This window comes from Hesperophylax consimilis, chromosome 19 (genome assembly GCF_061612785.1).
Source record: "Hesperophylax consimilis isolate HC1 chromosome 19, BYU_Hcon_1.0, whole genome shotgun sequence".
Taxonomy (NCBI): domain Eukaryota; kingdom Metazoa; phylum Arthropoda; class Insecta; order Trichoptera; family Limnephilidae; genus Hesperophylax; species Hesperophylax consimilis.
The window spans coordinates 6,176,218-6,293,779 of NC_142854.1; the positions used below are offsets into that span (position 1 = coordinate 6,176,218).

Genomic DNA, 117,562 nt, shown 5'->3' on the forward strand with positions numbered 1-117,562 from the left:
GCGTCCAACAGCATCTTTGAAAAAATACGGTCCAATGATTCCACCAGCGTACAAACCACACCAAACAGTGCATTTTTCGGGATGCATGGGCAGTTCTTGAACGGCTTCTGGTTGCTCTTCACTCCAAATGCGGCAATTTTGCTTATTTACGTAGCCATTCAACCAGAAATGAGCCTCATCGCTGAACAAAATTTGTCGATAAAAAAGCGGATTTTCTGCCAACTTTTCTAGGGCCCATTCACTGAAAATTCGACGTTGTGGCAGATCGTTCGGCTTCAGTTCTTGCACGAGCTGTATTTTATACGGTTTTACACCAAGATCTTTGCGTAAAATCTTCCATGTGGTCGAATAACACAAACCCAATTGCTGCGAACGGCGACGAATCGACATTTCACGGTCTTCAGCAACACTCTCAGAAACAGACGCAATATTCTCTTCTGTAGGCACTGTACGCATTCGTGTGGTTGGTTTAATGTCCAATAAAGTAAACTGAGTGCGAAACTTGGTCACAATCGCATTAATTGTTTGCTCACTTGGTCGATTATGTAGACCATAAATCGGACGTAAAGCGCGAAACACATTTCGAACCGAACACTGATTTTGGTAATAAAATTCGGTGATTTGCAAGCGTTGCTCGTTAGTAAGTCTATTCATGATGAAATGTCAAAGCATACTGAGCATCTTTCTCTTTGACACCATGTCTGAAATCCCACGTGATCTGTCAAATACTAATGCATGAAAATCCTAACCTCAAAAAAATCACGCGTTATAAAATGTGGGCAAAGGCTCCAACAGAAAATGAACAGCCTCTGAGTAAAGCTCTCAACTAACTAGCTGATCTTTCTCTCCTCCCCATTTACTCTCCCACACTAATTGCCATATTATGTAAATGCTCATGGTTTTCATTTATTCTAGACAAGTCAAGGAACAACAAGAAAGGAGGAGAAGACAAAAGAGGGAGAGGAGGGAGCAGCGGGAGGAAGAGGAAGCGTAATATTAAAAAGTAAGATTTTATTATTTTAGCTTGCAGTTTTGCAAATAAAAATATTGTTGTGAGAAATAATCTCATTTGTTTTTGTATTATTATACGGATAGATAAAACTTTGAAATTTCCATTACATAAACTTCACAACCCCATTTTAAAAATTATGTAACATATTAGGGCTTTCAAATTTGAAGCATCAACAATATTATTATTATTTAAAATTCCCTCAGCGCCATTTAACACTTCGAATTGAACCAAACGATCATTAGCATCAATTTTGGTTCAATATGTTGCTTTATCAGATATGCATCATGGTGCAGGAATTAAGTCTTTCACATTACATTACTATAATTATTTGAAACCGTTGATTTATGTTGTACAAATAAAACTTGTTACCAGAAACAACCCAACTTATGTGTAATGATATTAAATTTACAGAAAGAAAATTAAGACGGAGAAGATCGTAATGTCTCGCCCCCCACCAAAGTTAGCACTGCACAATATCATATCAATTGCACAATTTTACAAAAAAATTTAAACAACTTGTTTAATTGGTGTTTATGCAATAAACTGGCACTTAACATTAGTTAATGTCAAATATAAATATAAAATGTGGGCAAAGGCTCCAACAGAAAATTAACAGCCTCTGGGTAAAGCTCTCAACTAACAAGCTGATCTTTCTCTCCTCCCCATTTACTCTGCCACACTAATTGCCATATTATGTAAATGCTCATGGTTTTCTTTTATTCTAGAAAAGCCAAGGAAAAGGAGGAGAGGAGGAGGCAAAGGAGATATAGGAGGGAGAGGAGAGAGGAGATCGAAGAGGAAGAGAGGTAATTATTATGTCCAACTAATGTTGTTTTAGTCCTTGTTGCATTGTGACAAGTCATAGATCAAACCACACCGGTTACAAATTTCACTCTCAAACTGGCCGTATAATTGAGATACCATTTCATCCGTATCTTTTACCATTGGCCATTAAAATATATTCAACCAAGATGACATGAAATAACACCTTCTACTTAAAATGTGGGCAAAGGCTCCAACAGAAAATGAACAGCCTCTGAGTAAAGCTCTCAACTAACTAGCTGATCTTTCTCTCCTCCCCATTTACTCTCCCACACTAATTGCCATATTATGTAAATGCTCATGGTTTTCATTTATTCTAGACAAGTCAAGGAACAACAAGAAAGGAGGAGAAGACAAAAGAGGGAGAGGAGGGAGCAGCGGGAGGAAGAGGAAGCGTAATATTAAAAAGTAAGATTTTATTATTTTAGCTTGCAGTTTTGCAAATAAAAATATTGTTGTGAGAAATAATCTCATTTGTTTTTGTATTATTATACGGATAGATAAAACTTTGAAATTTCCATTACATAAACTTCACAACCCCATTTTAAAGATTATGTAACATATTAGGGCTTTCAAATTTGAAGCATCAACAATATTATTATTATTTAAAATTCCCTCAGCGCCATTTAACACTTCAAATTGAACCAAACGATCATTAGCATCAATTTTGGTTCAATATGTTGCTTTATCAGATATGCATCATGGTGCAGGAATTAAGTCTTTCACATTACATTATTATAATTATTTGAAACCGTTGATTTATGTTGTACAAATAAAACTTGTTACCAGAAACAACCCAACTTATGTGTAATGATATTAAATTTACAGAAAGAAAATTAAGACGGAGAAGATCGTAATGTCTCGCCCCCCACCAAAGTTAGCACTGCACAATATCATATCAATTGCACAATTTTACAAAAAAAATTAAACAACTTGTTTAATTGGTGTATATGCAATAAACTGGCACTTAACATTGGTAAATGTCAAATATAAATATAAAATGTGGGCAAAGGCTCCAACAGAAAATGAACAGCCTCTGAGTAAAGCTCTCAACTAACTAGCTGATCTTTCTCTCCTCCCCATTTACTCTCCCACACTAATTGCCATATTATGTAAATGCTCATGGTTTTCTTTTATTCTAGAAAAGCCAAGGAAAAGGAGGAGAGGAGGAGGCAAAGGAGATATAGGAGGGAGAGGAGAGAGGAGATCGAAGAGGAAGAGAGGTAATTATTATGTCCAACTAATGTTGTTTTAGTCCTTGTTGCATTGTGACAAGTCATAGATCAAACCACACCGGTTACAAATTTCACTCTCAAACTGGCCGTATAATTGAGATACCATTTCATCCGTATCTTTTACCATTGGCCATTAAAATATATTCAACCAAGATGACATGAAATAACACCTTCTACTTAAAATGTGGGCAAAGGCTCCAACAGAAAATGAACAGCCTCTGAGTAAAGCTCTCAACTAACTAGCTGATCTTTCTCTCCTCCCCATTTACTCTCCCACACTAATTGCCATATTATGTAAATGCTCATGGTTTTCATTTATTCTAGACAAGTCAAGGAACAACAAGAAAGGAGGAGAAGACAAAAGAGGGAGAGGAGGGAGCAGCGGGAGGAAGAGGAAGCGTAATATTAAAAAGTAAGATTTTATTATTTTAGCTTGCAGTTTTGCAAATAAAAATATTGTTGTGAGAAATAATCTCATTTGTTTTTGTATTATTATACGGATAGATAAAACTTTGAAATTTCCATTACATAAACTTCACAACCCCATTTTAAAGATTATGTAACATATTAGGGCTTTCAAATTTGAAGCATCAACAATATTATTATTATTTAAAATTCCCTCAGCGCCATTTAACACTTCAAATTGAACCAAACGATCATTAGCATCAATTTTGGTTCAATATGTTGCTTTATCAGATATGCATCATGGTGCAGGAATTAAGTCTTTCACATTACATTATTATAATTATTTGAAACCGTTGATTTATGTTGTACAAATAAAACTTGTTACCAGAAACAACCCAACTTATGTGTAATGATATTAAATTTACAGAAAGAAAATTAAGACGGAGAAGATCGTAATGTCTCGCCCCCCACCAAAGTTAGCACTGCACAATATCATATCAATTGCACAATTTTACAAAAAAAATTAAACAACTTGTTTAATTGGTGTATATGCAATAAACTGGCACTTAACATTGGTAAATGTCAAATATAAATATAAAATGTGGGCAAAGGCTCCAACAGAAAATGAACAGCCTCTGAGTAAAGCTCTCAACTAACTAGCTGATCTTTCTCTCCTCCCCATTTACTCTCCCACACTAATTGCCATATTATGTAAATGCTCATGGTTTTCTTTTATTCTAGAAAAGCCAAGGAAAAGGAGGAGAGGAGGAGGCAAAGGAGATATAGGAGGGAGAGGAGAGAGGAGATCGAAGAGGAAGAGAGGTAATTATTATGTCCAACTAATGTTGTTTTAGTCCTTGTTGCATTGTGACAAGTCATAGATCAAACCAACTGTTACAAATTTCACTCTCAAACTGGCCGTATAATTGAGATACCATTTCATCCGTATCTTTTACCATTGGCCATTAAAATATATTCAACCAAGATGACATGAAATAACACCTTCTACTTAAAATGTGGGCAAAGGCTCCAACAGAAAATGAACAGCCTCTGAGTAAAGCTCTCAACTAACTAGCTGATCTTTCTCTCCTCCCCATTTACTCTCCCACACTAATTGCCATATTATGTAAATGCTCATGGTTTTCTTTTATTCTAGGCAAGACACGGAACAACAAGAAAGGAGGAGAAGACAAAAGAGGGAGAGGAGGGAGCAGCGGGAGGAAGAGGAAGCGTAATATTAAAAAGTAAGATTTTATTATTTTAGCTTGCAGTTTTGCAAATAAAAATATTGTTGTGAGAAATAATCTCATTTGTTTTTGTATTATTATACGGATAGATAAAACTTTGAAATTTCCATTACATAAACTTCACAACCCCATTTTAAAGATTATGTAACATATTAGGGCTTTCAAATTTGAAGCATCAACAATATTATTATTATTTAAAATTCCCTCAGCGCCATTTAACACTTCAAATTGAACCAAACGATCATTAGCATCAATTTTGGTTCAATATGTTGCTTTATCAGATATGCATCATGGTGCAGGAATTAAGTCTTTCACATTACATTATTATAATTATTTGAAACCGTTGATTTATGTTGTACAAATAAAACTTGTTACCAGAAACAACCCAACTTATGTGTAATGATATTAAATTTACAGAAAGAAAATTAAGACGGAGAAGATCGTAATGTCTCGCCCCCCACCAAAGTTAGCACTGCACAATATCATATCAATTGCACAATTTAACAAAAAAATTTAAACAACTTGTTTAATTGGTGTTTATGCAATAAACTGGCACTTAACATTAGTTAATGTCAAATATAAATATAAAATGTGGGCAAAGGCTCCAACAGAAAATTAACAGCCTCTGGGTAAAGCTCTCAACTAACAAGCTGATCTTTCTCTCCTCCCCATTTACTCTGCCACACTAATTGCCATATTATGTAAATGCTCATGGTTTTCTTTTATTCTAGAAAAGCCAAGGAAAAGGAGGAGAGGAGGAGGCAAAGGAGATATAGGAGGGAGAGGAGAGAGGAGATCGAAGAGGAAGAGAGGTAATTATTATGTCCAACTAATGTTGTTTTAGTCCTTGTTGCATTGTGACAAGTCATAGATCAAACCACACCGGTTACAAATTTCACTCTCAAACTGGCCGTATAATTGAGATACCATTTCATCCGTATCTTTTACCATTGGCCATTAAAATATATTCAACCAAGATGACATGAAATAACACCTTCTACTTAAAATGTGGGCAAAGGCTCCAACAGAAAATGAACAGCCTCTGAGTAAAGCTCTCAACTAACTAGCTGATCTTTCTCTCCTCCCCATTTACTCTCCCACACTAATTGCCATATTATGTAAATGCTCATGGTTTTCATTTATTCTAGACAAGTCAAGGAACAACAAGAAAGGAGGAGAAGACAAAAGAGGGAGAGGAGGGAGCAGCGGGAGGAAGAGGAAGCGTAATATTAAAAAGTAAGATTTTATTATTTTAGCTTGCAGTTTTGCAAATAAAAATATTGTTGTGAGAAATAATCTCATTTGTTTTTGTATTATTATACGGATAGATAAAACTTTGAAATTTCCATTACATAAACTTCACAACCCCATTTTAAAGATTATGTAACATATTAGGGCTTTCAAATTTGAAGCATCAACAATATTATTATTATTTAAAATTCCCTCAGCGCCATTTAACACTTCAAATTGAACCAAACGATCATTAGCATCAATTTTGGTTCAATATGTTGCTTTATCAGATATGCATCATGGTGCAGGAATTAAGTCTTTCACATTACATTATTATAATTATTTGAAACCGTTGATTTATGTTGTACAAATAAAACTTGTTACCAGAAACAACCCAACTTATGTGTAATGATATTAAATTTACAGAAAGAAAATTAAGACGGAGAAGATCGTAATGTCTCGCCCCCCACCAAAGTTAGCACTGCACAATATCATATCAATTGCACAATTTTACAAAAAAAATTAAACAACTTGTTTAATTGGTGTATATGCAATAAACTGGCACTTAACATTGGTAAATGTCAAATATAAATATAAAATGTGGGCAAAGGCTCCAACAGAAAATGAACAGCCTCTGAGTAAAGCTCTCAACTAACTAGCTGATCTTTCTCTCCTCCCCATTTACTCTCCCACACTAATTGCCATATTATGTAAATGCTCATGGTTTTCTTTTATTCTAGAAAAGCCAAGGAAAAGGAGGAGAGGAGGAGGCAAAGGAGATATAGGAGGGAGAGGAGAGAGGAGATCGAAGAGGAAGAGAGGTAATTATTATGTCCAACTAATGTTGTTTTAGTCCTTGTTGCATTGTGACAAGTCATAGATCAAACCACACCGGTTACAAATTTCACTCTCAAACTGGCCGTATAATTGAGATACCATTTCATCCGTATCTTTTACCATTGGCCATTAAAATATATTCAACCAAGATGACATGAAATAACACCTTCTACTTAAAATGTGGGCAAAGGCTCCAACAGAAAATGAACAGCCTCTGAGTAAAGCTCTCAACTAACTAGCTGATCTTTCTCTCCTCCCCATTTACTCTCCCACACTAATTGCCATATTATGTAAATGCTCATGGTTTTCATTTATTCTAGACAAGTCAAGGAACAACAAGAAAGGAGGAGAAGACAAAAGAGGGAGAGGAGGGAGCAGCGGGAGGAAGAGGAAGCGTAATATTAAAAAGTAAGATTTTATTATTTTAGCTTGCAGTTTTGCAAATAAAAATATTGTTGTGAGAAATAATCTCATTTGTTTTTGTATTATTATACGGATAGATAAAACTTTGAAATTTCCATTACATAAACTTCACAACCCCATTTTAAAGATTATGTAACATATTAGGGCTTTCAAATTTGAAGCATCAACAATATTATTATTATTTAAAATTCCCTCAGCGCCATTTAACACTTCAAATTGAACCAAACGATCATTAGCATCAATTTTGGTTCAATATGTTGCTTTATCAGATATGCATCATGGTGCAGGAATTAAGTCTTTCACATTACATTATTATAATTATTTGAAACCGTTGATTTATGTTGTACAAATAAAACTTGTTACCAGAAACAACCCAACTTATGTGTAATGATATTAAATTTACAGAAAGAAAATTAAGACGGAGAAGATCGTAATGTCTCGCCCCCCACCAAAGTTAGCACTGCACAATATCATATCAATTGCACAATTTTACAAAAAAAATTAAACAACTTGTTTAATTGGTGTATATGCAATAAACTGGCACTTAACATTGGTAAATGTCAAATATAAATATAAAATGTGGGCAAAGGCTCCAACAGAAAATGAACAGCCTCTGAGTAAAGCTCTCAACTAACTAGCTGATCTTTCTCTCCTCCCCATTTACTCTCCCACACTAATTGCCATATTATGTAAATGCTCATGGTTTTCTTTTATTCTAGAAAAGCCAAGGAAAAGGAGGAGAGGAGGAGGCAAAGGAGATATAGGAGGGAGAGGAGAGAGGAGATCGAAGAGGAAGAGAGGTAATTATTATGTCCAACTAATGTTGTTTTAGTCCTTGTTGCATTGTGACAAGTCATAGATCAAACCAACTGTTACAAATTTCACTCTCAAACTGGCCGTATAATTGAGATACCATTTCATCCGTATCTTTTACCATTGGCCATTAAAATATATTCAACCAAGATGACATGAAATAACACCTTCTACTTAAAATGTGGGCAAAGGCTCCAACAGAAAATGAACAGCCTCTGAGTAAAGCTCTCAACTAACTAGCTGATCTTTCTCTCCTCCCCATTTACTCTCCCACACTAATTGCCATATTATGTAAATGCTCATGGTTTTCTTTTATTCTAGGCAAGACACGGAACAACAAGAAAGGAGGAGAAGACAAAAGAGGGAGAGGAGGGAGCAGCGGGAGGAAGAGGAAGCGTAATATTAAAAAGTAAGATTTTATTATTTTAGCTTGCAGTTTTGCAAATAAAAATATTGTTGTGAGAAATAATCTCATTTGTTTTTGTATTATTATACGGATAGATAAAACTTTGAAATTTCCATTACATAAACTTCACAACCCCATTTTAAAGATTATGTAACATATTAGGGCTTTCAAATTTGAAGCATCAACAATATTATTATTATTTAAAATTCCCTCAGCGCCATTTAACACTTCAAATTGAACCAAACGATCATTAGCATCAATTTTGGTTCAATATGTTGCTTTATCAGATATGCATCATGGTGCAGGAATTAAGTCTTTCACATTACATTATTATAATTATTTGAAACCGTTGATTTATGTTGTACAAATAAAACTTGTTACCAGAAACAACCCAACTTATGTGTAATGATATTAAATTTACAGAAAGAAAATTAAGACGGAGAAGATCGTAATGTCTCGCCCCCCACCAAAGTTAGCACTGCACAATATCATATCAATTGCACAATTTAACAAAAAAATTTAAACAACTTGTTTAATTGGTGTTTATGCAATAAACTGGCACTTAACATTAGTTAATGTCAAATATAAATATAAAATGTGGGCAAAGGCTCCAACAGAAAATTAACAGCCTCTGGGTAAAGCTCTCAACTAACAAGCTGATCTTTCTCTCCTCCCCATTTACTCTGCCACACTAATTGCCATATTATGTAAATGCTCATGGTTTTCTTTTATTCTAGAAAAGCCAAGGAAAAGGAGGAGAGGAGGAGGCAAAGGAGATATAGGAGGGAGAGGAGAGAGGAGATCGAAGAGGAAGAGAGGTAATTATTATGTCCAACTAATGTTGTTTTAGTCCTTGTTGCATTGTGACAAGTCATAGATCAAACCACACCGGTTACAAATTTCACTCTCAAACTGGCCGTATAATTGAGATACCATTTCATCCGTATCTTTTACCATTGGCCATTAAAATATATTCAACCAAGATGACATGAAATAACACCTTCTACTTAAAATGTGGGCAAAGGCTCCAACAGAAAATGAACAGCCTCTGAGTAAAGCTCTCAACTAACTAGCTGATCTTTCTCTCCTCCCCATTTACTCTCCCACACTAATTGCCATATTATGTAAATGCTCATGGTTTTCATTTATTCTAGACAAGTCAAGGAACAACAAGAAAGGAGGAGAAGACAAAAGAGGGAGAGGAGGGAGCAGCGGGAGGAAGAGGAAGCGTAATATTAAAAAGTAAGATTTTATTATTTTAGCTTGCAGTTTTGCAAATAAAAATATTGTTGTGAGAAATAATCTCATTTGTTTTTGTATTATTATACGGATAGATAAAACTTTGAAATTTCCATTACATAAACTTCACAACCCCATTTTAAAGATTATGTAACATATTAGGGCTTTCAAATTTGAAGCATCAACAATATTATTATTATTTAAAATTCCCTCAGCGCCATTTAACACTTCAAATTGAACCAAACGATCATTAGCATCAATTTTGGTTCAATATGTTGCTTTATCAGATATGCATCATGGTGCAGGAATTAAGTCTTTCACATTACATTATTATAATTATTTGAAACCGTTGATTTATGTTGTACAAATAAAACTTGTTACCAGAAACAACCCAACTTATGTGTAATGATATTAAATTTACAGAAAGAAAATTAAGACGGAGAAGATCGTAATGTCTCGCCCCCCACCAAAGTTAGCACTGCACAATATCATATCAATTGCACAATTTTACAAAAAAAATTAAACAACTTGTTTAATTGGTGTATATGCAATAAACTGGCACTTAACATTGGTAAATGTCAAATATAAATATAAAATGTGGGCAAAGGCTCCAACAGAAAATGAACAGCCTCTGAGTAAAGCTCTCAACTAACTAGCTGATCTTTCTCTCCTCCCCATTTACTCTCCCACACTAATTGCCATATTATGTAAATGCTCATGGTTTTCTTTTATTCTAGAAAAGCCAAGGAAAAGGAGGAGAGGAGGAGGCAAAGGAGATATAGGAGGGAGAGGAGAGAGGAGATCGAAGAGGAAGAGAGGTAATTATTATGTCCAACTAATGTTGTTTTAGTCCTTGTTGCATTGTGACAAGTCATAGATCAAACCACACCGGTTACAAATTTCACTCTCAAACTGGCCGTTTAATTGAGATACCATTTCATCCGTATCTTTTACCATTGGCCATTAAAATATATTCAACCAAGATGACATGAAATAACACCTTCTACTTAAAATGTGGGCAAAGGCTCCAACAGAAAATGAACAGCCTCTGAGTAAAGCTCTCAACTAACTAGCTGATCTTTCTCTCCTCCCCATTTACTCTCCCACACTAATTGCCATATTATGTAAATGCTCATGGTTTTCATTTATTCTAGACAAGTCAAGGAACAACAAGAAAGGAGGAGAAGACAAAAGAGGGAGAGGAGGGAGCAGCGGGAGGAAGAGGAAGCGTAATATTAAAAAGTAAGATTTTATTATTTTAGCTTGCAGTTTTGCAAATAAAAATATTGTTGTGAGAAATAATCTCATTTGTTTTTGTATTATTATACGGATAGATAAAACTTTGAAATTTCCACTACATAAACTTCACAACCCCATTTTAAAGATTATGTAACATATTAGGGCTTTCAAATTTGAAGCATCAACAATATTATTATTATTTAAAATTCCCTCAGCGCCATTTAACACTTCAAATTGAACCAAACGATCATTAGCATCAATTTTGGTTCAATATGTTGCTTTATCAGATATGCATCATGGTGCAGGAATTAAGTCTTTCACATTACATTATTATAATTATTTGAAACCGTTGATTTATGTTGTACAAACAAAACTTGTTACCAGAAACAACCCAACTTATGTGTAATGATATTAAATTTACAGAAAGAAAATTAAGACGGAGAAGATCGTAATGTCTCGCCCCCCACCAAAGTTAGCACTGCACAATATCATATCAATTGCACAATTTTACAAAAAAAATTAAACAACTTGTTTAATTGGTGTATATGCAATAAACTGGCACTTAACATTGGTAAATGTCAAATATAAATATAAAATGTGGGCAAAGGCTCCAACAGAAAATGAACAGCCTCTGAGTAAAGCTCTCAACTAACTAGCTGATCTTTCTCTCCTCCCCATTTACTCTCCCACACTAATTGCCATATTATGTAAATGCTCATGGTTTTCTTTTATTCTAGAAAAGCCAAGGAAAAGGAGGAGAGGAGGAGGCAAAGGAGATATAGGAGGGAGAGGAGAGAGGAGATCGAAGAGGAAGAGAGGTAATTATTATGTCCAACTAATGTTGTTTTAGTCCTTGTTGCATTGTGACAAGTCATAGATCAAACCAACTGTTACAAATTTCACTCTCAAACTGGCCGTATAATTGAGATACCATTTCATCCGTATCTTTTACCATTGGCCATTAAAATATATTCAACCAAGATGACATGAAATAACACCTTCTACTTAAAATGTGGGCAAAGGCTCCAACAGAAAATGAACAGCCTCTGAGTAAAGCTCTCAACTAACTAGCTGATCTTTCTCTCCTCCCCATTTACTCTCCCACACTAATTGCCATATTATGTAAATGCTCATGGTTTTCTTTTATTCTAGGCAAGACACGGAAAATAGAGAAAGGAGGAGAAGACAAAAGAGGGAGAGGAGGGAGCAGCGGGAGGAAGAGGAAGCGTAATATTAAAAAGTAAGATTTTATTATTTTAGCTTGCAGTTTTGCAAATAAAAATATTGTTGTGAGAAATAATCTCATTTGTTTTTGTATTATTATACGGATAGATAAAACTTTGAAATTTCCATTACATAAACTTCACAACCCCATTTTAAAGATTATGTAACATATTAGGGCTTTCAAATTTGAAGCATCAACAATATTATTATTATTTAAAATTCCCTCAGCGCCATTTAACACTTCAAATTGAACCAAACGATCATTAGCATCAATTTTGGTTCAATATGTTGCTTTATCAGATATGCATCATGGTGCAGGAATTAAGTCTTTCACATTACATTATTATAATTATTTGAAACCGTTGATTTATGTTGTACAAATAAAACTTGTTACCAGAAACAACCCAACTTATGTGTAATGATATTAAATTTACAGAAAGAAAATTAAGACGGAGAAGATCGTAATGTCTCGCCCCCCACCAAAGTTAGCACTGCACAATATCATATCAATTGCACAATTTAACAAAAAAATTTAAACAACTTGTTTAATTGGTGTTTATGCAATAAACTGGCACTTAACATTAGTTAATGTCAAATATAAATATAAAATGTGGGCAAAGGCTCCAACAGAAAATTAACAGCCTCTGGGTAAAGCTCTCAACTAACAAGCTGATCTTTCTCTCCTCCCCATTTACTCTGCCACACTAATTGCCATATTATGTAAATGCTCATGGTTTTCTTTTATTCTAGAAAAGCCAAGGAAAAGGAGGAGAGGAGGAGGCAAAGGAGATATAGGAGGGAGAGGAGAGAGGAGATCGAAGAGGAAGAGAGGTAATTATTATGTCCAACTAATGTTGTTTTAGTCCTTGTTGCATTGTGACAAGTCATAGATCAAACCACACCGGTTACAAATTTCACTCTCAAACTGGCCGTATAATTGAGATACCATTTCATCCGTATCTTTTACCATTGGCCATTAAAATATATTCAACCAAGATGACATGAAATAACACCTTCTACTTAAAATGTGGGCAAAGGCTCCAACAGAAAATGAACAGCCTCTGAGTAAAGCTCTCAACTAACTAGCTGATCTTTCTCTCCTCCCCATTTACTCTCCCACACTAATTGCCATATTATGTAAATGCTCATGGTTTTCATTTATTCTAGACAAGTCAAGGAACAACAAGAAAGGAGGAGAAGACAAAAGAGGGAGAGGAGGGAGCAGCGGGAGGAAGAGGAAGCGTAATATTAAAAAGTAAGATTTTATTATTTTAGCTTGCAGTTTTGCAAATAAAAATATTGTTGTGAGAAATAATCTCATTTGTTTTTGTATTATTATACGGATAGATAAAACTTTGAAATTTCCATTACATAAACTTCACAACCCCATTTTAAAGATTATGTAACATATTAGGGCTTTCAAATTTGAAGCATCAACAATATTATTATTATTTAAAATTCCCTCAGCGCCATTTAACACTTCAAATTGAACCAAACGATCATTAGCATCAATTTTGGTTCAATATGTTGCTTTATCAGATATGCATCATGGTGCAGGAATTAAGTCTTTCACATTACATTATTATAATTATTTGAAACCGTTGATTTATGTTGTACAAATAAAACTTGTTACCAGAAACAACCCAACTTATGTGTAATGATATTAAATTTACAGAAAGAAAATTAAGACGGAGAAGATCGTAATGTCTCGCCCCCCACCAAAGTTAGCACTGCACAATATCATATCAATTGCACAATTTTACAAAAAAAATTAAACAACTTGTTTAATTGGTGTATATGCAATAAACTGGCACTTAACATTGGTAAATGTCAAATATAAATATAAAATGTGGGCAAAGGCTCCAACAGAAAATGAACAGCCTCTGAGTAAAGCTCTCAACTAACTAGCTGATCTTTCTCTCCTCCCCATTTACTCTCCCACACTAATTGCCATATTATGTAAATGCTCATGGTTTTCTTTTATTCTAGAAAAGCCAAGGAAAAGGAGGAGAGGAGGAGGCAAAGGAGATATAGGAGGGAGAGGAGAGAGGAGATCGAAGAGGAAGAGAGGTAATTATTATGTCCAACTAATGTTGTTTTAGTCCTTGTTGCATTGTGACAAGTCATAGATCAAACCAACTGTTACAAATTTCACTCTCAAACTGGCCGTATAATTGAGATACCATTTCATCCGTATCTTTTACCATTGGCCATTAAAATATATTCAACCAAGATGACATGAAATAACACCTTCTACTTAAAATGTGGGCAAAGGCTCCAACAGAAAATGAACAGCCTCTGAGTAAAGCTCTCAACTAACTAGCTGATCTTTCTCTCCTCCCCATTTACTCTCCCACACTAATTGCCATATTATGTAAATGCTCATGGTTTTCTTTTATTCTAGGCAAGACACGGAAAATAGAGAAAGGAGGAGAAGACAAAAGAGGGAGAGGAGGGAGCAGCGGGAGGAAGAGGAAGCGTAATATTAAAAAGTAAGATTTTATTATTTTAGCTTGCAGTTTTGCAAATAAAAATATTGTTGTGAGAAATAATCTCATTTGTTTTTGTATTATTATACGGATAGATAAAACTTTGAAATTTCCATTACATAAACTTCACAACCCCATTTTAAAGATTATGTAACATATTAGGGCTTTCAAATTTGAAGCATCAACAATATTATTATTATTTAAAATTCCCTCAGCGCCATTTAACACTTCAAATTGAACCAAACGATCATTAGCATCAATTTTGGTTCAATATGTTGCTTTATCAGATATGCATCATGGTGCAGGAATTAAGTCTTTCACATTACATTATTATAATTATTTGAAACCGTTGATTTATGTTGTACAAATAAAACTTGTTACCAGAAACAACCCAACTTATGTGTAATGATATTAAATTTACAGAAAGAAAATTAAGACGGAGAAGATCGTAATGTCTCGCCCCCCACCAAAGTTAGCACTGCACAATATCATATCAATTGCACAATTTTACAAAAAAAATTAAACAACTTGTTTAATTGGTGTATATGCAATAAACTGGCACTTAACATTGGTAAATGTCAAATATAAATATAAAATGTGGGCAAAGGCTCCAACAGAAAATGAACAGCCTCTGAGTAAAGCTCTCAACTAACTAGCTGATCTTTCTCTCCTCCCCATTTACTCTCCCACACTAATTGCCATATTATGTAAATGCTCATGGTTTTCTTTTATTCTAGAAAAGCCAAGGAAAAGGAGGAGAGGAGGAGGCAAAGGAGATATAGGAGGGAGAGGAGAGAGGAGATCGAAGAGGAAGAGAGGTAATTATTATGTCCAACTAATGTTGTTTTAGTCCTTGTTGCATTGTGACAAGTCATAGATCAAACCACACCGGTTACAAATTTCACTCTCAAACTGGCCGTTTAATTGAGATACCATTTCATCCGTATCTTTTACCATTGGCCATTAAAATATATTCAACCAAGATGACATGAAATAACACCTTCTACTTAAAATGTGGGCAAAGGCTCCAACAGAAAATGAACAGCCTCTGAGTAAAGCTCTCAACTAACTAGCTGATCTTTCTCTCCTCCCCATTTACTCTCCCACACTAATTGCCATATTATGTAAATGCTCATGGTTTTCATTTATTCTAGACAAGTCAAGGAACAACAAGAAAGGAGGAGAAGACAAAAGAGGGAGAGGAGGGAGCAGCGGGAGGAAGAGGAAGCGTAATATTAAAAAGTAAGATTTTATTATTTTAGCTTGCAGTTTTGCAAATAAAAATATTGTTGTGAGAAATAATCTCATTTGTTTTTGTATTATTATACGGATAGATAAAACTTTGAAATTTCCATTACATAAACTTCACAACCCCATTTTAAAGATTATGTAACATATTAGGGCTTTCAAATTTGAAGCATCAACAATATTATTATTATTTAAAATTCCCTCAGCGCCATTTAACACTTCAAATTGAACCAAACGATCATTAGCATCAATTTTGGTTCAATATGTTGCTTTATCAGATATGCATCATGGTGCAGGAATTAAGTCTTTCACATTACATTATTATAATTATTTGAAACCGTTGATTTATGTTGTACAAATAAAACTTGTTACCAGAAACAACCCAACTTATGTGTAATGATATTAAATTTACAGAAAGAAAATTAAGACGGAGAAGATCGTAATGTCTCGCCCCCCACCAAAGTTAGCACTGCACAATATCATATCAATTGCACAATTTTACAAAAAAAATTAAACAACTTGTTTAATTGGTGTATATGCAATAAACTGGCACTTAACATTGGTAAATGTCAAATATAAATATAAAATGTGGGCAAAGGCTCCAACAGAAAATGAACAGCCTCTGAGTAAAGCTCTCAACTAACTAGCTGATCTTTCTCTCCTCCCCATTTACTCTCCCACACTAATTGCCATATTATGTAAATGCTCATGGTTTTCTTTTATTCTAGAAAAGCCAAGGAAAAGGAGGAGAGGAGGAGGCAAAGGAGATATAGGAGGGAGAGGAGAGAGGAGATCGAAGAGGAAGAGAGGTAATTATTATGTCCAACTAATGTTGTTTTAGTCCTTGTTGCATTGTGACAAGTCATAGATCAAACCACACCGGTTACAAATTTCACTCTCAAACTGGCCGTTTAATTGAGATACCATTTCATCCGTATCTTTTACCATTGGCCATTAAAATATATTCAACCAAGATGACATGAAATAACACCTTCTACTTAAAATGTGGGCAAAGGCTCCAACAGAAAATGAACAGCCTCTGAGTAAAGCTCTCAACTAACTAGCTGATCTTTCTCTCCTCCCCATTTACTCTCCCACACTAATTGCCATATTATGTAAATGCTCATGGTTTTCATTTATTCTAGACAAGTCAAGGAACAACAAGAAAGGAGGAGAAGACAAAAGAGGGAGAGGAGGGAGCAGCGGGAGGAAGAGGAAGCGTAATATTAAAAAGTAAGATTTTATTATTTTAGCTTGCAGTTTTGCAAATAAAAATATTGTTGTGAGAAATAATCTCATTTGTTTTTGTATTATTATACGGATAGATAAAACTTTGAAATTTCCACTACATAAACTTCACAACCCCATTTTAAAGATTATGTAACATATTAGGGCTTTCAAATTTGAAGCATCAACAATATTATTATTATTTAAAATTCCCTCAGCGCCATTTAACACTTCAAATTGAACCAAACGATCATTAGCATCAATTTTGGTTCAATATGTTGCTTTATCAGATATGCATCATGGTGCAGGAATTAAGTCTTTCACATTACATTATTATAATTATTTGAAACCGTTGATTTATGTTGTACAAACAAAACTTGTTACCAGAAACAACCCAACTTATGTGTAATGATATTAAATTTACAGAAAGAAAATTAAGACGGAGAAGATCGTAATGTCTCGCCCCCCACCAAAGTTAGCACTGCACAATATCATATCAATTGCACAATTTTACAAAAAAAATTAAACAACTTGTTTAATTGGTGTATATGCAATAAACTGGCACTTAACATTGGTAAATGTCAAATATAAATATAAAATGTGGGCAAAGGCTCCAACAGAAAATGAACAGCCTCTGAGTAAAGCTCTCAACTAACTAGCTGATCTTTCTCTCCTCCCCATTTACTCTCCCACACTAATTGCCATATTATGTAAATGCTCATGGTTTTCTTTTATTCTAGAAAAGCCAAGGAAAAGGAGGAGAGGAGGAGGCAAAGGAGATATAGGAGGGAGAGGAGAGAGGAGATCGAAGAGGAAGAGAGGTAATTATTATGTCCAACTAATGTTGTTTTAGTCCTTGTTGCATTGTGACAAGTCATAGATCAAACCAACTGTTACAAATTTCACTCTCAAACTGGCCGTATAATTGAGATACCATTTCATCCGTATCTTTTACCATTGGCCATTAAAATATATTCAACCAAGATGACATGAAATAACACCTTCTACTTAAAATGTGGGCAAAGGCTCCAACAGAAAATGAACAGCCTCTGAGTAAAGCTCTCAACTAACTAGCTGATCTTTCTCTCCTCCCCATTTACTCTCCCACACTAATTGCCATATTATGTAAATGCTCATGGTTTTCTTTTATTCTAGGCAAGACACGGAAAATAGAGAAAGGAGGAGAAGACAAAAGAGGGAGAGGAGGGAGCAGCGGGAGGAAGAGGAAGCGTAATATTAAAAAGTAAGATTTTATTATTTTAGCTTGCAGTTTTGCAAATAAAAATATTGTTGTGAGAAATAATCTCATTTGTTTTTGTATTATTATACGGATAGATAAAACTTTGAAATTTCCATTACATAAACTTCACAACCCCATTTTAAAGATTATGTAACATATTAGGGCTTTCAAATTTGAAGCATCAACAATATTATTATTATTTAAAATTCCCTCAGCGCCATTTAACACTTCAAATTGAACCAAACGATCATTAGCATCAATTTTGGTTCAATATGTTGCTTTATCAGATATGCATCATGGTGCAGGAATTAAGTCTTTCACATTACATTATTATAATTATTTGAAACCGTTGATTTATGTTGTACAAATAAAACTTGTTACCAGAAACAACCCAACTTATGTGTAATGATATTAAATTTACAGAAAGAAAATTAAGACGGAGAAGATCGTAATGTCTCGCCCCCCACCAAAGTTAGCACTGCACAATATCATATCAATTGCACAATTTAACAAAAAAATTTAAACAACTTGTTTAATTGGTGTTTATGCAATAAACTGGCACTTAACATTAGTTAATGTCAAATATAAATATAAAATGTGGGCAAAGGCTCCAACAGAAAATTAACAGCCTCTGGGTAAAGCTCTCAACTAACAAGCTGATCTTTCTCTCCTCCCCATTTACTCTGCCACACTAATTGCCATATTATGTAAATGCTCATGGTTTTCTTTTATTCTAGAAAAGCCAAGGAAAAGGAGGAGAGGAGGAGGCAAAGGAGATATAGGAGGGAGAGGAGAGAGGAGATCGAAGAGGAAGAGAGGTAATTATTATGTCCAACTAATGTTGTTTTAGTCCTTGTTGCATTGTGACAAGTCATAGATCAAACCACACCGGTTACAAATTTCACTCTCAAACTGGCCGTATAATTGAGATACCATTTCATCCGTATCTTTTACCATTGGCCATTAAAATATATTCAACCAAGATGACATGAAATAACACCTTCTACTTAAAATGTGGGCAAAGGCTCCAACAGAAAATGAACAGCCTCTGAGTAAAGCTCTCAACTAACTAGCTGATCTTTCTCTCCTCCCCATTTACTCTCCCACACTAATTGCCATATTATGTAAATGCTCATGGTTTTCATTTATTCTAGACAAGTCAAGGAACAACAAGAAAGGAGGAGAAGACAAAAGAGGGAGAGGAGGGAGCAGCGGGAGGAAGAGGAAGCGTAATATTAAAAAGTAAGATTTTATTATTTTAGCTTGCAGTTTTGCAAATAAAAATATTGTTGTGAGAAATAATCTCATTTGTTTTTGTATTATTATACGGATAGATAAAACTTTGAAATTTCCATTACATAAACTTCACAACCCCATTTTAAAGATTATGTAACATATTAGGGCTTTCAAATTTGAAGCATCAACAATATTATTATTATTTAAAATTCCCTCAGCGCCATTTAACACTTCAAATTGAACCAAACGATCATTAGCATCAATTTTGGTTCAATATGTTGCTTTATCAGATATGCATCATGGTGCAGGAATTAAGTCTTTCACATTACATTATTATAATTATTTGAAACCGTTGATTTATGTTGTACAAATAAAACTTGTTACCAGAAACAACCCAACTTATGTGTAATGATATTAAATTTACAGAAAGAAAATTAAGACGGAGAAGATCGTAATGTCTCGCCCCCCACCAAAGTTAGCACTGCACAATATCATATCAATTGCACAATTTTACAAAAAAAATTAAACAACTTGTTTAATTGGTGTATATGCAATAAACTGGCACTTAACATTGGTAAATGTCAAATATAAATATAAAATGTGGGCAAAGGCTCCAACAGAAAATGAACAGCCTCTGAGTAAAGCTCTCAACTAACTAGCTGATCTTTCTCTCCTCCCCATTTACTCTCCCACACTAATTGCCATATTATGTAAATGCTCATGGTTTTCTTTTATTCTAGAAAAGCCAAGGAAAAGGAGGAGAGGAGGAGGCAAAGGAGATATAGGAGGGAGAGGAGAGAGGAGATCGAAGAGGAAGAGAGGTAATTATTATGTCCAACTAATGTTGTTTTAGTCCTTGTTGCATTGTGACAAGTCATAGATCAAACCACACCGGTTACAAATTTCACTCTCAAACTGGCCGTTTAATTGAGATACCATTTCATCCGTATCTTTTACCATTGGCCATTAAAATATATTCAACCAAGATGACATGAAATAACACCTTCTACTTAAAATGTGGGCAAAGGCTCCAACAGAAAATGAACAGCCTCTGAGTAAAGCTCTCAACTAACTAGCTGATCTTTCTCTCCTCCCCATTTACTCTCCCACACTAATTGCCATATTATGTAAATGCTCATGGTTTTCATTTATTCTAGACAAGTCAAGGAACAACAAGAAAGGAGGAGAAGACAAAAGAGGGAGAGGAGGGAGCAGCGGGAGGAAGAGGAAGCGTAATATTAAAAAGTAAGATTTTATTATTTTAGCTTGCAGTTTTGCAAATAAAAATATTGTTGTGAGAAATAATCTCATTTGTTTTTGTATTATTATACGGATAGATAAAACTTTGAAATTTCCACTACATAAACTTCACAACCCCATTTTAAAGATTATGTAACATATTAGGGCTTTCAAATTTGAAGCATCAACAATATTATTATTATTTAAAATTCCCTCAGCGCCATTTAACACTTCAAATTGAACCAAACGATCATTAGCATCAATTTTGGTTCAATATGTTGCTTTATCAGATATGCATCATGGTGCAGGAATTAAGTCTTTCACATTACATTATTATAATTATTTGAAACCGTTGATTTATGTTGTACAAACAAAACTTGTTACCAGAAACAACCCAACTTATGTGTAATGATATTAAATTTACAGAAAGAAAATTAAGACGGAGAAGATCGTAATGTCTCGCCCCCCACCAAAGTTAGCACTGCACAATATCATATCAATTGCACAATTTTACAAAAAAAATTAAACAACTTGTTTAATTGGTGTATATGCAATAAACTGGCACTTAACATTGGTAAATGTCAAATATAAATATAAAATGTGGGCAAAGGCTCCAACAGAAAATGAACAGCCTCTGAGTAAAGCTCTCAACTAACTAGCTGATCTTTCTCTCCTCCCCATTTACTCTCCCACACTAATTGCCATATTATGTAAATGCTCATGGTTTTCTTTTATTCTAGAAAAGCCAAGGAAAAGGAGGAGAGGAGGAGGCAAAGGAGATATAGGAGGGAGAGGAGAGAGGAGATCGAAGAGGAAGAGAGGTAATTATTATGTCCAACTAATGTTGTTTTAGTCCTTGTTGCATTGTGACAAGTCATAGATCAAACCAACTGTTACAAATTTCACTCTCAAACTGGCCGTATAATTGAGATACCATTTCATCCGTATCTTTTACCATTGGCCATTAAAATATATTCAACCAAGATGACATGAAATAACACCTTCTACTTAAAATGTGGGCAAAGGCTCCAACAGAAAATGAACAGCCTCTGAGTAAAGCTCTCAACTAACTAGCTGATCTTTCTCTCCTCCCCATTTACTCTCCCACACTAATTGCCATATTATGTAAATGCTCATGGTTTTCTTTTATTCTAGGCAAGACACGGAAAATAGAGAAAGGAGGAGAAGACAAAAGAGGGAGAGGAGGGAGCAGCGGGAGGAAGAGGAAGCGTAATATTAAAAAGTAAGATTTTATTATTTTAGCTTGCAGTTTTGCAAATAAAAATATTGTTGTGAGAAATAATCTCATTTGTTTTTGTATTATTATACGGATAGATAAAACTTTGAAATTTCCATTACATAAACTTCACAACCCCATTTTAAAGATTATGTAACATATTAGGGCTTTCAAATTTGAAGCATCAACAATATTATTATTATTTAAAATTCCCTCAGCGCCATTTAACACTTCAAATTGAACCAAACGATCATTAGCATCAATTTTGGTTCAATATGTTGCTTTATCAGATATGCATCATGGTGCAGGAATTAAGTCTTTCACATTACATTATTATAATTATTTGAAACCGTTGATTTATGTTGTACAAATAAAACTTGTTACCAGAAACAACCCAACTTATGTGTAATGATATTAAATTTACAGAAAGAAAATTAAGACGGAGAAGATCGTAATGTCTCGCCCCCCACCAAAGTTAGCACTGCACAATATCATATCAATTGCACAATTTAACAAAAAAATTTAAACAACTTGTTTAATTGGTGTTTATGCAATAAACTGGCACTTAACATTAGTTAATGTCAAATATAAATATAAAATGTGGGCAAAGGCTCCAACAGAAAATTAACAGCCTCTGGGTAAAGCTCTCAACTAACAAGCTGATCTTTCTCTCCTCCCCATTTACTCTGCCACACTAATTGCCATATTATGTAAATGCTCATGGTTTTCTTTTATTCTAGAAAAGCCAAGGAAAAGGAGGAGAGGAGGAGGCAAAGGAGATATAGGAGGGAGAGGAGAGAGGAGATCGAAGAGGAAGAGAGGTAATTATTATGTCCAACTAATGTTGTTTTAGTCCTTGTTGCATTGTGACAAGTCATAGATCAAACCACACCGGTTACAAATTTCACTCTCAAACTGGCCGTATAATTGAGATACCATTTCATCCGTATCTTTTACCATTGGCCATTAAAATATATTCAACCAAGATGACATGAAATAACACCTTCTACTTAAAATGTGGGCAAAGGCTCCAACAGAAAATGAACAGCCTCTGAGTAAAGCTCTCAACTAACTAGCTGATCTTTCTCTCCTCCCCATTTACTCTCCCACACTAATTGCCATATTATGTAAATGCTCATGGTTTTCATTTATTCTAGACAAGTCAAGGAACAACAAGAAAGGAGGAGAAGACAAAAGAGGGAGAGGAGGGAGCAGCGGGAGGAAGAGGAAGCGTAATATTAAAAAGTAAGATTTTATTATTTTAGCTTGCAGTTTTGCAAATAAAAATATTGTTGTGAGAAATAATCTCATTTGTTTTTGTATTATTATACGGATAGATAAAACTTTGAAATTTCCATTACATAAACTTCACAACCCCATTTTAAAGATTATGTAACATATTAGGGCTTTCAAATTTGAAGCATCAACAATATTATTATTATTTAAAATTCCCTCAGCGCCATTTAACACTTCAAATTGAACCAAACGATCATTAGCATCAATTTTGGTTCAATATGTTGCTTTATCAGATATGCATCATGGTGCAGGAATTAAGTCTTTCACATTACATTATTATAATTATTTGAAACCGTTGATTTATGTTGTACAAATAAAACTTGTTACCAGAAACAACCCAACTTATGTGTAATGATATTAAATTTACAGAAAGAAAATTAAGACGGAGAAGATCGTAATGTCTCGCCCCCCACCAAAGTTAGCACTGCACAATATCATATCAATTGCACAATTTTACAAAAAAAATTAAACAACTTGTTTAATTGGTGTATATGCAATAAACTGGCACTTAACATTGGTAAATGTCAAATATAAATATAAAATGTGGGCAAAGGCTCCAACAGAAAATGAACAGCCTCTGAGTAAAGCTCTCAACTAACTAGCTGATCTTTCTCTCCTCCCCATTTACTCTCCCACACTAATTGCCATATTATGTAAATGCTCATGGTTTTCTTTTATTCTAGAAAAGCCAAGGAAAAGGAGGAGAGGAGGAGGCAAAGGAGATATAGGAGGGAGAGGAGAGAGGAGATCGAAGAGGAAGAGAGGTAATTATTATGTCCAACTAATGTTGTTTTAGTCCTTGTTGCATTGTGACAAGTCATAGATCAAACCACACCGGTTACAAATTTCACTCTCAAACTGGCCGTATAATTGAGATACCATTTCATCCGTATCTTTTACCATTGGCCATTAAAATATATTCAACCAAGATGACATGAAATAACACCTTCTACTTAAAATGTGGGCAAAGGCTCCAACAGAAAATGAACAGCCTCTGAGTAAAGCTCTCAACTAACTAGCTGATCTTTCTCTCCTCCCCATTTACTCTCCCACACTAATTGCCATATTATGTAAATGCTCATGGTTTTCATTTATTCTAGACAAGTCAAGGAACAACAAGAAAGGAGGAGAAGACAAAAGAGGGAGAGGAGGGAGCAGCGGGAGGAAGAGGAAGCGTAATATTAAAAAGTAAGATTTTATTATTTTAGCTTGCAGTTTTGCAAATAAAAATATTGTTGTGAGAAATAATCTCATTTGTTTTTGTATTATTATACGGATAGATAAAACTTTGAAATTTCCACTACATAAACTTCACAACCCCATTTTAAAGATTATGTAACATATTAGGGCTTTCAAATTTGAAGCATCAACAATATTATTATTATTTAAAATTCCCTCAGCGCCATTTAACACTTCAAATTGAACCAAACGATCATTAGCATCAATTTTGGTTCAATATGTTGCTTTATCAGATATGCATCATGGTGCAGGAATTAAGTCTTTCACATTACATTATTATAATTATTTGAAACCGTTGATTTATGTTGTACAAACAAAACTTGTTACCAGAAACAACCCAACTTATGTGTAATGATATTAAATTTACAGAAAGAAAATTAAGACGGAGAAGATCGTAATGTCTCGCCCCCACCAAAGTTACCACTGCACAATATCATATCAATTGCACAATTTTACAAAAAAAATTAAACAACTTGTTTAATTGGTGTATATGCAATAAACTGGCACTTAACATTGGTAAATGTCAAATATAAATATAAAATGTGGGCAAAGGCTCCAACAGAAAATTAACAGCCTCTGAGTAAAGCTCTCAACTAACAAGCTGAAGGTCACTCTTTCTCTCCTGCCCATTTACTCTCCCACACTAATTGCCATATTATGTAAATGCTCATGTTTTTCATTTATTCTAGACAACAAGAAAAGGAGGAGAGGAAAAAGAGAAGGAGGGAGAGGAGGGAGCAGATGGAGGGAGCAGATGGAGGGAGCAGATGGAGGGAGCAACTTATGTGTAATGATATATACCGCTATACCGAAGCCCGACAGATCGATGCACACTCTGCATATAGATCACCTTGGACCATTTTCTAAAAGCAAGTCAGGTAATAGCTATTTACTGGTGGCTACAGATGCTTTCTCCAAGTTTGTGTTTGCGTTTCCATCGAGAACACTAAATTCAATGGAGACGGTTAGAAAGTTGAATGAAATGTTTAGTATATTTGGAGTACCTACTAGAGTTATCTCTGATAGCGGTTTGGCTTTTAATAGCAGAAGATTCAAGCAATTTTCTGTAGAAAAGCAGTTCAAACACATCTTAACTGCAGTTGCTACCCCCCGAGCAAATGGGCAGGTTGAGAGGACTAACAGGACATTGCTGGAGGCGATGCGTGCTATGGATGCAGATCCAAATCTATGGGATGTAGGATTACCTGAGATCATCTGGGGTATTAATAATACCGTCAATGCCAGTACTAGGTTTACCCCATTTCAGTTGTTGTTTGGTCACAAGAACAGTGTTCTTGCTGACACGCAGGAGGATGTCAGTGTAGAACGTCTCTCCAGGGAGGCGCAGGTAGCTGAGTGTCGCGAGGCGGCTCAGCGCAATATGGCAGTAGCTGCTGAAAGGATGAAAGCGCAGTACGACAAAAGGCGAAAGGTAGCACGCAAATACGGAAAAGGAGACCTTGTCTTGTGGAAAGAAGGTGTGGTTCGAGGAGGAGCAGGGATCAACCACAAAACTGACCCCCTCTACAGTGGACCTTACAAGGTAACTCAAGTATTTCCACATATTGACCGCTATGAGATTAGCAGTGTCAAGGGTATGCGTGGCTATAAGAAGTTCACCGCCATGGTTGCCGCTGATGCGCTGAGGCCCTACAAGGGAGCACCTGGAAGCTCTGATGAGTCTGACAGCCAGGATAGTGAGGTAGGTCGAGATGATCTACTGGATTTACTGGAGAGCTGAGTCTCACCAAGATCGGCACGTTGCAAGGTTAATTTAATTAATATTTAAATGTATTATTATGTACAGTGGTGCCTCACACAACGAACGCCTCGCACAGCGAATGCTGCACACAACGAACTTCCTTTTCGTTCATTTCACGATTCATACAACGAACTTCGCTTCACACAACGAAGTCGCCCGATCTTCTACGATCACTGCCGATTAATTGCATCCTCCCGCGCAGGCAGTCGTTAGACTCGTTAGTCACTGCGTAGTACGCTTAACTTACGCACGTATCGCAGCAATCGTTCTTCATTACGAATTAAATCGCACACGTATCACGGCAGTCGTCCTTTTAAGATAAACTCAACATTTTTTTTATATGATGGGTTCTAAAAAAAGCAGGAAGGTGATTTCTCTTGAAATGAAACAGGAAATAATTAGAAGGAGTGAATGTGGGGTAAAACAGTGTGACCTCGTCAAAGAGTTTGGCCTCAACAAGACCACCATTTTCACCATTTTGAAAAACAAGGATGCAATAAAATCAGCCAAAGTAGCCAAAGGAGTATCAAAACTATTTAATGAAAAACATAGATCTTCAATCCACGAGGAAATGGAGAGGCTATTAGCGATTTGGATTAAGGACAGGCAGGTGAAAGGTGACGTAACAACCCAAGATATTATCTGTTACAAGGCCAAGATAATTTATGAAGATCTAAAGAAAAACATCCCTCATTCCGGCAGATGTTGAAGAAAAGAGAGAAACAAATGACTTTGGACAGGTTTTTCACTGCACCATCGGCGGAAAATGGATGAAGATGTGCAAGATTCGATTATTTCTTAAAATTAAAAAATGTGTGTTTTTTTCATTATGTTTTTAGATGTATCTAAATAAAAATAATAACAAAAAATTTATCTTTTTTTTATGTCATCTTACCATATTTTATGCTACAGAACGAATTATTTTTTTTAACATGTATTGTTATGGGAAAACGCGTTTCACATAACGAACTTTTCGCATAACGAACTTGCTCCTGGAACGAATTAAGTTCGTTGTGTGAGGCACCACTGAAGGCCTCAGCACGGGCAAGCCACCCAGTGAGGCCTACATTACTGGAAAACATAAATTGTAACAAAATAATGTACCAAATAAAAAAAAAAAAAAAAAAATTGTGGATTAAACTTGCTAACGGTGCATGAGTGACTGTGTGTCACTGGGTAGTCGTTGGACTGCTGGAAGTATTACAGTTTGGCAGATGAGATGGTGGTCTCAGCCTTTAAAAATAACTATGTGTATTTGCATCCTTGTGGTGTGGCGGATTCGTTCAGTAGAAACGATCCGAATAATTGGGTACGCTCAGTAGAAGCTATCCGGGATAGTTCAGTAGAAACTATCCGAATAATTGGGTACGCTCAGTAGAAGCTATCCGGGATTTGTTCAGTAGAAACAATCCGAATAATTGGGTACGCTCAGTAGAAGCTATCCGGGATAGTTCAGTAGAAACTATCCGAATAATTGGGTACGCTCAGTAGAAGCTATCCGGGATTCGTTCAGTAGAAACGATCCGAATAATTGGGTACGCTCAGTAGAAGCTATCCGGGATAGTTCAGTAGAAACTATCCGAATAATTGGGTACGCTCAGTAGAAGCTATCCGGGATTCGTTCAGTAGAAACGATCCGAATAATTGGGTACGCTCAGTAGAAGCTATCCGGGATAGTTCAGTAGAAACTATCCGAATAATTGGGTACGCTCAGTAGAAGCTATCCGGGATTCGTTCAGTAGAAAAGATCCGAATAATTGGGTACGCTCAGTAGAAGCTATCCGGGATTGTTCAGTAGAAACAATCCGTGTGACTGAATATGCTCGGTAGAAGCTATTTAACAAATTTTTATAAGAAAAATTTACAAATTTTTTTAAGAAAATTTTTACAGGTTTTAACAGCATTCTCAGCTTGCCCATTGCTACTCGGGTGGTTAACTGGACTAGTAATATGTTTCATACCATTTTTCTTACAAAAATTTTCAAAATCCTCAGAACAAAAACACGTACCATTATCACTAACTAAAGTTGCTGGAAAACCAAATTGTGAAAATAATCTATGAAGTACTTCAACATTTTCTTTTGAAGACAGACTGTTCACTTCCAGACACTCGATCCACTTCGAAGAAGAGTCTATCACAATTAAAAAGTTTTTATTATGTAAGCTACCATGAATTTATTATTTATTCCGTCGAGTGAAACTTCTATATAATATGGCTCAATACTTAGTACATCACCAACCATTCCATCCGATAACAAAATATTCACGTTTTTACGTGTTGTCACCTGTTTACACCGTTTTGCTAAATGACCTTTAGTACCACAAATTTTACATACATAATTTTTGAATCTACATTCTACCGCCGTGTGATTATTATAACCACAAACCGTACAATTACGCTTTGTAACATGATGAATCGGCGAACGAGCCCGATTACAGCTACTGCTTCGCTTGAAACTATATTCATCTCTCTTTTTCACATGCGTATTAGGTGAGACACGACCTCCGCCGACTGTTAAATTAGCTAAAACTCTGTTATCAGCTGATTGAGATTGGGTTGATGCTACAAGTTCAATACACACTGCTACTTGCACACATTTTTCGAAAGTATATGATTCACTATCGAGAAATAATTTTTCTCTAATCTTACCGGGTTTACAACCTAATACAAAGAAATCTCTTAATTTCTCTGATAAACTATTCCCGAATTTGCAATTGCTAGAAAGAGATTTTAAACGAACAGCAAAATCGCGAACTGATTCGTCATTCCTTTGTTTAGCTGAATAGAACTGTGACCTTTCTTCAAAGAAACATTTTGTCGTACAACAATATTCATTGAGCTTAGATATTAAATCTTTTAAATCAACCTCTGTTACTTTTTTTGGAATACACAAATTTACCAGTAAAGAAAAACAATCATCTTGCAAAGCATTTAGGAAAATAGCTCTTTTTTTAACATCCGATGCGTACTTTTCATCATTCACAAGGAGGTACTGCTCGAGACGGACCTTGAAGTTCTCCCAGTTACCGTCACGCAAACTGAAGGACCCCAATCCTGACTCCATGCTTCCTCTACCCAGAAGGTACCCACAAGACAAGAAAAGAAAAACAGAAAAAAACTTCCCAAAGATTTCTCCGCTCTCCAATCTGCTCCTTGGACCCTCTCAGGAAACCGCTCCTTGACCCTTGTTGCTGGATGGCTCTTCCCAGACCGCTCTGAGACCTGGCAACACCGATCCTTGACCCTGGTGCTGCTGATGGCTGCCCCCAGACCACTCTTGTGGCCCGGACCCCTCCGATCCTTTGACCCTTGGAGATGCTGCCGTTTGACGCCCTGGACCCTTCCGTGCTTCCCCCTTCCGAGAAGCTGGCTGGCTCCAGTGGCTTCTTCTTCTTCTTCACTCCTTTCAGTGAAGAAAACAATATTTTCGGTCCGGCCTTTTTTTTACCGACCCGAATAATATGTTGCAATCCGAACTTTTTCGATAATATCGCGTATTTCCTTGAGCGAAATCTCGCGCGTTGATTCTTTTAATCAATGTTTTACTGATTTCCGTAGGCTGCGCCACTGTTAAATAACTGTTATACTGTTATTTACAGACTTTGGTGGGAACACAATAATAGAACGCGTGTTCCAATATAATAATTTATTAACAATTAAGTGCGGATTGTCTACGTCTTATCTCTGAGCTGTCGGTTTGGTAAAGAGAGCGAGCAGATGCATCCGTCATCTTTTATACCCCTATCAGTCATCTCGCTCTTACGCATTCAACAAGCAGGCGTACCACCAAAAACCTTTCTTACATCGTGGTGATACATCATGAAGGTATGAGATATGTCTGGTAGAGACTATCTGTTTTTAAATTCGTCTGTGTGGATGATTGAAAAATAACTTTGATGATACTGTGCAGACGACCGAGAGTTGGTCGCTTATTGGATTTAATGCTTGTAACTAATATGTTTTTCTTTTTACTTTGTGAGGTCACAATGGAGAGGCAGGATGGTCGAGTGTAAAAGCAACAACCAACCCCGGACACACTGGGAACATTCATTAATAGGGTGTATCGATTTTTAACTTTTTTTTTGTTTTCAAATTCCAAGTTGAAATAAAGTTGCTACTAGGTACCACAACTTACCACAATTTTTTTTGGATTTTTAAAAAAATGTTTAGGTCTCCCGCACAAGGCCTAAAGTTTTAATTTTTTTCAAAAAATATCAATTTTTTTTTTAATTTAAAAAAATAAATTCATAACTTTTTTGTTTATTCCATGTTAAAAAACAGTAATATTAGGGCATAAAAATAAGTACGAAACGGTTTTTTTTAATAAAATATGGTATTTTGGTCTCCCGCACAAGCCCTAAAGTTTGTTAATTTTGATGAAATTTTGTAATTTTGTGTACATATATGAACCATGTTTTTTTAAAGTTTAAGCCACCGGAATTAATTGTACTTTTCTTACAGAAGGCATAAAATGAGACAATATATATATACATAATTCTTATATACATACAGTAAAAATATATACCACATATATACTATATATATATAATATGTTTTATACCTGAAAAAAGATAGTTGGACGGTGTAAATTGTATGAGAAAGGTGTTGAAAGAAACTAATGTTATTTGCTATTACTGTTGTTTTTTACAAAAGTATAAAAGGTTATAACATGTCATAAAATGTAGTATAAAAACTAAGTACAAAATGTTGCTGATTACTTTCCATACGACATGAGTGGCAGTTTTCTTGTTCTACTGCAAATTTACTGACTTGTTTAAGTATTCGTCCTTTCATCTTGGCTTCAAAACCTTAAATCAAAATTATGTATAGAAATTTTATTTGGGAACTGTAATAACATTTATAAAATTTTCACTAGGCCTATGTAAAAACTATACATAATTTTGATTTAAGGTTTTGAAGCCAAGATGAAAGGACGAATACTTAAACAAGTCAGTAAATTTGCAGTAGAACAAGAAAACTGCCACTCATGTCGTATGGAAAGTAATCAGCAACATTTTGTACTTAGTTTTTATACTACATTTTATGACATGTTATAACCTTTTATACTTTTGTAAAAAACAACAGTAATAGCAAATAACATTAGTTTCTTTCAACACCTTTCTCATACAATTTACACCGTCCAACTATCTTTTTTCAGGTATAAAACATATTATATATATATAGTATATATGTGGTATATATTTTTACTGTATGTATATAAGAATTATGTATATATATATTGTCTCATTTTATGCCTTCTGTAAGAAAAGTACAATTAATTCCGGTGGCTTAAACTTAAAAAAAACATGGTTCATATATGTACACAAAATTACAAAATTTCATCAAAATTAACAAACTTTAGGGCTTGTGCGGGAGACCAAAATACCATATTTTATTAAAAAAAACCGTTTCGTACTTATTTTTATGCCCTAATATTACTGTTTTTTAACTTGGAATAAACAAAAAAGTTATGAATTTATTTTTTTAAATTAAAAAAAAAATTGATATTTTTTGAAAAAAATTAAAACTTTAGGCCTTGTGCGGGAGACCTAAACATTTTTTTAAAAATCCAAAAAAAATTGTGGTAAGTTGTGGTACCTAGTAGCAACTTTATTTCAACTTGGAATTTGAAAACAAAAAAAAAGTTAAAAATCGATACACCCTATTCATTAATATGCTGCGGGTGGCCACACTGGACCGGCTGGAAGGGTAGCTGGGCTCTCTACCCTTGGTTGGCGAGCTCTTCTCGACGCAATCTCTGACGAATACGGATCTAGATATCACCTGCCATTTGTTAAAAGTGTAAACATAAATAATACACGAATCTCCAAAAGTGTCCAAGACTTTGATTTATCGCTTTATAAATTAATTACAAAATCTTCTCTTAATTCACCTGGCTCACTTAAAAGAGACTTAAAACCACTCTATGATGAACCACTGGCGATAAGTCAGGCCAAGAAAAATGACCTTCTGAAACTGTGTCAAAAGGGAACTATCCCTGAAGAATTACATGGATGGTACAATGGACTCCGCACTAATATCGATCTAAAGGATCGAGTTCCGGAGCCCGCTAATGATGAATGTGAGCTTGAAGATAATGGTACTCAAGAATTATTCATTCTTGCCTTAATTAATGTTACCTTTAAATATCGAAATAGTTTCATTATTTTATTTTTTCTTTGAACGCTTTTTATGATTTACATAATTAAAAATGTCATTTTGTATTTATTTTAACATTTTGTTTTAATAAACAATAAAATTCTCTGAATAATGGTTTAATTTCTCTACAAATTAAATCTTCTGAAGCTATTTAACGTTTTCTTGAGCATTAAATTCAAAGTACTGGCTTATATCGGGTACTGATAAAACCAGTCAAAATCCCACCATTTTATCTTTAGAAATTTTTTTTGGGGTTAAACAATGTATTAAGTTGAAATGATTTATGAAAATTATAAGTTAATTAAATTATAAGTTAATTAAATTATAAATGTAACAGAATTTTACAGAATTGAATATTTAGAATGCGAATATGACTTTTACACAGTCAAACTTTCAAATTGATTTTTCTCAAAATCGTCAATCATGCACTTAGTGGGTTTTATCAGTATACTGTTAGCAGCGCATTCGAATACTGCCGCCACAGTGTTTAGTTCACCAATTGGCCGCCAGAGGCGCCACTGTCAGCCAATCAGGCATCTACACTTCGCGAGTGGTTCACAGTATGACCGGCAGAGGCGCTGCTGGTTGAAGGCGGAAGCGACTCCACCGCCACCTACCGGCCACCCGCGGGACTAGCAAGGATGGCAAGCGGCTGAGACTTGGAACAGCGCAATGCGCGATATAACCTTACTGAATATTGGATGTTATTATTGTAATAGACCGTGAAGACAATATAATATTTCATCATAACAATTTACTTAGCGTTTTATTATTGCTAACATCAGAAGTGGGATTCGGAAAAGTATTGGCTTTTAGAATACGCCTGACTTGAAATATCGTGTTGTGAAAACAATGCAGCATGCGCCATTGCGGTGTTGTGAATTTACGTAAAAATGCCGCGTAATTACAGTGATGACAGTTTGTGAGGGCGGAGGAACGCTTTACTCCTATGCATAGCTTATGTTACCGCCGAAACTTCATTGAAGATTTGATTTTTATATGGTGCGTGAAAATTCATTTGCGATTCAATGGATTCTCAAAGAAGACCTTGCCCTTTCGTATTTGTTTCGTGAGCCGAACTTCACGATGATCGAAGAAATTGTCAACCGAGCTGTCAAAACGAAGTCGCTATCTTTTTGTGCTGGGCGCATAACCTGAAATCTAGAACAGGAGAAGAACTGTAGAAGCTCTCCTGAGGGCAAACATATAGCACATGGATATTATTCTTGAGGGCGGTTGGTGAAATGTTCGAAACCTCAAAATGTTTCGAAATTCAGTTGATAAAAGTTGACGCGGCGGTAACGAAACCTGATCCTGGTACCTGATCTAGCTGCTAAAAAGGAGACCAATTCGGTGACTTGCCTGTTATGGATACACTGGTCACAAGCGGAATGAATGAAAAGTGCCGATCAATGTTAAAGGAAATATGTTTCCGAAAATTAAAGCCCGTTAATATGTGTGGCGACAAAGAGTTTTACATCATGTCGACCGTCAAGTCGAAACCCTGTATTATGGTTTGAAGATGTTCAAACTGGTTTGAAATGGTTGGGAGATAATCGAAACCATTCGATGCTGTTTGGAATGATTCGGAGATAATCGAAATGATTCGAAGATATTCGAAATGATTCACACCCAGAAATGCCAGGTGTGGCGTCCTTTGGATTCTTCACAATGAGAGTGAACATCGAGATGTTTATCAAACACTGGCTACTGTCCGGGACAAATACTGGTTTCCGTGTATGAGAAATGTTATTAGAAAAAATGTGAAAACTTTTAAATGTTTGGTTGAGAAAAATGATACGGGTCAAAAGCCCGGGATATTGAAAAAAATGGAGATATCTTTTGCCGATGTGTTGTGTTGAGCATGTAGCAAGATCAATTTATTGTGACCCTCCGTGAAGAGACTGGATGGAACACAGCGGGTTATTGCTCTCCGGGGTGGCTTCACAAAGTACAGCCCATTAGAGGCGGTGGCAGAAACAAATATGAAAAGTGTCGTCAAGGCACTTTCGGCGATGGCGTGCCATGGGAGCTTTTGACGAGTATCAAAGGCGGCAGATGAAACGGTTCAACTCGAACCGATTCATTATTTCAAGACTTTAGGGTCATACGTGCAACGGCACGGAAGCTTTTGATGAGTATCAAAGGCGGCAGGTGAAACGGTTCAGCTCGAACCGATTCATAATTTCATGATCTTATGGTCATTCGTGCTGTGGCACGGGAGCTTTTGACGAGTATCAAAAGCGGCAGATGAAACGGTTCAAATCAAACCGATTCATAATTTCAAGGGTCATGCGTGCTAAAGCACGATGTGGATAAACAATCTCACGTAGGCTGGTGAGAGGCAGAACCTTATGGTTGTACGTGCTGAAGCACGGTGTGGATAAATAATCTCACGTAGGCTGGTGAGAGGCAGAACCTTATGGTTGTACGTGCTGAAGCACGGTGTGGATAAATAATCTCACGTAGGCTGGTGAGAGGCAGAACCTTATGGTTGTACGTGCTGAAGCACGGTGTGGATAAATAATCTCACGTAGGCTGGTGAGAGGCAGAACCTTATGGTTGTACGTGTTGAAGCACGGTATGGATAAATAATCTCACATAGGCTGGTGAGAGGCAGGACTTTTAACGTCATACGTGCTGAATAATGGGAACATTTTGATGTGTATCTAAGGTGGCAGATGAAATGGTTCCACGTGAAACTATTCATGAAACCCTCATATCGTTTTGGCGATACGGTTTTGATCAGGATCTCTAGATGAATTCCTGGATGAAAAAAAAAATGTTGAAAGATCGGTTTCGGAGCTTGTCTTATAAAGTGGATGAAGTCTTGCCGAACGATCGCTTTGACGTGTTGGGTACCAGACCCAACGGCAGCACTCACAGAGTGACGGTCACATATGAGAATATGAGGAATTGGCCGGCTGAACAAATTTCGGAGTAATGGTCAGGAAGGGCGAACAGTAAAATGTTTTCGTCAATACGGTTGTGGAGCTGAACAAATTTCAATCAGTCTAATTATTATTTTATTTTTATTTTAGCAACTGCTTTGAGGTCAAAGCAGTGGTCAGTATGGCCGTGTTAGCAGCGCATTCAAATACTGCCGCCACAGTGTTTAGTTCACCAATTGGCCGCCAGAGGCGCCACTGTCAGCCAATCAGGCATCTACACTTCGCGAGTGGTTCACAGTATGACCGGCAGAGGCGCTGCTGGTTGAAGGCGGAAGCGACTCCACCGCCACCTACCGGCCACCCGCGGGACTAGCAAGGATGGCAAGCGGCTGAGACTTGGAACAGCGCAATGCGCGATATAACCTTACTGAATATTGGATGTTATTATTGTAATAGACCGTGAAGACAATATAATATTTCATCATAACAATTTACTTAGCGTTTTATTATTGCTAACAATACAGACGATATATTGTCTAAATTAATAGATTGTGTCATATTTTTTGGAGCATTCGATTTGGCATTGCGCGGTCACGACGAAACCCCTGATTCGATAAACCCTGGTGTATTTCGCGGCTTAATAGATTTCGTAGCAGAATTAGATGCAGTATTAAAACAACATTTAGATAGTGCCACTGATTTTAAAGGGACATCAAAGACTATTCAAAATGACATATTGGATTCTATAATGGAAGCACAGAAGTGAAACGACAAATTACAGAATGTGAATTTATTGCGATTCAAGCAGATGAAACTACAGATGTCTCTACGACGACGCAAATGGTTTTGATCATCAGATATGAATGGAAGGGCAATATTTATGAACGCTTTTGGAAATATTTAATTCCAACCTCGCATTGCGCTGACGGTTTGTATACAGCCATCTCTGAAGAACTTCAAGGTTTGAACATCAGTTCAAATAAATTGATAGCTCAATGCTATGATGGAGCCTCATTTATGAGTGGAAGGGTTGGAGGGGTTCAAGCATTTGCTAATTATGTTCATTGCTATGCTCATCAGCTGAATTTGTGTTTCACAAAGCAATGTAATAAAAACCTTCTTCGCACATCTTCACGCATTTACAATTTTTTTTTCGAGGTCTCCTAAACGAATGAACGTGTTAAACGATGTAATGAAAAAGAAAATCCCTTCTGTCCCACCAACAAGATGGAATTTCAACATAAAAACTGTGAGAGCTGTTTCGGCATACTCAGAATTGTTGATACAATGTATGGAAACTATTTTAGATCAAAATAATAATGATTCGAATACTATAAACCAGGCCAGTATGTTATTGCATTATCTTAAGGATGAACAGTTTATATATTGGTTAGGTTTCTTCAACAAGATATTACCCCATTGTGACATTTTGTTTAAACAATTACAATCACGCTCTTTGGATACCATCATGATTAAGATATATATATATATCAATTCGAAAAATGCATCCAGACAGTTCGTGATTCCATAGACCAAACAGGTGAGCCCAAAGCAAATAGAAATAAAACGGTGAACTATGCAACTTGCATCGAAGTATGTGATATTATCTTACAACAGATCAAAGACAGATTCGAGTTTACTAACCATTTATTAGCATCAAAATTATTTGATTGTGAACACTTTACTCAATATAAAGAAAACTTTCCTCAAAGTGATTTCAATGAAACAGTGAACACGTACATCTTTTTAGATAAATTTAAATTGAAAAATGAACTATGTGATATATACGGGAGAAATGATTTCTCTAACGCCGATGGTGCAGTGGCAATCTTGCAACTTTTTTATACAAATAATTTAGTCGAGTCGTTTTCGGAGTGTGTGAAGCTTTTAAAAATAATATGTACAATACCTATGACATCTGTGGAAAGCGAAAGGTGTTTTTCTACCCTAAAACGAATTAAATCATTCTTGCGAAACACAATGAGTCAAGACCGTTTGAATGCTTTATCTGTACTTAGTATTGAAAAAAATTTTTTGCAAACAATACCAAATTTCACTTCAAAGTGATAGAAGTTTTTGCTCTTCACAAACAAGGTAGAATAGACCTTATCTACAAATAAGGTAGGTGGAATAATTATTTTTACCCATAATCTTTTTGTCATATTGTTTTTATTTTGGATTGTCAGTGAACCACCACCTTTTTAGGGCAGCGGCCGCCACTGGTCTGAAATGCACATCCAGCGAAGAAACCGAGGTCAGCCACGAAGAAGGCAGTGAAGATGAAGCCACCACAATCTTCTGATGTTTTCAGCGCCCTACATGTTCTCCAGTGGAGCATATCGGTGAGCCCGCAGTTGCCATCTGCCGCGTTTATGCATTTAAATGCCTTGATTAGAATTATTGTTCGTCATAATGACGATACAATGAATAAAACAAAACAAGGCACAATAAAGGATTACTTTAAGTGAATCTGTGATGTCTTTTTTGTTGCTGATTTAATTTTGTGTTAAAGGTTTTTTTTAAGTTGTAATTATTGAAAAACAGAAATTATTTTATTCTGATATTATAAAAACAAATGAATTTAAATATTCAATTGTTTTTGAAAATTCTTGTTGTTTTTATTTCATATAATTTGTACACCAATTGCCCACAGTTATTATGTTATGACTTAAATTCTTAACATTGAAAAAATAATGTAGGTAAATATTGAAGGTCAACAATAATTAAAATTTAATATGTTAACGACTTCGCAGGAAATTCTAAAGTTGTGGAAGTTGGCCCATCAATATGTACCTACTTGCATTCCCCATAATCTATTGTTTTTGTTATGTCAATACCGAATATAAATCATGGAAAACATTAACAGTTTAAACAAATACTAATGGTATAGACATTAGCGATGATAATTTGAATATTGAAATACAAGTTAATTTTAAATGTTTTCATAATATATCATGGATTATTCGATATACGTCAATCTCTGTCACGACAACTGTAAAAATAGTTTTTTTTAATAAAATATTAAAAGTATATTTGAGAAGAGCTCTCTGCTATAATCCAATCATTATTATTATTATTTGCTAACAAGATAAGTATGTAGTGAGTGGGCTGGCTAGAGCTTCAATTGTCAACAGAGGACAGTTTACTTTTAGTAGGCAGCAGACCTTTGGTCTTCTAATGGATTACATTAAAATATTAAAAGTATATTTGAGAAGAGCTTTCTGCTAACAAGATAAGTATGTAGTGAGTGGGCTAGCTAGAGCTTCAATTGTCAACAGAGGACAGTTTACTTTTAGTAGGCAGCAGACCTTTGGTCTTCTAATGGATTACATTAAAATATTAAAAGTATATTTGAGAAGAGCTTTCTGCTAACAAGATAAGTATGTAGTGAGTGGGCTAGCTAGAGCTTCAATTGTCAACAGAGGACAGTTTACTTTTAGTAGGCAGCAGACCTTTGGTCTTCTAATGGATTACATTAAAATATTAAAAGTATATTTGAGAAGAGCTCTCTGCTAACAAGATAAGTATGTAGTGAGTGGGCTAGCTAGAGCTTCAATTGTCAACAGAGGACAGTTTACTTTTAGTAGGCAGCAGACCTTTGGTCTTCTAATGGATTACATTAAAATATTAAAAGTATATTTGAGAAGAGCTCTCTGCTAACAAGATAAGTATGTAGTGAGTGGGCTAGCTAGAGCTTCAATTGTCAACAGAGGACAGTTTACTTTTAGTAGGCAGCAGACCTTTGGTCTTCTAATGGATTACATTAAAATATTAAAAGTATATTTGAGAAGAGCTCTCTGCTAACAAGATAAGTATGTAGTGAGTGGGCTAGCTAGAGCTTCAATTGTCAACAGAGGACAGTTTACTTTTAGTAGGCAGCAGACCTTTGGTCTTCTAATGGATTACATTAAAATATTAAAAGTATATTTGAGAAGAGCTCTCTGCTAACAAGATAAGTATGTAGTGAGTGGGCTAGCTAGAGCTTCAATTGTCAACAGAGGACAGTTTACTTTTAGTAGGCAGCAGACCTTTGGTCTTCTAATGGATTACATTAAAATTTGCAGACGAAAATGAACACAAATAATTGAGACAATGCTTTCGAGTAATATTTTCACATTAAAAAGATTGTTTCTACCATCCGTTTTTCAACCGTAGGCAAAGGCAATGGTTTACCCCGCTTCCAGGAAATATTTTCGTATTATGTAAAAGGGTTTTTTCCACCCGCCGTATTTCAAGTATAGGCAAAGGCAGCGGTTTACCCTTCTATTCAATATGCAAGTGCTAGCTTTATTTGACAATTCGATGCGAGCAAAGCGCTCGCACCTGTTAGTTTTTTGAAAGGATAGAGTTGTATTCTTCACTCTTCTTCATTTTATGTAGGAGAGATAGAGATACAACTCTATCCAGAATTACACTGTTATGATTTTTCTTTGGTTTTGGTTGCCGCATGTGACAGCAAATAGTGAACAATCTTGATCAATGAATATTGAATGTTGTAGCGCACCGTTTTTACGCTTGCCACTACACCATCTCTTTTCCCCGTATCATCCTGCTCACCCAAACCTAGGCGAACCAGGCTGCGCAAACGCCCTCTGCGCATTTCCCACTCTCGAGTTGCCACATAAACCACGCCCCGCCACAAGGAATGGCCTATATAAAGAGCTGCGGACCTTAATTCAGCCAGTTCGTCTGCAGCCCGCACTTGGCTAGTGCACTCTCGTCCTTTGGCACGACCCTCTAAGGAGTATTCTACTTCCATAAGCAAAGCACCAACCAGACCCCGACTGCTGCCTTAGTTGCGCTTCGTCCTATGGTACGACCCTCTAAGCAGAACACAGTCGCCGCCGCCTGTTACCATAACGGCACAAGTCAGTTTTGTTGCTCCCAAAGACTAATCGGCAAGGTTCCCTCCGATCCCGTGCTCAGTTAATTATTATTGTGATTTGATACATTGTGACTATTTTTACTATATGTGATCTGTGAACTTACCTTAAGGCGATCTCATATTCCAGGTGACCTTCGAATTCAGAAGGGGCGCGGCCTATTGGTGTTGGTTATAGAAAACTTGAGAACCAATCAGAGAAAGCCGAACGCCAGATTTATATCTACCCAGTTACGCCCATAAACGCACACTGGTAAAATTTATCAAAAATCCGGTATAATATAATATCGGCATAATGCACAACTCTTCCATTTATCAAATTTTAAAGAAGGCACAAAAAAATCTTTTTTAAACTCTTCGTTTTTTTTATGTGACATCTCACAAGAGCGCCTCTGTCTGTACAGATATATATATATTTATATCGCCATTGGTTGGGCAAGGTTGCGGGGCGGATTAAGGAAGAGGTTGAAGGAAGGGTTTTATTAATGCGGGTTTTGAAGAGAGAAATGTACTTAAAATTTGTAGTTTTTGTAATAAAATTTTGCAACAATTTTTAAATCATTTTTTATTAAGTAAATTTTTAGGTGGGTCCAAATATATAAGGTAGGTTATTTATTCCAACAAAATAGGAATAACATTCCAATAACATGGTCTTTTTTAAGCCTTATAAATGAACTCACTCGAAAAATGAACAATTCCAAAACCTGCATTGACCATTTAGAATAAAACATAAAACACAAGCAATCTGTAATGCGTGAATTGACAATAAATGACCACTTTTTAACAATCCTAGTAATAAACTTAACCCTTGGAACCTTTTAAGACCAAATACGTCCCAAATTTCGTTAAATTTTACCACTGTGCGTCGCTTCGGTACGCAAAAGCGCGCGTAATTTGAAATTGGTTTTACACTCTACACTCTTTACTCTTTGTTTTGTTCAGCTGCGTTATTTACATATTTTTGGCAACGAAATTATTGCACGGTTGTTTTTCAAATAGTATTATCATTTAAATCGACTAAATTAAATAAATTACAATACCTAATTATAGTTAGGAATTATTGAAACAGTAGTATTTTTAAAAAAATTTTAAGGAAAGATTACGTAGAGGCCTGTAAAAAACATTTAGATAAATTACATTACAAAAGACATTGCATGCATCAAAAAAAATAAAAATTAATTCCTACTCCATGAGTATATCTTACCTAAAAGTCTAATTGTGTTCGATAATCGATGATGACCGATTTATAATAATTTTTTTGTAAATTTAAATAATGATTGTAACTTATTTTATCGTTCGTTCACTTTGCAATGTATATTTGTTATTATTCTTTATGTATATCTGTTTGATTTCCAAACATAATAACATAAAATAAAAAAATATTTCTTGCGTTATTGTTTCTAGGTACCTAATTATGAAAAAAATTATTTGAACTAACCCAAATATGCCAGCATGTTTTTTATTTTGTTTTAGGCCACTGAGCGTACTTAGTTTTTTATTATCTTTCCTCCCTATTGTATAAAACTAGGTATTAAAAAAAAAAACGATTACATGTAAACTGATTTTAGTTGAAAAAATTTCACAGAACAGAGCGGCACTAAGATAAAGAACGTCTTCATACCGCCAGCGCTAGGCGGTAACTAAATACAAAAGCGTGAAACCCTTACGTAGACGGCATAGAGTTTATTTCATAATGGCAAATTCAATGTTTACCTCCCCGAAAATCGATCAATATTCGTGTAAAAATAAACAACGCGAAAATGCATATTTTGTGAAGTTCTGGTATATATATGAAAATTTCCTCCGATAATCGAATAAAAAAATGAATTTCCCACATTATACAATAAAAAAATATCCGAAAATGGGTTTGTAAATGGGATATTTTGCACTAGACAGTTTTTTTTTTAGACCTGATACTTTATTTTTTTTCTAGGCTTATAAAAGGTATTATCAAAAAAATGATCGTTTGCTGACAAGCCCAAGATGTGTTCTACTTGCAGTATTTAATTAAAGCATCTGTAGTATTTCTAAACAATCAAATTTTCAAACCAAAAACATCTGATTTTGCTTTACTTGGTATTGGATCGCCTTAAATAAATAACATTTAACCAACAATTGTGTTATAATGTAAGTATTTGCAATTCGCGATCTTTGTTTTGTGATGTTGTATATCGGTTTCGAATGTAATTAATATATTTACTAGAGGTCTAAAAGAGAGAGCTAAAACAGCGGAAAATTGGATACATAAATTCTTTATAAAAATAAGTTTTACTGTTACATATTATTATCACGAAGACGTAAACCAATATTTTTTCGTTCTCTATTCAAAATTTAATAGGAAAATCGATAAATTAAAATTACATCCACCCTTTTTTTTGTTGCCAAAATTTCGTATTACATGGGAATTCGTTAATTTCGAAATTTGATTTTTTATGTCCCGTGGATTTCGAATTAACAAGGTAATTATTAATTACTGTATTTATTTTGAAAGAAATTTTATTTTTTTAAATTTATTTGTTTTTTCATCAAGAATTCAGGAATATCTCAGGTGAAATGGCCAGGCGATTGCCTGCACATATCCCAGTGCTTCGTCGCCGTGGAAGAAGCCAAGAAAGGAATATCTCCTCAGGTAGGGAAATAAATGCACCGCAAACGACACGGGGTAACCCGGCGAGTGTACTAGCTACTAGTACTATTTACTTCTACCCATTATGTTGATTTCAATAGTAAACCTAATGATTTAATATTACTCATATTCAGACATAAAATAGAATTCTACGATTCTGTAACGAAAGACACTCACTACCAATCAAACTGGCAAAAATGCATGTCATTGATAATCGCAGACATGGATGCCATAGTTGCACTCCAGACGGTTGTTATCAGTTGGGACTCTAGTGCAGTATTCACAAAAATTAAAGGCGGCTATATTCACATAACAAAAATGGAAAATATTTTTAAAAACATAGTACATATCAGGACTAGACCAGAAATAAAGTCAGCATTGAACCTTAGTTTGAGGTGTTGTCTTCTTCACCAGAGAGCTCATCTGATGAGTAGCCAGTGACGAAGAGCAGGTTCCGAGGCTTTTGCTTCAGCTCTTGCTCCACCTGCTGCTGGATCTTGTAGCGCTCCTCGCGCGCCACCCGCACCGTGGTCAACTCCTTGTGTCTCTTAGTGTCCACAGCACCCTCTTCTTCCGTGTGACTTCTCTTGAGAGGAGGATCCGAGGTGTGGCAGATCAGCTCATCCTTATTATCCAATTCATCATCTGTAGAAGTTATACAATTAGAATACACTTGATAAACTGTCAATTTTAACATCAACCAACCAATCTCCGATAGGAGAGGGCACTACAGAAGGAATATTAGGATAAAAAATTAGGGAGATAGTGCTCACGGAAACTGTAAATCGTCTCCGTTTTATTGATAAAAAAATATTTTTTAAAAAAACTACAAACTCCATCTATTCATATTCAGTTTCCGATAATCATAGAGTGAATATAATGTAGAGTGAATATTCAAATCATTCACTAATAATACATATTGGGATTGTCATAGTTTCCGGAAAGCTGGACTTTAATATGAATTTAATAAAAATAGTATTGCTACCGCAGATAATAGAAGCACAGGGAGATACGGCATGGAGCTTTGACCAAACTATGAAAGTTGTCCATTTAGTGTGTAGGAAGAAAGGCTGGTGGGCCGCCGTTATGCGAAGATGTGATTTGCAGTAGAATTGGTTTCATACTTATCTATTGTATTAAGCTCACCCGAGTTGACAAGGTCCAGGGCATACGCATGGTCCATGGTCCTTCAGCAGGACGTGCACCGTTGGGTACTCCACAAGGCACTTGCCTGTCAGGTTCTGCTGGATGGTCATCTCCGGGTCCAGCTCGTAATATTTGCCGCAGCAGCCTGGGATGCGCTCAGCTAAACAAAATAAATACAGCGTATGGTCAATTCATTCTATTTTAACACAGGGAAAACGATAAATACATATAAAATAACTTATTGAGTAAAACGTCAAACTGTAATATTTAACCATTAAAGACAATATTATTAACCATTCAAATACTAACAAAATGTGAAAAAGAAAAAGATTCGGTGGCATCTGCGATTTGCGTTAAGAAAATGAAGATAATGTTGGTAGTTTTCAATCGAAGTATGATACAGTTAAAAATGATGGAAATTGGTATGGTTGAATTAGCTCAGTGGTTAGAACAATGCCCCGGCAAGGCAGAGGTTCTGGTTTCAATTCCCAGATGCGACTGATTCACATTTTTTGATTGAGAGTGGTTAATGTTGCCTTCAATGTGAAACAATAAATAGTGTTGATTTTTATCAATCTGAACCTCCCTTGATCTAACACCGGACATGTTACAAATAATATGGAATCAAATAAAGGAACTAAAATAAGGAGTCCATTTTTTTTTATTTTTTTTATCAATGTTGATTAAATAAAAAATACCAAAAATACCAGTATTTAAGTTTGAATGCGAATTCAAACTTAAAACTTAAATACTGGTATTTTTTTTTTTTTTTTAAAGTTTGTTTTCATAATTAAATTAATTCTCAAAGTTTAAATTTTATTAAGCCCGCCAAAACGAGCGGAATCCGAGCGGTAAGAGGCGGGGTGTGGGTGTGACGTCATTCGAACTGTGAAAACCACGTCGCTTAAACATTTTGTATGGAAAAAATTTTAATTCTTCAACAAGGAATTCCAGTAATTTTTTTACCAATGTTAACCGTCTATTAGAATTGATGTTATTAAAAAAAAACAAAAAATTGATTAAGATTTCATAGTTAAATTAATATTTTAAGTTAGAATATTTGCTTTTCCCGCCCGGTACGGTACTTGTACGGTATTGCCTCGCTATTTGTTGACTTGCCCCGCGCGAATTCAGGACCACCGCGCAGAAAAGTAAAGACCAAAAGTAAAATAACGGTTTACAGCCCAGTTCACTGTGAGACTTTTCTGGGCGGCCGGCGGCCTGAAGTGTATCACATGTTATGTGACATGTATAATAATAAAAACTTCTAAGTTATGCAATAAACAACATATTATTATAAAGCACTATACGAATATGTATCTTTAGAAATCCATTTCATATAATAATAACAACAAATACGTACATATATTTGACAAATCCAAATAAACGTTTGGCCTATACACCTCTCTCATCTAAACCGACCATCTCTCATGTAATAGAAAGAGATGCACCATAGGTGATCCGTTGTACGTACAAGTCACGACACATGTGACGTCAGAATTCTTTCGACCAATCGTGGAGCGTATACAGTCTATTGCTATTGAATGCTTTTTCAAGAACGTTTAACTAATTCTAAGAATAATAATATAGAAATATATTTATATATTTAGAATCGATATTTTTTGATCTACATGAACATATTTTTTATAAGTCAAAATATTTTTCACTCAACTTCCTTATTACCAATATTAACACATTCTTTTCGGGAAACGAGAAAACTTGTCATACGCCTTTTTACAGTAAGACGCGGGAGACGAGTTTACTCATTTTGTTGCGCAAAGCGGTAAGGAGCAGGAAACTTTTAAACAAGGGGTTCTAAATAGGTGCGGCGTCATGTGTTTTCTATTGTCGGTGGTACCGGATCTATCTACCTGTCAATACAATGAGTTTAAAACACAACAAAAAATAACAAGGGTAAAAATAAACAGTAAGAACATTACAATTATTTTATTACCTGATATACCTGATAATTTTAAGAAAGGATTTTGTTTTTGCATTTTCGTTTGTCTCGCCAGTAACGGCTTTATACCGCTTTCGTACAGACGTCTTATATTCGTGTTTCTGAGTTCATTTTGCTTTCATTAATTTTCGTATTAAATACCTAAGAACTATTTTGTGTTGGTGAGTGATATTGTTTCTTGAGTGATATTTTTTTTGATAAATATTATTTTTTAATGTTATACATAATTTAACTTTCCTAAAGATTATAATTTTACTTTCCCCGAAAATGAATCAAGATACATACGAGAGTGACGATGAATTGTTTGCTGACAATTTATCTAATTGTTCCTGCCAAAGTGACGTAGAAAGTTTATCCGATTACGATCCTTGTGAAGAAGATGTTATTCCTCTTCCATCAACGTTTACCCGAAGACGAATAAGTTCATCCTGATTTAGACCATGGCGAAGAATGGTCATCAAGAGATACTTCACCAGTTTTGGAGGAGTTTTTAGGGCAGCCAGGAATAAATACCGAGGACGTTCCTGACAGCGTGGTGGATGCCGTAAATTTGTTTATCGACGACAATTTGTTTGCGTTCCTTGTGGAGGAATCAAACCGTTATTAACCGTTAGTCGGAACCGGCAAAAATAAAAACGTTTTACTTCGTTGTTGCATACGTTCCGCCCACAAACTACGCAGTGAAACGCGGTACATGTGCAAGTTTTGCAATGTGCCCCTGCATAAAGAAAAGTGTTTCGAATGCTATCACACATTGAAGCACTATTAGGTTATAGTTTTTTTTATATGTATTGAAAATTACTAAATAATCTTGTAATTTTGTATGAATAAAGTTGTTTCGATTGTGAAATACTGTTTTTTCTATGATTCCCAAGAAAGTAGAATGTTTTTGTTCATAAAAAAAGGAATGACACATACATTGCTAAGTAAATAAATAGAGAGACATCTTTTTAAAGTAAAACATTGAAAGTTTCATCGAAAAATATCAAATAGATCATAAGTAGCGGTATGTAAATTTCGTTTTTACGAAATAGATGCGATAAAAGCGAAATCTGCATTTTATTTGCGATAAAAGCGAAATTTGAAAATTAAATACTTTCGCACCTTTTTACGTTATGTGCTTTCAAATGTTGATCAGACGCGCTAACAATTATTACAACTCTGTTCAAAACAGACAGAGACGGCATGAGTTGTTGCGTAGATGAGGAGCGAGCGAGTGATTATCGGCGCGTGGGTTGGCGTCCGTCCATCTCTTGTCTTTCAATCAGTCACTCGCTCATGCGCGTATGGTATTGTTGTGTTACTAACGTCAATATGGGCCGCCCGAAAGTAGAATTATCTGAACGAGTAAAAAAGTTGAAAGAGGATGGCTTGTATTTAAGCGATACTAACATCGTAATGTGCAAATACTGCAACGTGCGTTTGGAAGGAGAGAAGTTAGATACTTTGAAGCATACGACTTCTGTTGCTCATTTAAGAAAGAAATCTGATCCTGATCCTCAACCAGGGTCCTCTGGAATAAACAGGCAATCCACAATAGTTGGTGCTTTTGAAGTGCAAAAGCGTGCCAAAACGGAAAAAGAGGAATTTGTGCTTGGCACTGTAAAAATGTGTTTGAAAGCAAACATTCCGTTGAATAAACTAGATCATCCAGCTGTTCACAGTTACATGGAAAAATATGTGCCTGGCTCGGGTAACCTGCCTTCTGGAGATAATTTGAGACGTAAGTACGTACCACAGTGCGGTGTTTCGGAGAAAGATGAAGTGAAACAAAAACTAAAGGATCAGCCTGTAGTTGTGGTGGCCGACGAAACTTCTGACAAACAAGGCAGATGTGTCTTTGCAGTTTTACTTAAAACTGTCTCTTCAGAACCACAGCAGTCATGTTTCTTAGCAAGTGTAAATTTTTTAGACACTGCCAATGCTTCCACTTGTTCTCAAGCAATAATTGATACTTTGAAAGAATACGAAATTCAATACTCTCATGTACATGGTTTAGTGTCTGACTCTGCAAGGTACATGGGTGCATGTTTCAACTTGCTAAAAATACTACTGGGTGACCATGCACTGCACTTTCAATGCTGGGCGCACAAAGTGAATCTTGTGGGTGACATTTTTATAAAAGAATTTAAGGAACTGAACTCTATTGTGGCCAAGACAAAGTCAGCCTTTTTGCATTCTAGAAAAATGAAAAGTTCCTATTTAAACTTTCTACGACAGCATGCTCCACAATTAACTCCAAAACTTTACCCTACGCCTGTTGTAACCAGGTGGAATTCTTGGTTTAAATCTGTGATTTATTTGAATGAGTATATGCAGCAAATTATCGATTTTCTTAATGAATACGAAGACGACAATTCTAGCACTATTTACCTCAAAGAATGTTTTGAAAATGACATTCTAACCAGTAAAATTCAAGTTCAACTTACATTCGTATCAGAATTCTGTCCGAAAATTATGAAACTAATTGACAATTTAGAAGGTTTAAACTATTCGTTTGCACACATTTTGTGTATTAGAAGATTTGAAGTCCTCTCTTCAGCGTCAATGTGAAGGCTCTTTTGGTGAAAAAACAATTAATATTTTATCAACGGAAAATTCTATCGATCACAGCATGATATATATATATACAATTGTACCTATCTAACCTAATAACAATCACGACGTATTCTGTCAAAACTCCTGTTTAAAATTTCTAAAAAAACAACAAAAAACGCAAATTAACAAGTGAAAAGTGATACTATTGATTAATCGTCCACGATTTATTCTGTGGAAGTGTTATTTCAGTTTGAAATTGATGTTTTTAGACTCAGTTGTTTAGTTTAATAATTTAAAATCTTTGTTTTTATTCCCAACACTAAAGTTTTACTAATAAACTGTCGTAACCTCGATTAGTCAAAGAAATTAGTGGATGTGAAGAATACAGTGAAAGTGAACATCATATAAAACAAACAAAAAACAATAGTTAATTGTTTATGAAAAACTGTTGAACAGTGAAACTAAAAATCTAAAATAACATTGTCATCTTCCAAAGGCGATTTATAATATATAAAGAACTATACTGTCATTAACTCTTAACTCGGGAGTAGTCCTGTGGATAAATCGGTCACACCAGTTGAAATTTATATCGACGGGTAGGGCGGACGTTCGAAACTCAACCAAACCAACAGGATTTTTATTTTTATTTTATTTATAATCAAAAGCACTACTGTAAATTCTTGGCCACAGATGTCACTACAAGTTAATAAATAAATCAACAAAAGCATAAATTATTCAAATAAAAATTATAAATAACCTATTCCAATAAATAACTCACTTAAAATTTAAATCAACTTCACATTACCTAATATAACAATGACAACTAGAGGTAAAAGTGCGCTTGAACTCGATGAAATAAAAATTGAAAAAATAACTCAACACATCGATAAAAAAATGGATAACATTAAAAAAGAAATCTTAACACAAATCGAAGTATTCAAGGGAGAAACGCAAAAAGTATTGATTTCATCAGCAAACAATACGATGACCTAATAAAAAAAATCGATCTAACCATAATCCAAAACCAAAAAATTGAAACTGAATTCGAAACATTCAAAAAAGAACAACAAGACCTCAAAAAAACAGTGGAGTACCAAATTGATAATCAGGAATACGAGTCTCAGTCCAACAACCTAGAATTGCGCAACTTCCCGAACCAACCTATCCACAAACGTCATCAAATCGGTAGTACAGCCCGAAGACGCGACCTCTGTGGTGCGGGTGGGAGGCAGAAACCGCTCCGACGATTCTCGTTCAAAACCAAGAGATATAATAATCACCCTCAGCTCTAAACTAATGCGAGATTTATTCCTGGCTAAACTAAAAGAACACATTAAAACCAAAGGCCGAATTACTGCTTCATCCATAGGACTACCACATACTCAGATGGGTCACAGTACACCCATCTATATATCCGACCACCTGACTTCAAGAAAAAAATTCCTCCTGGCTCAAGCAAAACAACAGGCAAAAATAAAAAACTATAAATTCGCATGGTCGAAAAATGGTCAGGTGTATGTTCGTAAGTCTGAGGACTCTAAAATCCTTAGAATCTCGTATGAATCGGACATTAAAAAAATGTGACTGGAAGTCAACAAAAAAAATCCATTAACTAATCTGCTTATCTGTAATAATTCAATAATTTTTATTTATTTTCTTTTCTCAGTCAACTTTGCTCACATCACAAATCTATCTATAATTATTAATAATCTTACTAAACTTATCAACTTGCTTCAAATATTTATCGTAACTTGCTCCATAATTCCCCTTTATCTGATCATTTTAAATCACTCAAATATTCTTTTCTATATATATTCTATGTTCTATTCTATATTCTATTCTACAATTATTCCAATTCATCCATTTATTTCCACTGTGTTCATTTATCGAATTATTATACCAAACTTAATTTACTTAAATATTTTTAATTTCTTAATTACTTTATGTCATATGATACATGTGATACATTCAATTGTTTTAAATTATAAAATAATTTCAACTATATTAAATCCTTATATTACCATGATAATCCTAATCCTATCATATCATCAAATAAAATTATCTTACTTAAATCAATTACCTCACTTAACTTCTCTTAATAATGCTATTCAAAAATTGGATACAACTATTCTAATTAATTTCATAATTTCAAACCACTTGATTCCGTATAGACGGATAGCCTAGTGATTGTTTTTATTCTTGCACTTTTTTCACTTTTCTTAATAATTTTAATTTTGCTAATTCTAAACTATAATTATAGCAATTGTTTCAACCATTTCCTATGCATTATTATTTTAAATCGTGATATCTGTTTTAACTATTTTGATTATTGGGTCTCTTATTTTTCGATGAATTTAAATTGTTCCATTTTTATTTTTATACACATCTGTTTTAATTATTTTGTTTATCTCAATGTCTCTTATTTTTCGATGAATTTAAATTATACCAAATTTATTTTTATATATACCTGTTTTAATTTTTTCAATTATCTCAATGTCTTTTATTTTTTGTTGAATTTAAATTGTTCCATTTTTATTTTTATAAATACAGTGGTGCCTCACACAACGAACGCCTCGCACAGCGAATGCTGCACACAACGAACTTCCTTTTCGTTCATTTCACGATTCATACAACGAACTTCGCTTCACACAACGAAGTCGCCCGATCTTCTACGATCACTGCCGATTAATTGCATCCTCCCGCGCAGGCAGTCGTTAGACTCGTTAGTCACTGCGTAGTACGCTTAACTTACGCACGTATCGCAGCAATCGTTCTTCATTACGAATTAAATCGCACACGTATCACGGCAGTCGTCCTTTTAAGATAAACTCAACATTTTTTTTATATGATGGGTTCTAAAAAAAGCAGGAAGGTGATTTCTCTTGAAATGAAACACTCAATACTCCGATACTCTTGTCCGTTATTTCCGGCAGATGTTGAAGAAAAGAGAGAAACAAACGACTTTGGACAGGTTTTTCACTGCACCATCGGCGGAAAATGGATGAAGATGTGCAAGATTCGATTATTTCTTAAAATTAAAAAATGTGTGTTTTTTTCATTATGTTTTTAGATGTATCTAAATAAAAATAATAACAAAAAATTTATCTTTTTTTTATGTCATCTTACCATATTTTATGCTACAGAATGAATTATTTTTTTTAACATGTATTGTTATGGGAAAACGCGTTTCACATAACGAACTTTTCGCATAACGAACTTGCTCCTGGAACGAATTAAGTTCGTTGTGTGAGGCACCACTGCTGTTTTAATTTTTTCGATTATCTCAATGTCTCTTATTTGTCGATGAACTTAAATTATCCCATCTTAATTTGTAGATAAATCTCTTTTAACTATTTTGATTATCTCAATGTCTCATATTTTCTGATGAATTTAAATTGTCCCATTTTTATTTTTACAAATATCTGTTTTAACAATTTAGATTATCTATATGTCTCTTATTTTTCGATGAATTGTTTTTTGTTTTGTTTTATGAATCACACCACCACCAGGATACCCTACATGAGATATAATGTATTTTTCTTTAATCTATCAAGCTCATCCATTTTTAACACAATTAGTGAGTTTATATTATGCAATCCCATTCTTACAGTAAAACTATATCTAACCAATATAAAACATATTATCATCCAGCTTACTTATGTTGTAATTATTATTATTATACTATTCTAATTATTGCTCTCCTAGCTCTATCATAAAAACAACTAAAATATCTTATCTTACAGCTAAACCATTCTGAAACACACACAATTACTTATTCCAATCTCAAGTCTTTTAATATCTTTTGAGAATCAAGTATATAATCTAATTATCACTACTTTCCTGGCAACTTTTTATATGAGTCATAGCAATAATAATTATATGTGTACTCAATATAAATTCTTACACTCCGAACTAGATTCCTCTGCTTCTATCATAATAACCTTAAAAAATGTCTTATTTCATATTGTATTGCTCAATATTATCACCATACAAAAAAATAAAAAAACAATTTTTGTCATAAAAAATGAGTGATATTAATATACAAATCGAAAACCATGGTAACATAATAACCTCTGAAACTAATGTTGCATCAAATTGTATAGATATATTAAAGCCATATACACGATTAAAATTACTTTCTACAAACATTCGCAGCATAGATAAAAACTTTAATAATCTACTTATAACGCTTGCCGGTTTGAATAATATGTTTGACATAATACACTAAATAACAAGACACATGGAGGTCGGATGGAGTAATCTTCTATGTTAAAACCGAGTTAGACCAGACTATATCTGAACTATCCATCGAAAATGCCAACTGCCTTAAAATTAAAATAAACCAAACCACCATTCTTGCACTATACAGGTCACCTAAACAACAAAATATTTCAACCTTCCTAAAATCTTTAGACGTGGCCTTATTGAACTGTACATCAAATGAAGAACTAATGGTAATCGGTGACATTAACGTAGACTTACTCAAGCCCATGTCAATACAGACACTCGATTATATAAACCTGATGACTCAGCACGGGCTTGTTTCTCACACTAATGCCCCAACTAGAGTAACCGACATGACTAAATCATGTATTGACCACATATTCCTAAGAACAAAAAAAAATGCGAAAGGAATTGTATATCAATCAACCATAACTGACCACTTCTCAATAGTAATTGGCCTCATGAATAAAAAATCCATTTCCATTTCCTCATGTGAAAATATAATAAAGACTAAGATCAATTTCGAGGAATTCGCCTCCAAAATTAAATTGGAAAATTGGCTCTCTACCTTTAATTCGTCAGACGTAAATGTTGCATTTAATACATTTTCTGAAACACTATTGAAACATATTGAGGCTGCTACAGTTGAATACCCTTTGAATAACTTAAATAATAAAAAACTGAAACCATGGATCACAGATGGCCTAATTTTTTGTATTAAAAAACGGGACAAGCTCCACAAAAATTTACTTAAAAATCCAGATACAAAAGCTCAAATATTTTATAAAAAATACAGAAACATATGTAACAATCTCATTAAAATCACTAAAGAAAACTATTATAAACAAAAATTGTTCAGAGCCGGCAATAACAATAAAAAAATTTGGCAAATTATTAAAGAAATATCTGACACTAACCAATCAATACCACCAATCAATAAATTAAATATCAACGGACTAGACACCTCCCTAAAAGACGACCCTGACACTGTGACCAATCATATAAATGAATATTTTTGTATATCGGAAAAAATTTAGCATCACAAATCTTAAATAAGACATCAACCGATGAAAATTCTCTTGCCGACAAAATCAAAAACTCTGCTTGTGAAACAAATAATTCACTCACACTTAACCCCAACTCTACTGAAATTACGCAAACTATCAAACAATTAAAGCCCTCCCATTCATGTAATCATATCCTCAAACATACTCAAAATTATTGAACCTTTTATAAATCAACCACTAGTACATATCATTAACCTCAGTCTCAATAAAGGCGTATTTCCGAATAAACTCAAACTTGCTCTGGTTCAACCAATTTTTAAGGCTGGAACTCCAACTGATATTTCAAACTATAGACCAAGGCTGCCCAACCCCAGGCCCGCGAACGAATTATAAGTGGCCCGCGTGAAACATTTTCAAAAAACCCGCCAATCCGCCAATTTGAAAAAGTGTCGCGGGCCCGCGGTAAAACAAACAATGCAGCTTGCGCGCGGTCACCAGTGTTGCCAACGACGGCGATTTATCGCTATTTAGGCTATTCTTTTAATTTTTTGCGTCGAAATGGAATCCTGTAGCCACCCCCCCCCATGGAATTCGAAAAATTGCTGTGGGGTATCACATATGATGTTCGGAATTAATTTTTTCTCAGCGAAGTTCCGTAACAACCCCCCCCCATGGATTTCAAATATTTTGTGGGGAGCACTCATTTAGATTTTTTTTTGTGGGGAATTATGTTTTATAGAAATTCTCTAACAACCCCCCCCCCCCATGGAAATAGGAACCGTCAGGTATTCAGTGGCCCGCCAGTGATTCAAAATCGTCAATTTCGCCCAACTGCTAAAAAGGTTGGGCAGCCTTGCTATAGACCTATCTCCATTTTATCATCACTGTCCAAAATTAAAGAAAAAATTGTAAAAAAAAGACTTATCGACCATCTTACAAAATACGACATTCTCTCGCCAAACCAGCATGGGTTCAGAGAAGGGCTAAGCACAGACTCAGCTATTCTAGAATTAACATCACACATAACACAAGCCCTAGATAAAGGTGATAAATGTCTGGCAATATTTCTGGACTTGGCTAAGGCATTTGACACAGTCTCTCGTCCAATCCTTCTAGCTAAACTACAGAAAATCGGAATAAAGAATAAGGCATTTGAATGGTTCAAATCATACCTGACAGACAGAAAGCAATGTATTAAGCTACCATCACAAAAATCGTCTCAACCTACCAGAATTAATTTTGGTGTACCACAGGGCAGCGTACTCGGTCCTATACTTTTTCTCATATACATTAATGACTTATGTAGATTACAAATTGATGGCAATATAATCACTTTTGCCGATGATACTGCCTTAGTAATAAAAAGTAAAACATGGGAAGAAACTTTTCATAGAGCAGAACTAATCTTGAAAATTACTAAACAATGGCTGGATAATAATTTACTCACATTAAATATAAGTAAAACAAAATACCTAACATTTAGCACAAATAATCCAAATCAACCCTCAATTAATCATGTACTAAAAATACATTCCTGTAGGGATATATCTAGCTGTCTATGCAACGCACTGGAACGAGTAGATTCAATTAGATACTTGGGCGTAATAATCGACAATAAACTTCGATGGGAAGATCATGTAATTAATGCCACGAGCCGTATAAGGAAACTGGCATATATTTTCAGAGCATTGCGAAATATACTAAACAAAAACACACTAAAAACAGTATACTTTTCCCTGTGTCAATCAATCTTATCGTACGGTATAATTGTCTGGGGAGGATGCTCTAAAACTGTACTAGATCCACTAATAAAAGCCCAAAAATTGATAATACGGACTATCTACAAAGCACATTATATACAACCCACGAAGGACTTATTTAAAGACTTTAAAGTTCTTAATATAAAATCATTATATGTAAAAAATGTTACCTCTTATTTTAAATTCAAATTTACAAAAAAATATATATCCGATTCAAATTATAACACAAGATACTCGAACCAATACAACTATATTATTCCGGCAACAAAAACTTCAATGGCACAGTCCCAGTTTAACTTTCTTGCCCCTAAAATATTTAACAATTTATCAATTGAAATAAAGTCAATAACCAAATATCTCACTTTCAAAAAGGCGCTTAATGACTTTTTGATTAATGATTGTGACAGTGTTAATCACTTGTTTCTCATTCTCAGATAGTGAATAAACAACTATGTACAAGTAGGCATGTGTATATGTATGTATGTATGTATGCATACATATATATATGTGTATGTATGTATGTATACATATATATTTGTATATCTTTGTATGAATATGTATGCATCTATAAATATGAATAAGTGTGTGTGTGGATGTATGCATGTACACGCGTATTTACGCGCTCATACATGCATGTACACTTACACAACCAGAAAAGAGAGTTATGTATTTGATCTTTTCCTGCATAATAGCATGTCTTAGACTTCTAAATTTTATTTTTTTTGCTTTTCTTTTATTTTTATTTCTTCTTTATTCTTTTTATTTTTCTTTTTTTTTGTTGTCTTCTGCTTTCTACTTTAACATTTTTATATTTTCTATTTCCATTATAATTCATTCTAATATAATCTTTCATACTTTAAACATGTATAAATATTTAATTCATATGTTAACACTAGACCTCACATACTAACTATATACCATTGGTCGCCACGAGACAGGCAGTCGCCTAGTGTGGTGATTTAATGTATCACATGTAAGAAAATGTATTATTGTATTATCATGTATTCTATAAATAAAAATAAAAAAAACAATCATCACAAGTCTGACGTTTGTCATTTCACTCCCTATTAATCTTATATTTTCTTCTAAAAATATCGACCCTTATCCTACAATTTTTATACCAGCTGATAATATTCGTAGAAGTGCATTAAAATACGAAAGTGAGTGCTTGTCTGGAGTGTAAAAAGTGCTAATTCTAGAGTTTTAGTTATTCTTCAAAAATCTTCAAGCTACCCACAGTATTGTAACCTATTGCAGCCACATGCCAAACATAAGATGGATACAACATGCAAATATTGCGTTAAGCAGCTGAAAGTGGCTGAGTGTATAAAGTGTTCAACCTGCAAAGGCACCATCCATTTCGAATGCGCTGATATTCCGGCAAGTGTTTTTAAACGCATGTCGCACGGTAAAAAGGATGCGTGGGAGTGCAATAATTGTATCCAAACCCTGGACAATTTAGATACCCAATCCTGCTCCTCAGATCAAAGCAACGTACTCCTAACTGTTGAGATCAGAAAAATGGCGCTACAAATAGAAAAAATGAGCAGTAAAATGGCAGAATTCGAAAAAGTCATCATTTATAATAATAATGTCATGGAAGATTTTTCAAGTAATATGAAATCTATAAACGAAAAATTAGCTAAAATAGATAAGCTAGAAATGGAGGTCTCAGAATTAAAACAAACAGTTTACATGTTAGAGAGGGGAAACAACGAAAGGGACCAAGAACTTCTATCCAACAATATAGAAATACATGGAATGCCTGAGACCACCAACGAGAATCTACCTACCATGATGTCGAATATCGCAACAGTCATTGGATGCCCTCTCCATCAAAGCGACATTGAATACGTTAGCAGAATCAGTAAGCACCATCGTACACAAGCCACGACAGATGGACGTCCGGGTAACATAATCGCCAAATTCACCTCCCGCAAGAAGGACGAATTTGTCGCAGCCATCAAAAAAAGAAAAGGAATCACTACCAAGGCCATCGGGATGGTTGGAGCTGACCAGAGGATCTTCGTCAACGACCATCTCACGCGGAAGAATAAATCTATATTGAGGTGCGCTAAAGCCTTTAAAAACGAACACAACTATCAGTTTTTATGGATAAGAAGTGCAAAAATCTACCTACGGAAAAACGAAACATCACCACCCATACACGTCTCATGCGAATTACAGCTAAAACACCTTATCTAACTACCATTGCAATGTTAAACCACCTATCTATTAACTACTATTTTTTTCGTGTTTTTTTCATATTTTTTTCAATATCACCCTTTTTACATTAACCCCACATGCTAATAATTACACTAACTGCTCACTACATACTACATACTACATTCTATAATATACTCACTCACTTTAATTGATAATAATAGTATGTTGTGCTTTGCTAAGCCCAGTGGACTCATGACTAATAACATTACTCTAGAACATAATATTCTTCAAATATATTCTACAGAAACCGAACATAATAATGTAATTACCGAAAATTCTCAATGCATGATTCATTAATAATTTTTTATCAAAATTCAAGAGGTTTGTGCTCGAAAACACTGGAATTTCATCAAAATATACTGCTCAATAATTATGACTTGATCTTCATTACCAAAAGTTGGTTGGTTGATAGTATCCGAGATGAGGAATTATTCGATAATCGCTATTCTGTTTACAGAAATGATAGGGATATACACCGCACTAGTAAATCAACTGGCGGAGGCGTACTCATAGGAATTAAAAAAGAATTTTTTGTTACCCCTCGCTCTTGGAAATCAGACGCTGAGGATATCTGGATAACTGTCAATACATCAAAATCGAATCGTCATTGTTATAATATTCATATGGATCGTCTTAAACCATATAGAACTAAGTCAAAAAACTTACATTTGAGAAAACGATGGTTTTGCGTTTGGTAATGCTGTGTAAATACCACCATCACTATGGAACTAAATTGTGACCTAAATTTAAGATAAAGGCTTAGATTGAGTTTTGAACATATATTTATTATTCCAGCATATTTAACATATCAATTAAAAATCATTTAAAAAAGTTAGTTCACTCTGGTTGAATACTTCGGTAAGTTAGTTCAAAGTTAGTGCACTCTGGCTGGTTATATTATGTGACTAATCTCTTCCATTGCATACATTAAGTGAACTAAGTTCATTCTTCGAAAAACTCGTCGTCTGAAGCAAGTTCTAGGCCATCAACATCTTCATCACTTGCATTTCCTGATTCTTCTTTTGTACGCAATGCTTCAAAAAATGGGTGATGAATCGGTGGAACATACTTTAATAGTGACATTATGTCATTCTTCTTTGCTTGTGCGATTCGATTTCCTGCAGGGTACAGTTGGGTTAAAACTACCTTGCTAACATTGAATGGTTTTCCCCGGAGTCGCTTATTGAGGTTCACTTCATAGAATTCAACTGCATCGTTGAGAGTGTACTTGAACTTCAAAATGCCTGGTCTTGATTTCACAACACATATTAAACGCATTTTTAACCATTCTACTTTCATTTTTTTGTTAGCGACAGTGGTTTTTTTCCTGTTTGTGAGAAATGATAAAATCGGTTTGGTAGAGACAAAATTTTCAGGGATCATCGTCGAGACTTCAAAGGATTGCTTTCGTGGTCGACATTCACGAATAATAGCGTTGTAATCTTCCACGGAATACACATTTTTGTGATACTTTAGATGTTTTTCAATGTCCCCAAAATCGCTGTCGTTAGGAAGGAAGCTATGTCCTGGCACTGGAAATTTGTGTTCTATAATGTCGATTGGGTTGTCATCTCTCTGAACAATGTACATTATTGCTGCTGCCATCTTGATGTTCCGGTTTTGTCCACCGCAAGAGTCGGACCAGAGCACAAGGTGGTTGGAATTAATTTCGTTAGATGCTAAGTATTTTAGAAGACATGATGCAATTTCGTTTGGCCCACGAGAAGCAAGTCCTTCGTGCCAAACATGCATAGTAGCCTTATCATTCTTGCATTCATGCATTCCTAGGTTATAAACTGAGAGCTGACGCTTATAATATGCTTCACCTGTAGATATCTTGGGTATTGGCAAAGTTTTCTGTAGGTCGAAAGTCAGCATTTCAATTTCTCCTTTTTTTGCAAGCACTATATCATTTTTTTTGGAAGTCTGCGTAGCTTCAACACGGGCGTGGTGAAGAGCAAGGTCTGCTTTCAACTTGTTCATTTTGTCTTTGTCTTGTTCTGACAAAGGTTTTCCTTCTTCTGCCCTTATTTGCACATTAAGGCTATCACAAGTCTTGCATGTATCCTTCTGTGGTGTCTTGAACTTGAGATTAAAAGATCTACGAAAAACTCTCTCGTATGATGATTGACTTACTGGCTTATTGTTTTTGAATTTGCAATCATCGCAATACAACCTGTACATCATGCATAGGTTTAACCCTGGCTGCAGATACTTGCAATTGGGGTTTTTGATACGCGTGTAGTGACTGATGTAGCGAGGAAAGCTTTTAATGTGGTCGTGAACGAGTTTTTCAGTGGCAGCATCAAGTTTATTTCCTGGCACATGGCGCCCCCTGTTATCGGTTAACTTTCCGGATCTACCTTTTACAAGAGCTCGATGCACACGAGCACTGTCAATCCGTAAGGTATTCAAAAACATCAGTTTGCACACCTGAATGTCCTTTTGGTCCCCCTTTAAATAATACGCCCTTGACTCTTGTCTTCTAGATGCCAATCCTTTCACACCAACTCGTTGTTTCACACTGGTAGTCTTCACAGAACCAGCAAGAAATGCAGTTTAGGAATCCCAAGACCCGTGCACATAAAATCTGTCATAACATGCCTTTTTGTTGGCAGTACTTAGAAAATTGTAGCACTTACGTCTACAAGTGCATTTATAATCGATAAAAGGTTTGCCCGTCATAACCTTTCCTTTGGATGAAGTGTATTCTTCTGCCGAATTTCGGTGCTTTTTCCTTAAATTTTTTCGCCACTGCGCAGCATCAGCATACTTGCTTTTCACTTTTTTTGCCCCTTCGTGTAAAACGGCATTAGTTGGCAGTGGCAATGCGTTTCCCTCCGGGGAAGAAGTCTCACTATTTTCAGCATTTTCGGTGAGTTCACGTTCCGCATGAGGAGAATTTTCAGCGCAAATGCGATCTGAAAAACAAAATAATTATTATGAATGGCGAATTTCACTTATTTTAGTCTTTAATTCAACCCTACACTATCTCTAACCATCAAATACAGCAGCCTTCTGTATCATGTTGCTTCAAGTTTCCCCTACATTGATTCAACCATACTGAACTAACTTTTAAAGTGTGAATTTTATTGCACTTAACCTGAGCTTTCCAAAATTATTATTCAACTTATAAATGCTTAATAATAAACACAATCTGCAGTACTCAACAAAAACATGATTTTTTATTTATTTATCAAAATATTGAAAGTTATCATGATTTTGCTACTTAGTTTACTTTGGTTGAAGACTGGAGTGGCTAAGAACGATCCCAGTTCAAAATAACATTTATTTCCAAATACTAGTAATTATTCAAATAGACTTACCTTCTGAATCACTAGGAACATAAGTTTTATCATTGTCATCTGACAATTCACTGAAATCTGACATGGAACACTCTGAAAAGTCATCATTTCTGCTGACCGACGCGCGACCTGTCATGTAGGAAGCCATGTTGGATACTGAGTTAGTTTAGTGTGGCTTGAGAACTAATGGAAGAATGCTCGTTTCTGATTGGTTCACCGTGCTAAAAAACTATCTATGATTGGTCAATCAACATGGTTCTCTCTGGCAAAGGTAGATTATGATTTGGAGCCCTCATTTCAAGCACTAACTCAAAAACTGCAAAAAGTGAGTTAGTTCACTATGGTTTCAGACGATCCATATGTACTGCGTGTATTTACCTAGCGTCGGTCCAAAATTAACATCATCAGAAAGCATTATTTACCAGTCATACCAATACTATTTCTGACTTAACAGAAATAGTATTGGTAGTAACTTTTTAGTTTGGTAGGCGGGAATGGGTACCACCGCCCTGGGAACCATTTATTGGATGACCAACACCTCTGCCACAGGTCACCCCAAGTGGTTCGCTACGTTTGGTGACTTAGCAGGGGTGCCCGGGTTCATGGGTTAAGGTTTGCCCGGGTCTTGGTGGCGGGTGCGTCGGCCCACCTTCTGCGTGGCGGGCCGGTTGGGAGATGCTGGTTGAGGGAGACCCTTTACAACAGGTTAACGCTGTCCGGGCCGTTAGATAGTACAGGGGCCCGACCCTCAGGCTCACGACTAAGGGTGGGCTGCCCCATCAGCAAGTGAAAAAACCCCGCCACTGCTGTTATGCCGGTTCGTGACCGGAGGGAACCCAGCAGCAGCGTTTGGGGCGCATTGGATGCCCTCTCCAGCCGGACTCTCCCGGCCTATCGCCTAGCACCGCAGTGGATGGGCTGGAACCAAACGCCCATCACTCCTGGACAGCCTGAACCCCAGATTCCTACCCACCCCTCATACCTTACCTTTCCTTTCCAGACCTTCCATACACCTCATACCCTTACAAAACAAAAAAAACTTAAAATCATGAATATACAACAAAACAAATTTAACATTACAGCGGCGAGTAGCAGGCGTCCCCGGTGCGGGCCAAAACTGCTAGTAAATTTTGCCAACATTCGCGGCCTGCACACAAATTTAAATTCTGTTCATCACCATCTTTTGTCCCAACCTTCTTTTCCTATCAGAAACTCAGATAGCCAAGCCGCCAGACTCCTCCTATCTGGACTGCCCGGGCTTTACCCTTGCAAGCAAGTTCCGACTCAAAGGAGGAGTCTGCCTCTATAGTCGAGCTGACGTCAACTGTGTACGACTATTGAGTCTGGAAAACTCCAGATTCGACGTAATGTGGGTGCGCGTCAATCTTGCCAGTACGGCAAGATTCTACGCATGTCTATACCGCTCACCGAACCATAGCATGAAACATGAAACACGCTACACAAAAAAACCAAAGAAAATCCGTATGACCAACTAACATTCAACTATTATAAAAAATATAGAAACATGTGCTGTAACGTCATCAGAAAAGCAAAAGAAATTTACTACTCAGAAAGAATTAAAGAAAGTAACAATAATCCCAAAAAATTATGGGAAATACTTAGAGAAGCCACAAACTCGCAAACTTCAAAAGAGAAACAGAGCATAAATAAACTTTCTATTGATGGACATATTGTTGAAACCACAAAAAATCCTAAGCTCGTTGCTGATCATGTAAACAATTTTTTTTATTAATATCGGTCCAAATCTTGCTTCTCAAATTGCCCAGAGCGGAATCACCCAATCTACCGATACAGTGGTTCAAACAAATAACATAAATACAAAATTTCTATTCCAAACTGTGTCAAAGAAATTCTCAAAACAATTAATTCTCTAAAAAACACTTCTTCTGCTGGACCAGACGAAATTTCAACCAAAATCCTTAAAACGCTGTCTTCGGAGATTACATTGCCACTAGAATACCTTATAAACCTAAGTATTACACAGGGCTACTTCCCCTCTAACCTAAAACAAAGTATCGTAATTCCCATCTACAAATCTGGAAACAAGTCAGATATCAATAACTATAGACCAATTACTTTACTGAATAGCTTGTCTAAAGTTTTTGAAAACCTTATTGATACACAACTTTTAAAATTCATCGAGAGCCATAAAATACTTTCAAAAAATCAATATGGTTTTCAAAAAAACAAAAGTACCTCAGATGCCATTGCCAGCGTGACAGACTTCATTGTAAAAAGCCTTGATAAAGGAAATAAATGTATTTCAATCTTTTTAGACCTCTCTAAGGCTTTTGATACAATATCACACTTTAAACTAATTAAAAAAACTTGAAAAAATCGGCATCACGGACAAAGAGCTAAACTTCTTTAAAAGCTACCTAAATGGACGCAAACAACAGGTTAAAATACATAATACCCTCAGTAACCAGAATTCCACAAGGAAGCGTATTGGGACAAACTCTGTTCTTACTGTATATAAACAACTTTTGCAACCTTGAAATTGAGGGAAGCATTGTTAGCTTTGCCAACGATACTGTCTTACTGTTTGAAGGCAACAATTGGTTAGCTGTATTTAAAAAAGCTGAAAAATATATTAACTTAGTTAAAAAATGGTTAGATATAAACATGCTTACCCTTAACACGAAAAAAACAAAATATATCACTTCAAGCATCAATACTGCAGGCCAACCTAATGATGATTACTCCATAAAAATACATAACTGTACGAATTCCAATGTATGCAATGAGTGCCCCTGTATAGAGCGAACTCCACAGATGAAGTACCTCGGCCTCACCATTGACCCATACCTCAAATGGAATATACATACTCAGATCATTGCGAATAAAATTAGGAAAACAATACATTTCTTCAGATCCGTAAGGAACTTCCTTAACTTACAAATTCTAAAAACGATTTATTTTGCATTAACCCAATCTATCATTGAGTATGGTATCATTGCATGGGGAGGGGGTACTTCATCAGCTCTAGATCCTGTTGAAAAGGCGCAGAAAACAATTGTGAAAATTATTCTCAAACTTCTTCAAACTGCAAACAGTAACTTAATTTTCAACATAATGAGAGTATTTGATGTTCGACAGATCTATGTAAAAACTATCCTCATGCATCTCTTTAAAAACGAACACGTGCTTTACAAAAAAAAAACTAACTTTAGATTTACGCGTAATTCGAACAAAGACATGTTGCAAGTTCCAGCACTTTCTTCCACCTTTGGTCAACGTAGCTTTGGCTACTTTGCCACAAAGATCTTCAACATGCTCCCGGAAAATATTAAAGAGAGTCAAACACGGAAAGAGTTTTAAAAAAATGTTAAAATTTGGATTTATTCAAATGATCGAGCCTACACCGGTGCCCTCACCCAAACGCCTTGTCATTGACAGTTATTGCAGTATGTACGGTGCTAAAACTTACTATATACGTATTGTGTAAATGCAAACAATAATGAAAAGTAACCAAATGCCTTGTCACAGTGAGTTATTATAGTATGTATTGTGTTTAAACTTATTCTATCTGTATCTTCAATATGTAAACAATAATGTAACCTAAAATAATGGATTGCTGTATGGGAACCCATATTAAACATTTACATATTAGCAAACCATAGACAAAATGGAGAAATAATTAACTAAAAATTCTGCCCCTTCTGGGGGCCGAATCCAACAAATGAGTGCTACAAGCACATTGTTGGTACACACGGGGGGCCGAATCCAACAAATGAGTGCTACAAGCACATTGTTGGTACACACGGGGGGCCGAATCCAACAAATGAGTGCTACAAGCACATTGTTGGTACACACGGGGGGCCGAATCCAACAAATGAGTGCTACAAGCACATTGTTGGTACACACGGGGGGCCGAATTCAACAAATGAGTGCTACAAGCACATTGTTGGTACACACGGGGGGCCGAATCCAACAAATGAGTGCTACAAGCACATTGTTGGTACACATGGGGCCGAATCCAACAAATGAGTGCTACAAGCACATTGTTGGTACACACGGGGGGCCGAATCCAACAAATGAGTGCTACAAGCACATTGTTGGTACACATGGGGCCGAATCCAACAAATGAGTGCTACAAGCACATTGTTGGTACACATGGGGCCGAATCCAACAAATGAGTGCTACAAGCACATTGTTGGTACACATGGGGCCGAATCCAACAAATGAGTGCTACAAGCACATTGTTGGTATACATGGGGCCGAATCCAACAAATGAGTGCTACAAGCACATTGGCAGATTATTTTGTCCATCGGAAGCAGCAAATGTGCCCTCTTCTTCTGTCAATTCAAATTCAATAGTGGAAAGCTTCGCAAAAATTCAGTTTTTCAAAAGTGTACCACAAGAAGAACTAATTGATGGGTACTCTCATTTTCGCAGACAATTACTTGGATTGGTCGGCCAAGAAGCTCCTGTGGATGTAATGCAACTTTTAGTTGCATCAAAATCTTGCTACCCTAGATTTGCAAAAGCAGCTATTCAATTGCCCTGTCAATAGTGTTGATGCCGAGAGGTACTTTAGTATCTACAACATTGTCGTACTAAAATTTAAAAAAACATCCGCGCTACACCGTGATTTGGCGGGAAAATGCCCAACCATATAGTGTTAAATGAAAGAAGAAAGGGGAAGTTTTGATTCAGACTTTCAAAATTTTATCTGGACGTTATAATTGTCCTGTATTCAAGAAATTTTTCACCACCAACACAAATATAAATCTGTGGATACAAAAAAATTAACAATACAAATTTTGTATCCAATCCTAGGATCACTTCCTTGCAAACAGAGTGGTGGAAGCAAGGCACAAACTTCCACAACATGTCATCGATGCCACAAATATAAATCAATTTAAAGCTCAAGATTGGATTCTCATTTGGAGAGAGGAAAGGATCGACTTATTGTGAAAATAGATATGAGCGCATCAACAGACGGCTGCCTGCTCATTAACTAATATTACATATATTATTACCTTTAAGAAATAATCTAACATTTGGCACCCCCGCAGCCCGGTAGCAATCCAGCCGGGGGTCCTTTTCCTCCAGTCGTTCCTGGAGCACCCGTCCAAGCACCGTCGTCTCCGCCAATGGACCACCCCTGAAAAAGGTTAAAACGTAACACTTAGGTCATGCACAAAATAAGTTAAGTTCAAACTCTAGTATTTCAACTGATGAAAATAATTTATTTTATGGGCAAAGGGCGCCTGACGGATGCATTTGGGACTGCCAGGTGACATTGGCGGGAAATTTAAACTAAGAATTACACACGAAATTGGTAAGAAACGTCGATTTGGCTGCAAAATGGTAATGTTTATCTCACTTTATAGGTTTTAATTAAATAAAGCCTACGCTACATAATGTCACCTATTACATATTCATTTGATATTGTCTTTGTAATCTTAACTGCTTTAAGTATTTGGCGGATGGAAAGGCATTGGGTTTAGACCTACTTGTTTGGTAGTAGGTAGTCTGCAAACAGCCAGTCGACTCTCCACAATATCTGCAGACCCTTGGCTATGCTGCTAGTGTTGTTCTTCCGGCAAACGAAATGTTCCGGAAGGAACAGCAACACAGTTCCTCGCTCCCGAGCGGCCCGTTTCAATCTGTTTAGGTACTGAAAAATACAAAAAGGTATTACAATGTTATCTTGTGAGTTCAAACTTGAGGAAAGCAAACTCAGAGGCTATATGAGGTGACCATGAAACCCAACATGGACACCATTAAAGTCTTAATATTAGTGATTAGTCCGCATATGGTCATGCAAGGCCCGCTGGATACGCCTTTTCGAGGGTCCTCCACTCCAATGGAACGAGGGGATAAACTAATTAAGTACCCGAATGTTAATGATGCTCCATTATTTAATATTAGTAATAATATATCTTTATTGTAAGAAATTATGCAACTATAACCAAGTATGTATACATGTTAATTGTGCATAGTGATGTATAAATTCCCCGGAATTTATTTCTGGAGAATATTCCTGGGAATATTCCCCTGGACAGGGAATTTTGATTTTAACAACATAATACCTCAAAAAGAATAATATTTATTAAATAAAATATACACACATATGGTACATATAGAGCAGGATAGATCCATAAAAACTATTCCTATATATATAGGAATAGGATCCAAGAGAAAAATAACAAAAAACACCGATCTAATTGTACACTGTACAGTATTAGTAGCCTATATACACTTTATGCTAGTAAACGGTACATATAAAAAATCAATCGTAAAACTGTAAAAATGACACAACTTCACAGATCGTTACTGTTCATCTGATGATACCGATTGGACACTGATACTATCAACTTCGCTTCCACTTTCACCTTCATATTCTTCTTCTTCTTCATCCGACCCGGACGAAGTTGTTGCCGACTCAGGATTATCTACGTTTTCTTCTTCCTCAGCACAGTCAATTGGATGTTTGCGTTTGCGAGTACCAGATAGGTTTGAAACGTTATGATGCGAAGCAATCTGCTCATCCGTGGAAGAAAGGGTTTTCTTGGGAGCAACTTGAGAGCCTCTTTCAGAGGAAAGAAGTTTCCAATTGTGTGCCACAAATGTTATTTTCCCTGCTCTTTCCAGGAATATTCCTGGAAATATTCCTGTTCCCGGGAATATTCCCCGGGGAATATTCCCGGGTCTACATCACGCGCCTAGCCTGTATTGAGGTCCTCATTTTAAAGGCCTTTGTATAGCTTAAGTCATTTGTTAAAAGTCTTAGTTGTAAATCACTCGACATTAATCTTAGTTATAAGTCTCTCTCTGTCTATGAAACTTAGTTATAAACCAAAAGTAATTAAGCCTAAGTGATCAATGCATAAATGAAGTTGTTAAGCGCCCTTGAGGTGATTTTCTCACGAAAACGGCGCTATATAAATAATCCAATCATTATTAATAGGCGAATCAAGAGTAGACTGTAAAATATGAATGTTGAACTTTGAAGTTGACACAACTGTGGTTGGAGATGGTTAACATGGAGTAAGCAAGGAATCCGATTTAACCCTTTGATGTTCTTCAAAGATGATGATGGTATGATTTCACGCACAAGCTTCCATTACATCCAGGTTGAATACGAAACACACTGAGTCGATACTAATAACAGCACTGATAACAAGAGATGTTCATCAAACAGGCTCCATCAATAAACTGGTTTGACAGTCACACAGATAATGATAGGTACTTGTAGGTAGGATGGGAAATGAAAGGACAATGTTAAAGGAAGATTGATAGTTGCGTCAACATGATGAATTGTTCAAATTCTGCGAAACAAGCCATCCTTACAGTTTTTCGAAATCAGACTTAGACAGTGACCTTCCTCTTGTTTTGAAGTTCGAGTGAGCTCATAGATTTGTATAAAACAAGCACCACCTGCCCCCACAGAATTTAATTATCATATAATATATTATTATTACTCACGTGTGGCAGAGGCTTGTCGATGTGTGTATAACGCTTGGCAACATTCCTTTGTTTGCCGTAGACGAATCTGGAGCACTCTTCAAGAAACACATAGTCGCTGTACAAGTCTGTACTGGAGAAATCCCTCAAGCTGACAAATTTGGTCCGATCTCGAATTCCATCACATTGGAGTTCCTTTTTGTGTATATTTACACAATTCAAACTGCATGTCTTGACTTCACACTTGGGACAGGTATATTTGGCATCCGTGGCGTTGCACACTTCGCATGATGACAATCTGATCAATATTCAAACATATTATAATTTTACCAAATTGTCCATTAATAAAAAGTGCTGAATGATGATGGAAGGAGAGCACAAATACATAAAACACAAACACAAGGGCAATAACAAAAATGTACTAAATAAAATAATGTCAAGTCAACAAGGATTCGAAGGAGAGTTCAAGAATTGAGACTAATTATAGAAAAAAATATTATTATTTGTATAGCGACTGACGAAATTCATTTTGACTAATGCAGAGTTTCCACAAGGACACCACAGAAGATAGGACAATACTGTCCCAATTTCACCTCCTCTCAACCAGCCGCCAAACGAACTTTCACACAAACAGCATCAGCGTTCCCAAGTCAGCTATTTTTTGCTTTTAAAGCTACTTTTGGACCTAAATACAGGTAATCGGCTCCTAAAAGGTGGTTTAGCTTCTTGGCCTCATTTTTTTCAGATATTCTAGCTATTTATTGAATACATAACTCATTCACGTAAAATGATAATTAAGTTATTTCTGTGGTGAATCTAGCCAGCCCGCCCTATTTGTAACTCTACTCTCGGATGCTATTTTACCATCAAATGTTAGTCTGTCTAGCGGCTATGTTCAGTCTCAGTCTAACGGCTAGCCCGTTTAGACGTTTTAGAATTGTTGTTGCAAAGTGTACCTGTTAACCAGTAATAAAATATTAACACCTTTATAACCGAGGTTAAAATTAGGGGCGACCTAAAACATTGCTCCAAAAAATGAACGAACCTGGTGGGTCTTTAAATATTGAATTGAACGAAAGACGACTCAGAAAAAATGGAAATAAATAAGAAAACAAATATCATCGACATAACAGCAGAAGACGTAAGAAGAAAAAAAAGCGTTTATTATTTGAGTTGAAAATGAAATGGCAAATAAACGCACAAAATGAAGATATAAAAAATGCTCACGAAATGGACGATGCTAACAGGATGAAGGTAAAAAAAATAATATAGAGGAAAACAACTGAATTTTCTAACGTCATAGTGGAAACTAGTGGGACAAATCATCACACTGTTAATCTTGGATATTATAAAGTAAAGGTAGAAGACTGCAGTCCAGCTGCACAATGCTACCATTGCCTTAAATTTAACCTTACGAGCCTAAGATGTCTAAACAAAACAAAAGAACCATCTTGCTCACATTGTGCAGGCGATCATACATTTCAAGAATGCACAAAAAAACAAGATTGCCGAAATGCAAAACTTGCTTTTTAAACAATTTCATTAGATCACTTAACAAACCAACTAACCACAGTGCGAATAGTGAGAATTGCGAGTACAAACAAATAATGTTGTCAATGAGTTGCTCGTCAAAAAATAGACTCAACTGCTAAAGATTTCAATCTATTTGTATTTTAGTATTTACCTGTGCATCGGGAGATTGTCAACTCTGTCCGTACATCCCTTCAGACAACACGTTTTAAGGACTTTATCGATAGGCATTTTCACACATAAATCAACTGTTTCACACAACCAGATATTTAAAAATATTTTGATGACAAACAATGGCGTCCGTCAAACATTGTTGTTTTCGTCGTGGAGTCGTGGATTATGTGAAATGGCGGGAAGATTGCCATAGACTATAAACTATCTATCATCTATCTATAAACAAAAATAAACTAGAGGTGAGGCATATTTATCGTACCTATCGTATTTTCATGCGATACTTTGTTTAGCCAAAAGAGCACCTACTAGTATTTGCATAGAGTAAATGGTTAAAATTCTAGCCACTCATATCAGAAATACTAACAAAAGAAAATATCAACAGAAATCATTTCAGCTGTCATCCCATACAACGAAAGTGAATTATCGATTTACGTAATTAAAAATTATAATTAATAATTTCCCAAATTCAGTCAGATTCCTTTTATAGTCTATTGAGGTAAATCAGAAGGTTTTATTTAAAAATATTTCGTATAATCCGTGTCCAGCGATTCCGAATAATTACCAAACTTTTTATTAATATTTTAAATATAAAAAGCAAAATTTTAACGTAAAACAGTTGAACAATAAGAGATGGCACAAACAAAATGCCAATCCTCAAAAACTGCCATTAGGGTCGATTTTTGTCTAGATCAGTGTTTTTCAATCTTTTTGAACACGCGACCACTTTACAGGTTGAAAAAATCTGGAGATCCCTTTGGCCATAGATACAAACAAAAAGTTAGCAATTTGAATGCGTTAATTATGCTCTCTATTTTGGTACCCATATTCATTATTACGGCCTACACTCTAAAAGGAAGCCATCATGCGACATTGTTTGTGCAAACAATATCGCATGAGATACAACATTAAAGTGAAGGAACTCGACTTTCCAAAATTATTAAGTTCTTATATGTACGCATCCACATGCATCTCCTTTAATATACATTCCCCAATGACTAAATAAAATAGATTTTCCCCCGCCCAACCCATTACTCAATTACCTGTACAGCATTAAAATACGTACCAGAGGAACCTTGCAACGATTGTACCGCTCAGTGCTATAATATCGATTCTCAATAAAAACGTTTAGTAAAAAATGAAGTATGTCAGATTCCTTCCGAATTTCACTGTTCACCACGCTCCCATAGTTACAGTACAGTTATAGAGTGTTACTTTTTTATAACACTCCACCTCACTAACCTCATGTACAAAAAATTCGAAAAATTACTTACTTTTTTATTGTTTGTAGTCTTCTAAACACCTGCTAGCCTAGCCAGCCTCCTCAGATCCGCCATGATAGATCGACTGGTTCGTCATGCACACACCAACGCATTTCTTATTGCGTCGCCGTTTCTTTTGTTTTCTGCACTTTTGTATACAGCAAAGGCAGGTCTCTCCATAAACATCGGTATGATCGACGACACATCTTTTATTTCCTTTAATTAAAAAATAAGCTCAATTTGATGAGCCATTGTATGATGTCGCCCTCGCCATCAAAACACTGTAACAAATTCCCGAGTTTAATTCACGAAATAGCTTATAGTCTAAACTGTCGTTCTGTGCACCGAGTGACGCTCTGCCATAGCTCTTTTGTTTTATGGAGGTTGCGTTCACCGCTTTTGCAGTGGTACCTGCTTATCACCACATTGTTACTGGCAGCCTTTTTGTACTGGCAACACTGATAGCACCGAAAATTCAAAATACCGGCCAATACCGGCCGTCCGTCAAATTGACGTTAAATAATGTTGTTTACTGCTGACTAAACATTTATTTATGGACTAAACTAACTTGCTGATATTTTAAGTTCATTTGGTATTTTGCGCTTGCACGCAGACACGACACAATCGTTAAAATAATATACGTATTTTTTAACATTTGCTCGCGATTAGTGCGTGGAAGCTATTTGGCTAGCTCCCCTACTATTTCCACAATGGGAGTCGACGAAGAAACGTTTTTAGTGCATTTAAAAAATCTAAATATTGACACGGGAGGCGTGTCTTTCGGCTGGTTACTAGAAGAAGACAATGAAATCTTAAATTGGTTTTACAAAAATGTTAACTCGAACAATTGTCTGACAGTTGAAGACAAAGTCAGGTGAGTTTCTACGTCATTTTTTTTATTTATCACTTTTTTACATTATCCCCACGCAGGAGGCCCTGATGGAAATAGTTTTAATAGTTTTACGAATTCCGCTGCATGTAAAGGCTATTTAAAAAAACAACACTTGATTTGAGACACCCATTGAAGTAGAGGGTTCAAGTAAACGTGCACAAATGAGTGTTAGTTGGAATATTTTAATAATTTATCCGTATTCCTAACCTTCAAACTTTATTGCATCTTTTACCATCTCCTACGACACAGTCCTTTCTTGTAGTATTTATATTAAGTTGAAATCTGGTGCTGTTTATATTTTTTTTCGTATTAAGTGTACAGTGCAATTCAACAAGCTTATCAAATAATTTCCCTCAAGGCCTATGTCATCTTTGGGGATGTTGTGTGGAGGGACTCTTCGGTCTCGAAGAAAAGCAAGGATATAAAGTTCTGGGAAGGTAAAGATACGAGGGATGGGTAGGAATCTAGGGATTCATGTGTACAGGGGTGACGGTTGTATGATCTATCTCTCCCTCTGTGGCACAAGGCGATGGGCCAAGAGAGACCAGATGGAGAGGTCAAAGGGTCTCACTAAACCAACCTCTCCCGATCCAGCACCCCTGCTAAATCACCACAATGGTTCCCGGGGCGGCGGTACCAAACTCGCCTCCCCAAAACATATATTCCAAATGTGTTAGGTTCTTTGTTTACTGTGCCGGTCTCATTAGGGATATCCTATATTGAGACAGGCAAGTAAATAATATATTAGCCCCGATATACTTGCCGGCAGGGCCGGCCCGATGCGGTAGCAATTGGAGCTGATCGCTCCGGGTGCCTAATTGCCAAGGCGCTGATAATACCAAACACCCAACAGTCCTAATACATCACCTTTGAGATTATTTTTCATAAAAAAGGCGCTATACAAAAATACAAATTATCTGAATATTATCGATTACAGTAATCACCTACCTAGGTTTTGACAAAATTTTAGTCACTGCAAGCGCCGTTTGGCTCGGGGCCGGCTCTGTCTACTGGTAATTATTTACCTTACCGCTGCAGTTTTAGGCACAGATTGAACCCCTAAAACCCCTTCCCACCCCTTATGTACGCCCTCGGTTTCCTGAAAAGGTTTTCTGATTATCGTACCAAAAATTATTAAATTAATTAAATTTTAGATTTTTGGAACTTGAGGAATCTGGCAAAGTTTTGGAGCAGGCCGAATTAGAAATTGAACTGGCAAATATATCCAAGAAGTATGAAGGTATACCGCTGCCGAGTGAATTTTACGGGATATCCGATGCTAAGCATAAAGTGGACAATCTTCAGGAATGGACTAACCTGATGGAATCTCAGCTGAGTGAAAAATGCAAGCTTATAGAAACTAGTAGGTGAGTTTTATTGGTTTTTTCAAAAAGGCTACAGATCACAAATGAAGTAATCTTGGGGTGATTTAATCTCTAAATGCTAATGCTACTCTGCCCCAAACTAAATGTATAAATATGCTGGAAAAATTATTATGTGCGGACGCATGGAACTTATCCGAGGTTCATGCATCATAAAATGGACTTACTTGAAGTAACAAATGGATTTCGCCTGGAAACCAGACGTTATGCAAATCTTTCAATTCTTAGTTTTAATATAACTCCAATGAGAGCTCGTTCCTCTTTCTTATACTTGTTTGCAATCTTGGGCCATAGTCACTGTCACGACTTGTTCAAGATACCACACGGCCGAACAAATGTTCTAGTAGAGCAAAGCCTGACAAGACGAATTTTTTTTTATTTTTTATTTTTTTATATTAACTCCACACAGGAGGCCCTGAAGAAAATAATTTCCCTCAGGGTCTATGTCATCTTTGGGGATGCTGTGTGGAGGGTCTTTTTGTGGAGAGGAAGGAGTGAACATGGGTCTTGAAGAGTCCCATGTTGTAGGAGGGAGGAAACACAGAGGCCGGCAGTTCGTTCCACAGTCGAGCTGTTGAACTTAAGAACGAATCGTAGAAGCGACCCGTTCTCATGTGACAAATGTCAACCGTGTACAAATGTTGGGCGCGCGTTTGGCGTGTATCCCGACTACGCACCGGTGCCGAAGGGATCAATGACGCTAGTTCCTCAGAGCATCTTCCATTGTAATACCGATAGAACAAGGACAGCATACCTACCTGACGCCTGTGCTCTAAAGATTGCAGTCCGTTTGTTAAGATTGGGGAATCTATCAAACGGACCGCCCGTTTTTGCACAGAGTCAAGGGTTTTTTCAGGTATTTAGGGGCTCCGGACCAGAGATGGCTGCCGAAATCGACAGTAGGGCGCACTTGCGATTTGTACAGGGTCAGCAGTTGTGTATTATTAAAGTATCTGCGGGCCCTGTACAGTACGCCCAGCTTCTGAGAGGCCAACTTTACTCTGGCTTCGATAGAGCCCCCGTACCTGAGGTGGTCACTTATAGTTATACCAAGCATATCAATGGAAGGCCTGTTCGGAAGATTGCTTCCGTTGAAGGAGACTAGATTATCATTTGGATCCCTTTTAGACGTAATCAGACAGGATTGGGTCTTTGAAACATTAAATTCGACGAGATTATTTTTACCCCAGGAGGAAATACTCCCGAGATAACCGTCCATTCTCTGCTTCAAAGCCCTCCGAGCCGTTGGAGTTTGTGTGCCCTTTGAGGGCTTGTCAAACAAAAAGCTATCATGAACTGTACTGTCATCCGCGTAACAATGAATCGGTGCACATGTCAAAAGGTCATTGATGTGCAACAAAAACAAAGTCGGAGACAGAACCGATCCCTGTGGGACGCCAGCATTTATGGAGTGCGAGGAAGAGGTGAAACCGTCAGCAACCGCCTGAATCGACCTATCCCTTAAAAAGTCAGCAATCCACGGACACAGGGATGCGGAAAGTCCGTAAGATGGCAATTTGTTGACAAGTCCTCGGTGCCAGACCCGGTCAAAGGCCTTGGATATGTCTAGTGCGACCGTTTGGGTCTCACCGTGACGTTCCAGGCACCGCCCCCAAACATGCGTCACATACGCGAGAAGATCACCGCACGAGCGGTTCCGCCGGAATCCGTATTGACGGTCGTTGATAATTTTGTTCTTCTCGAGGTATGTGAGCAGTTTGTCGTTGATCACACGTTCCATCACTTTGGACAGAACTGATGTGATCGCTATGGGGCGGTAGTTGGCCGGGTTGGAGCGGTCACCTTTCTTGGGAATAGGGTGAATGACCGCTTTTTTCCAACCAGAGGGCACAGTGCCACACTTCAGGGACATTTTGAAGAGCTTTGTCAAAACTGGAACTATTTCCGCAGCACACCTCTGCAATACCAGGGCAGGTATTCCATCAGGTCCACTAGCTTTGTTAACATCGAGCCCCCGTATGACGTGGAGTACATCCCGATGCCGGATCCTCAGCTTTTTCATATAGAAGCCGCAGTGAGGAACCGACGGCGGAACAGCACCTCCGTCGTCGAGGGTCGAGTTTTCCGCAAACATTTTCCCTAATAGGTTTGCCTTTTCGGTGGCGGTGTTTGCTAGTGAGCCGTCAGGTCTGGTAAGAGGTGGCAAACTGGGTTTGCAAAAATTTCGACCTATTGAGCCCGCAAGCGACCAGAATGCTCTGCTGCCATGCGGGCAGGCAGCCAGCTTTTTGCTGATCTGCAGGTCGTGTTCGAATTTTGACCTATTAATGATTCTCTTGCATTCTTTTGCCGATTTGTTGTATGCTGATCTGCTTTCGGGCGTTCGAGATGTGTTGTAGGCTCGGTAAGCCGCGTTTTTTCGTCGAACTGCTTCGGAGCATTGTCGACTGAACCACGGCTTTGAGCCCACACCAGTTTCTTTAGTAGTCGATTATATGAAGCCATCCATCGCCGATTTGATGACTTCACCAATCTCCTGGTCACATCTTGAAGGGTCCGAAGTCCGAAAACAAACAGCTGACCACGGAAAAGCGTTGAAATGGGCCCGCATACCGAACCAATCTGCTGACCTATAGTGCCACACTTTTCTCCTCAGCCTCTCATTGGTTGGTCTGAGGCTAACGGGGATTGATGTCGTCACTAAGCAGTGGTCGGATGATCCCAGAGGCGCTGTGACGTCAATCTTATAATCGTGTGGCACAGTAGTTAAGAATAGGTCTAACAGATTGGAGCATTGAGTCTGGACATCGGGAACCCTTGTAGGCTCCTGAACCAGTTGCTATAATCCGTAGCAAATGGCAAAGGATTCCGCCTGTCGGCCAGCCGAGTCCGTTGGGCCTGAAAACTTCAACCATGGTTCGTTATGAACATTCAAGTCCCCCAGAACAATAAACTCGGCCGAAGGGTAGCGGGGCAAGAGATCATCAATAGTATCGCTCAAATGTTTGAAGAGTTCGGAAGTGTCTGATTCGCTATGGTTCGGTGAGCGGTATAAACATGCGTAGAATCTTGCCGTACTGGCAAGATTGACGCGCACCCACATTACGTCGAATCTGGAGTTTTCCAGACTCAATAGTCGTACACAGTTGACGTCAGCTCGACTGTAGAGGCAGACTCCTCCTTTGAGTCGGAACTTGCTTGTGAGGGTAAAGCCCGGGCAGTCCAGATAGGAGGAGTCTGGCGGCTCGGCTATCTGAGTTTCGGATAGGAAAAAAAGGTTGGGACGTTGGGACAAAAGATGGTGATGAACATAGTTTAAGTTGGAGTGCAGGCCGCGAATGTTGGCAAAATTTACCAACAGTTTTGGCCCGCACCGGGGACGCCTGCTACTCGCCGCTGTATTGATGTTAGATTTATTTTGTATATTCATGATTTTAGTTTTTTTTTTTTTTTTTGTAAGGGTATGAAGTGAAAGGAAGGTCTGGAAAGGAGAGGTATGAGGGGTGGGTAGGAATCTGGGGTTCAGGCTGTCCAGGAGTGATGGGCGTTTGGTTCCAGCCCACCCACTGCGGTGCTAGGCGATAGGCTGGGAGAGTCCGGCTGGAGAGGGCATCCAATGCGCCCCAAACGCTGCTGCTGGGTCCCCTCCGGTCACGAACCGGCACAACAGCAGTGGCGGGGTTTTTTCACTCGCTGATGGGGCAGCCCACCCTTAGTCGTGAGCCTGAGGGTCGGGCCCCTGTACTATCGAGCGGCCCGGACAGCGGTAACCGGTTGTAAAGGGTCTCCCTCAACCAGCATCTCCCAACCGGCCCGCCACGCAGAAGGTGGGCCGACGCACCCGCCACCAAGACCCGGGCAAACCTTAACCCATGAACCCGGGCACCCCTGCTAAGTCACCTGCTGGGGTGACCTGTGGCAGAGGTGTTGTTCATCCAATAAATGGTTCCCAGGGCGGCGGTACCCATTCCCGCCTACCAAATTAAGATGGTGCAATTGAATTGAATTTCTAAAACAGTAGATATTATACTTTAAATAAACCTTAAAAATGAACAAGCCGACCTAATGCGAGGAGCTGGTAGTAGAAGAGAAGTGGGGAAGAGCCTTGCTTGAGGAGATCTTCAAGATATTATAATTGTATTTGCAGTTCCATCAGCCGTGACCTCTCCAGCGAGCAGTTTGAGCTGAACGAGGAGTTGTCCATCGCGAGCGCCTCGCTGGCCCGGCTGACCGCTGACTGTGAGGAGCTAGTGGTCAAGGCCCGCGGGGAGAAGTTGCAGTACCACACCCTCCTTGAGGAGGTCCTCAAGATATGGCCAAGCTGTTACTGATATTATAATTGTATTTGCAGTTCCATCAGCCGTGACCTCTCCCGCGAGCAGTTTGAGCTGAACGAGGAGTTGTCCATCGCGAGCGCCTCGCTGGCCCGGCTGACCGCTGACTGTGAGGAGCTAGTGGTCAAGGCCCGCGGGGAGAAGTTGCAGTACCACACTCTCCTTGAGGAGGTCCTCAAGATATGCGCCGCTTCCAAACATGTAATTACGTGAAATCAGTCAAATTTCTCAACTCCACTTCTTAATATGCATTCATTATTTAAAACACTTTGTTTCAACTTAATTACTTCAAAGAACAACTATTTACATCGGGGCGATGAAATTTCAAAATTTCTCATGTTTACCTATTCCGTGCATGTTTTTCCATCGACTTAAATAGATGTTTCTTTTACAAATTAATTTGAAACGAAGTGTTATTTCAATGATTTGGGCAAATTTGTAAGTAAGTGGAGTAGGGAAATTTTGCTGTGAAATCTACTGTCACAAAAAAATTCTGAAAAATTAACAATATATTAAGATTCTTTTATATTGTTATGGTCTCCAAGCACTGTTATGAAGAGTATTTAATGTATAACACGCTAGCCATATTTATTACTATCTCAGGGATCGCTAGTTCAGGCCATCTCTCAAGGAACCATTAAAATGAAAACACTTCATGAAGTTATACTCATATACCATTTATTTGGCAACAAAGTTATGAATATTATTACAAGATTTTCTTAAAACTATTACATGGAACAATTGTGTGCTGGAAGTTACTGGCTCTGTTTCATTACATTTGTTAGACGTACCATATATTTAAAATGGCTTAGTACTGTGAACCGATGTGGGACGTTTGGGTTTATTCTCTCGTGTCTATTGCTTGGTTCAACCCTTAAATAAGTAAATCTGCATTCGACGCTATGTGTGGTGGATAACCCACACAGCTCTCCGCTCTCTGCCGAGTTCTTCCAACTCAAGTCCCCGTCTGCCGCTCTGTGTGTTTCCCCTCCTATTTCCCCCTCGTACGTAGTTAATCATTCCTTTTATGGGCATATTGCTGTTTATCATCAATCACCAGATAAGGTGATCTTCGGATTGCACATAACCAAGGCATGTTTTACACTATATTGCTGTGTGGTAGTGTGTCCTCTATGATTTATAGTCGTAGGGATGCTTGATTAATGGAGGATATGGGCAAATCATAACACTACATATAGATTAGTTTCCATTGATTTTATGCATTTAATTTTCTATTGTACGTAAATCATTATAATATTTTAGAGCCTTTTTGGAATTTTACGCAGCTGTTAAGGAGCTACATTTGTGGTTAACAGTAGGTAGGAACAAGTGTATTTATTATGTAAACAGTATTGGTGTATGCCTCACTTTGGGATGCATGTCGGCTAGGCTACTTCACGTCGGGATTTGAATCTGATGTGGGCTGGTACTCGAGGCCGGAGACATAAGACGGCCTCAAACGCCATACTAGTGATACCAGTGCAGTGTTCAGAAATAGGTCAACCTTACCGTCATCTCTCTTAAGGCGAAGCTTAATGCTAAATCACTATATTGATTAATCTTTATAACCAATTGGTGTACATTATGAATACCAAAAAATATGCTTTAGACAAATTAAAGGTTTTCCTATCGTTTCGCTGGAGTAGAATACAAATAAAAAAATAAATTACTCAATAAATATATAAATGTAAACTACTATTTTTATTGAGTAATTTATTTTTTTATTTGTATTCTACTCAAGCGAAGCGATAGGAAAACCTTCAATTTCTCTAAAGCATATTTTTTGGTATTCATAATGTACACCAATTCGTTATAAAGATTAATAAAAAGATTGATAAAAAAAATGTTTTTTCAATAGAAATGTATGAACGCGTAAAGGAAACAACTTTTCAAAAACACAGTATTATAGCTAAGGTTATCTGTGACAGTTTCACTTGATTAACTATTTTGCTTTCTTATAAAATTATTTACAAAATAAATATAAACCAGTTTTGTGCTTGAAATCGAACGTTTGTAGACTCCGTTTGACAAGCGATTTTAATGCCTATTGCCTACAATATAAGGTATCCCAAGAATATACACATTTTTGGCTTGTAGCTTTCTCTTAATGTTAATGGGATGTTTGTGGATTGCAATTGCCTTCGTAAGTTTTGGATTTTTCCAAGACTTCAGGAACAAATCCAAAGTAATGGGTTTGTACGCTCAAAAGAAAGATCCTTTTGGAGATGGTCTCGATGGCCATTCAAACTGTTGCAACGCCCTTCTACGGGCTGGTTCCACTGGTTCTACGGGCTGGTTCCACTGGCTCTACGGGCACAATGAAATAATACTTTTTAATAATTAGATTTCTTTTTAGTCGGAAGAGAAGATCTTCTTTTCGCAATTCCCGCTGGAAGAGTACCTGGCCAAGACGGAGCAGTTAGTCACGTATCTGCGGTACAGTGTCTCCCGCCAGCTGGAGTGTCTGGGCAGCGAGGGGGCTCGGGACGCCAAGCTGGCCGAGGTGAAGCTCAAGGGCAGCTGCGAGAAGTGAGTTATATTAGACTCTAATATCTAGATACTGTACCTGGCCAAGACGGAGCAGTTAGTCACGTATCTGCGGTACAGTGTCTCCCGCCAGCTGGAGTGTCTGGGCAGCGAGGGGGCTCGGGACGCCAAGCTGGCCGAGGTGAAGCTCAAGGGCAGCTGCGAGAAGTGAGTTATATTAGACTCTAATATCTAGATACTGTACCTGGCCAAGACGGAGCAGTTAGTCACGTATCTGTGGTACAGTGTCTCCCGCCAGCTGGAGTGTCTGGGCAGCGAGGGGGCTCGGGACGCCAAGCTGGCCGAGGTGAAGCTCAAGGGCAGCTGCGAGAAGTGAGTTATATTAGACTCTAATATCTAGATACTGTACCTGGCCAAGACGGAGCAGTTAGTCACGTATCTGCGGTACAGTGTCTCCCGCCAGCTGGAGTGTCTGGGCAGCGAGGGGGCTCGGGACGCCAAGCTGGCCGAGGTGAAGCTCAAGGGCAGCTGCGAGAAGTGAGTTATATTAGACTCTAATATCTAGATACTGTACCTGGCCAAGACGGAGCAGTTAGTCACGTATCTGCGGTACAGTGTCTCCCGCCAGCTGGAGTGTCTGGGCAGCGAGGGGGCTCGGGACGCCAAGCTGGCCGAGGTGAAGCTCAAGGGCAGCTGCGAGAAGTGAGTTATATTAGACTCTAATATCTAGATACTGTATCTGGCCAAGACGGAGCAGTTAGTCACGTATCTGTGGTACAGTGTCTCCCGCCAGCTGGAGTGTCTGGGCAGCGAGGGGGCTCGGGACGCCAAGCTGGCCGAGGTGAAGCTCAAGGGCAGCTGCGAGAAGTGAGTTATATTAGACTCTAATATCTAGATACTGTACCTGGCCAAGACGGAGCAGTTAGTCACGTATCTGCGGTACAGTGTCTCCCGCCAGCTGGAGTGTCTGGGCAGCGAGGGGGCTCGGGACGCCAAGCTGGCCGAGGTGAAGCTCAAGGGCAGCTGCGAGAAGTGAGTTATATTAGACTCTAATATCTAGATACTGTACCTGGCCAAGACGGAGCAGTTAGTCACGTATCTGCGGTACAGTGTCTCCCGCCAGCTGGAGTGTCTGGGCAGCGAGGGGGCTCGGGACGCCAAGCTGGCCGAGGTGAAGCTCAAGGGCAGCTGCGAGAAGTGAGTTATATTAGACTCTAATATCTAGATACTGTACCTGGCCAAGACGGAGCAGTTAGTCACGTATCTGCGGTACAGTGTCTCCCGCCAGCTGGAGTGTCTGGGCAGCGAGGGGGCTCGGGACGCCAAGCTGGCCGAGGTGAAGCTCAAGGGCAGCTGCGAGAAGTGAGTTATATTAGACTTTAAGATCTAGATACTTAACACAACAGAATCCATTTCTTTAAACTTTTGGTATCACACAAGCATAAATTACTTTCTTATTTCTTTCCTTGTAACAAAATACACAAATTAATTATATTTTCTACATGTAAAAAAAGTGAATTTACTTTACTTACTTTAACTAGTAATTTCTGACATTATTTGGAATTAAAAAATGTAAATGATATTTTGGTGTATGGTGACAATTTTGTGTTTTTTTTTTCAAAATAACACTTAAATATTCTTTAAAATAAAACAAACATTTTGTATTTAACCACGAATATTTATTATTTTACACATCGACCGGTTTCACTTAAACCAATAAATCAGTTATTATTATATCCTGATGAAGCTCGGTTTAAGCGAAACCGGTCGATGTGTAAAATAATAAATATTCGTGGTTAAATACAAAGTGTTTGTTTTATTTTAAAAAATATAATGTCTAATCACAAAGTAATTGCTTCTTATGAAAAAACTTCAATATTCAGTAGATATTGGACAGTTAGGATCGGGGTAAGGTGTTGGGCGGTTACTTGGCTGAGTGACCAGTGAAGGAATGTAGAAGAAACATCTACTGAATATTTAAAATAAAACTTAAATATTCAGTAGATATTGGACAGTTAGGATCGGGGTAAGGTGTTGGGCGGTTACTTGGCTGAGTGACCAGTGAAGGAATGTAGAAGAAACATCTACTGAATATTTAAAATAAAACTTAAATATTCAGTAGATATTGGACAGTTAGGATCGGGGTAAGGTGTTGGGCGGTTACTTGGCTGAGTGACCAGTGAAGGAATGTAGAAGAAACATCTACTGAATATTTAAAATAAAACTTAAATATTCAGTAGATATTGGACAGTTAGGATCGGGGTAAGGTGTTGGGCGGTTACTTGGCTGAGTGACCAGTGAAGGAATGTAGAAGAAACATCTACTGAATATTTAAAATAAAACTTAAATATTCAGTAGATATTGGACAGTTAGGATCGGGGTAAGGTGTTGGGCGGTTACTTGGCTGAGTGACCAGTGAAGGAATGTAGAAGAAACATCTACTGAATATTTAAAATAAAACTTAAATATTCAGTAGATATTGGACAGTTAGGATCGGGGTAAGGGGTTGGACGAAAAAATATTCGGCTGAGTGACCAGTGAAGGAATGTAGAAGAAACATTTTTGTTTGGTTTTGTAGAAAAATATATTGAAAAAAAAATCATCAAAACATGTCACCTGAGACAAAAATGAACATTTATTACTCTAAATATTGTCAGGAATCACGAGTTGAAGAATGTCAAAAAGCCTGAATAATATACACTACCTCTAACATGTTGTAATGTCTATGAACACAATTTAAAATTTAAAGCATTTTGCAAAACTAACAATTAGTTTTAACTCATTTTGAACATATCATTCGGAATCACGAGTTGAAGAATGTCAAAAAGCCTGAATAATATACACTACCTCAAACATGTTGTAATGTCTATGAACATAATTTAAAATTTAAAGCATTTTGCAAAACTAACAATTAGCTTTAACTCATTTTGAATATAAAAAGTGAATTACGCGCCCAGAAGAAAGCTAGGTCGTGCTGAAACCTTAAACAAGTTTAAAATCTTTTTAAAATTTAATAACCAAAACGGGGTTAAAAGTGTTAGACACAATTTTTTTAACTGTAATATGTATTTATATGGTGATTAAATATATATTTTTTAAATTTGGTTGAAATTCTAAACCCTGTTGCCAAAGTTTGCTGATATCTGACTTTACATACAGCCGAATATATTGTGGAAGGCATTTCACTGATTGCAAGTTCTTTTCATCCCCAGTGTGTGGGATGTGTATTATTACTCCAGCCTAAAATTCAACTAAAAGATAGAATTTTTACAAAGAGCTGGATAAACAGTTAGATGACCCAGATACAATTATAGCCGTGTTTAATGGCATTAAATTTAGGCAGCAAGCTGGAGTATGCTGGTGGCATACGGACTCTGCCCTAAACTAAATATATAAATATGCTGGAACAAATGCAGAAAAAATCCTGAAGTATATTTATGTTTGGACGCATGGAACAGTTTTAATATACATAGTGCATAGTCTTACTAGCCCATTCCTCTTGGAGTGCTATAGATTATATGTGCCTGTAAACTTTAGCTGTAGTCTTCACCACGACTTGTTAAAGTGACCACACGGCGGCACGGATTTTCTAGCACAGATGGTATTGAATGATATTTCTAAAATAGTAGATTATAGTTAATTATTCTTAACTCCTTTGGCCTCAGGCCTGTTCTGCAGAAGGTCAAAGAGTATTTCCGCTTTGAAATAAAATCCAAATAAATGGAAGGAGATATGTTGCTATTGAGCGCGTGGGCGCAAGTTGCTACTGCTATCAAATGCGCAAGTTCCACTCTCATTGACCCACATTTACATCTCATGCAATGACTTCCTGCAGATGGAAGTCATTCCCCGGGGGTTGATACAGAACACTTTGGGAATGACTGATCTATATGAATATGTATATGTTGCTATTGAGCGTGTGGGCGCAAGCTGCTACTGCTATCAAATGCGCAAGTTCCACTCTCATTGACCCACATTTACATCTCATGCAATGACTTCCTGCAGATGGAAGTCATTCCCCGGGGGTTGATACAGAACACTTTGGGAATGACTGATCTATATGAATATGTATATGTTGCTATTGAGCGTGTGGGCGCAAGCTGCTACTGCTATCAAATGCGCAAGTTCCACTCTCATTGACCCACATTTACATCTCATGCAATGACTTCCTGCAGATGGAAGTCATTCCCCGGGGGTTGATACAGACCACTTTGGGAATGACTGATCTATATGAATATATATATGTTGCTATTGAGCGTGTGGGCGCAAGCTGCTACTGGTATCAAATGCGCAAGTTCCACTCTCATGGACCCACATTTACATCTCATGCAATGACTTCCTGCAGATGGAAGTCATTCCCCGGGGGTTGATACAGAACACTTTGGGAATGACTGATCTATATGAATATGTATATGTTGCTATTGAGCGTGTGGGCGCAAGCTGCTACTGCTATCAAATGCGCAAGTTCCACTCTCATTGACCCACATTTACATCTCATGCAATGACTTCCTGCAGATGGAAGTCATTCCCCGGGGGTTGATACAGAACACTTTGGGAATGACTGATCTATATGAATATGTATATGTTGCTATTGAGCGTGTGGGCGCAAGCTGCTACTGCTATCAAATGCGCAAGTTCCACTCTCATTGACCCACATTTACATCTCATGCAATGACTTCCTGCAGATGGAAGTCATTCCCCGGGGGTTGATACAGACCACTTTGGGAATGACTGATCTATATGAATATATATATGTTGCTATTGAGCGTGTGGGCGCAAGCTGCTACTGGTATCAAATGCGCAAGTTCCACTCTCATGGACCCACATTTACATCTCATGCAATGACCTACTGCAGATGGAAGTCATTCCCCGGGGTTGATACAGAACACTTTGTGAATGACTGATCTATATGAATGTTTTTATGTTTTTATTGGCTTTATAAGTTCCTTATTAGCTTGGAAAACTGATGGGTACATTTTATTACTGGTTAGAATGAATGTTTTTATTTTTCAGACTAAAGGACGGCCTTTGTTTCTACATCAAGACAAAAGCTGAAGGGGATGCAGTCCTTGAACAATTAAAATTTATTGAAGAGTACGATGTTGACTCCTTTTATGATCCAGGGTATGTAATTCATTGTTAAACTCTTTCTAAAGTCTTTGGAAGATATCAAGACATCAAGTGGGAATGCTTTTGTTATTCTTCCGTTATTTGAATAGAAGTTGGCTCCAAGAATTGGTCCAGGTCATTGCTGCGCAGCTGGAGGACATGCCAAATGCGTACCAAGCATATCTGATTTCACATTAAGTTTAACAGTAATTGGATAATTAATAACAAATAAGAACTCCATTGTAATGCTGTTAAGTATTTAAGACCGGCTCAAGTATCGAGGCTTCATAGAAGCCCGAGTTTTAAAGAAATTTGGCATCGTATGTAAAGCTAACAGATATTTCAATAGCGCAAGCTGCTAACTATGTACAAATCTCATGCATAACCAACATTTGAATTTAGGAACCACCTCTGGACTGGAGCCACAAAATACCTGATTCTGCGTTCCGTCTGATTGACAATCCGTTGTTAACAGACCGACTGCCATATCTGATGCAATGTAGGCCTACTGAGTTTGTTCTAGAGGTAATGGAGCCTACTGTAAGGCGCTAGCAGCATTGATCCCCTTTGCACCAGTGCATACTTACGCAAAACTCAGCGGAACACAGTTGATGATGGCTTCACGAGAATGGGTTGTTTTTCCAACTCACTTTTGTGAAAGTCGGCTCCAATGTGTTTCCTCTTTCACGTAATCCCTTCCTACAGCCCCTATCTTAACCCAGGCGGGTTAACGCTGCCCAAACCGGTTGGTAATATAGTTCCCGTCTTTACACAGCAGACTGCAGACTCTTGTGAGGTGTAACATAAATAAATAAATTGTTTTCCAGATTTGAAAAAGCCAAGATAGCCGGCATGGTGAAAATCCTGGAGGTGGACGTTGACACCTACCAGCAACAGAAGCTTCCCCTCATGATTCAGCAGTTTGTGGACAAGCAAAGTGAACAGGTCCTGCTCAGTGAGGTGCAGCTCCGATATGAGAAAGTCAAGTGAGTGGATCATTTCATGTTTATCTAATGTATAACCAACTTCAGCTAGGAATGATATTAATTAAATATAAATACTGACAGAAATACAGTTGCCACTTTATTTGCTCAAAAAGCTTACACCGTTCAATAGTACATGTCGCTACAAGGATCTTGGCGGAATTAGTCCAGGTCGCCAAATTGGCCTGGAGTGCATGGATCCGAATATATAAGTTCTGGAGTCTGTCGCTGGGCTGCTCGGTGCTAGGTGATATACACGACCAAGTATTCTATATTTCATTCCTCGCCTTCAGTAGCGACTGGGAATGACATATTCTGCATTTCATTCTTTGCCTTTATTGGCAACCGGGAATGACATTTTCTGAAAAAGACTGGTTATTGTTTTATACAAAAACACATATTCCAAAAAAATTACTTAAATTTTTTAATTAAAATCTAATTTGTGTTACAAGTTTTTTTTTAATGCATTGTAGGTTTTATAAAAAATAAACATTAAATTTACAAATGCGTGAAATTCATTTTATTATTAGCAAAAATTATTACAGGGAATTTGCGAACATGTATTTAAATAATAATAATAATTGGATGACTTGTATAGCGCCGTTTTTGTGCAAAATCACCTCAAGGGCGCTGTACAAACTTATAATACATCTCTACAGTGATCTATGTTATTACTTAACTATTTATGGAGATAATATACAGTACAATACTTACCTGGTAGGTCACTTGAGATTAACATTATATAATTGTTTATTAGCGAAATTTAGATACAGGATTTAGGACATAATTGAAAAATTGAATATAACTGGACTTTCTCTTAGGAATGGTATATTTAATTTAAGGGTACGACAGCTTAAAAAGGTAAGTTTTTAGTTTAGACCTGAATTCTGTTGGACTTGTTATGGATCTTAGCTCTGGAGGGAGTTTATTCCAAGCCTTCGGCCCAGATACTCCGAAAGCGCGATCACCAAACTTAGTATTTGGCTTGCGCATAATTTCTATCAGTCTGCCTACAGCTGATGATGTAGCTGATCTAAGAGTTGACTGCCTCAGACCAGTGTTTTCCGGGACGCATAGTTCAGAGATGTAGGGTGGGGCCATTTCATTGATGGATTTAAACACCATCCAGCACAGTTTGTACTGGATTCTTTCAGGGCACTTGAGCCAGTGAAGGTTACGAAGGTGTTCTGAAATGTGCGAATATTTTGAAACCCCGGTTATGAGCCGCGCTGCTGCATTAAACACTGAAGCTTGTCAATTTGATATTTTGGAAGGCTGGCATAAATGCCGTTGCAGTAATCGAGACGTGAGACTACGTAAGAGTTGATAAGTAGTTTTGTTACGTCTGTAGGAAGGTTTCTTCGGACAGACTCGAGTTGTCTTAGGTGAAAAAAACCGGTGCTTACAGTCCTATTTATTTGACTTTTAAACGAAAAGTCTGAATCTAAATTGACACCGAGAAGTTTGACTGTTGTTTTTGTTATGATAACGCTGCCAGAAATAGTAATAGGTGAATTGTCTATGAAATGTTGACGTTTGTGGCTGCCTAGAGAAACTCAGTCTTAGATGGATTGAGCTTCAGCTTGTTTGAAGACATCCAACGAGTTATTGCTTCTAGACATTCAGTTATACGGATCTTGAGACTATTGATTTCATTTGGAGCGCAGAAAAAATAAACTTGCTGATCGTCAGCGTAGCAGTGAGACAAGAGATCAAATGACTCGGTAATTTTGGCGACATCATTTGTAAAAAGGATGAAGAGAAGTGGACCCAAAACGGATCCCTGGGGTACCCCTGAAGAAAGTGTTGCGAAGTTGGACAATTTATTTCCAACCCTCACGGCTTGTAAGCGATTGGATAAATAGGATACCAGCCAATTTTTTATGTCGGAATTCAAACCAAATGTTTCCTCTAATCTCCTAATGAGGAATTCATGATCAATCGTGTCAAACGCTGCACTCATGTCTAGGAGTGAGATAAGTGATAACTTACCTGACTCTACGGCAAGAGTTATGTCTGATAGCATACGAAGTAGTCCGGTTTCAGTTGAGTGGAACTTTCTGTACGCAGATTGACGTTTTGCGAATAATTTATTTGAATTCAAGTGACTGGTTATTTGTGCGGTAGCAATTTTCTCCAGGATTTTTGAAATAAATGGTAAGTTTGAAACGGGTCGATAATTACCTAAGTTATCGGCGTCTAGCTGTGATTTTTTCAGTATTGGTGTAACTACAGCTGACTTGAGTGGTTCAGGAAAGTCACCCGTGCTCAACGATTTATTAAAAACGTGAACTAGGAATGGAGCTAAAACAGTAGAGCATTGTTTTAATAACCATGTCGGTATAGGATCAAGACTGCACTGTTTATTAAGTGAGCTTGAAATAATTTTTATTACTTCTTCCAGCGTTGTGGGTTTGAAGGAAGACAAAATTTCTTTAGAATTCAAAGTGAATATTGGCGGAGGGGCGTGAGATGCGGTAGCACGAATGGATTCAATTTTTTCCCGAAAAAAAATTGAGAAGGCTTCCTGGGTAATATCTATTTTCGTTGGAACAGTGACTTCAGAAATCAGTCTTTATTGAGTTCCAGAGTCGTCGCGGGTTGGTTCGCTCAGAGTTAATCTTTTCTCTCCAATACTCTGTTATTTTGGAATTTATTTTACTCGTATACTGTTTTTGAGCAAGGATCCACTCGTCTCTTGTAGTTACAGAAGAGTTTTTCCTATAGGTCCTCTCTAATTTCCGCATAAGTCTCTTCTGGTTTCGACATTCATCATCAAACCAGCCGTCAGACTTTCGAACTTTCCGTGTTTTTGATGATGTCGGGGCATATTTATTTAACAGACATGAAAGTGTTTTATTATATGTCTTGACAAGTTCGGTAGGGGTCTTTGTTTCCCAAACATTGGGTGTACATAAGAGAGAGGTCTGTAACTCTTCCAGAAAATCACTAAAGCTAAATTTACGCCATTCCCTTGATACAATTGTTGTATATGGTACTTTAGGCGGGTTAAAATCAATATCAGTGCAAACAAGCCGATGGTCTGACAGTCCTATATCACGAATATCTGCTGAAAGCGGTAGATCACTGTTCTTTGAAATTAGTACATCTAATGTACCACCAGCATCATGAGTTGGGATATCGACCCATTGGTGGCATCCAAAGCTGGCTAATAGATCTAAGAATTTAACAGTGTTTGGTGATGTCACGCGCTGGAGATGAATATTAATGTTGCCTGTAATAATTAGTGTGTCGGAGAGTCCGACTGAAACTTCCAAAAACTGTGAAAACTCATTATAAAAATCGACAGAGATTGGTTTCGATCCGGCCCTATAAAGGGTGCACAACATGAACGACGTTCCTGAAGAAGAAACCCTGCATCCAATATACTCAAACGTGTTAAATGTACCGAGAGCTACTTTGTTTAGCCGTAATCCTGGTCGGGCTATTATCGCGACACCCCCGTGATTCACTTGTGAGATATTGTTTGATGGTAGGTCTCCACTAGGTCGGGCTTCTTCAAGAACCACATACCCTAAAGCTCGGAGTCTCTTAATTTAGTACGAATCACTGTTCTCGTGCCAAGTTTCTGTGACAGTAAGGATATGGAGTTTTTGGTCTATGAAAATATCGTCCACCACCTCTAGTTTGTTGTTAAGGGATCGAGCATTCCAGGAACCAATTGCAAGCTGTCTGCTCCTATAGTTGGCATGTCGTTCTAATCTAATTTCATTTAAGTTGTTGTGGAATTTATCAGAATCGCGGAGGGCTTTAGACGGTAGGTAATTCTGTTTGTCGATCAGTTCGACTACTTGAACATCGTGTACTGACGGAGACTTATTATTATTTTCATTACTATTGTTATTATTAATAATTTTTGGAACGTATTGTTCCTCCCTGCATAAATATTTTGTTTTTTGTCCACCGCGACACCCCCTGTATCTAAATTTCACATTCGGATCACGGACTGGATTGTATATGGTTGCTTTTGCAGTCACTGAAGGGTTCAACACACTATCACAGGTGTGTAGCCCGATCACTTACAGCAGGAGTGTTTTCAGGCCTGTGCTGCATCACAAAGTATTGTGTCATATTGTTTCTTTCTGATGCACAGTGTATGTTTTTTCTGATAGCGTCCAGCACGGCAACCACGAAATCTAATTTTACGAGTAGTATTATTATCGCGTCCAAGGTCATATAATGATATTTTTGCAGCTAATTTAGGGTCCAAAAAAACACTTTCACTTTTGAGATGTAGTAGTGTCGCCCTGTCGTATCGGACATTGTTTACTGTCACCATAGTTCAAAGAATACCCATTATAAATCACTTGACACGGTTGCTCGCTTGTCTTTCACACTGCACATGTGGCCAATTCCTTTGACCGATTACCGATGCTGCAGCGTTATTATGCACTTCTAGAACAATGTGGCAGATTTGAACTTAAAATATTTGAAATTTTGTATTAAAACTTGAATTAATCTCGAATCAGCGACACTAAAAATTATTTTATTTTTATACATCTAACTTAAAAATTATTGCGGTTATTTTACACTTTATCTACACCGTAAAAATTGAGAACTTCCCAAGATTTTCAAAATAAACTCGGAGCGCTTAAAAAAGCAGCCGGCCGCCCCTAGAGCGACTCTTTATAGTTCAACTATGAACCCTTGTTTATAGTTCAATAATTTATCAAATTTATCTGTCTAAAAATTATCCTAGAATAATAAAAATTGTATCTATTTCTTTGTTATAAATCACTCTAACTGAATTAATAATAAAAAATACACATGTCGTTATATTACACCTCTCATTTAACGATAATTCAGGAACGGCATCTAAAAATAACGAATTATTATAAGCAACAATTAGTGGCCTGAAATATCAATACGAATTGAAAATATCTCCCGAGTATAAATAAATGCCGCCAAAATAATAAATTTCACATCTAGTGGTAACTTTATCACTAACAAAGCCTTTCTTACAAAAATAAAGTTGGTCTTTACAGGTGAAAAAATATATAAAATCAGCAGTAATTGTTGATTGAAGTACTAGTACATATTGAATTATTTGGTGTGTTGGAAATAAGCCGACGTGGCTCAGTGGTCCAGAGCACCTGACCGGACATCAGAAGGTGCGGGTTCAATTCCAGTTGGTGGCATTTATTTTTACTCGGGAGATATTTTCAATTTGTATTGATATTTCAGGCAACTAATTATTGCTTATAATAATTTGTTATCCTTTGTGCTTTGCATAAAACCTTGTTTTGCAAATTTTTTGTCATCATAAATAATTCATAAAAAATTCACAAAGTTTTATAATTTTTTTTCAAATTGCGTTTGGAACTTTTGGTTTCATAAAAGTGCACCTTTAAATTATTCTGTAGTTAAGTTTGAATATAAAGTGTGGTGTTTTCTCTCTCTAACACCGTTTAGTTCATATTTCTCACCATGACAGACCATGTGAGTTGTTCCTAAAAGCGAACAAATTAGCCAGAAGAGTTCATTCAAACAATTTAACACTTAAGATCAAGATATTGAATTAACAATACACGGGTAAGCAAGCAAGATGAAGAGATGTGACCCGTCCAAGTCAAGGGTCGCGAACGCCATTATTTTTAAGATATTGAATAAACAATACACGGGTAAGCAAGCAAGATGAAGAGATGTGACCCGTCCAAGTCAAGGGTCGCGAACGCCATTATTTTTTAATAACAGCGACTGGAATGTTTTCCGTAAGTCGTTAGGTGTTTTTGTCTTTGGTGAAGAGTGGCTACAGTGTTTTTGATTATTTCAGATACATCTACGATAAGTTCTGTTCGGTGGTCTCCTTGTCCCAGGAGGCGGTCAACGGGAGCAGCGTGGCGCTAATGTGCCTCCGGAGGGATCAGCTGGCTGTGGAAAACCTGCTCAACTTCTCCAAGGATACCATGACCTGTCTGCAGGCCGAGATGGCTGCCAAAAAGACAAGAGAGGTGTGTATTGTAATCATAGAGATAATGATATATCGATATACGGGAGATGTCTAAATATCCTCCATAAACGGCTGCTTACACTCATTTTGGTGCTTATCTTTTTTCACTTATATTCTGCTTTTTTTGTGCCTATCGGAATCGCCTATGTATTATTACTTTTCTTACTCTAATTATACATATTATTTCAAAATATGGAATGTATTGCATTGCACTACCCCCGCATACATTCTGGAATAAATTCTTATTATTATTATTATTGAGAGGTGTACTGAAGGCTGGCTTAACTAAACCAATGCTGAACTGACGCATACAAATCTAATATATTGAATTGAAGGCTAGCTTAATTAAACCAATGCTGAACTGACGCATACAAATCTAATATATTCAATTGAAGGCTGGCTTAACTAAACCAATGCTGAACTGACGCATATGAATCTAATATATTGAATTGAAGGCTGGCTTAACTAAACCAATGCTGAACTGACGCATATGAATCTAATATATTGAATTGAAGGCTGGCTTAACTAAACCAATGCTGAACTGACGCATATGAATCTAATATATTGAATTGAAGGCTGGCTTAACTAAACCAATGCTGAACTGACGCATATGAATCTAATATATTTTGTTCCGTTTGTTTTAGATGATTCCACATTCTATTAGCGACATGAGTTTCCTAATGAAGACTTTGTATGGGTTTTTCCAAATAAATGAACAACTGCCCGTCTCAGAATTGTGCGAGACCATAGAGCGATTGCATATTGAAATAAAGGACTTGGAAAACTCTGTATTCTATGAAAAAATCTATGATATTTTAGTATCTACAATAGAAAGGTAAAAAAATATTTTTGTTTCTATAAGTACTTGATTGCTCTGTGACAATCTATGTGGATGTTGATCTGTATCGACATACCTTGAATCTCTCTTATAAAGTTTTTGAAGGGACCGGGAAAAATAACAATTTAACCTAGTTAATAAGTTATGTTTTTTCAATCCCTTTTATGTAATTCCGTGGAAAAACTACAATTTTTCCCACTTTTCAAAACAGCATCCCACATAAAAACTTTTTTTTTTTACATTAACTCCACTTCTAAGAAAAACGAATTGATCAAGTCAACAAGTTCATTCAAACAAGTCATCTTTGGGGATACCATGTGGAGGGTCTTTTTAAGGGAAGGAAGGAGTGAACTTAGGTCTTGAAGAGAAGAAGGAGAAAACACAGAAGCTGGCCCATTCTTATTCTTAGGTGGCAAATGTCACCTGTGTACAAATGTTGGGTGGATATTTAATGTATCACCCGCCTGTGCGCCGTTGCTGAAGGGATCGATGACGCTAGCTCCTCATAGCATCTTCCATTGAAATATTGGTAGAACAAGAACATCACAAAAAAAACTATGTATTTTCGAAATATATCAAAGAAAAAATACACCATTTTTTTGAAGTCATAAAGTTTTTGACTTAGTTCCGCAGATTACATGCGTTAATCCAATCAGAAAGAAGCAAACACAGTGATTTTTCAATGTAACCTTTTACCTTTGAACCATATTCGTGTTTCCATTTAAAAAATCAGCCTGTATCATTTCAGAGAAGCCGAATGGTAAATTTCCACCTTAATAAAAAGCATGTTAAATTGTTTTCCAGTAAATTGATAGCGTTGCCAATGAAAGAGTTGATATGGGACGGCCCCACAGATCAGCCCAGCATCCGCAATGCGGCCTTGGATAAGGCTTTGTATGAGATCAAAAGAAGCTATGCCGCGAGGGAGGACAAATTCAAGACTATCACAAAGGCTTATATGGATTTTAAGGTTCAACTTTACAGTAATTTATTGAATTAAATTAAAAATTATAGTTTGACCAAATATGAAGGAAGGTGTGGTTTGACAAGCCACCAACGAATGCTAGCGAACTACTAATAAATCATGCCCTTTCTGCGCACGGCAAGAGACTTACATCTCGGCACCTTCTTTTGCTTGTAGTCTAGCTATAGTAAACTACTTGTAAACGTATTGTGAACTATATATAGCCGGTAGATAGTATATATATATCCTAAATATGAAGGAAGGTGCGGTTAGACAAGCCACCAACGAATGCTAGCGAACTACTAATAAATCATGCCCTTTCTGCGCACGGCAAGAGACTTACATCTCGGCACCTTCTTTTGCTTGTAGTCTAGCTATAGTAAACTACTTGTAAACGTATTGTGAACTATATATAGCCGGTAGATAGTATATATATATCCTAAATATGAAGGAAGGTGCGGTTAGACAAGCCACCAACGAATGCTAGCGAACTACTAATAAATCATGCCCTTTCTGCGCACGGCAAGAGACTTACATCTCGGCACCTTCTTTTGCTTGTAGTCTAGCTATAGTAAACTACTTGTAAACGTATTGTGAACTATATATAGCCGGTAGATAGTATATATATATCCTAAATATGAAGGAAGGTGCGGTTAGACAAGCCACCAACGAATGCTAGCGAACTACTAATAAATCATGCCCTTTCTGCGCACGGCAAGAGACTTACATCTCGGCACCTTCTTTTGCTTGTAGTCTAGCTATAGTAAACTACTTGTAAACGTATTGTGAACTATATATAGCCGGTAGATAGTATATATATATCCTAAATATGAAGGAAGGTGCGGTTAGACAAGCCACCAACGAATGCTAGCGAACTACTAATAAATCATGCCCTTTCTGCGCACGGCAAGAGACTTACATCTCGGCACCTTCTTTTGCTTGTAGTCTAGCTATAGTAAACTACTTGTAAACGTATTGTGAACTATATATAGCCGGTAGATAGTATATATATATCCTAAATATGAAGGAAGGTGCGGTTAGACAAGCCACCAACGAATGCTAGCGAACTACTAATAAATCATGCCCTTTCTGCGCACGGCAAGAGACTTACATCTCGGCACCTTCTTTTGCTTGTAGTCTAGCTATAGTAAACTACTTGTAAACGTATTGTGAACTATATATAGCCGGTAGATAGTATATATATATCCTAAATATGAAGGAAGGTGCGGTTAGACAAGCCACCAACGAATGCTAGCGAACTACTAATAAATCATGCCCTTTCTGCGCACGGCAAGAGACTTACATCTCGGCACCTTCTTTTGCTTGTAGTCTAGCTATAGTAAACTACTTGTAAACGTATTGTGAACTATATATAGCCGGTAGATAGTATATATATATCCTAAATATGAAGGAAGGTGCGGTTAGACAAGCCACCAACGAATGCTAGCGAACTACTAATAAATCATGCCCTTTCTGCGCACGGCAAGAGACTTACATCTCGGCACCTTCTTTTGCTTGTAGTCTAGCTATAGTAAACTACTTGTAAACGTATTGTGAACTATATATAGCCGGTAGATAGTATATATATATCCTAAATATGAAGGAAGGTGCGGTTAGACAAGCCACCAACGAATGCTAGCGAACTACTAATAAATCATGCCCTTTCTGCGCACGGCAAGAGACTTACATCTCGGCACCTTCTTTTGCTTGTAGTCTAGCTATAGTAAACTACTTGTAAACGTATTGTGAACTATATATAGCCGGTAGATAGTATATATATATCCTAAATATGAAGGAAGGTGCGGTTAGACAAGCCACCAACGAATGCTAGCGAACTACTAATAAATCATGCCCTTTCTGCGCACGGCAAGAGACTTACATCTCGGCACCTTCTTTTGCTTGTAGTCTAGCTATAGTAAACTACTTGTAAACGTATTGTGAACTATATATAGCCGGTAGATAGTATATATATATCCTAAATATGAAGGAAGGTGCGGTTAGACAAGCCACCAACGAATGCTAGCGAACTACTAATAAATCATGCCCTTTCTGCGCACGGCAAGAGACTTACATCTCGGCACCTTCTTTTGCTTGTAGTCTAGCTATAGTAAACTACTTGTAAACGTATTGTGAACTATATATAGCCGGTAGATAGTATATATATATCCTAAATATGAAGGAAGGTGCGGTTAGACAAGCCACCAACGAATGCTAGCGAACTACTAATAAATCATGCCCTTTCTGCGCACGGCAAGAGACTTACATCTCGGCACCTTCTTTTGCTTGTAGTCTAGCTATAGTAAACTACTTGTAAACGTATTGTGAACTATATATAGCCGGTAGATAGTATATATATATCCTAAATATGAAGGAAGGTGCGGTTAGACAAGCCACCAACGAATGCTAGCGAACTACTAATAAATCATGCCCTTTCTGCGCACGGCAAGAGACTTACATCTCGGCACCTTCTTTTGCTTGTAGTCTAGCTATAGTAAACTACTTGTAAACGTATTGTGAACTATATATAGCCGGTAGATAGTATATATATATCCTAAATATGAAGGAAGGTGCGGTTAGACAAGCCACCAACGAATGCTAGCGAACTACTAATAAATCATGCCCTTTCTGCGCACGGCAAGAGACTTACATCTCGGCACCTTCTTTTGCTTGTAGTCTAGCTATAGTAAACTACTTGTAAACGTATTGTGAACTATATATAGCCGGTAGATAGTATATATATATCCTAAATATGAAGGAAGGTGCGGTTAGACAAGCCACCAACGAATGCTAGCGAACTACTAATAAATCATGCCCTTTCTGCGCACGGCAAGAGACTTACATCTCGGCACCTTCTTTTGCTTGTAGTCTAGCTATAGTAAACTACTTGTAAACGTATTGTGAACTATATATATCCCAAATAATTAGGGTGTGCTGTGAGGAAGAGGGGTGAAGGAGGTGGCGAGATGAATGTGAGGAATTACCTGGCTATTCAGATCTGATCTCCATTTGGTTTTACTGTGAACGTACTTGTAAACGTATTGTGAACTATATATAGCCGGTAGATAGTATATATATATATATCCCAAATAATTAGGGTGTGCTGTGAGGAAGAGGGGTGAAGGAGGTGGGGAGATGAATGTGAGGAATTACCTGGCTATTCAGATCTGATCTCCATTTGGTTTTACGCCCAGCCGGGCTTTTACTTGGTTTTTAGAACAGAATATACCTAGTGAGCTATCCAAAATTATATAAGCATTATATAACAGTAAATTGATAAACTGAATACGAAACAATATTAGTAAAACATGTAATTGCAGAAGAATTTTACATTTTGTCTTGTGTTTCTAGTCAGCATATGGAATTCAATAGTGGCAACGGTGGCAGGACTGTCAATTAAGTTGTCAATGACTCTGTGTAACACAACAAAGACTGACATAATTCTCCTGTCGGACAATTTTATTGGATGTAATTGATTCATTAAACTGACATAATTAATGTATTCAATTGAAATTTTGAGCTTAAAATTTACATACCTAAGAAATTTGTGCAGAACTCTTTCTATGTTGTTAGAGTGAACTTTATATAAAGGGGACCAAATAGGTGAATTATATTCCACTTGATTTCTGACTAATGAAAAATAGAGGGTTCACATACAATCTAAGGACATAAAACCAGTTAAAATTCTGCAAAGGAAGCCAAACATCTTTAAAGCCTTATTAGTTATATAGTTAATGTGTGCATTGAATGTCAAGTTTTCATTGAATATTACACCCAAGTCACAAATTTGTAACAAGATGATATTTAATGTAAGATATAGATAGGAAATATTTTCTTAGTCCTCCTCAGTACACTGAAGTGAAGTAGGTTTTGTATAGATGGTTCTACAGTTCAACTTCAACATTTAGGTAAGGTATTTTCAGTAATTTTTGTTATTTGTTTTTGGGGTGTTATGCCGTGTTGCTCTAACTCCTTCTTTAGCCAACTTTTCGGACAGCATTGCAGTGTCCATCATCAGGGCAGATGTGTTATTTGTCCGAAACGTTGACTAAAGAAGGAGTTAGCGCAACACGGCATAACACCCCAAAAACAAATAACAAAAATACTTTTGGCCGTGAAAATCTTAAATCATATTTATTTTCAGTAACATCCATGACAATGTTTTTAAAATACTAGTCAGTTCTTTTGTGTTAATTCATTAAGCCTAGATTTGCCAGACTTACTGTAGTTATTATATAATTGATTTAATTTGTTTGATAGTAGGAGGGAGTTTGTTCTGCATATAGCTTTTACAGCAACATTTTCTGAGGTTCTTTGTCCAAATGTAGTAATGTGTAATAACACTTGGGTAAATGTATGTATTTAGCTTGTCTATTTGCTTTGTTCTGGTTTTCTGATTTTTTTGATTTTAAATGGTGGTCCAGACTTTAAAAACGTTTGGGCAACACGTTGAGTGAAAACCCCTGATATTTAATACGCATTTATTTGCAGGAGCTGACTGAAAAGAATGGCATTATCTATAATTTGTGGAAATGGTTCCTGAGCCATCCGTCCAAAATCCGCAGCATGAGAGAAGATTATAACCGCCGGGAACATCGGCCGACTAAACCATTCAAGTGAAGTGTCATTGTCAACGTTCTGTTAATATATATACTTCTCTCTGTGCTATGAATCTCTAAAGGTATTTCTGTATTGTTGGTCAAGATTGTTGTGTTTTGCCCTGTTGTAACGGTGAGTTCGCTTGTCTACCAATATTACAACTATATTATAGCGTGGACTTCTATCTATCAGGATGCATCATCAAAAGAGTGACTCAACTGCTCAATGATTTCGCATTGACCATCGACGTTTTCAACGTCACTTACAGACAGTTCAGCGCTATCTTTTGACGTATGTTACAAAATAGCAAAACTGCCCCCATGAACTTTTATACTTATATGTACTTCAAATTTGTGATCTTCTATATATTGATATTGGTTCATTACCGTTTTATAGAGAACATGAATAAATAAATAAATATGTGCGTCTTTGTTCACCACTTCTCTCTCTCTGGTTTCAATCCTGGGATTGGTTTGCAGCAATTTTAACTAATCTCCTCTTCCATTCTTCCCTGTCTTGTGCGGCTCTTTTGACTTCTGCATATGATGAGCAGCGCACGTCCACCAGCAGGTCCTCCAGGTACTCTCGGCGTGGGCGTCCCCTAGAGTTGGTCCCCTCGGTCATACCCTCCATTATGACATGCAAGAGGCCTTCTTGTCGTATAACATGGCCGATCCATCTTGCACGCCTTTCGGACAAGGTCCTGAGCAGGTGCCTTCCTCCTTCGATTCTTTGGAGAACCTCCTCATTTGTAACATGGTCTCTCCAGGAAATTCCTAACAGTCTTCTATAGGACCACATCTCAAAAGCCTCTAGTCTCCGTTTATCTCTTTCGGATAGGCACCATGTTTCGCAGCCGTACATCAAGATACTCCTTACACAGGTCTTGATGAGGAGTATTCTCAGTTTTAGGTCTATATTACCCACCATCAAAACTGTTGTATTTTCGAATGCAAATAATATTGTTATTTTTTATTCTATTTTAAAAAAAATTTGTGGGATTATTGCAGGAGATTGTTTTTTTGTGTTGTGAATTTGTCTTGTATATTACAGCAATTTTGACAGGACACGACAATATTGACGGCAAACACCTTACATTGCCGGCAAGACTATTGCCGGCCAAGACAATTATTAATCTTATGCAACTTATTTTGCTCGTTTACCAGCACCTTTAAGGAATAAACAGCAAGTGTTGCGAGTATAAAGTGTGCAACACCTCACATAGCCTAGTTGGTTTGCATTCTGAGGAGGGTGGAGGAAGGAATTCGTTGTTATTGTGGGCCTTAAAGAGGCTCAGATTAAATGAGAGAGGAAACAGGGATGCCGGTAGCTCTTAACATTTTACATATTATAAGACATCAACTGTAAACATTTAAAATTTAAAACACAATAAGTAAAATTTAAATTATTGTGTTTCAAATTAATTAAAAGAGGTTTATTATGAAAATAAAACCATACTTCTACAAAATGTTTTTCATTTTTATTTACAGTAAAAGCATATACTTAATTAATAATATGTAATAATAAATCATGAGAAAATTATTAAATTACAAAATAGATTTGCAATAACCGTTTAACTATTTCTATGCTAAGATTTTCTTTCCAAACATAATGGCTGGAATCTAATGCGAACAATTGAAGGCTATTATAAACTTATAGAGCAAACATTCACAAAGAAAAGAAGTCCGACTCGGCGTAACGGAGGAATCGGCCGCTATGGCCGGTTCCCCACCGCATCACACCTCGTTCTTTCTTCACCTCATCGCTACACGCCTACACCCAACTTTGCACGGACTACAACCCTTGAGATTTACCTCAGCGCCCTGGCCCCGGCTATCGTTCCTGGCCAGCGCTGAGCTCACGCGCCTAGACCCTGCGACGACTTCACTGGTCTGCGCCTCGGCCCCGCGGCATCGTTGCCGGCCTGCATCTCCCGCTCATCTGCCGACCAGGTCCATCGTACCCGGAAGACCCCACGTCTTCATCAGTGCTGAACACATCCACGAGTCCGGTCTCCATCGAATAAATATAAACATTTAATGGCATTCAAATTTTTTTTTTTTTTTTTTGCAAATCGCCTAAATTCAATAAACTTCCCATTCCATCATTAAAATAGACTTCCAAACTTTCCCCATCTCCTTTCCCCAAATTGGGAGAGCCATAATAGGCACCTCTGGTTCCAGGATGACAGTAAACAGTGTAATCACATACAAAAGCACAGCTGAACTGTTTTGTTTGTAAAATGCCCTTAATTATTTCCTAATCCCAAAGTCCTCCCTTTCTTGTATTATTCATTTAAGGCGAAGCACTACGAAGTAAAGCGAAATCATGTGTTTTTGGTTTCAAAATTTGATCACTTAGAAATATTTTTGATTCTTTAATCAAATACTTTGAGTAGAACACATTGTGGCCTTTGAAATAATCGAGCAAGTCTTTTTATAAGCCGAGAAAAAAATAAAGAATCAGGTGTACAAAAATTGCTTTAATGTTTAAAATATCCTACTCACAATCCCTTTTTCGGTTATGGTTTTGTTTTATAATGCGGCAAATTAAGTTCTTTAGAAAATGATTGGAAAATATTTGTTTTTCTTGCACAAATCAAAACTGTCGGCTAGTGTAAAGCGGGAATTTTAACTTAATCACCATTTACATAAGAAGTGTTTATTTTTAGAGACCCAATTATAAATGTTACACGACTTGGTGCATCGCCTTAAATATTAACACCGCCCTCTAGATGTATACTTTATGAAATATGTATAATTACACAATAAAGGATAATTTACTAAAACAATATTTCAAGCCCTTTTCCACAGGTATACGCAAGTATCTGATACCCGACTATTGAAGTATCTTGACGACTACCGTCGTGTATTCGTACCCAAGCACTCGTTGCCGACATTTTGTAAACTCGTCGGCGGCAGTCTCAATGACCGCCAATCAGTTTCTAGCTATGAAACTAAGTTATAGCGCCAAATGTAATAAGTTATAAGTCTAAGTGATAGGAATAAATTAAGTTGTTAAGCCCTTAGGTGATTTTCTCACTAAAACGGCGCTATGCAATTAATCAAATTATAATTATTATACATTTACCATATTATTCCTCAAAATATTAATATGGAAACATTTGAACTGCTTACTGCGGTTTAAAACCAATTTTCTATAAATTTGACACATTACGACGAGCGATCGCTCAAAACATTTTTGCAAACTTGCCTTAACACACTATGAGCGGGAATGGTATTTTTACCCGCGCGGCCGACTGGTGCTTATCGGCGGAACGGGTAAAAATACCCTCTACGCCGGCTCCACTTCAAAGGCGAGGAAGGAAAATTATTATTATTATTTCCCGTGACTATTTAATCTAAACGCTTGAAGACATTACAAACTACACACACATATAACAAAAAAAAGATAAGCCGTTGTTTCTTTTATGTACACACATACTCTTGCAATAATTAGGCAATTTTATCGTGTTAAATTTCAAAGATTGTTTGTTAGTTGTACTGGGAATATGAGTACCTATTATATTTTTATGACGTGTTATAAATTCATTGGACCTTTACTCTTATGAGATAATCCCGAGGATGTTATTACAATAATCATTTCCTGAATGACTTCTCCCGGCACTCGTTACTTGTGAAGATAGAGTGGTGCTAATATACACGTGCTTTAGTTATGATATACAGAGTTACAAAACAGACTTGTTTTTTTAGTGGAATTTATTTAATTGATATTTTCTTTTACCCTTCAAAAATGTCTTATAATTTGTCTGCCCATTCTGGTGAAGATTTAGCTGAAGTGATATATTTTTGCACTAATCAAGTAAAACACCCGCTATAGGCTAGAGTCTATTGTTTGAAGCGCCCGACTACAATGTGTTAAGATGCCAAAAATCGCAGGAGTAGATAAAAGGCAAGTTATAATCATTAATACTTTTAGAAAAAGTCAATAGGTGTCGCATACAAATATAAATCGGATTTGTTTATCCGCGACACTATCTAGGTTACAAATAAATTCTTTAGAACTTTGTAATCATTCAAAAAGATAGCAACCAAAAATATGGGAAAAATTATTTGAAAATAATGTTGTTAATTCTAAATTTGAAATATGAGATTGACAAACATGGTGTAAGATAGAGATCCTGGGTTCGATTTCCGGTTGAGACCGTTACCTTTTTATGTTTCGTTTAGTTTTATTAGTATTATCTTCTTCTTCAATGGTTATAGAAACATGTCGTCACTCGTGTCAGACATTTTGTAACAGGGTGTGTGCTTTAGATCAATGCTAATCAACAAAGAATGATAAAATGTTTAGTTGTAAGTGAGGTTATGAAAGAAATATAATTTTGATATTTGGTGAATTCAACAAGGATTGGTGGCGATGTAGATCTCGTGATTTCAGTAGCGACATGTACGGATTGTGCGCGACACAACGTGAGTATCCTTGTGAAAAAAAGGCCTTACTGTATTTTATGTAAATAATGTATATCTAATGTCTTTTTCTTAACAAAAAAAAGCATTTATTTTAAGCTCTAATTAATTTTATTGCGAATCTTGACTCTTTGAGAACTGAATTAAAATCCTCACAGGAAAAAATAATGCTTGATGACACCACAGAAAGTTTTTGGTGATTTAATTTAAAAGCAGTTAGGTGATATTTGTTTGGATCAAAATTAGTTCTCAAAGTGTTAGGAAGGTGCTTGTTTTCTTTGCTCTTATTTTAAATACAATAAGTAATTCTAAATAATGGAAGATATAAGAATGACACATTTTGTCCACATAGAACAGGGATGCTCAAACTTTTATTATTGGAGATCTCGTTTAGGAGGCAAGGTATCGACCTTATAACTAATAAAAAAATGAACACAGGCCCTCCACTCTAGAGGTGTGTAGGTTCAACCGGAATGAGTTCTTGAAGCCGAGTCCTTTGCGGGAAGTGGATTCCAAATGCCTCTTCATATATACCCGGCACCCGCGTCCCCCCGCATCCTCTCGAGTTCTCGGTGAAGACCGCTATCTAAGCCTTGTTTTGATACTGTTTATGGACTTAAGTGAGTAAAAGTTTTATTTATTGTTCAATAATATAGGAGTTATATGTGATTGTGGGTTTTTTTTCGGTACTGATGAGTTTAATTAGTTTAATAATATAATCGACTGACACACAGTTAGAATTCAATACTAGGAACAAATTATTTAAATGATTGTAAAAAATAAAATATCCTATTAAGTTAACCCGTTAATTATTAGGAAACCAAATTCATATGATGTTTGGGACCAAATTTGGTTTCCTAATAATTAATAAGTTAAATGAGTCTCTTAACTCTTGGAAATATAATGCATGTAGCTATGTTTTGTATACTTTTTTAAATATACTAAAAAAAATAGGACCGGGACCGAGTTTGGGGCCGAAACCATGCGTACCGGCACCCGCTAGAGCACCCAGTACCCAGCTCGTATACAAGAACTCGGAACCCACTCCTAGAACTCGAGTTCTTTTAAAAGGAAGCACTCCTCGGAGGCATTGGGCAAAACGTAGAACCTACTCATCTCTACTCCACACTAGAAATCAAATTCTTGTGAAAGAATTATAATAATATTAATTTTTCACTTGTAGCAAACACATTGTGGGTATACATAATTATAATAAAATAACTTTGTTTGAATACCACTTTATTTAACCACTTAATAAAATGGTATTAAGTAAAGTTATTTTATTTTATTTGCCATCAATATAATAATATTGATGGCAAATAAATCTATCTATCTATTTATTTAAAGGAGAGTGTCGGGCGGGCGGCATGCTTTGGTTTTTATACAAATCTACAGTTTTATTCCGAGATTGATGAAACTGTCCACATAACATCCCTCAATCCTTCAGGCTAATTTGTTCACTTTTGCGAACAACTCGTATGGTCTCAAAGGTACCGACCGCAATTTGAAAAAGGTTATGAGACTTATGGGAATTTTTTATTAATTATTTTTAAATGAAACGACAAAAAAGTGAGGTGAAATAACTTGTATAATACAGTTGTCTAATAAAATAAGTGTGATTTTGCATATTTTTTATTTATCAGTAATTTTAGTTACAAAAAACGTAAAGAAATACTCTGACCGTCTGATAGAATATCGCTGAGATCTGAGGAGGTAAAGAAGAATTTCGATTGTGTATATATAGAAAATGTATGATGCAGTAGTGAATGAACGGAGGAAGACATGGCACGGTCAAGTAATTCCGACACTTGAGTCAGAATAACACGAGAGCATTACGAGACGATGTATGATTGTGAATGAAGTAAAGATTGTGTGCCAAGACAGAATTGTGTGGCGGTCTAACCTCTCTGCCTATCCCCGCGAAGAAACGGCGTGATGGCTCGTTAGTTAGATTTATTTACGATGATTCGAAAGAGGCGCACTAATTACCTCGCGGTTTGAGCATCCTTGTATTAGAACGTAGTTTAGACACGTAAACCATATTATCCCAAATTTCATTGACTACTTTTTTATGGCACACGCATAGAATAATATTTATTAGAATATTGGGAACAATAATTATCTACATGTATATTAAACTTTAAGAATAGTAAATTATTATTCTAAAATAACAATAATGAATTATTTAAAATTTGCTAAATATACCCTCTCCAATATTATGAAATAATAACAGGGAATTATTTGAAAATATGTAAGTAAGTACTTACATACATAGGATAACCACCATCTTTATTAATACAGGCCATACTGTAGAAACTGCACTGACAGTTGAATAGACCTGTTTTCGGACTTCTTGGACTGCAGTTTCTACAGCATGGCCTGTATTTATAAAGATGGCGGTGATAGGATACATAATATATATTAGACAATACTTAAAAATAATATTACCATAATTATGTTGTATAACAATGCAGAAGCAATAAGTATATCTAGTTTTCAGCATTACAATATGTACACACATTTTCTTATCACCTTCACACCTATCACCTTTATAGGTCTTGGTAAATCCGCAAAATAGAATGTATAGTACATGCGTTAGAATGTATCAAAACTTCAAGTTCAATTTACTGACAAACATACGCAGACTTTTATTGTTTTTAAGTTATGACTCGATAATACAATCTGCAACCGATCAGATATGAGAGATTACTGGCATCACAAAACCCACAATCACCCATTTTGAATTAATTAATATTAAAACAGTTCCCGTTAACTGTCGATTCTCATCCCGACATTGGTGTGTCAAATTTTATGTTGGGTTGATTGAATAAGCCATGAAGCGTAACTGTCACCAAAAATTAACCAAACGCTGACAGGCCGAAAATCGGCTGTTAACAGGGGCCCTGCAACGATGCTGATAACATTAAAAATGGCGCTGATGATTGATTTGTGACAATGTCAAATGTGGCGGCCAATCCAACAACCATGTTAGCTATGTTAACTAGTTATGGCCGCGATAATTATGTATTCCATCTCCATGCAATCATTCCTTGTTTGAAAGCTCACTACTTTAGTCTGTTATGGGTTCCACCTTCATTCAATCATTCCACATTTGAAAGTTCACTACCTTAGTCTGATATGGATTCCATCTTCATTCAATCATTCCACATTTGAAAGTTCACTACCTTAGTCTGATATGGATTCCATCTTCATTCAATCATTCCACATTTGAAAGTTCACTACCTTAGTCTGATATGGATTCCATCTTCATTCAATCATTCCACATTTGAAAGTTCACTACCTTAGTCTGATATGGATTCCATCTTCATTCAATCATTCCACATTTGAAAGTTCACTACCTTAGTCTGATATGGATTCCATCTTCATTCAATCATTCCACATTTGAAAGTTCACTACCTTAGTCTGATATGGATTCCATCTTCATTCAATCATTCCACATTTGAAAGTTCACTACCTTAGTCTGATATGGATTCCATCTTCATTCAATCATTCCACATTTGAAAGTTCACTACCTTAGTCTGATATGGATTCCATCTTCATTCAATCATTCCACATTTGAAAGTTCACTACCTTAGTCTGTTATGGATTCCATCTTCATTCAATCATTCCATTTTTTAAAGTTCACTACTTTATAGTCTGTTATGGATTCCATCTTCATTCAATCATTCCATATTTTTTAATGCTCCAAGCTACCAAAATAACAAATTTCGCCAAAGCAATTCTAGTTTTGGCCTCGGTCAATTGATTTGGTGCAGGAAACTATTTGTTTGATCAGTCGTTTGATGTGCACGGGTCGCTTGCTGAGAATAAGGCCCGTTACGTGACATTATCACCAAATGGACATTTGCCACCCAGTGTGGCTGGCTGGACTAGCAGATGCAGAGATGGAGGAAGTTGTCTGGATAGCTGAGGTGCTCCGACATCCATTGGAGCGGAGTGTCCAGGGGTACCACAATCCCGTGTGTCCGGACTTGCACTGGAAACAAACAAATCTTTTAAATAAGAGACCTAGGGCCCTCGCATGGACCACTATGAAACTCTAATGTACGCAGTTGGTTGTATATCACGCGTAATACCTTCAGTTCTGCTGGGGTAGACCTGCGCCAGCATGTGCGCCAGGGTGGCCCGCGCCCCACTCTCCGTGGTGGCGCGCACCAGGCGCTGCAGCAGGCCTGGGGGCTCCTCCTGGTACAGGCGCACTGGCACATGGCGGAAGTGCTCCTGCTCGGGCCCCGCCTCCATCAGCCTTCGGTTAACCGCCCAGAATTGATCGAACTTGTCTGAATTCAGAGAAATTATTCTGTAAGCAAGCTGAACATAATATAGTCAACTAAATCATTGCATTATGATCACTGAAGAGATACTAATTGTACATTTTATTGTTTATAACAACTAATAATACAAGATTTAAAAGAAAATCAATAGTTCCTATGTTTATGGTGGATTTTATTTGTTCATATCAGCACAGAGTAGCGATGGGTCATGACACATTTTATTAAGAGCGGGAGCCACGGTAACAGCTCAATATTTACGTACGACTCAATGCACTGCTAAAATGTTTAATCAGGACAAAAACATCTTTGACATTTACTGAATTTCCCAAAAAAACTACTTGAAAAAAACTTTTTGCAAGAGTCGACTCAATTAAACGACGGCTCTATTGAACGTCGACTCAATTGAACGACGGCTCAATTGCACGATGGCTCAATTGAACGAGGGTTCAATTGCACGATGGCTCAATTGAACGAGGGTTCAATTGCACGATGGCTCAATTGAACGAGGGTTCAATTGAACGACGGCTCAATTGCACGATGGCTTAATTGAACGAGGGTTCAATTGCACGATGGATCAATTGAACGAGGGTTCAATTCAACGACGGCTCAATTGCACGATGGCTCAATTGAACGAGGGTTCAATTGAACGACGGCTCAATTGCACGATGGCTCAATTAAACGAGGGTTCAATTGCACGATGGCTCAATTGAACGAGGGTTCAATTGAACGACGGCTCAATTGCACGATGGCTTAATTGAACGAGGGTTCAATTGCACGATGGCACAATTGAATGAGGGCTCAATTTGAATGAGAGCTCAACTGAACGACGGCTCGATTGAACGGAAGCCATGAGCAATGAGAATAGTGCGCTTGCCTGATACGGCTCCCAGCGTATCGATCGTACGCCGCCTCGTACCACGAGAAGAATAAGATAGTTAGTAAGTGTAGGTACATATGTCCAAGTCCAGATGTCGGACTGTCAAACGCCCTTTACGTCTCTGGAGTATGTAATAACAATTAATACTTAAATAGTATAAATATATATCGTGATAAAAAGTAACCGTTCAATGGAGTCATGGTAAGGTTTAACGGGAGAATACGGCTCACCAAAAAGAGCTAGTTCAATTGTGGGGCTTGTTCATGATGGACTCATCTCTAGCACAGAGTGTTTGTTGCTTGTGATGTGACATTATTCACATTCACGGGTCAGTTATAGAATATTTACCATTCTGCAGTCCGAGCCACAGCTGATTGTGATCTTTCTTCTGCATGCTTGAGATAACCTGTCCCCGGTGCTTCAAGACATCCGCCTCTTTGATGCTGGACATGAAGTGGGACTCCACCACGTCTCTGCAACAAACAAACAAACAAACAAACAAACGTTCATTCTCAAATTATTTATCAACTCTATTCTAAAACAATACTCATAAATACAAAACACAAGAAATATTCAATAACACCTGATTTCAGTGTCAAAAACATATCCAACAAGCAACTACAACATACAACATTTGGGCGAAAAGGCTTCCTATATTTTGGTACCAAACTCTACAACAAAATCCCACTCTCAATCAAAAATCACAACAATATTTAAAACTCAAATAAAAAGCTGGATACAAAACATAGGGAGATAAGAAATACTGACACCAAATACAGACCAAAACCGAAAGCACTCAAAAATACCATATATTTATAATTACTTTATATTGTTCATACTGTTAAATTTTAATAATATGTAAATGATATTCTCAGCACGGGAGATCCCAATGAGAATATCTCTATTTGATAGAAAAAGGAAGATAGTAAAACATTTATTATAACCATGCCTTTTCGCCGCAGGGGTAGGCAGAGAGGACGGACTGCCAAACAACTCGGTCACACCACACACTCCTTGCCTCATTCACATTCATACATCGTCTCCTACATATTCTTTTATTATTCTCAAGTATCTGATTCACTTGATCGTGCCATGTCTTCCTCGGGCCTCCCCGACTTTTTCTACCACTCACATTTATGTCAGATTTTCTCCTTAAACACCTTTCTTTGTTCATTTGCTCTTCATGCCCAAACCATTTAAGCGTCCCCTTCTTAATCTTACTCATTACGCTTACATCAGCCTCGCATTCTTTGTGGATCTCCACATTTCTCACACGATCATACATGGTTTTACCACACATACGCCTCAGGGATCTCATTTCTACAACATTCAGTCTACTTTCATCCTTTCTCTGCCAGTTCCATCCATACCTTACTGCCATGAGGGTGCCATCACAGGGTAGGTACCAGCACTCCATTGTGGACTGCTAGCTTCGCTTCTTTGGACAATTTTTCGTTAGTGCCAACCGCATTCAGTCCTCCATTAATGGAGTTACCTGTATTTACCTCTCTTCAATATCTCTGTTAGCCTTTCCATCTCTCGTAAACATACTTCCCAAAATACACAAACTCATCCACCTGCTCCAAGTGTTCATCATTCAGAACTATATTGCACGCTGTTTTCGTACTCTCTCTTTCAAACACCATGACTTTAGACTTACTTACATTCATCATTAACTCATGCTTCATTCATCCTAGACACGAGAGACTGTAGATCTTCCATACTATTAGCAATCAGCACCCCATCATCAGCATACAACAAGCAACATAATCCCACCTCTTTCAATTCTCGCGTACAATTATCCATGCATAGATTGAATAACCACGGTGACATTACGCAGCCTTGTTTAACACCTTTTGTGATATCAAACCACCCCGTAAAACCACCGTTCATCCTAATACATGCAACGCTTCCCTCATACAAAGACGCAATTGCCTGTGTGAGATTCGTATTCACTCCATTCTCGGACAACACCTTCCATAGCTTTTTCCCGTCCTCTTGGTTGTATACTTTTTGTAGATCTACAAAGGCACAGAAAATTTTCTAGTTTTTTGCGAACCTAGTAACTGAACTTAGCAAGCTAATAGCCCTATGATAACAGTATTTTTGCTACAAAATTCATGCTCAACGATGGCTTTGCGTACAGCGAGCCAAGCGTTGTACACGAAGTTAGGTGTTTAAGTCGATACAGAGTTATGTTACAAAACTTATATAACACGTCTAATATAATAGTCGGTAGCTTGCAGCACATGTGCTCCTCGATAAGTAGAATATTTACTTGTTTGGACAGCGGATGATGGCTTCTTCTGGAAACTTATCAAAGTGCACGGTGATGGTCCAGGGCAGCTGCATGTCACCCTGTGTGTGCAAGTCATACAGCACCCCAATGGGATAGTGCCACTTCAGCGGCTGCCCATTGAAGTCCAGCCACATCTCGTTGTCTGACTTCTCCTGGGATATGAACCGCATGAAGTGCTTCTTGATCTGAAACGCCCAGGAAAATGCAATTAATCTTAACAATTCATTGTTGAGCGGATGACAGTATAGTCCATGATAACTTTTGTTTGACATACCCCTAAAGGACACCAAAACTCCACCAGTTCGGAGGGCTTTGAAGCAGAGAATGAACGATTACCTCGAGAGGGTTAAGAATAAGAATAACCTCTTTAATGTTTAATGTTTCAAACACCTGATCATGTCTGATTAACAGATCGATGTGACAATCTAGTCTCCTTAAATGGAAGCAATCTTGCCAACATGCCCTCCATTGACATGCTTGTTGTAACTACCTAGTCAAGCTGTCAATCTAACATACCTAGTCAATGTGTCTATAACTATAAATGTATTCCCCACACCTCTTTAAAAACAACAACACATGATTTCAACTTAAATATCTAATGGAGACAACTATTTAAGACGGGGGTTTAAGTAAACGGTGACTGGATAACTCATCAAAATGACAATTCAACACACCTATAAAAAGTGCTATAAAGTTAAGAAAAGTGATGAAACAAAAACTAGGTTAAATGGGTTACATGTGTAATTATTTAACCTAGTTTTTGTTTCATCACTTTTCATAACTTTATGTCACTTTTTATAGGCGGGTTGAATTGTTATTTTGAGGAGTTATCAAGTATTTTAATAATTAATGCGTATTTTCTAACCTTCAAACTTAACTTTGATGAAACTTTTACCATCTCCCACGACATAAATAGTTATTTCTTGTAGTAATTAAGTTGAAACCAAGTTCTCCGTGTTCCCTCCCTCCTACGAGATAGGTTTATTCAAGACCTATGTTCATTCCTTCCTTTCTTAAAAAAAAAACCCTTCACATAAACCCTCCCCAAAGATGACAGGCCCTGAGCGAAATTATGAAAATTCGTTTTCGTTGTAAGTATAGGATGACAGCCATTTACAATAATTTAATTTAGCGTGGCCAGCGATCCTGAATATTTTCCTGGAATTATAATGGATCTTTTACCATCTATCCCGACGTAAATCGTTGTTTTGTAGTAATTATGTTGAAACGAAGTGTAATTTCCACAATCTATGCCTTTCGTACAGTGGTTAGGGAAATATTTACCACTGTTTCTTGTAGTGGGTAATAAGCGTTTAAATAATTTATGCATATAAAGAACTAAGCGGAGTCAGGAAATTTTTTCTAGTGGATGTACCAACCTCCATCAAAGTGGAGTCACTTTTATAACAAACATCTATTTTATTATAAAATTCAAAAGAATTGATTTGTTGAATGAATAATTCGTTGAGACAGAATGTATAACCTTTTCAGTGACTATAGGGAAGTAGCTCAGTCTAGGTACCATCAGGTAGAATGGGTCTGGTTGCTGAAGTTCGAAGACTTCGTCCTCTTCCAGTTTAAAGCAGACGGGAAGCTTGCCCTCCCATATTTCACGTAAAACTTCCCGGTCGTTCGCCATTGCCACAGTTTAAATGACACCGTCTTATAACTAATATATTATTAATCAGTCACCACCAGGCGCCATTCGCTACGGACGCGGTGACTAATATTTCAGATTTTGTTTGATCTTGGTAATAACGTCACATTGACAGTACTTGTACTTATTGACAGTTAACCTTTGTTTAAATTTGTGTTGCCACTCGAAAAAATATATATTTTTTTTTTTAGATTAAATGGCTTTTCACCCCAGTGGAGTGTTCTGGCCAGTGTCAAGTAGAGAGTGTGCGGAGTATTTGTGTATGTGTAGGTTAATATTTATTTACCAAAGAATTACAAATACACAACATAAATATATAATATACAGTTCACTAAGCACACTAAATACAAATAAATAATAATAATAAATATATATACACATTTCATATATATGCACATACATACACATACATACACACATACATACATATATACATACACGTATGAATAATTCGGTAAGTAAACGAAAAAATATTTAATACTGTTTTCGAAAGATTTTTGCCGCTAGGTGCCTGCTTGTAAGAACCATATGTGAAATAAATAATAATGAAAATTTGTATTTGTTTGGGACGACCGCCATATTTTGATAATTTCCGTTTATGTATGCCATGTTCTACGATAATTTCATATTTTGTATTAATTAATAGGTTTTTAGGCAATATTTTTGTAACAAAATTTTGTTCAATAAATTTAAAAAAAACGCGATCCACCCCCCCTTTTTCTTAGCAGGATCCGCAACTCGTTTTACTGAGCAGGATCCACTTCCCCTTTTTCATCACCGGATCCGCCCCCCTATTCTAAGCTGGATTCGCCCTCCCCCCTCCTTTCTCAGCCGGATCCGCCTCTTTTTCTTAGCCGGATCTGCATCCCCTCTTTCTTGTCCTAATCCCCCCTCTCTTTTTTTGATCGGCTTGATCCGCTCCTTCTCCCTTTTGGGTTGTTTCACAGAATTTGAACAATATATCAAGTTAACCTTTTCATTACGTAAAGAAAAAAATTAGACACGATCCAAAGGGGGGTCACTAGGGTCTCCCAATTTGTTTAGCTTATTTAAGGGTGTTAATGAGATAATCCCACGAACTTTCTTTTGATAACAATTAGCGTGAAGTATATTCTTCTTATTTCTGTAGTTATGTTCAAAATCTTTTGATAAATAAAGTCGCAATTGATATTCCCATGAATTAAGACCATAATGCACCCTTTTCCATAGAAAACTGGGAAGGCGGGACGGTATCAGCATCACTCCTTGATTCCAAATCTCGACTGGCGATTGGCGATTACAGCGTAGCTAGTTTGTTGTATAGGGTGGCGATTAGTATATTAGTAAAACTAAAATGTACGGATTTTTAAATATTTTGAAAACTACGGTCAATCAAGATCTGTATTGTTAATGTTGAATTTCAAATTTTAGATTTTGTATTGATACAATAAAACTATGTATTTTCAAACATTATATGTTAATGTGGGCCTAACTGGATACTTTCCCAAGCTACAATAAAATGGCCCCCATTTTACAAATAAAAATATTTTATATCTTTTCATTGGTTTACTAAATCTAATATAACTTTTAGCCCATATGATTAAACATTATTTTTAACGCTTTCAGACCTGAATTAAAACTGGCAGAGGTAGGACATATTTGCTTATACAGAAGCTTGATAACAATCGGTAAAGTTATTTGAAAATTGTTAGTGTTATTTTTTTTTTCAGTTGTTCAGAAGTTTCATTTGAAAGAACATTAGGTCTCAGAGGGCGTGTTTTACATAAAATGACAAATCTTACTCAGTTGTTCGAAAATATTACATTTTATTAAATTTTTAAAAATTACCTTCTAAACTTACATCACAAAAAAATTGGTTGAGATTAAACAAAAAAAAAAATCTTTCAAAATACAAAAATGGATACCGGCTGTGCTGCTAGTTAAAATTCAGCAAAAAAAATAGTGTGTCAAAAAAAAGTCAGTTATACCAACAATTGAAAAACGAAAACTTTTATTCACTCTAGGTAGGGCGGAAAAAATTTTATATCTATGTATTTTCAAATATCCACATGTTCTGAAAAGGTTAAACTTGCTTGTACTGGATAGTAATATAAGTAAATGTGGATATAAGAATGGATTTAAAAAAAGTTTAATACTTACGTTTTTTTTATTTTAATAATAATTTTTTATTACCTATATCGAAGAATTTATTTTGGTGTGATAGTCACCACTATGACGCCCACCGTTAACAAAAATTCATTCATAAATCAGGGAAAAAACTTTACAAAACGTATTATAACTAATGAATTTATAATTTAAGTCATAATACTTAGGCCCGCCACGCTGTAGGGGTTTGACTTTCACCCTTCAGGCTAAACTCAAATTGTTGTCTTCCTTTCTGTTGTGGTGAGAAATATGATCTAAACATTGATGTATTATACTAGATTAGCCCTGTCTAGCTAAATTCATTTTTAAAATGACCCCACATAGCGTACCTCACAAATATGGAGATGAACTTAACAACCCAACTCTGTTTAAACTCCTTGTATAAGCGTTCAAACTCGTAAGCGAAACCACTGAGAATTTGTTGTCAGAGGTGTTGTAATATGGACATAAAGCCAAAAAGAAACTAACACTTACAGCAAATTTTATGTGCTGAATGTGAGGAAAGAATTGATAAATAACATAAAATGATTTTTATTTAATTTATTTTTGTTTTTGAATTCTATACAGGTCCTATAGAACCAAAAACGTTTACATTTTTATTATTGTTCATAGGTTTTTTTTTAAATTTACTATAGTATATATAGAATGGTATATAATTATTGAAGAAAGCAATCACTTTGTAACTTGACATCATTTAATTTAATTTGGTTTTAAGCATTTTAAAACAGAATATATCTAGTAAGCTATCGAAAATTATACAAAATAATTAAAGCTGATGAATATAAAATAATATTAGTAAAAAATTTAACAGTAACATAAGAATTATAGAGACTAGAACAACACTACGTATCATTTAATAATTATACTACTATCATTCAATTAAAAGTTATTTTGTCTTCAACCACTTTGTTAGAATTAAGACATTGTGTCAATTAGTTTTGGTCAGCTAGTTTCTCAACCTTCTTCAAGATAGCATTATTGAAAACTAACTTAAGTACTAAACGACTTTACATTAATGATAATGTGAGATTAACATAAAGAGAGAGATAAATCATAAAATGTTGCGTGTTCACAAGCGAGCTGAACCACGACTTATGGGAAAGAAACGAAGCAACCTAATATATCTTCGTTTCCCATAATTCGTAGTTCGGTTCGCGTTCCGGTTCGCAAATAAATAAGCAACAATGATGAGGACAGAGCTTCAGAGAGCGTATGGGTAAGGGGTAAGGGGGGGTGGAAATTACATGATTACAATATATACTTATTTATTTATTTACGCCCGTTAAATAGGATTATACGTATTATTTACGACATTCACGCACATCGGTTGTTGCAATTCTGATAGAGGAACAACCGGCTTTTCGATTACAAAATAAGTTTCAGCTGGATCGAGAACCAGTCCTGTTCGAGAAGAAACAATGACGGTATCTCTATTCGCAGGACCTGTGGCCATGGTGGACAGCGACTGTCCAATATCAGCCTGAAAACAACGACATTATCAATTAAAACCTGATCAATCCATAATAAACTTTGAAAAACCTTAAGTTTTCAGACAAAAATCAAACAAAATAATTACCGAAAAAACAGGCAAAGCTTTGCAGTTTACACGTCGGAGGCCTCTTGCAGTTGGATAAATATGTTTGGCGTGAAAATTATTAGAGCAAACGCGGTTTCTTGCTGATGGTACCCAGTTATTGTCACATAATTGAATCCGGATTGTTTCTAACCATTTCTCCATTTTTTCCGGTTTGTGGGGAAACCTAAGCGAAAATACACTTAAAATAAATGAATTCATTAAATGACGCAAATTTATTTCTACCAATTCTTCTGCAAAAAATCGAAAAGGCGAAGCAGATATTACCCGAAAGGCAATAACGACTTAATACAACCCTGATTAGCAAAATGCACCGACCAAATAAATCACACACACTTGAGTTGTCGCGCGTGTCAATGCGTGTCAACGCTAGACGACTAATACATCAATAATTATCACGCATTGGTTGCGTGATATTTGTATGTTCCCCACGTGATAATAATTATTATGAATCACCCTATTGGTAGATTCCTTGTGGGTGTGTTATTCATGTGACGTCAGGAATTTTACCAGCAAATAAATTAATCTCGTTGTATTTTTCACATTTGTTAATACGCTGCCTTCAACATATCTGTAAGGTACTTATGTTTTTTTGTATTCAGATAGCTGATTACATTTTCTAAAATAAAGTCCGCGATAGCTACAATCTAAAATATTTGGAACTGGGTTATTGTTGTGATTGAAAAAATGAACTTGCCCAGCATAGCTGATAAGCAAAATAGCTTTCTTTTTTTAAGCTTGATCCGCTCCTTCTCCCTTTTGGGTTATTTCACAGAATTTGAACAATATATCAAGTTAACCTTTTCATTACGTAAAGAAAAAATTACACACGATCCAAAGGGGGGTCACTAGGGTCTCCCAATTTGTTTAGCTTATTTAAGGGTGTTAATGAGATAATCCCATGAACTTTCTTGAAAAAATGAACTTGCCCAGCATAGCTGATAAGCAAAATAGCTTAACTCGAGACCAACAAAAGGTAAAACGCAATGCACAGGGCCCATTTCGCATTGCGACACAAGGCTTACACCTTTTCATTAATGTGCACGTGAACCAAACCAAAATTGTGTTTGGGTTATTTTTCAATGGTTATGCCGTGTCTAGTCGTATTTAGTCTATGGATCTAAACAGTGTTGGAGAGAGAAAACACCACGCTTTATATTCAAATCTAGAAGTTAACCACAGAAGAATTAAAATGTGCACATTTATGAAACCAAAGGTACCGACCACAATTTTAGAAAAGCTTACGAGACTTTTTATGAAATAACAAAAAAATAAGG

General features: G+C 36.7%; 4 protein-coding genes across 6 annotated transcripts; 2 read left to right on the forward strand and 2 right to left on the reverse strand.

Moving 5' to 3' along the window:
- Positions 1-41,618: 41,618 nt before the first annotated feature.
- Positions 41,619-70,351, reverse strand: LOC149414711 (box C/D snoRNA protein 1-like). Its single transcript, XM_089643377.1, has 6 exons — positions 70,193-70,351; positions 68,530-68,806; positions 66,555-66,718; positions 66,078-66,202; positions 44,061-44,210; positions 41,619-43,549 (listed from the first exon to the last, which is right to left on the reverse strand). The coding sequence occupies exons 1-6, from the start codon at positions 70,267-70,269 to the stop codon at positions 43,290-43,292; spliced, it is 1,053 nt and encodes a 350-aa protein (XP_089499503.1). The 5' UTR covers positions 70,270-70,351; the 3' UTR covers positions 41,619-43,289.
- Positions 70,352-71,956: 1,605 nt separating this feature from the next.
- Positions 71,957-81,893, forward strand: LOC149414712 (uncharacterized). The gene is made up of 12 exons (XM_089643378.1): positions 71,957-72,345; positions 73,518-73,730; positions 78,058-78,241; positions 80,397-80,569; positions 80,648-80,734; positions 80,813-80,899; positions 80,978-81,064; positions 81,143-81,229; positions 81,308-81,394; positions 81,473-81,559; positions 81,638-81,724; positions 81,803-81,893. Exons 1-12 carry the CDS (start codon positions 72,182-72,184, stop codon positions 81,891-81,893), a joined length of 1,434 nt encoding a protein of 477 aa, XP_089499504.1. The 5' UTR covers positions 71,957-72,181.
- Positions 81,739-99,412, forward strand: LOC149414713 (uncharacterized). 2 transcript variants are annotated; one of them, XM_089643301.1, is made up of 7 exons: positions 81,739-81,889; positions 85,541-85,651; positions 86,464-86,622; positions 92,414-92,591; positions 93,235-93,425; positions 94,233-94,398; positions 98,881-99,412. In XM_089643301.1, exons 3-7 carry the CDS (start codon positions 86,489-86,491, stop codon positions 99,007-99,009), a joined length of 798 nt encoding a protein of 265 aa, XP_089499427.1. In that variant the 5' UTR covers positions 81,739-81,889; positions 85,541-85,651; positions 86,464-86,488; the 3' UTR covers positions 99,010-99,412. The 2 variants fall into 2 exon arrangements, with proteins under 2 accessions (XP_089499427.1, XP_089499428.1); XM_089643302.1 differs by lacking the exon at positions 85,541-85,651.
- A 1,071-nt stretch (positions 99,413-100,483) lies between these two features.
- Positions 100,484-112,665, reverse strand: Atg5 (autophagy protein 5). 2 transcript variants are annotated; one of them, XM_089643304.1, is made up of 5 exons: positions 112,412-112,665; positions 110,869-111,074; positions 108,939-109,063; positions 107,516-107,719; positions 100,484-107,415 (listed from the first exon to the last, which is right to left on the reverse strand). In XM_089643304.1, the coding sequence occupies exons 1-5, from the start codon at positions 112,526-112,528 to the stop codon at positions 107,309-107,311; spliced, it is 759 nt and encodes a 252-aa protein (XP_089499430.1). In that variant the 5' UTR covers positions 112,529-112,665; the 3' UTR covers positions 100,484-107,308. The 2 variants fall into 2 exon arrangements, with proteins under 2 accessions (XP_089499430.1, XP_089499429.1); XM_089643303.1 differs by having other exon boundaries at positions 112,373-112,665.
- Between the last annotated feature and the right edge of the window lie 4,897 nt (positions 112,666-117,562).

Bases quoted from the DNA above. Each gene is read 5' to 3' on its own strand.
- LOC149414711 (XM_089643377.1), bottom strand. From the start codon at position 70,269: ATGCCTATCGATAAAGTCCTTAAAACGTGTTGTCTGAAGGGATGTACG. The intron at 68,807-70,192 runs GTAAATACTAAA...AATATTGATCAG, and splicing joins GACAATCTCCCGATGCACAG to ATTGTCATCATGCGAAGTGT. The intron at 66,719-68,529 runs GTGAGTAATAAT...TGTATTTTTCAG, and splicing joins TCGACAAGCCTCTGCCACAC to TACCTAAACAGATTGAAACG.
- LOC149414712 (XM_089643378.1), top strand. From the start codon at position 72,182: ATGGGAGTCGACGAAGAAACGTTTTTAGTGCATTTAAAAAATCTAAAT. The intron at 80,735-80,812 runs GTGAGTTATATT...TCTGTGGTACAG, and splicing joins CTCAAGGGCAGCTGCGAGAA to TGTCTCCCGCCAGCTGGAGT. The intron at 81,065-81,142 runs GTGAGTTATATT...TCTGCGGTACAG, and splicing joins CTCAAGGGCAGCTGCGAGAA to TGTCTCCCGCCAGCTGGAGT.
- LOC149414713 (XM_089643301.1), top strand. From the start codon at position 86,489: ATGGTGAAAATCCTGGAGGTGGACGTTGACACCTACCAGCAACAGAAG. The intron at 92,592-93,234 runs GTGTGTATTGTA...CGTTTGTTTTAG, and splicing joins CTGCCAAAAAGACAAGAGAG to ATGATTCCACATTCTATTAG. The intron at 93,426-94,232 runs GTAAAAAAATAT...ATTGTTTTCCAG, and splicing joins TTAGTATCTACAATAGAAAG to TAAATTGATAGCGTTGCCAA.
- Atg5 (XM_089643303.1), bottom strand. From the start codon at position 112,528: ATGGCGAACGACCGGGAAGTTTTACGTGAAATATGGGAGGGCAAGCTT. The intron at 111,075-112,372 runs GTTATACATTCT...TGGGCGTTTCAG, and splicing joins TCCCTATAGTCACTGAAAAG to ATCAAGAAGCACTTCATGCG. The intron at 109,064-110,868 runs GTAAATATTCTA...TGTTTGTTGCAG, and splicing joins ATCATCCGCTGTCCAAACAA to AGACGTGGTGGAGTCCCACT.